Genomic DNA, 141,775 nt, shown 5'->3' with positions numbered 1-141,775 from the left:
TGAATATACAAACAGGCAATGGGTCAGACCATATATAAAAATAGAATTATGCCAGGCCCTGGTGGCACACACCTGTAATCCTAGCTACTCAGGAGGCTGAGAGCTGAGGATTGTGATTCGAAGTCATCCCAGGAAGATAAATCCATGAGACTCTTATATTCCAATTAGCCAGCAAAATGCCAGAAGTGAGCTGTGGCTCAAGTGGTAGAGTACCAACCTTGAGCAAAAAAGCTAAGGGAGAGCACAAGCTCTTGAGTTCAAGCCCTAAGCATCAGCACACACACACACACACACACACACACACACACACACACACACACACACACACACACACACACACACACACACACACACACACACACACACACACACACACACACACACACACCACCGCCGCCACCACCACCAAAAACAAAAACCTCTGACCCACAATTTTCAGCAACTTGGCCAGGAAATGAATCTTTTGTCAACAATAAACTGCCAAGGAGCCAGTCTGCTGTAAGTGAGACTTGGAGGAAGCCAGATTGTTCTCTTTTTAGAAGCTAAATAACAACTTCTGTAGTAACCAGCCCCAAATAACCAGGACTTGATCAGACAGTTTCGCAAACTTTTGTCCCTGCTTCCACAGGAAAGCAAATATGCACCCCTAATCAATGACATAAAGATATCCTGCTTTTATGCCAGGCCCTGGTGTAATCACCAGGGCTACTTGGGAAGCTAAGAAGCTAAGTTCTGAGGATCTTGGTTCGAAACCAGCCTGGGCAGGAAAGTATATGCAACTCCTATTTCCAATTAACCTCTAAAAAGTAGGAAGTAGAGGTGACTCTTAAGAGGTAGAGCACTAGCCTTGAGGGAAAAAAAGCACAGGGACAGCATTCAGGCTCTGAGTTCAAGTCATAGGATACACACACACACACACACACACACACACACACACACACACACACACACACACACACACACACACACACACACACACACACACACACACACACACACCTGTTTTTAGTTAGCTGTTTCCAGCCTCCCCAGGCCAATGGCTTTCAATGGCCTCTAATTGGAGCAGACCTGAATCCATCCCTCCCAAAAGCTATGGAGCTCCTGCCACCCCCACCCCCACCCCCGCCTCCTTCTGAGTCTCTGCCAAAACACATGCAATGTGACAGTGACCAATTCCCTTGCTATATAACAAGCTCTAAATAAATAGCCTTTTGCTTTTTTCATTTTGGTTAGTCTTTGTATATTTCCATCAGAATGAGAGGAGACGAAGGCTCGAACATAGCATTATCTAACAAAACCACTGAAGAAAAGGGCAGAGAAAGATGGGCTCACAAGTGACTGAGAAATGGGGGGCCAAAGATGTACAGAGAAAATCCAAACCAAGGGCAAATTCTGTTCCACATGGAGGGAGTGGTCCACAGTACCAAATGTTACGCAAAACAAGGTCTGAAAAGCAGCCACCAGATTTAGCAACAAGATCGCTGGCATTCTGCAGACAGCAGTTTCCATGGAGTAGTGGGAGTGGAAGGCAAATTACAATGGGGCAAGAAGGAAGGAATGGAAGGCAAAATACAGTGGGTTAAGAGGTGAGGTAGGAGAAAGGACTGAAAGGAAAAGGAGAGATAAGAAGTGGACAGTGAGTAGAAAGACAGGGCAGAAGCTAAAGAGCAGAGAGGCACTAAGGCAGTCTGTGTGTCTGTGTGTCTGTGTATGTGTCTGTCTCTGTGTGTGTCTATGTTTGTGTCTGGGTGTCTGTCTGCCTGTCTGTACTGGGGCTTGAACTCAGGGCCTGGATGCTGTCCAAGACAGCATCAAGAGTGGTGCTCTACCACTTGAACCATAGCTTAATTTGTGGCTTTTGAGACAAGTCACAGATTTTCCTGTCTGAGCCGGTTTTGAATTGCAATCCTCAGATCTCAGCCTCCTGAGCAGCTAAGATTACAGGCGTGAGCCACCAACATCTGGCTGGATTATCTTTTGAGTCACAGCTTTTGTTTTTAATTTTTTTAAATAAAATCCAATTGTTCCCTCCCTCTTTCCTTCCTTCCCTCTTTCCTTCCTTCCTTCCTTCCTTCCTTCCTTCCTTCCTTCCTTCCTTGCTCTTTGACTCCTATTCTGTTACCTCCTCCTTGCAGTTTTGGGATTGAACTGCATATCAGACAAGTGAACTGTTTCCATGCCCCAAATCCTTTTTTTTTGTTGATTGTGCTTTTTGTGTTATATATGAGAATGTACTAGCAATGGGCTAGGAAGGTGGCTCAGTGGTAGAGTGTTCACCTAGCATGCATGAAGCCCTGGGTTTGATTCCTCAGTACCACATACACAGAAAAGGCCAGAAGTGGCACTGTGGCTCAAATGGTAGAGTGCCAACCTTGAGCAAAAGAGCCTCAGGGACAGTGCCCAGGCCCTGATTTCAAGCCTTAGGACTTGCATAAAAAACAAGAATGTACTACCAAATTTTAGTTCATGAAAACTTACCCCTCTGGTTTCTTCTAACTCCTTGCTTCAGTTGTTTTTTCATTTAAGTTTTGATCCATTTTTAATTAAGTTTGTATGTGGTGTGAGGTAGAGGCCCAAATTTGTTCTTTAATATATATATATATATATATATATATATATATATATATATATATATAGTTTGTTTGTTTGTTTGTTTTTGTTTTTGTTGGTCGTGGGGCTTGAACTCTGGGCCTGGGCACTTGTCCCTCAGCTCTTCAGCTCAAGGCGAGCGCTCTACCACTTGAGCTACAGCGCCACTTCCGGTTTTCTGGTGGTTTATTGGAGATAGGAGTCTCACGGTCTCTCCTGCCCGGGCTGGCTTTGAACCTCGATCCTCAGATCTCAGCCTCCTGAGTAGCTAGGATTACAGGCGTGAGCCACCAGCGCCCGGCTGTTCTTTTATATATTATCTATTTGTTCCAGCTCCATAGTTGAAGAGACTATGCTTTCTCTCATTAAAAAAAAAAAGATCATTATACAGGTGATGAACAGAGGGGTTACAGTTACATAAGTCAGGGAATGAGTACATTTCTTTTTAGACAATGTCATCTCTTCAATTGCTCTATGTTTTCTCCATTAAATGGCCTTGACATTCTTGTTGAAAATCAACAATTGATTTATAGGTCTGTCTTTATACCAATACTACAATTTTATTAGTGTCAATTTATAGTATGTTTTAAAACTGGGACCTGTGGGGCTGGGAAGGTGGCTCAGTGGTAGAGCGCTTGCCTTGCATGCATGAGGCCGTGGGTTCGATTCCTCAGCACCACATAAGCAAAAAGAAAAAAGCCGGAAGAGGCGCTGTGGCTCAAGTGGTAGAGTGCTAGCCTTGAGCTGAAGAGCTGAGGGACAGCGCCCAGGCCCAGAGTGCAGGCCCATGACCCGACCCAAAAAAAAACAAACAAACAAAAACTGGGACGTGTGATTTCTCCAACTATGATGGATTTTTTTCTTTTCAAAATTGTTTCAAGCTTTGGGCTGGGAAGGTGGCTTAGTGGTAGAGTGCTTGCCTTGCATGCATGAGGCCCTGGGTTTGATTCCTCAGCACCACATAAACAAAAAGTAAAAACCTGGAAGTGGCGCTGTGGCTCAAGTGGTAGAGTTCTAGCCTTGAGCTGAAGAGCTGAGGGACAGCGCCCAGGGCCAGAGTTCAGGCCCCACGACCGGACCCAAAAAAAAAAAAAATTGTTTCAAGCTGGGTGCCGGTTGTTCATGCCTGTAATCCTATTTACTCAGGAGGCTTGAGACCCAGAGGATTGCAGCTCAAAGTCAGACAAGGTAGAAATGTATGAGAGAGTCCATCTCAAAAAAAAAAGGGGGGGGCTGGGAAGGTGGCTCAGTGGTAGAGCGCTTGCATTGCATGCATGAGGCCCTGGGTTCGATTCCTCAGCACCACATAAGCAGAAAAAAAAAAGCCGGAAATGGCACTGTGGCTCAAGTGGTAAAACACTAGTCTTGAGCTGAAGAGCTGAGGGACAGCACCCAGGCCCAGAGTTCAGGCCCATGACCGGACCCCCCCCCCCAAAAAAAAAACTCAAAAAACTAGCAAAAACAGTCCTAAGGCTCTTTTGCTCAAGGTTAGCACTCTACCACTTGAGGCACAAGGCCTTTTCTGTGTATGTGGTACTGAGGAATCAAACCCAGGGCTTCATGCATGCTAGGTGAACACTCTACCACTGAGCCACCTTCCTAGCCCATTGCTAGTACATTCTCATATATGACACAAAAAGCACAATCAACAAAAAAAATGGATTTGGGGCATGGGAACAGTTCAGTAATACAACACTTGTCTGATATGCAGTTCAAGTGGCAGAGCACCAGCCAAGCAAGTGTGAATCTCTGAGTTCACAAAAAGAGATTGGTTTTTGTCTACTTAGGGTAGCCAAGGGGTTTTGCATTTCATATGAATTTTAGGCTCAGCTTTTCAAGTAATTGAAAAGAAGGGAAACCGGGATTTTCATATGGGTTGCATTCAATCTGTAGATCACCGTGGGTAGTACTGCCATCTTAACAATGTTATATCTTGCAATCTATAAACATAGGATGTCTTTCCATTTATTTGGGTCTTCTTTAATTTCTTACTGTGATGTTTTATAATTTTTATTTATTTATTTTTGGGTCCGGTTGTGGGGCCTGAACTCTGGGCCTGGGCGCTGTCCCTCAGCTCTTCGGCTCAAGGCTAGCGCTCTACCACTTGAGCCACAGCACCACTCCCGGCTTTTTTCTTTTTGCTTATGTGGTGCTGAGGAATCGAACCCAGGGCCTCGGGCATGCAAGGCAAGCGCTTTACCACTGAGCTACCTTCCCAGCCCCTTTTATAATTTTTGGTATGTAAGTATTGCATCTACTTGGCAAAAAAATGATTCCTGAGTAATTTATTCTTTTTGATGTTATCATAAACATGGCAAAGTTTGTTTAAAGAGACTTGAGGATTTGGAGTTGTGGTTCAGGTAGTAAAGCACCAGCAAATGAGCAAAAAAGGCATCAGATAGAGTTTGAGTCTCAATCTTGGACAAAAAAATAGAGAGGGCTAGCTAGGTGTCTCAGTGGTAGAGTGCTAGTTTTTGGGTTTTTTTTTTTTGGTTGTTTGTTTATTTAGGGTTCTTTTTTTCAGAGTTGAGGACTGAACTTAGGATATTCCAGGCAAGTGTTTTTTCACTGAGCTAAATCCTCAACACTTTTGCTGGTTATGTTTGACACAGTCTCAATTCCCACCCGAGGGCATGATTGACCTGCAATCCTCCTACTGTAGGCTTCCATTTTTTTTGCTGAGAAGATATGCATGCCACCATGCCACCACATCCAGCTTCCCTTTGTAGAGATGAAGTCTCAGACTTTTTGCCTGGGCTGGCCTTGAACAGAGACCCTCCCTCCCAATCTCAGCTTCCCACATAGCTTGGAATGGTAGGCTTGTGTCACCTCACCCAGCTATAGCTTGAGAAGGGGTATAATAAATGTTTTTGCTTAGACTGGCCTTAAACAGAGATCCTCTTGTTCTTAGCCTCTCAGGTAGCTAGGGTTCCAGATGTGAGCTGTTGAGCTTCTTCTTTCTCTCTGTATTTTTCTACGCTAACAGTAGTTACTTTATATAAATAAAAGACTTACACTACATATTGTTTTGCAAGTGTCTTGTTTACTTAATACTATATATTTCATATAGTTCCATGAATATGACATAACTTACTTTTATTTCAATGACCACCAGCCTTCCTTCCTTCCTTCCTTCCTTCCTTCCTTCCTTCCTTCCTTCTTTCATTCCTTTTTTGGTGTGGTCCTAGGGCTTGAACTCAGGGCCAGGGCACTGTCCTTCAGCTGTTTTGCGCAAGACATTTTTTGTTTGGTTAATTGGAGATAAGAGTCTCACAGACTTTCTTGCCCAGGCTGGCTTGCAGAAGGAGGGGACAGTGGGGGCAGGGGGTGGGGGTGGGGGGCGCTCACGAGTTGTACTCAGAGCCCTGTGCTTGCTAGGCAGGCATTCTACCATTTGAAGTACACCTTCAACCCATCTTTTCATTTTTAATGTGAGTTGCACATGAACATTTTCCAAGTTGTTTTTTTTAAACCATTCCTCTACTTCTGGTTTCCACTGTTTTTTGAATTAGATTTATAAAGAACCTTTTGGACCTTTCTGCCCAGACTGGCTTTGAACTGTGATATTCAGACTTCAGTCTTCTGTGTAGCTTGAATTATAGATGTGGGCCCCTAGCACCTGGCTGTAAATACCATTTTATCCTTTATAGTTTCTGAATTCTGAGCTACATGATAAAGGCCTTCCACAATTTAGACTATAAAAATATCTATTCGTATTTTCTTCTAAACCTGAGTGATGTAACTAATAATAGTAATCACAGTTTTGTATTGAGGTATAATTTACACACAACAAAATGTTCTGCTCTTAAGTGAAAAGTTCAGGTTTGACAAAAGCATGAACCCACATCACCTACATCTCTATCATGATACAGAACACTTCCATCATCGTAATGACCTTTCAACATCAATCTTCTCCCAGAAGTACCACTGCTCTGACTTCCATCAGTTTTATACTTTTATGTAGCTTTACCTGTTCATGGATAGCATCAAAGTGGAACAATATAGGATGTTCTGAGTTTTGTCTGGTTCATTCATTTGGTATAATGATTTCAAAATTCATCTGACCTGTTGCTTGTATTTCTGAGTAGTCCTCCCATATGTGGCTGTTCCACAATTTGTTTCTCCATTCACCTGCTGATGAACACTTGGCTTTTCCTCCTTCTTTAGTGACTATAACTAAAAATATGAATGACTTCTGAATATTTATGTCTTTGAAACATCCGAATCTATTTTAATGTAAACATGGAAATAGAGATGCAACTTGATTTTTGCAAATCATACGCCAAGTATCCCAATATCTCTTTTTTGTTAAATCTATTTTTTCACTAATCATCACCAATGTACTAAATTCTCCCCAGACTTAAGTTTTTTCTGAAGAGTCTATGGTATTCCATTGATTTAATTGTTAACTTTCATATTGTACCACTGTGTTTGTTGCTAGTACCAGTGCTTAAACTTGGGGCCTGTACTCTCCTTAGCTTTTTGTCTCAAGGCTGGCACTCTTCTACTTGAGCCATACTTCCACTCCTGGCACTTTGTTGATTGATTGTAGATAAGGGTCTCTCAGATTTGTCTGCTAGGGCTGGCCTCAAACCCAGATTCTCAGATCTTTGCCTCCTTAGTAGGATTATAGGTATGAGCCACCAGCACTTGGCTTCCTTCCTTCCTTCCTTCCTTCCTTCCTTCCTTCCTTCCTTCCTTCCTTCCTTCCTTCCTTCCTTCCTTCCTTCCTCCCTCCCTCCCTCCCTCCCTCCTTCCCTCACGCCTGCCTTCTTTCCTTCCTTCGTTTCTTCTTTCTTCTTAACTTATATTATTATGTAGAGGGTGGATTCTATTGTATTACATTTCCACACATGTCTACAATATATTCCAACCAATTTCACCTCCTCTATCATTCTCCCTTCTTCCCTTTCCCACTTCCCAAAACAATAAAAATATTTTGGAGGAAGTGGGGCAATACAAGGTTGGTTCAAGAGAGAGAAAATGAAGTTGTATGAAATAAAGGTGAGAACAAATGATTAGCGAAGCTTACATAAAAGGATGATTACTGTATTTGTTAGCTAATACTGAGTAACAAGCAATCACAAATTTAGTGAATTAAACCAATATTTATTTATCTCATAGTTTCTATGGGCCAATAATCTAAGCACTTTTAGCTCAGTTCTCTGCTTCAGAGTCTCTCACAAGGTTTCAATCAAAGTGTTAGCCATGGGTCTATTCAGAAGGCTTGACAGAGGTTTTATTGCCTGGCTACCTCACTTTCAAGATCATCTGGTTATTAGCAGATTTTCCATTTCTCAAAGACTGTTGGATAAAGGGCCTCAGTTTCTGGTACACAGACCTCAAATACCATGGCTATTCGTTTCATCCAAGGAGGCTGAGAGTAATTCAGAGTTAAAGCACATGCCTAGCACACACACACACACACACACACACACACACACTACACACACAGAGGCACACACCCATGTACATGCATCTGCCAACAAAGGAAATAATTATGTCTAGCAAGATAGAAGTTAGTCTTTGTAGCCTAATTAAGTGAAATCTTATCACCTTTACCGCATCCTATTGGTTGGAAACAAGATCATAGATTAGCCCATACTTAAGGGAAAAAAATCACAGAAGAGGATGAACACTAAAAGTAAGAATCCCTGGCTGGGGGATGAGGGGTCATCTTAGAGGTTACCTATTACCAAGGTAAAGTAGATAACTCAAAATTTGCCAAAAGATTGTCCTAGAAAATTGCACAAGAAAAAGAAAAGGCATAGGTAATTTCTATAATCTAGATCAACTATGATTGGTAGCATTAGCTAATTCAAAAGTTACCAAAGGAAGCAGGGTGCCTATAATCCTAGATATTCAAGAGGCTGAGCTCTGAGGATTGCAGTTCAAAGCCAGTCTGGGCAGGAAAATCTGTGAGACTCTTATCTCCAATTAACCACCAGAAAACTCGAAATGGCGCTGTAGCTCAAGTGGTAGGGTGCTAGCTTTGAGCTGAAGAGCTCAGGGACAGTTGCAAGGCCCAGAATTCAAGCCCCACGACTGACCCAAAAAGAGTTATCGAAGGGGCCAAGGTCATGCCTGTATCTTAGCTACTTAGGAGGCTGAAATCTGAGAATTACAACCCAGATAGAAAAGTCCATGGGAGGGGCTGGGAAGGTGGCTCAGTGGTAGAGCGTTTGCCTTGCATGCCTGAGGCCCTGGGTTAGATTCCTCAGCACCCACATAAGCAAAAAGAAAAAAGACAGATGTGGCGCTGTGGCTCAAGTGATAGAGCGCTAGCCTTGAGCTGAAGAGCTGAGGGACAGCGCCCAGGCCCAGAATTCAGGTCCCACGACCGGACCCCCAAAAAAAATTTTTTTTTAAAAAAAGAAAAGTCCATGGGAGGCCTGGGAAGGTGGCTCAGTGGTAGAACGCTTGCCTTGCATGCCTGAGGCCCTGGGTTCGATTCCTCAGCACCACATAAGCAGAAAGAAAAAAGCCGGAAGTGGTGCTGTGGTTCAAGTGGTAGAGTGCTAGCCTTGAGCTGAAGAGCTGAGGGACAGCGCCCAGGCCCAGAGTTCAGGCCCCATGACCGGACCCAAAACAAAAACAAAAACAAAAACAAAAAAAGTCCTGGGACTCTACCTCCAATTAATCAGCAAAAAGCCAAAAGTTGAGACATAGTTCAAGTGGTAGAACACCAGCCATGAGCCAAAAAAACCAAGTGAATGTGAGGCCCTAAGTTCAAGATCCAGTACTAGCACACAGATAAAAAAAAATCTACCAAAGGTGGATTGCCAGAGGCTCAGTGTTACAGTACTTGTCTACTCTGTACAAGACTCTGGGTTGGAGTCATTAGCACTACAATAAAACCAAATGCAACTTGCTAAAAGAATGTCCTAGAAATGCTCTGGTACATGTTAAAAAGATAGGAACTCTTGAGTTCTCCTGAAACTTAGATCAATTGCATTTATTTTTAAATTTTTTTATTATAAAGATAAGGTACAGAGGGTTTTGGACAATGCCACCCTTCCCTTACTCTCTCCCAGCCAATTGCATTTCTAAGAGAAATATGGGCCCTGGTCAGAGAGAACACTCCCGGTTCATGAGTAACCATTTACATTTGTATAGCACTTCAGGGCTAACAAATCTGCTCTTGCTATTATTATTATTTAATTTGATTCTCAAATCAACCCTAAGAGGTAGCCAGAGAATATGTGGCTATCCCAGATCTCATTGGTTGGCAGATCTGGGACAATGATCTCTTCTTCAAAGTCCTAGAAAATTACACCAGAGTGCCTGCTCCAAAAGCCAGAGAAAAGTTACTTTCAATAGTGTCTCCCATCATATTTCTTCCTCTCTGGGTTCTTATCCTAGCTCAGTTATTAATAACCATCTTCCAGAATTACTTTAGGAATCAGAGAAAATGTAAAGTTCCAAGTGCACTATCCGATAGACAGTGAGTTCTTACTAAATAGAGCTTCTAAGTTGTTATTATCCTTTCAACTGTTCCAACCCAGTCTTGTGACCAATCATTTTCAGTACTTAGCCTTTTCCTTTACCTTTCTGATGACATCAATGTTCAATACCCTCTAAAGGCAGACATTGGCCATGTGCCAGCACTTCCAACAAAGGATGGATATTTTTTAGATTAAAAAAAACTGTTAAGGGCTGGGAAGGTGGCTCAGTGGTAGAGCGTTTGCCTTGCATGCATGAGGCCCTGGGTTCGATTCCTCAGCACCACATAAGCAAAAAGAAAAAAGCCAGAAGTGGTGCTGTGGCTCAAGTGGTAGAGCGCTAGCCTTGAGCTGAAGAGCTGAGGGACAGCGCCCAGGCCCAGAGTTCAGGCCCCACGACCGGACCCAAAAAAAAAACTGTTAAGAATTACTATAACACCCAAATCTTTAATTCTAAATTTCACTGTCTCCTAAAAATAGTTAAGGGTTCTTGGGTATGGAGGGCAGGGGATTGATGATTCCACAGCTGAGTCAGAGAAATGATAAGAGGAATGAAAAACTTGTGGGACCAGAAAGTAAGAAACTTTTCAAAGAAAGATGGAGTCACAATGACTAAAAGGACACAGGAACCAGCTTAGAGGAAATGATAGTTAAATTTAAGTGCCAATTTAACTGAATTATAAGATGTCTAGAGCCTGGAACTAATAGCTCATTCCTATAATCCTAGCTAATCAGAAGGCTGAGATCTGAGGATTGTAGTTTGGAGGAAATGTCTATAAAATGCTTATCTTTAATTAACCACCACAATGTCAGAAGTGAAGCTATGGTTCAAGTGGTAGAGTACCAGCCTTGAGTGAAAAAGCTGAAGGAGAGTGTCCAGGTTCTGAGTATAGACACACACACACACACACACACACACACACACACACACACACACACACACACACACACACACACACACACACACACACACACACACAATGATGCCTAGAGAAGTCATTATTTGTAGATGTGTCCAAGGGTCTTTCCAGAGAAGATTGGCTATAAGACGGAACACTGAGTGGGGGGAGGGGCGAAGGAGGGGGAAATGGGAGGGCAGGGATGGTAAGGGGAAACAGGAGGAGGCAACAATGCTTGATAAGACACTTACTCATTACCTTGCCCATGTAATTGTAACCCCTCTGTATGGTACTTTCACAATTAAAAAAAAAACTTCTTAATTAAAAAAAAGAAAAGTCCCACAATTGTAGACTCAACCCACTATGATTGAAAATATTTCAGGAAAGAAATTGTATCTGTAATGAATATATAGACATTTTTTTCTTGTCAAGATTCTTCAAACAATAAAGTTTAACAACTAAAAAAACACTGAGTGGGGAAAACTGACTGAATGTGACCAGGCACCAATCAGATAGAATGGAAAGAAGAGGGAAGCACTGTATCTTGCTGCCTCTCTCTTCTGGAGTGGGTATATATTCTGCTGTCCTTTGACATCAATCAGACTCCAGGTCCTTTGGACTCCAATCCTTTAGACTCAGGGACTTGCACAAGCAGCATTTGGTAGGCTCTTGGGCCTTTGGCCTTGGGCAAAGGCTGGATCATGGACCTCTTGTGTTTTGAGGCTTTCAGATCTCTAGCTTACAGATAGCCATTATGGAACTTATGGACCAAACTAATAACTTCCCATATATACACATAATATGAACACTTATTTATATGAGTATATTTTATTTGTTCTGTTTCTTTGGTGGTTTTACTAGTCAAATATGAGATGTTTAAATGTCAAAATATTAGCCTAGTGCTGGTGGTGATCCTAGCTACTCAAGAGGCTGAAATCTGAGTATTGCAGTTTGAAGCCAACCTGGACAAATCTGAGACAACAATCAGCAAAAAATCCAGAAGTGGAGATGTGGTTCAAGTGGTAGACTGCCAGCTTTGAGCAAAAAAGCCAAGTGAGAATGCAAGACCATGGGTTCAAGCTCTATACCAGCACACACATACAAAATAAATGTATGTCAAAATGTCAAAATAAGGAATAATATTAATGTTACAAGTCATTGAGTAAAATAAAAACTATTAGTCTACAAGGATATAAAAAATAGATTCGGGAGGAAGTAAAGTTCTTCTTTGTATTAGAAAACCAATGAATACATGTTGAAAGAATGAAGGTGGGCTGGGAAGGTGGCTCAGTGGTAGAGTACTTGCCTTGCATGCATGAGGCCCTGGCTTCGATTCCTCAGTACCACATAAACAGAAACAGCCAGAAGTGGTACTGTGGCTAAAGTGGTAGAGCACTAGACTTAAGCTAAAAAGCTGAGGGACAGTGCCCAGGCCCAGAGTTCAGACCACAGGACCAAAAAAAAAAAAAAAAAAAAAAAAAAGGAAGCATCTGAAAATCACTAATGTCACATTTGGTGACATCATCAATAATTGCCTCAGGTAATAATCATCAATGGATGTGAAATCTGTTGGGTTCAAGAAACTTACTAATTTCAGTAACTGTAATTAGTAAGTGGAGAAACCTGGTGGATATTACTTTAATCAAATTATCAACATTAAAGGGACAAATAAACTATCATAGGTCTCTTGATACGATGCTGAAAAGGTCACAGCATCAATTCTGTAAGATTCCCACCAAATGCATAACCCAGATTGAATTGAGGGACAAATTGAGGGACAGTATAAAAATAATTGGACTCTACTTTCCATAAATGTCACTGTCGCCGGGCCCTGGTGGCTCACGCCTGTAATCCTAGCTACTCAGGAGGCTGAGATCTGAGGATCTCGGTTCAAAGCCAGCCCGGGCAGGAGAGACTGTGAGACTCCTATCTCCAATAAACCACCAGAAAACCGGAAGTGGCGCTGTAGCTCAAGTGGTAGAGCGCTCGCCTTGAGCTGAAGAGCTGAAGGACAGCGCCCAGGCCCAGAGTTCAAGCCCCAGGACCGACAAAAAAAAAAAAAAAGTCACTGTCAAGAAATACAAAGATCCTGAGGGCTGGGGGCTCATGCCTGTAATCCTAGCTGCTCAGGAGGCTGAGATCTGAGGATCATGGCTTGAAGCTCACCTGTGCAGGAAAGTCCATGAGACACTTAGCTCCAATTAACCACACACACACACACACACACACACACACACACACACACACACACACACACACACACAAAGCCAGAAGTGGAAATGTGGCTTAAGCCTTGAGCAACAAAGCTCAGGAACAGTGCCCAGGCTCTGAATTCAAGCCCTAAGACTGGCATATATATATACACACACAGATACAGAATGAGAGTGAGAGCGAGAGCGAGAGTGAGAGACAGAGACAGAGACAGAGAGAGAAACAAAAAGAAAGACTAAGGAACTCTCCATACTTAAAGAATTAAAAGAAAAGCTATGGAAAGGAGGTGAGTTTACAATATGTTTGTTTGAAAGCAAATAGGACACTGAGACTGAGGAGGCTGTTCTGGTCGACAGTAGGATTCAGTCATGGCTGCAGCCATGGTGATATGCACTTTCCTTAAGAACGAGACCTTTAAAATATACTTGGAACTCAAAAAATTAAACCCCCCAACAACAAATCCTCAAAGAAACAACTGCCCAATAAATAAGTGGGCTAAAGACTTAAAGAGAAACTTCTCTGAAGAAGAAAGAAGGATGGCCAATAGACACATGAAGAAATGTTCAACATCCCTAGCCATAAAAGAAATGCAAATCAAAACAACATTGAGATATCACCTCACTCCAGTTAGAACGGCAAAAATCAAGAACTCTAACAACAACAGATGCTGGAGGGGATGTGGACAGAAAGGAACCTTACTTCATTGTTGGTGGGAATGTAAACTTGTTCAACCACTTTGGAAAGCAGTATGGAGGTTCCTCAAAAGACTTCACATAGAACTCCCCTATGACCCAGCAATCCCACTTTTGGGCATTTACCCAAATGTTTACAAACAAGACCACACTAAAGCTACTAGCACAACTATGTTTATTGCAGCATTATTTACCACAGCTAAGATATGGAACCAACCCAGATGCCCCTCAGTAGATGAATGGATCAAGAAAATGTGGTATATATACACAATGGAATTCTATGCCTCCATCAGAAAGAATGACATTGCCCCATTTGTTAGGAAATGGAAAAACTTGGAAAAAATTATATTAAGTGAAGTAAGCCAGGCCCAAAGAAACATAGGTCCCATGGTTTCCCTTATTTGTAATATCTAGTATATGTATGAGTCAAGTGGAAAAGGTCAGATAATGTGATGTCAGGAAAATGAACCCTTAGATGTGTATTTTAAGGTTTTTTTCTTTCATGCATGTGTTTCTAATGCATTTATAAGATTATCTCTTTGTTGCTTTGTATGTCCCTCCCCCACAGTATAACCCCTGCTTTCACTATATTTGATGTCAGTATAACTTGAGGAGGAGATGGGGAAAAACCAGTTGTTTAAGGATGCAGGTGGACCTGTTGCAACAATGAGAAGTACAAGTTGTCATGTCCAAAACGAGCTTTACAACGTCGGTGCGGGGGGCGGGGGAAGGGGGGGAAGGAGAAGGATTGGGATTGGGGGGGAGGGGGGAGGCTGGGAATGTATGTGAAGGGTAAACCAAAGGAGGAGGGTGCAATGCCTGGTAAGAAATGTACGCATTATCCTGCCCATGCAATTGTAACTCCTCTGTACAGTATGTTCACAAATAAAATAAAATAAAATTAAAAAAAAAAAGAACGAGACCTTTTGCTGGTTGGTGAATGTTCCTTTGGTCTGCATAGGTTTTCACAAGTCCATTATGATTTTGTGAAGATAAAATTGATCCTGAATTGGAAAAAATCCTAAAAAATTAATAAAATACCTTTAGAGTCAGAGTATGACTCTCCTTTTGAAGACTAGAAGAATATTTGAGGGCTCAGGCTTTGGGAAAATATTGATCTCTTCCAAAGACAAAATTGAGAAAAACTAAGACTACCTGATAATGGTCATTTTTTTTTTACCAACTGGAAAAAAAGAACCTCAAGTGATATAATAATCAAATGAACATTATTCATAGGATTCTTTTGCTATAAAAGACAGGGTTGACTCTATACATTACCTTTATAATAAGTTTCTTTTGGTCAATCATGGGGCTTGAAATCTGGGCCTGGGCGCTGTCCCTCAGTTCTTCAGCTCAAGGCTAGCACTCTACCACTTGAGCCACAGTGCCACTTCTGGTTTTCTGGTGGTTTGTTGGAGATAAGAGTCTCATGGACATTCCAGTCCAGACTGTCTTTGAATGGTGATCCTCAGATCTCAGCCTCCTGAGTAGCTAGGATTACAGGTGTGAGCCACTGGCACCCAGCACAATAAAAAAAAATTTTAAACCAAAAATTAAAAAGACAGTGTCGAAGTAATTGGTTTTGAATAAACTTTTTTTGACTAGTCTTTAGATTAAATATATAATACTATTATATCATTATGAATGTACTGACTTTTGATAATTGTCCTATGGTTATGGAAGATAACTCCATATTTTAGGAAATTTACACTGGATATTTATGAATAAAAAGGCATTGTAGGGGCTAAGAAGGTGGCTCAGTGGTAGAGTGCTTGCCTTGCATGCGTGAAGCCCTGGGTTCAATTCCTCAGTACCACAAAAACAGAAAAGGCCAGAAGTGGCCCTGTGGCTCAAGTATATCTGCAATTGTAATCAATAAAGACAAAAAGGAAATAAAATAGCATAAACAAATATGATAAACTGTTAACATTTGAGGATCTAGATGAAGAGTATATAATAATTCTTTGTTCTATTCATGAAATTTTTTTTAAGTTTGGAATTGTCAGAATAAAAATTTTTAAAGAAAATTTCTAGGGGCTGGGAAGGTGGCTCAGTGGTAGAGCGCTTGCCTTGCATGCTCGAGGTCCTGGGTTCGATTCCTCAGCACCACATAAGCAAAAAGAAAAAAGCCGGAAGTGGTGCTGTGGCTCAAGTGGTAGAGCACTAGCCTTGAGCTGAAGAGCTGAGGGACAGCGCCCAGGCCCAGAGTTCAGGCCCCACGACCGGACCCCAAAAAAAAAAAAAAAAAAGAAAAGAAAAAGAAAATTTCTAGGAAAAAGAACGTAGAAAAGAAAAGAAAGCTGAGCACTAGTGGCTCATGCCTATAATCCTCAGTAATCAGGAGGGCTGAGATCTGAGGATCACAATTGGAAGCCAGATTGAGCAGGAAAATAGATGAGATTTGTCTTCAATTAACTACCAAAAAGTTTTCTTTTTTACCCAAATGGTTTCTTAGATAGCACCAATAAACAGTTAGAATTTGAAATAAAAATAATAGTCTATTATGTTAATCAGCACCAAAAAAGGAAATATATTGGTATAAATTTAACAAAATACATACAAAACCTATATGAGGAAAACTACAAAACTCTGATTAAAAAAAAAAAACACAAAACAAGAATATGTTGGGTACCAGTGGCTTATACCTGTAATCTTAGTAATTCAGGAGACTGCTATCTGAGGACCAAGGTTCAAAGCCAGCCCATGCGGGAAAGTCCATGAGACTCTTTTTTAAAAATATAATTATGTCGGGCACCAGTGGCTCATGCCTGTAATCCTAGCTACTCAGGAGGCTGAGATCTGTGGATCAAGGTTCAAAGCTAGCCTGGGCAGGAAAGTCTGTGAGACTCTTATCTCCAATTAACCACCAAAAAACCAGAAGTGGCACTGCGGCTCAAGTGGTAGAGTGCTAGCTTTGAGCTGAAGAGCTGAGGGACAGCTCCCAGGCCCAGAGTTCAAGCCCCACAACAACAACAACAACAACAAAAAACTTAAAAATATAATTGTATTGTTATTATTAAGTATTGTACAGAGGGGTTACCATTTCACAATTCAGGTAATATGTACATTTCTCTTTTGAACAATATCACCCCTTCCTTCGTTTTCCATGATTTTTATCCATGATTTTTCCATGATTTTTTCCATGATTTTTATTAACCACCAAAAAAAAACCAGAAGTGGAACTGTGGCTCAAGTGGTAGAGCACTAGCTTTGAGCATAAAAGCTCATGAACAATGCCCAGGCTCTGAGTTCAAGCTTTGGAACCAGCACAAAAAAGGAAAGAAAGGAAGAAAAGAAAAAGAGAGAAAAAGAGAGAAGAAAGAAAGAAAGAAAGAAAGAAAGAAAGAAAGAAAGAAAGAAAGAAAGAAAGAAAGAAAGAAAGAAAGAAAGGAAGGAAGGAAGGAAGGAAGGAAGAGGGAGAGAGAGAGAAAGGAAGGAAGGAAGGAATAGTGTAAACAAATGAGATATCCCATATACTTGAATAGGAAGACTCAAGCATATGAATATGACAGTTCTCTAACTATGGGGCTATTTAGGGATACAGGGGAGAGAGGAGAAAGAAGAGAAATGATGGAAGATAATTTCGAAATGCATTTCAACTATGTGTGAAGAATTTACTTGCTTATTTATTTAGGTGTCAGTACTGGGGCTTGAACTCAGGGCTTCAAGTTCTTCCCTAGCTTTTTCTCAAGGTTAGCAATTTGTTATTTGAACCACATCTCCACTTCTGTCATTTTGATAGTTAATTGGAGATAAGAGTCTTGAGGAAAGCCGGGCGCCGGTGGCTCATGCCTGTAATCCTAGATACTCAGGAGAATGAGATCTGATGATGGAGGTTCAAAGCCAGCCCAGGCAGGAAAGTCCGTGAGACTCCTATCTCCAATAAACCACTAGAAAACCAGAAGTGGCGCTGTGCCTCAAGCGGTAGAGCGCTCACCTTGAACTGAAGAGCTGAGGGATAGCACCCAGGCCCAGAGTTCAAGCCCCACAACCCACACACACACACACACACACACACACACACACACACACACACACACAAAAGAGTCTTGAGGATTTTTCTGTCTGGGCTGGCTTTGAACCATGATATTCAGATCTCAGCCACCTGAGTAGGTAGGTTTATGGGCATAAGTTACTGCTGCCCAGCATTGAAGAATGTATAAGGAATCTCAATGAAAGCTTTTGATTGGAAGGGATTGGAAGGGACAGGCAAAGAGAAACAATATAAAGAGTACTCAGAGAAAAATATATGTATATCTGAAACACTTCAGTGAAACCCCTTTATGCAATTAATATACACTAAAATGAATGATAGGAAAATAAACCAGGTTCTGTTGGAGGGTAGTGCCAGCAGGAGTACGGAGGGTTAAGAAATAGGAGTACAGTTGAAGTGGTTTGTTCACATGTATTTAATAGGAGCAATGAAACCTACTAAATTTGTTTAGTGATGGAGGGGATGAGGTTGATTGGGATATATATGGCAGAAGTGTCTCAAAGCAACTACCTTTGTATTACTAATGCATGCTAATAAAATCAACCAACCACATGGCGCCAGTGCCTCATGCCTGTAATCCTAGCTGCTCAGGAGGCTGACATCTGAGAATCTTGGCTCAAAGCCAGCCAGGGCAGGAAAGCCTGTGAGGCTCTTATCTCTAATCACAGATAAAGCTGGAAGTGGTGCTGTGGCTCCAGTGGTAGAGTACTAGCCTTGAGCAAAAAGCTCAGGGACAATGCCCAGTCCCAGAGGTTGAGCACCAAGACCAGCCAATAAACAAAACAACAACAACAAAACCAGTCAACTGAACAAACAAAAAGGTGTTAGTTCCCTCTAGATAATTCATTGAACAGCAACAAACTGGTTCAGAAATTTATCTGGAAAGATAAAGTATCTAAGGAAAAAAGCAGTGAAGACTAATTCTACCTTCCTTCAAAACTTACTATAGCTGAGCAATGGTGGCTCACGCCTGTAATCCTAGCTACTCAGGAGGCTGAGATCTGAGAATCACGGTTCAAAGCCAGCCTGGGCAGGAAAGTCTGTAAGACTCTTATCTCCAATAAACTGCTCAGAAAACTGGAAGTGGTACTGTGGCTCAAGTGGTAGAGTGCTAGCCTTGAGCTGAAGAGCTGAGGGACAGTGCCCAGGCCCAGAGTTCAAGCCCCACGACTGACAAAACACAAACAAAAAGAAACCTCATCAATCAGCCCAGTGCCAGTGGCTCATGAGTGCAATCCTAGCTACTCAGGCGGCTGAAATCTAAGGATGGAGATTCTTCCAGAGCAGGAAAGTCCATGAGATTCTTACTTCCAGCTAACCATCAAAAAGGCTGAAGTGAATCTGTGGCTCAAATGAAAGAGCCTAGGCCTGAGCAAAAAAGCTCAGGGACAGTGCCCAGATCCCAAGTTCAAGCCCCAGGATGAGCATACACACACATATGTGTGAGTGTGTTCACATATACACAAAACCAACTCAACAATAAGAAGGCCAACAGACCAATTTCAAAATTGGCAACAGATCTGAACAGACACCTCATCAAAGAACACACACAGACAGCAAAAGAAGCATATTAAAAGATGGTCAACATCATGTGTCATTAAGCAACTGCAAATTAAAATGAGATACCAACACACACTTATTAGAATGGCGACATTCCAAACACTGACAGCACCAAATGTCAATAAGAATGTGAATATACACGATTTCTCATTAACTGATCATGGCAATGCAAAAATTGAACAACCATTTTGGAATACAGTTTGGCAGTTTCTTACAAAAATAAACACGCTCTTACCATATCCAGCAATTGTGCTTCTGGGTACTTAACTAAATGAACTATATATATATATATATATATATATATATATATATATATATATATATGTGTGTGTGTGTGTGTGTGTGTGTGTGTGTGTGTATACACATATATATGTATACACGCATATATAAAAATATATACATATATATATAAACCTTTAGCCAGACACAGGTGGCTCATACCTATAATCCAAGTTACTCAGAGCACTAACCTTGAGCTAAAAACCTAAGGGAGAACATCGAGGCACTGTTAAAATGCCAAGACTAAAAAAAAAAAAAAATCCCAAGACTGATACACACACATGCACACACACACAACACACACCTACCTTACATCCACACAAAATTCTGAAAATGAGTGTTTATAGCACATTTTATCCTTTTATTTCTTTTTGCCAGTGTGGGGCTTGAACACAGGGCCTGGACACTGGCCCTGAGCCTCTTTTGCTCAAGGCTAGCACTCTACCACTTGAACCACAGTACTACTTCCGGCTTTTTCAGTTCATGTGGTACTGAGGATTTGAACCCAGGGTTTCATGCATGCTAGGCAAGCACTCTACCACTAAGCCACATTCCCAGTCCAAGTTTTTTGTTTTTGTTGGTGGTGGTGGTGGTTGTGGGGCTTGAACTCAGGGCCTGGGTGCTGTCCCTGAGCTTTTTTTGGGGGGGGGGGGGTCCGGTCGTGGCGCCTGAACTCTGGGCCTGGGTGCTGTCCCTCAGCTCTTCAGCTCAAGGCTAGCACTCTACCACTTGAGCCACAGGGTCCCTGAGCTTTTTCGCTCATGGATAGTTCTCTACCTCTTTGAGCCACAGCTCCACTTCTCATTTTCTGGTGGTTAATTCGAGATAAAAGTCTCACAGGGGCTGGGAAGGTGGCTCAGTGGTAGAGCGCTTGCCTCGCATGCATGAGGCCCTGGGTTTGATTCCTCAGCACCACATAAGCAAAAAAGAAAAAAGCCAGAAGTGGCTCTGTGGCTCAAGTGGTAGAGCGATAGCCTTGAGCTGAAGAGCTGAGGGACAGCGCCCAGGCCCAGAGTTCAGGCCCCACGACCAGACCCCCCCCCCCAAAAAAAAAAGTCTCACAGACTTTCCTGTCCAGGCTGGCTTCAAATGCAGTCCTCAGATCTCAGCCTCTTGAGTATCTAAGATTACAGGTGTGAGCCATCAGCACCCGACTAGCAGATTTTTATCATAATTACTCAAACTTGGAAGCAATCAAGATGTACTTCAGTAAGGATAAACACACTGGTATATCTATACAATGGAATATTATTCAGCAGTGCAAGAGAATGAGTGAGGAAGCCACCAAAAGGCATGGACAAATGCCTTAAATGCATTTTTATTGCTAAGTGAAGGAAGTCAAGCTAAAAATAAGATACTGCATGATTCCAACTATTCTGGAAAAGACAAAACTATGAATATAGCAAAAATACCAGTGGTTGCCGGGGTATGATGGTCACATTTTGTATGATTCCATTTATATGAACTGTTAAGAATATGCAGATATAAATACAGAAAGTAGATTACTGGTTGCCTAGGGATGTGGACATGGAGATACTGATGGGTGACAGCTGAGAGGTGTAGGATTTCATTCTGGAGAAATAGAAATATTCTAAAATTGATTGCAGTGAGCAGTGCACACTGTATGGATATACTAGAATCCACTGTATTATATGGCACGTGAATTATATCTCAATTAAGACATTTAAAAGCTGACTAGGGCTATAATCCTAGACACTCAGAAGGCTGAGATCTGAGGATCTCATTTTTTTATATATATACCAATCCTGGAGCTTAAACTCAGGGCCTGGGAACTGTCCCTGAGATATTTTTGCTCAAGTCTAGTGCTCTACCTCTTGAGCCATGGTGCCACTTCTGGCTTTTTTGGTAGTTAATTGGAGATAATAGTCTCATGGACTTTCTTTCCTAGGCTAGATTTGAACCACAATGCTCAGATCTCAGCCTCTTGTATAGCTAGGATTATAGGTGTGAGCACCTGGCACCTGGCAGAGGATCTTGATTTGAAGCCAGTCTGGGCAGGAAAGTCTGTGAGACTCTTATCTCCAATTAACTACCAAAAAGCTGGGAGTGCAGCCATGACCTTGAGCATAAAAGTTCTGGGACAGAGCTCAGGCTCTGAGTTCAATTCCTCCAGGACCAGTGTGTGTGTGTGTGTGTGTGTGTGTGTGTGCGCGCGCGTGCGCACATGCACACGCACACACACAAGCTGGGTGACTGAGCACTAATGGCTTAAAGGCCTGTAATCCTAGCTATTCAGGAGGCTGAGACCTGAAAGATCATAGTTTGAAGCCAGCCCAATACAGGAAAGTCTTGGAGACACCATCTATAAATGCTGCATTGAGGATTGAAGGCATGGTTCAAATGGTAGAGCAGCAGTCATGAACAAGAAAGCTGAGCCAGAGTACAAAACTCTAAGTCCAAACCCAAGTACTAGCACACACACACACACACACACACACACACACACACACACACACACACACACATTCTCTCTCATTTATTCATAGCCACACACATATCCATATCCTAATCTCTGCAACCTGTTAATACAATTAGTTTTCATATCCATGGTTTCCACATCTTCAAACTTAACAGAATTGTAAATATTTTTGTGTGGGAGCTGGGGCTTGAACTCAGGGCCTGAGAGCTATTCCTTAGTTCTTTTGCTTCAGGCGATTGCTCTACCACTTGAGCTACAACTCCACTGCCTTTCCCATCTGAGATGGCTTCAAACAAGGATCCATAGCTTTCAATCTCCTGAGTAGCTAGGATTGCAGGTGTGAGCCACTGGTTCCAGAAAGAATCGCAAGTGTATTTTATTTTATTTTGTGTCTGTTCTAGGGCTTGAACTTGGGGCCCAAGTGATTTTCCTGAGTTTTTGTGCTCAAGGCTAGTGCTCTACCACTTGAGCCACAGCTCTACTTCCGTCTCAGTTTTTCATGGTTAATTGGAGATAAGAGTCACATGGACTATGCTGCCTGGGTGGCTTTAAACCATGATCCTCAGATCCCAACCTCTTGAATAACTAGGATTATAGGCATGAGCCACTGGCACTCAGTGCAAATGTTTTTAAATGGCTTCTAGTGCAAATGTTTTAAAATGGTTTCTGTGTTGAATATGTACAGGATATTTTCTCTGACTTTAGTCCCTACAAAGTACAGTGCTGCAACTATTGACATAGCATTTTCATTTTATTAGGTATAAGTAATCTAGGGATGATTTAAATATATGGAAGGATTTCATGTATGCAAATACTACAGCAATTTATACAAGGAACTCGAATGTCTGTGGGTTTCCGTATCTAAGGAGAATTCTGGAATCAAATCTCCTCAAATACTGAGGGACAACTGTGTGCACTTAGGCAATCCACACAAGCCATACAAGGAAGAGACAACATTGGAGATCCTCCATGGAGAACTATATCATTTGAAGGCTTTCTCCTCTACATGTAATAAAATAGAGAAATATATGTTCAAAACCTGACCAGACAAATTTAAAGAAAGCAATAAAATAAAATAAATGTCAAAACCCACCTAGAAAGAAATTTGGGGGGGCTGGGAAGGTGGCTCAGTGGTAGAGTGCTAGCCTTGAGCTGAAGAGCTGAGGGACAGAGCCCAGGCCCAGAGTTCAGGCCCCACGACCGGATCAAACAAAAAAAGAAATTTTGTACCTATATTGGTTCCATGAAATATTTTGTGGCTATTTAAATGTTTATAAAGAATTTTAAGCTAGGCATAGGTGGCTCATGCCTGTAATTCTAGCTACTCAGGAGGCTATAATCTGAGGATTACGGTTTGAAGTCAGCCTAGGCAGACAAATCCAAGAGAGCCTTACCTCCAACTAAGCAACAAAAAGCTAGAAGTGGAGCTGTGGCTCAAGTGGCAGAGTGCCAGTCTTAAAGCTAAGCAAAAGCACAAGGCCCTTAGTTCAAGCCTCAGTACAGTGTGTGTGTGTGTGTGTGTGTGTGTGTGTGTGTGTGCGCGCGCGCGCGCGTGCACACGTGCGTGCATACACGCACACGCGCGCACACACACAAATTAGAAATGTTTATGTAAAAATGGCAGTATAAGCCAGGAGCTGGTGTCTCACACCTGTAATACTAGCTACTTAGGAGGCTGAGATATGAGGATCACGGTTCAAAGCCAGCTGAGGCAGGCTACTCTGTGAGACTCTTATCTCCAATTAATTTTCTTATCTCCAGAAAATCAGAAGTGGCGCTGTGGCTCAAGTGGTAGAGTGCTAGCCTTGAGCTGAAGAGCTGAGGGACAGCGCCCAGGCCCAGAGTTCAAGCCCCACAACCCACAAAAAATAAGGCAGTATAATGGTAACCCCTCTGTACAACATCTTAATAATAACAATAAAATTACATTTAAAAATGGCAATATAAAATTTAACATATAGTATGACCCCAAATATGCTTGTTACAAGTATAATTATTAAGATGTGCATCTCTATTGGTTTCTTAAATCAATAGCTTTTATTGAGTTTCCTTAAATGTTATATTCATACATAGTTGTACTGTGTTTTGAAATTATTCACATCCAGCTTTTTCTCCCTCTCCTCTTCCCCTCATTCTCTTACATAGTCTCATAGTCAGAATCATATTCTCTGTATTTATATGCATATATATTTATGTTTTAGATATCTGTACATATATACATGCCCATACATATGTATATCTTTTATATCTAGATTTCATATATGAGTGAAAACACAACATTTGGTTTTCTCACTCAATATTATGATCTTCAATTACATCTATTTTCCTGAAAATTCCATGATTTCATTTTTTTGCAGGTATGTAATATTACATGGCATACATATATATATATATATATATATATATATATATATATAAAATCTTCTTTATTCATCTGTTATCAGGTACTTGAGCTGATTTCCACTGTTTGGCTACCAATATTTTTTTTAATCTGGTAGCCAGTGGCTCATGCCTGTAATCCTAGCTACTCAGGAGGCTGAGCTCGGAGGATCACAGTTCAAAGCCAGCCCAGGCAACAAAGTCTGAGTCTCTTATCGACAATAAACTACTCAGAAAAAGCCAGAAGTGGTGCTGTGGCTCAAGTGGTAAAGCCTTGAGCACAAAGAGGCTTAGGGACAGCACCCAGGCCCTGAGTGCAACCCCCAAGACTGGCTGGAGAGGGGGAGTTATTTTAGACTCACAACACACCCAGATGCTAACACTGATTATGTATTGATGGGAAGCTGTTTTCATCAGAGATGAGCTTAAATTTGGGACTCCTGGCAGAGGATGCAGTCATATATGCTCCTCCAATTACACACATTATTAGTTCTTTCAAGCTCTGTGTGGTCTTTTATTTTGGGGCAGTCCTGGAGATCAAACTTAGGGCCATGTGCATGCTAAGTAAGAACTCTACCACGGCGGTAAATGCTTACTCCCTAGCTTCTTTGAGACAAGGTCTTGGTGCATAGTCCAGGCTGGACTTCAACTAGCCATCCTCCTGCCTCTGCCTCCATAGTGCTGGTCATGTACCACTTCCAGGCTCACAGTCCTGCCCCAACTCCTTTGATCATTTATGTATTCTTCAGTATAGCATCCTCACATTTTGCTCCCTTCCCCTCCTTCACAAAGACAGTTTTTGCTTTGACTTTACTTTTTGTGCCTGTCCTAGTACATGAACTCAGGTCTTAGGTGCTGTCCCAGAGCTTTTTTGCTTAAGGCTAACACTATACCACTTTAGCCACAGCTCCACTTCTGGCTTTTTGGTAGTTACTTAGAGATTAGAGTCTCATGGCCTTTCCTACCCAGGCTGGCTTTGAACTGATCCTCAGATCTCAGCCTCCTGAGTTACTAGGATTATATGCATGGCACTGTACATGCTTTAACTTTTTTTTTTGAGTGCTGGGGATCGAACCCAGCATTCTTCCAGGATCTACCTTGAGTGTTTGAGGTATGCACTGTACCATTCGCTTATTTCCCCAGAATCTCATTGAATCATATTCAATCAATTTTATTTTTAGTGTCAGAAAACATTATACATCTATATGAGTTGAAATATACAAAAGATGCCTGGTCTGGCTTCATAGTGTAGCTCTACATAAGGTTTGCTGCTATACAAGGTCATAGCAGGTATTCAGAATATTATATCTTCTCTCTCTTTTGACATGGCAATTGTTCGTCTAAGTTCAAGGCCTGACTCCAACATTAATTATCCTGTTGTCCAATGAGAATGTTAGGAGAGGCCAGGACAATGTGTAAGTTATTTTGAATTGATCAGTTAGTTCCACCACACTTGAACTTAGCTGTATGGCTTTAGCAAGTAGTCTAACTTTCCCTGGGCCTTAGTAGGCAAAATAATAGCACATACCTCAGAGAGTCCATTTATTTTCTACCCCATAGGTGTGGTTGGTCAGACTTAACTGATTTGGACTGCTGGGTCTTGATACTTCATGCCCAAGCCAGGCCCCCTTCCAGATAAGCCATGCCTTGGGGTGGAGGGGAGACTGCCAGGCAACAAGTGACATCAAGGAGGACCTCTTAGGCAAGTGTGTAATCTTCCAAAGCTGAAACTAACTTTCACTCAATCATTCATACACTTGAATTCATTCACTTCACTGACTCTTCTTTTAGGAAGGGCCAGGTGTTGGGCTCTGGTGGAGTTACAGTCTGTGGTTGCACCCTAGGAGCTTTCAATCTGGTAGGATAGAAACCTAGACATCAGATTCATGTAGTGCAGAGACAAAGGGGAACTATAGAGGCTTCAGAGAGCTCAGAGAAAAGAATTAGATCCAATTTTGGAATCAAAGAAGAAGACTGTGTACCTGAAGTGTCACCTGAATCCAGTGGATTGGAGGAGTCAGTATAATGGTCTTCAGTACAGAAGTACTGTAGTAGATGAGGTGTTGGCCTTTATGTCAGTGCCCTCTTGCTGCTGGTGTGAAGCATTAGTAGGTTGAGTAGGAGCATGCTGAAAGCCTTGGAGTAGATTTAGGGTCATAAATATGAGGGATCTTGAGATTGGAGCAGGCAGTCACAAAAGATGGGTGGAAAAGGTAGACTGGACAGATAGAAAGAAAAGCAACTGGACTTGGTGAGGGATCAGCTCTGAGGAGACAGGAGGCATTTAAGCTGCATAAAGAGAGAGAACACAGAGGAAATGTACTGCACAAGTTTAAGAGGGTGAATAAAGGGCTGGGAAGGTGGCTCAGTGGTAGAGCGCTTGCCTTGCATGCCTGACGCCCTGGGTTCGATTCCCCAGCACCACATAAGCAAAAAGGAAAAAGCCGGAAGTGGCGCTATGGCTCAAGTGGTAGAGTGCTAGCCTTGAGCTGAAGAGCTGAGGGACAGCGCGCAGGCCCAGAGTTCAGGCCCCACAACCGGACCCAAAAAAAAAAAAAAAAAAAAAAAGAGGGTGAATAAGACAAAGGTAAGTGCCAGAGTAACTTTGAGGGCTGAGAAATCAGCGTGGGATCAAACGGGCGGAAACACCTTTTCTGGAGGAAAGCCAAGGCTCACTATGTAACTTAGGGCCAGTCACATTATCTTTCTCAAATCCTTTAGGTTTCTACCTGCTAAACTGTGACATGGAGAATGATCCTAGTGAGCATAGAATTTCCCAAGAGAGTGCTCAGGAAGTGCCTAAGCCTGTAGGTGATTTGGAGGAGGAAGTGAGTTGGCAGGTGGGTTTGGCTCAGGGCAGGGTGAGACTGGACTGTCACTTGTGTAACAGTGTTGTCCTTACTGCAGTCAGGACACCTCTAGCTGCTGATAAAGGGAGTGTGGGGAGGAGAAATGGGACCAGAACACACATATGGTGAATTTGGGGGATCAAAGAACAAAGTAATCGAATCAGTGTTATCCTGGAAGGCCCTATCCTGGCAGTCAGCTTGTGAGGGCTGGGGAGGGATATTTGTGAACTGGGAAGCCTGCATTGCCACTTCCTCAGGAAATATCCAGGCCTGGGAAGCCAGAGGCCTTTGGGGTCTGATCTTAAGTCAGCATCAGACTTGCTGTGTGATGAGAGTCACTTCTAAACTACTCCAGGTCCCAGGTTTCCGACATAAACAAGAACAACAACAAAAAAAAATGATGTGCATATTGGCAGGGTACTGGGTAAGATGTTTCCAGAGGCTTTCTACAGGTGTGTTGTACTTTAATCCTATGATCCTGAGTCCTTTTTAAAAAAACATCTTGTGCTGTTTCTGTCCCTGACTTGCTGTGTGGCCTTCAGCCAACTACTGGACCTCTCTAGACCTATTTTCACATGTGAAATATCTGATTAGATAGTCTCAAACATCTAATGATTCTCCCTAGAGGAAGCTCATCCTCATATCCAGCTCAAAGCTTCAGAGAAATTAAGAGGAAATTGAGGCACTGGTCACAGACAAACCCCCTTCCAAATCTTTCCTCTTCTCCCACCGCCCTACCCTCCCCACTGTCAGGAGCTTACAGCACTAGTTAGCTTGCCAAACTTGTTGCCATGACAACGGGTTACAAATAACTCAGATGCAGAGGAAGATTTTAACCCAAGAGCTGCTGGGGCCAAGGGCTTCTTGCTCCTTCTCCATATCACACTGAGAGAAAATTTGAAAAATTCTTTAGTATTAATTCAGTTCTCTACAGATAAGCTTGCCAAGGTTCCTCGGTGTTACAAGTCCTGGCATTGTAGGCCCTCTGAAAACTGGATTCTAACCTTTCCAATCACATTTCCTATTTGTTCCCATTAAAAGTGAGCGCTCCTATTCTTTAATACCTCCTGTCTGCCAAGCCCTGTATTGGACCCTTTAGTAAGGAAATTATCCCCAAACTATTTTCAGGTAGATACTTTTTTTTTTTTTTTGGGTTCGGTCATGGGGCCTGAACTCTGGGCCTAGGCGCTGTCCCTCAGCTCTTCAGCTCAAGGCTAGCACTCTACCACTTGAGCCACAGCGCCACTTCCGGCTTTTTTCTTTTTTTTGCTTATGTGGTGCTGAGGAATTGAACCCAGGGCCTCTGGCATGCAAGGCATGCGCTCTACCACTGAGCCACCTTCCCAGCCCCAGATAGATACTTTTATTCTACATTGGACTATATTTTTACCCAGGAGACTCACTATATTATAGAGGGGAAAACTGAGGATGTGATGATGTCAAAGTTTTGGAATTCAATCTCAAATCTCTGAATCCCCAACCCAGGCTTTTCCCATTACCAATGTTTCACAAATGTTGGTCTACAACTGGTATAACTAGATAAATAGGGAACAGTTAAAAATTCAGATTCTAACTTCTATTTAAGAAGATGGAATGAAGTAAGAGTGTGGCTCAGGTGGTACTGGGGCTGCATGTGCAAGGCCTAGGTTTGATCTCAAGTAATACAGAGAGAGAGAGAGAGAGAGAGAGAGAGAGAGAGAGAGAGAGAGAGAGAGAGAGAGAGAGAGAGAGAGAGAGAGAGAGAGAGACTAGTTTTAAAAAATACAGATTATGGAATATAGCTAGGCATGGTGGCACATATGCTGTAATCTCAGCTACTTGGGAGGTGGAGGCAGGAACATCACGTTAGTGGGCAACTGCGATTGTCTCAAAAACAAAAGAAAACTGGTGATGTAGCTCAGTGCTAAAGCACATTCCTAGCATGGAAAAAGCCCTGAGCTCAATACCTAGTATCACACACACACACACACACACACACACACACACACACACACACACACACACACACACACACACACACACACACACACACACACACACACACACACACACACACACACACACACACACACACACACACACACACACACACACGGGCATGTTATCTCCTCTAATTCTAGAAAATCCATAAAATAAATGAACTAAAGGTAGAAACCTGGGCTGGGAAGGTGGCTCAGTGGTAGAGTGCTTGCCTTGCATACCTGAGGCCCTGGGTTCGATTCCTCAGCACCACATAAGCAAAAACAAAAAGCTGGAAGTGGTGCTGTGGTTCAAGTGGTAGAATGCTAGCCTTGAGCTGAAGAGCTGAGGGACAGCGCCCAGGCCCAGAGTTCAGGCCCCACGACCGGACCCAAAAAAATAAATAAATAAAGGTAGAAACCTACAACTCCAATGAGTTTTATTGGAGAAGAAATTTCTACAACTTCCTGGGAAATGGAAAGGGATAGAGAGGTGGTCACTGAGAATCCAGGCAGGGAAAGGCAGAAACAAAGTCTACACCTGGGCAAAGATCCAGCAGGAGAAAGCTGATCTCCTCTGCAAAATCCTAGAGAGGTTCAAAAAGGTACCCTGGTGGTGGGAATGAGACTTACAACCCCAAATGGGATAATTTAAAGTGCATTTTGGCTCCAGTAACCTCTCCCATTTCCCTGTGTAGAAAAGTCAGGAGCCAAGCATCATCGCTCCAGCAGACTATCAGAGGGTTCTCCAAGGACTTCAATCCGAGAGCAAAGGCCTCTACTGTCTATATCTACAGGTTGTCTGGCAGATGGTGCAGGTCCCCACCAGCTACTTTATTTTTTTTTTTTTTTTGGGTCCGGTCGTGGGGCCTGAACTCTGGGCCTGGGCGCTGTCCTTCAGCTCTTCAGCTCAAGGCTAGCACTCTACCACTTGAGCCACAGCGCCACTTCCGGCTTTTTTTTCTTTTTGCTTATGTGGGGCTGAGGAATTGAACCCAGAGCCTCGAGCATGCAAGGCAAGCGCTCTACCACTGAGCCACCTTCCCAGCCCCATCCACCAGCTACTTTAAAAGGAGGTCTGATAGTAGACTTGAAAAACCCTTTGCCTGGGGCTGGGAAGGTGGCTCAGTGGTACAGCGCTTGCCTTGCATGCCTCAGGCCCTGGGTTCGATTCCTCAGCACCACATAAGCAAAAAGAAAAAAGCCAGAAGTGGCGCTGTGGCTCAAGTGGTAGAGCGCTAGCCTTGAGCTGAAGAGTTGAGGGACAGCGCCCAGACCCAGAGTTCAGGCCCCACGACTGGACCAAAAAAAAAAAAAAAAAAGAAAAGAAAAGAAAAACCCTTTGCCTCTTACACAGGATTCCAAATCAAGGTTTATTTTTATTGATTTTTTTCTTCAATAAATGAGCTAACAGATTTTAATATTCGTGAAAAATATGCTATTATTTTATGAACCCACTGATGGAACAAATGGGAAAATTGAAGCTAGATATGGTAGGAATGAAAAATACTAATCCACTATTAAATCCAGGAAAACAAAAAGTAATCCAGGTAATTCTAGCACATTCCTTGCATCAGTACTGATTTTGGAAGATTTGAGGAACTGGAATGTAAATATATTAGAAAAAAAGAAGGAAGATAAATCAAAGGTGGTTATGAAAACAGACAAAACCCTCTTCTATTTAGGGACTTGTGGTGTAGATGAGGGGTACAAGACTCGCCTAGCAAGTGTGAGGTCCTAGGTTCCATCCACATCCCCCCAAAATAATAAAGTAAAATAAAATAAATGCTCTTCTGACTGAATGAGATATCCAGTGATAATGTTTCAGGCTGTTAAGATAGTATAAGCATATGATGAAGAATCATGGTGATCCATTAGTTAAAAATCCTTTCAGCAACCAGTCACAAAAAGAAAAAACAAAAACAAAAGGAGAACCAGCTGACAGTGGCCTAAACACATATGAGTTCATTTATTTACTTTTTCAATTTAGAAGTGTGGCATGGGTCCCACTGCCTGATGAGGCAGAAAATTCCTGCCATTTTCTGGTTTTCTTTCTTCTTTTCTTTTCCATACAGGATCTCATTTGTATCCCAAGGCTGGCCTGGAATTAAGAGATCCTCCTGACTCAGCCTCCCAAGTGCTAGGATTACAGATGTGCACTCCCACATCCAACTCAAACTTCTTCTTAATGTTTATCTTCATGTTCATGTTCATCTCCTCGTGGTCACAAGACACTATCATGGCTCCTGGCAATGGGACTGTACTCAAGGCAGAATGAAGGAAGAGGACAAAATCAACTCTGTGTCTTTTTGCTCAGGAAAGCAAAAAACAATTCTGCAGGAAACATCTCATTGGCCAGAATTAGATCACAGAACCATCCTTAGCCATAGGGGGATGAAGAAAGTATCTGGTTCCTCAGCCCCTGAGTGGGAGCTAGCCATGAAGAATGAGGTTGCAAGTGGTAAATGACAGAAACTGCCCAAAGCAACTAAAACAATGAAGAGGAGTCACCTCCAGAGAGCATAGATTAACAGTGGGAATGAGGGACATGATATTGTTGGGTTTTATTAGGCATCCTTTAGCACTGTTTGTTTTAAAATGATATGTATGTATTACTTTAATAACGTATAAAAATTAAAAAATTAAGGTGTTATGGTTTTTAATGAAAAAACATTCAAGAAGTAAAAGCTGGCCATTTTCTGTCTCTGGAGCAATAGACATCAATTACCATAGAAGCAAACTTACCAGAATAGGCTCTTTACATGGGCCAAGGAATCTCAGGTGTGCAGCCACCAACCATAGAGGCAATTGTGCTATCACTATTGGCCCAAATGTGGCTGGTGGAAACCAGGATGGCTCTGTGAGGCAGTTACATGGGTTGACTGTGGTTAGACAGGCTTGCTGCAATTTCCTGTCTGCCATTTATTAGCTCTGTGACCCTGGGCAAATGACACTTGGGAGCCTCTTCCCTTCTTTATGAAATGAAAGTAATTCAAGTGCCTGCTGCCGAGTAGAAAATGTTACCCACTATGATTTAACTGTTAACTGTTTTGTGTAGGTACACAATCTCAGTATAGTTTATTTATCATTATTATGCTTCTACCGAGTTGATTACTTTATACTAAACAAGGGTTTGAACTAGACTGTCACTGAAAATTGTTTTTGAGAGAAACATGCACATATTTTTTTGCCAGGACTTTGTTCACAGAAGATGCTCAGTTGAGACTATGTCTGGAGACATGCAGATTTGAACTGCTGTTGACTCCTACTGGAGAAAATATTGTAAAGTGGAATGAGACTGGACTGCTGGTAACAATTATCATTGATTTAACTTTAAAAACAATCCACTCTGTGAAATGTACAGATGAGCACTGTGCTTGTTTCTGGTGGACCTCTGGGATCAGGGCACTGCTGTGAGACAGGTGTGAGAATGTCCTAGGAAGAAAATGAATAAAGCTTGGTGTGGTCATACATGTCTGCAATCCTAGCATTACTCAGTAGGTAGAGAGGCAAGAGGATCATGATTTGCATGACAGGTTGGGCCACATAGTGAGACCTTGCCTTAAAAAAAAAAAAAGACAAGGGCTGGGAAGGTGGCTCAGTGGTAGAGCGCTTGCCTTGCATGCATGAGGCCCTAGGTTCGATTCCTCAGCACCACATAAGCAAAAAGAAAAAAAGCTGGAAGTAGTGCTGTGGCTCAAGTGGTAGAGTGCTAGCCTTGAGCTGAAGAGCTGAGGGACAGCGCCCAGGCCCAGAGTTCAGGCCCCACGACCGGAACACCCCCCCCCCCCAAAAAGACAATTGAAAAAAAAAATCAAGGGGGCTGGGAAGGTGGCTCAGTGGTAGAGTGCTTGCCTTGCATGCATGAGGCCCTGGATTCGATTCCTCAGCACCACATAAGCAAAAAGAAAAAAGCTGGAAGTGGCGCTGTAGCTCAAATGGTAGAGCGCTAGCCTTGAGCTGAAGAGCTGAGGGACAGCCCAGGCCCAGAGTTCAGGCCCCACGACCGGACCCCCCCCAAAAAAAAAAATCAAGTGGGGCACTGGTGGCTCACCCTGTAATCCTAGCTACTCAGGAGGCAAGATCTGAGGATCACAGTTCAAAGCCAGCTTGGGCAGGAAAGTCTGTGAGACTCTTATCTCCAATAAACCACTAGAAAACTGGAAGTGGCACTGTGGCTCAAGCAGTAGAGCGCTCGCCTTGAGCTGAAAAGCTGAGGGATAGTGCCTAGGCCCAGAGTTCAAGCCCCACGACCGACAAAAAAAAAAAAAAAATCAAGAAAACAAAAAGTGAGAGAAGGGGTGGGTTAGGAGCGATGGGTGACAATGTTATCAGACACTTTGTATTCATATACTGTTTTGTAGAATGGGAAATTCTTTGTACAACCACTTAAAGATAATAAAAAAAATTTTAAAAAGACACCGAACAAAATCTACTTTAGGGGGCTGGGAAGGTGGCTCAGTGGTAGAGCGCTTGCCTTGCATGCCTGAGGCCCTGGGTTCAATTCCTCATCACCACATAAGCAAAAAGAAAAAAAGCCGGAAGTGGCGCTGTGGCTCAAGTGGTAGAGCGCTAGCCTTGAGCTGAAGAGCTGAGGGACAACGCCCAGGCCCAGAGTTCAGGCCCCACAACCGGACCCAAAAAAAAAACAAACTACTTTGGTTCTTAAGAGTACCTTTGAGTATAGAGAATTCTGGGCAAATGTAATCAAAATCAAATCTACTTCTCCTTTTGTATCATTACAACAAAATGAATAAGAATGCTTTGTATATATTTAAATCTTTTTATTTACTATCAAAGTTGGATTTTCAAATAAATAAAACTTAATAACCCCCTTTCCCCCCTTTCTTAACCAAAAGCCTGTAATCCTAGCTACTGAACAAGCTGAAATCTGAAAACCATGGTTCAAAGCCAGCCCTGGCAGGAAAGTCTGTGAGACTCTTGTCTTCAATTAACCACCAAAAAGCTGCAAGTGGCACTGTGGCTCAAGTGATAGAGCACTAGCCTTGAGCAAAAAAGCTCAGGAACAGTGCTCTGAGTTCAAGCCTTAGGACCAGCACAAAAAGGAAAAAGGAGAAAGGAGAGAATAGGGAGTAGGGAGGAGGAAGGTAGGAAGAAGAGGAGGAAAGAATATTCAGAGTACTTATGTCAGAACAAGAAATGCAGTGGGTCTCGAATGGGAAATAGAAAACTGACCTCCTGTCTCTGATGCCAAGGTGATAGCTGGGGCTCTACATTGCAGAAGGGAGCACATAATTTGTTCATAACTTGTTCACACATGATAACAGATTAGGGAGCATGGAGAGGGACTGCCAGGAGGCAGCCTTCATCAGAGAGGTAAAAGTAACAATGCCTTGGAGAGGTAATAGAATTAATATATATTCATATTTTTCTTTTCTGGCTGATAATTTCTGTTAACCCCAAGACTCCAGTAAAGTTCAATTAGGCACACATACAAAGAGGATAGTGCATCTATTTGAAAAATAGTAAAAAAGGAGTCAGCTGCCAGTGGCTCATGCCTGTAATCCTAGCTACTCAGGAGGCTGAGATCTGAGGATCACAGTTCAAAGCCAACCCAGGCAGGAAAGTCCCCTAAGACTCTTATCTCCAATTAACCTCCAGAAAACCAGAAGTGGAGCTGTGGTAGAGTACTAGCCTCAAGAGGAAGTGCTCAGGGACAGCCTTGAGTTCCAGAGAGAGGGCGGGGGTGCTATGAAAAAGGTATCTTTGTCTTACCAGAGACAAGGAAGTGAAGGAAGTACATAGAGAGGATGGTTAACAGGTACAGGAACATAGGTGCATGAAAGAGAAAACTTTTATTGCTCTATAGGACAGTAGGGTAACTATGATTAAGAAATTTAATTGTATATTTTAAAATAGCTAGTAGAAAGGATTTTGACTGTTCCCAACACAAAGAACTGATGAATGTTTGAGATAACAGATATGCCAACTACCCTGCTCTGATCATTACACATTGTATACATTTATTAAATGTCATGCTGTACTTAATACATTTGTATAATTATCATGTGTTAATTAAAAATAAGTTTTAGGCTAGAATGTGGTGGTACATGTCTGCAATCCCAGAATTCAAGAGGCTGAGGCAGGCAGATCAGGAGTTAGAGACCTGCTTAGAATACACAGTGAAAAAGACCTTGTCTCAATTTTTCTTGCCAGTCTTGGGGCTTGCAGTTAGGGCCTAGACACTGTCCCTGAGCCTCTCTGTGCTCAAGGCTTGCACTCTACCACTTAAGCCACAGCTCCACTTCTGGCTTCTGTTTATGTCGTACTGAGGAATTGAACCCAGGGCTTCATGCATGCTAGGCAAACACTCTACCACTAAGCCACATTCCCAGCCCTCAAAAAAAAATTTAAAAGCCGGGCGCCGGTGGCTCACGCCTGTAATCCTAGCTACTCAGAAGGCTGAGATCTGAGGATCGCGGTTCAAAGCCAGCCTGGGTAGGAAAGTCCGTGAGACTCTTATCTCCAATAAACTACTAGAAAACCAGAAATGGCGTTGTGGCTCAAACAGTAGAGTGCTCGCCTTGAGCTGAAGAGTGAAGGGACAGTGCCCAAGCCCAGAGTTCAAGCCCCATGACCGAAAAAAAAATTAAGGCAACTTTGAAGAATAAGAAAGAGGGCTGGGAAGGTGGATCAGTGGTAGAGTGCTTGCCTTGCATGCATGAGGCCCTGTGTTCTTATTCCTCAGCACCCACATAAGCAAAAAGAAAAAAGCCGGAAGTGGCACTGTGGCTCAAGGGGTAGAGTGCTAGACTTGAGCTGAAGAGCTGAGGGACAGCGCCCAGGCCCAGAGTTCAGGCCCCATGACTGACAAAAACAACAACAACAACAACAACAACAACAAGAATAAGAAAGAGTATTTAAAAATTTTAAATAACTATTATGGGCCGGGGACAGTAGAGTACCTGCCTAGGAAGCATGAAGTCCTGAGGTCAAACTTCATACCACACCTTAAAAAAAAACCTGCTTAAAATTTAAAAGTCCAATTATGTAAAAAATGAACTGTGTAATTTGAAGGTAGAGGCAAGAGGGGGAAAAGGAGATCAAACAAAGGAAAAAGTGACATTGACTAAGAAGCACTGTACTCAACCCAACTTATGTAATTGTAACCTTTCTACAACTATTTAATAATAATAATTTTAAAAGAAAATTTGAAAAGTCCAGAAGTTAGTGCATGGCTAAAATGGTAGAGTCCTTGCCTAGCATGCTCAAGGTCCTGAGTTCAGTCTCCAGTATCACAAAAAAAAAGTCCTATAGAAGATAAAAATGAGGAGCTGGGAAGGTGGCTGAGTGGTAGAACACTTGCCTGCCTTGCATGCATGAGGCCCTGGGTTCAATTCCTTAGCACCACATACGCAAAAAGAAAAAAAGCCGGAAGTGGCACTGTGGCTCAAGTGGTAGAGTGCTAGCCTTGAGCTGAAGAGCTGAGGGATAGAGCATCCAGGCCCAGAGTTCAGGCTCCACGACCAGATCCCCTCTCCCCCCCCACCCCCGCAAAAAAAAAGATAAAAATGAAAATAAGTCCCACAATAGAATAAAAAAGTGAAGACATTATGAGAGAAATGGGCAGTCAAAACCACACATAATGCCAGGGACTGGTGGCTCACTCCTTTAATCCTAGCTACTCTGGAGGCTGAGATCTGAAGATCATGATTCTACCAGTCCAGGCAGGAAAGTTCGTGAGACTAATCTCCAATTAACCATCAGAAACTGGAGGTGGTACTGTGGCTTATAGTGGTAGAGCACTAGCCTTGAGCAAAAAGAGCTCAGTGATATCACCCAAGCACTGAGTTCAAGTTCCACAACTGACAAAACAACAACAAAATAAAACCCACTCATATATGTTGGGAGGAGGTACTAGCAAGAAGGAGTTGTGCTAATGTGGGTAAAAGAGGATTGATATTGTGGGAGGGAAGGGATGGTAGGGGAAAAACAAAGGAGGAGGCAACAATGCTTGATAAGAAATGTACTCACTACCTTGCTCGTGTGATTATAACCCCTCTGTACAGTATTTTCACAATAAAAAACTTATTTAAAAAAAGAGGATTGATATTGTCAAAATAGATTGTTGGCAAGTATGAAAACTGAATTAATAAAAACCTCTTGAAATTGAATTAGGAAGGCAGAAGCGGAAGGTAGAGTGATTGGGGGAAGATTGCTTGGAATACATTTTATACAGTGTGGAAATGTCACAGTGAAATCTCTTCTTGTACAGCTAATGAATGCTAATAAAAAGAAAGGAAACACACGTACTGCTCACCCCAAAGAGATAAGAGAGATCTAGACAGATAAGTAGAGAAGATAGTATAAGATAAAAGAGATCAAGTCAAGCAATCATCTAGGAGCTCTGACATCCAACTAATAGGAATTCTAGAAAGAACAGAGAAAATAAAGGAGAGAAAATTAGCAAAGAAATAAAAGCGATTTCTCAGAGCAGAGGGACGTGAGTCTTTAGACTAAAAGGAGAAACCAACATCTGAGTATATTATTGTGACATTTCAAAACACCAAAAGTGAAGAAAAAACTTGTAACCTTCTAGAAGTGGGGAAAACAGGTCACTAGCAAAGGAATGAGAATAATATTAGCACCTGACTTCTAATCAGTAATACTACATGTTAAAAGTAATACCTTCAAAATTCAGAGTTCTCAGGGCCTCACTTGCTAAGCCCGCCTGTCAGATCCTTTTTGTATTGGCTATTTTTGAGATAAGGCCTTTCCCCCCACCCCACCTCAGGCCAGCCTGGACTGCATTCCTCCTATTTGTGTTTCCTTTTGTCACTAGAAAGACAGTCATGTATAGTCAAGCCTAGCATTAGTTGAGATGGAGTTTCACATTTGTACCCAGGCTGGCTTTGAACTGTAATTCCCCCAATCATCCCAAGTAGTAGGATTGTAGGACAAAACCATCGCACCTGGCTCAAACAGAATTATAAAGGCAAATTACCACTGAAATACAAAGGCAAAATACATGTACATTTTCAGACATGTATTACCTTTCTTAAGTTTTTTGAGGGCTGGGAAGGTGGCTCAATGGTAGAGTGTTTGCCCTGGGTTCAACTCCTCAGCACCACATAAGCAGAAAAAGCCGGAAATGGGCACTGTGACTCAAGTGGTAGAGCGCTAGCCTTGAGCTGAAGAGCTGAGGGACAGCGCCCAGGCCCAGAGCTCAGGCCCCACGACCAACAACAACAACAACAAAAAAGTTGTTTGAGGATGCTATCCCAATAAAATACATCGTGTAGCAGTCAGGATTCTGCAATCCAAGTAACAGAAATGTCCTCTAGGAAACTTAAGCAGAAAAAAATTTTATTATGAAGTTATCAAGTAGCTCAAAAAAGACCCACAAATAAGTCCTACTGCTGTAACAGCCTGGTTAAAAGGCAGCTATTAATAATGTTCTCATAGCTGTTTCCAGTGTTGTTCCACACATTTCCATGAAGCTATAATGATGTGTTATTGCAAATGAATTCTATATCCTTCTGTCTGTGGCTTTGGCTTATTTGCTGTGAACTTCAGGGTTTACTTAAGGGTGAATTATTATCATTGATAATAAGAGTAGCCATTGAAACTTAGTTTTTATTATTTTCTCCCTTTAGTTCCTATATTTATACTTCTTTAGTATAATTAATATGCATATTCTTTGGTTCCATCTTTCCTTTGTTTAGATGGATATAGGTATAACTATGGAAATTTACATTTACATAAGTGGTATTTTGATATAAATTTCATTCTGTGACTTTTTCATTAGATGTGAGATTTGGGGGAAATCCCCCAAATCCATATAGCCATATGTAAATCTGATTTATTGCTTAAAATTTTGTTTTTAGCTTTCCACTCTATGAATTTACTAGTTTGCCTATTGAGACATCTAAGTTGCTTCCAATTCCTCACTACAACAAAGAAGAGCAAAACAAACAACATCATCTCCATTTCCTTAGAATCTGTGTGAGAATGTTTCTGGAATGTGTTACTAAAATAGGGTTGGTATGTTATAGAATATATACATACTTAATTTCATGAAGAACAGATAAGCTGAAGTCTGGAATATCTGTCCCAGTTTACAGTTGTTGTTTATCACATTCTCATAAGTACTTGACATTTAACTTTTTACATGCTGCCACTCTTGGGGTGGCTTCTGTTTTCATTCATCTAATTGCTAGCAGAATTGAAGTTCTCTTAATATAATTGTTTCCCCTCATATAAATTACTCTTCATATCCTATGCCAATTTTCTATTGGGTTTACTATCTTCCATGTTAAGTATCGCTCATTTTGTATACCAGTACTGGGGCTTGAACTCAGAACCTCATACTCTCACTTGGTTTTTGGCTCAAGGTTGGTGTCTGCTTGAGCCATGCCACCACTCTGGCTTTTTGATGATTAAGTGGAAATAAGAGTCTCTCAGACTTGTTTGCCTGTGCTGGCTTCAAACCTGAACCTTCAAATCTCAGTCTCTGAGTAGCTAGGATCATAAGCATGAGCCACTGGTGCCCAGTCTCATTCTACTTATGTGTATATGCCTAGCATTTTTTGTGTTGCTGACTCCAATTTCAAAGCCATGAAGAGTACTCAGCCTGGTGAACAGAGAGAAACCTTTAGTTTCCACATTATGAAGTGTGTTTGTGTTTCAACCAACACATCCACTAGTGGAAAATTCCTCAAAATAATACGGGGATTTAGATGCTAGACATCTCAATACTATAGTTGAGAACACTAGGGCTGGGAAGGTGGCTCAGTGGTAGAGTGCTTGCCTTGCATGCATGAAGCCCTGGGTTCGATTACTCAGCACCACATAAATAGAAAAAGCCAGAAGTGGCGCTGTGGCTTAAGTGGGAGAGCACTATCCTTGAGCTGAAGAGTTGAGGGACAGGACCCAGGCCCAGAGTTCAGGCCCCATGACCAACTGACAAAAAAAAGGGGGGGCTGGGAAGGTGGCTCAGTGGTAGAGCGCTTGCCTTGCATGCCTGAGGCCTTGGGTTCGATTCCTCAGCACCACATAAGCAAAAAGAAAAAAGCTGGAAGTGGCGCTGTGGCTCAAGTGGTAGAGCACTAGCCTTGAGCTGAAGAGCTGAGGGACAGCGCCCAGGCCCAGAGTTCAGGCTCCACAACCGGACCCCCCCCCCCAAAAAAAAAAAGAGAACACTATAGTTCATTCTTTTTTTCCTTTGGTTGGTTGTGTGTGGGTCTTGAACTCTGGGCCTGGGTGCTGTCCCTGCACAATTCAGTTCAAGGTTAGTGTTCTACCACTTGAGCCACAGCGCCACTTCTGGTTTTCTGGTGGTTTACTGGAGATGAGTCTCATGGACCTTCCTGCCTGGGCTGGCTTTGAACCGTGATCTTCAGATCTCAACCTCCTGAGTAGCTAGGATTTACAGGTGTGATCTACCAGCACCCAGCTTTATAGTTCATTCTTTTGGTTATCCAACATCCACATATATTCTTCGTCCCATGCTTACATTTTGAAACAAGCAACAAAATAGCTCCCACTTAATATAGTGAAAATATACTTATCATCAAGCATGCACTCATCTCCCTTTCCCAAAGAGAGACAAGCAAAAAAAAATTATGCTTTCAAACAATAGAAAATATAATGCTTACAAACAATAGAAAATCCACCTCAAACTGGCACAAATAGTAAATGTAATTTATTGGCTCACTTAACTGAGGAGTCCATGTGCAGGGAGACTTCATGCATGGTATGATCTGGAATATGGTTCCATCTTTCTATGATTGTCTTGTCTCTGCCTCCTCCAGTTGTTAGCACCATCTGCAGGCAAGCTTTCCATGTATTCACAAGATGGTAAACCATAGCAATAAGGCCAAATGCTCCTTTGTTCAGGTACAGGGAAGACAAGTCACTTCTTCCCTCTCTCCTTAGTTAAAGTCCTAAGCCTCAGTATAACTGGATCATCCCTGAAATAATCATAGTTGTGGCTGGGGGATGAAATTATTCAGGTCAGTTTATAACAAGGGAGGCCTACAACTTAAGAGCTGTTGATGAGATCAATCCCATTCAAATTGCAGTTGTTATACAATGGAGAAGGAGTGGAATGGATGTTGGAGAACAACCACAAGGTCCACGATAAGGGAGTAAATAAGAAAGAAGATATGGGGTCCTAGAAAGATTGGGTCTAATCCAGAAGAATAATGAAGGGACATCTCAGGATGACAACTGTGCTGCAGGCCTACATAGCAAACAGTCCAAATTGGAGCAGGAAGACGAGGGCTCCAAGAGGAAGATATCTGGGGAAAAAAAGGGGATTCCAATGACTTTATACTTTCCATGAGACTTTGGAATAACTTAAGAAGGTGATAAAGTCAGACAGACAGTGCAAAGGAAAAAAGAAGAGCAATTAGAAACTCCAGGAAAAAAATAAAACTATATAAGAAATATAATTCTGGTGCATTAATGGGATCTGTGCAGAATAATATTTACTTAATTGTAATAGCATAAATACTTTACTGACTTTTAACTTTTAGAATAACCAATCAACAAACTATTGATGAGTTAATTATGGTTACAGACAGAATTTAAATAACTAATCTTGTTAATATAAAAGCATGATGCGGGCTGGGAAGGTGGCTCAGTGGTAGAGCGCTTGCCTTGCATGCATGAGGCCCTGGGTTCGATTCCTCAGCACCACATAAGCAAAAAGAAAAAAGCCTGAAGTGGTGCTGTGGCTCAAGTGGTAGAGCACTAGCCTTGAGCTGAAGAGCTGAGGGACAGCGCCCAGGCCCAGAGTTCATGTCCCACGACCAGACCAAAAAATAAATAAATAAAAGCATGATGCCAGAAGATGAGAAGTAGAAAGAGAATAGAAGGTTATTAGTTAAAGGTACAAAAGTAAAGAGGATATATAACTAGTGACCTGACTGTATAGAGGGCAAAGGAGGAGGCTACTTAGGTGGCATAAATAGTAGGAAGTTAATAGATAACTGATCAATAAGTTAATAAATAAAAAACCCTTAGAGACATGAAAATACTTGCTAGAAAAATGACTAAAAAAATTAAGCAGAAACAGACTAATTTCTAGGTCAAGATGACAGACAACATATACATATCTCCACTTCCTCCCAAGATCCTGCTAAAATGATCATAAAGGGATTTTTTTAAAGGCATAAAACCACAATGATGACAAGAATGGGAGCAAGTCCATTTCCAAAACATCAGGAAGATAGGAAGTAAATGGAGGAATGGTGACTGTGAAGAATGGTGGAGGAAGGCATAGTTTGGAGTATGCATGAAGTTAATGCCTCTGAGGAAGGAGTTAGTTTTATCTGCAGAAGCCAGGAGTCTTGGGTATTGATAATACACACAAGTATAATGAAGGATGGGAGTGAGATGTTTGGGAAAGAGGAAGTTTAATGGGAAGATCTATCTACCAAGCCATCCACCCATCTCCTTGTGCAAAATTCACAGAAGCCAAATGTCTGTTTATTAGGCAAATCCCATAGGTTCTTCACTAAAGAGGTTGCAGGAAAAAAATAGTTTGCATGTTGACATCAGAGTTTTGTAGCAAAGGAGTCAGCTCTTGATCCGAAATTTTGGCAAAGTAGCAGGGTATAAAATTAACCCTCAAAAATCAATGGCTTTAGCTGGGCGCTGGTGGCTCATGCCTGTAATCCTAGCTACTCAGGTGTCTGAGATCTGAGGATCATGGTTCAAAGCCAGCCCAGGCAAGAAAGTCTGTGAGACTTTTTTTTTTTTTTGGGGGGGGGGGTCCGGTCGTGGGGCCTGAACTCTGGGCTTGGGCACTGTCCCTTAACTCTTCAGCTCAAGGCTAGCACTCTACCACTTGAGCCACAGCACCACTTCCAGCTTTTTTCATTTTTGCTTATGTGGTGCTGAGGAATCGAACCCAGGGCCTCAGGCATGCAAGGTAAGCGCTCTACCACTGAGCCACCTTCCCAGCCTCTGTGAGACTTTTATCTCTAATAAACCACTCAGAAAACCAGAAGTGGCACTGTGGCTCAAGTGGTAGAGTGCTCGCCTTGATCTGAAGAGGTGCCCAGAGTTCAAGCCCCATGACTGACAAGAAAAAAAAAATCAATGGCTTTTCTATATGCCAATAACAAGAAGAGCATGGCTGAAATCAGGAAAGTAACTCCTTTTGTAATAGCGCCACAAAAAATAAAATACCTAGGAGTTAACTAAAGAAGTGAAGGAACTCTATGATGAAAACTTTAAAAACCTGAAAAGGGAAATTAAAGCAGAACTAAGGAAGTGGAAAAACCTCCCATGATCCTGGATTGGGAGGATTAATATTGTGAAAATGGCAACACTGCCAAAGGCTATCTACAAGTTCAATGTGATACCTATCAATATCCCAACCTCATTCTTCAATGAAATTGAAGAAGCAACTCAAAAATTCATATGGACCTGAGGACCAATGTAATAGAACTGAAGACTCAGAAATGAACTCATAGACCTATAGCCACCTAATCTTCAATAAGGGAACTAAAAAAATAGAATGGAAGAAAGACAGCCTCTTCAGTAAATGGTGCTGGCAAAATTGCTTAAACACCTATAGAAGAATAAAGCTAGATCCACATATATCGTTCTGCACCAGAATCAACTCCAAATGGATCAAAGACCTCAGAGTAAAAACAGACACCCTAAAAACATTATAGGAAGGAAAAGGAGGACCTCTAAGGCTCCTTGGCACAGGCTAAAATTTTCTTAATAAAGACTCAGAAACACAACAAATCAAAGAAAGGTTGGACAAATGGGATTGCATGAAACTGCACAGCTTCTGCATGGCAAAGGACATAGCTAGCAAGATCAATAGAAAGCCCACAGGTTGGGAGAAGATCTTCACTAGCCATACAACAGACAAGGGCCTCTTATCTAAAATATACGTAGAACTCAAAATATTAAATCCCCCAAACAACAAATCCTCAAAGAAACAACTGCCTGATTGATAAGTGGGCTAAAGACTTAAAGAGAGGGGCTGGGAAGGTAGCTCAGTGGTAGAGTGCTTGCCTTGTGTGCATGAGGCCCTGGTTTCGATTCCTCGGTACCACGTAAGCAGAAAAAGCCAGAAGTGGCGATGTGGCTCTAATGATAGAGCACTAGCTCTGAGTTGAAGAGCTCAGGGACAGCACCCAGGCCCAGAATTCAGCCCCCACAACCGACCAAAAAAAAAAAAAAACTTAAAGAGAGACTTCTCTGAAGAGGAAATAAGAATGGCCAATAGCCGGGCGCTGGTGGCTCACGCCTGTAATCCTAGCTACTCAGGAGGCTGAGATCTGAGGATCGCGGTTCAAAGCCAGCCCAGGCAGGAGAGACCGTGAGACTCCTATCTCCAATAAACCACCAGAAAACCGGAAGTGGCGCTGTAGCTCAAGTGGTAGAGCGCTCGCCTTGAGCTGAAGAGCTGAGGGACAGCGCCCAGGCCCAGAGTTCAAGCCCAACGACCGACAAAAAAAAAAAAAAAAAAGAATGGCCAATAGACATATGAAAGATGCTCAACTTCTCTAGCCATAAAAGAAATGCAAATCAAAACATTGAGATTCCACCTCACCCCAGTTAGAATGGCTATAATGAAGAAATCTAAGAAAAACAGACACTGGAGGGGATGTGGCCAAAAAGGGAACCCTACTGCATTGTTGTTGGGAGTATAAACTTGTCCAACCACTTTGGAAAGCAGTATGAGTTTCCTCAAAAGACTACACATAGAGCTCCTCTATTTTTATTTTTGTTTGTATTTTTGTTGGTCATGGGCCTTAATTCTGGGCCTGGGCTCTGTCCCTCAGCTCTTCAGCTTAAGGTTAGCACTCTACCACTTGAGCCACAGCACCACTTCTGGTTTTTTCTGCTTATGTGCTGCTGAGGAATCGAACTCAGGCCCTCATGCATGCAAGGCAAGCACTGTACCACTAAGCCACCTTCCCAGCCCCTATAGAGCTCCCCTATAACCCAGCAATCCCACTTGTAGGCATTTACCCAAACGATCACAAACAAGACCATACTAAAAGCACAACTATGTTTATCACAGCATTATTCACCATAGCTATGATATAGAACCAATCCAGGTGCCCCTCAGTAGATGAATGAATTCTATGCCTCCATCAGAAGGAATGACATTGCCCCATTTGTTAGGAAATGTAAAGACTTGGAAAAAAATTATATTAAATGAAGTAAGTCAGGCCCAAAGAAACAGAAGTCCCATGAATTCCCTTATTTGCAATAACTAGTATATGTCTAGGACAAGCAGAAAAGGTCAAAAGCTATGTACATATGACCATATAAGATGATGCTAAGTGAAATGAACCCCAAGATAGGAACAAAAGAGGTTTTATCTTTGTTGCTGTTGTTTTTATGTACTTATAATATACTACGTGATTTTTTTTTATTTCTTTTTTATGTTCTCCCCCCCATGGTATTACCCCTGTTTTCACTGTATTTGATTTCGGTGCCCTGCATCTTGTATGTACATTTTTCTAATTTGGTAGGGGAAGGGAAATAACAAAATGCTGAAATAAGGATACAGGTTGACTCACTGTTACAAGGAAATGTACAAGACACTGTTGAAAACGAACTTTACAACTTGGGAGGGGAGGGAGGAGTTGGGGAGGCAATCTTTCTGAGAAAGTTACTTCAAGATGTTTCCTATCAAAAACAATGGGAAAGGAATTAGGGCTGTGGTTCAAGTGGTAGAGTGCTAGCCTTGAGCAAAAAGCTCAGGAACAGTGCTCAGGCCCTGAGTTCAAGTGCCAGGACTGGCCAAAAAAAGGGGAGAAATAATCAAAACAAAAATTTTGACTACAGGGGTAGGGGGGTGGTGTGGGGGGGTAGAGGAGTAGGGGGGGAGATGGGAAGGGATGGGAAGGGGAAACAAAGGATGAGGCAACAATGCTTGATACGAAATGCAACTCATTACTTTGCCCATGTAATTGTAACCTACACGTGTGAGCCACCAATGCCCAGGAGGCTGAGATCTGAGGATCGCAGTTCAAATCCAGCCTGGGCAGGAATATCAGTGAGACCTTATCTCCAATTAACCATCAGAAAACTAGAAGGTGCTGTGGCTTAAGTGGTAGGGCTGAAGAGCTGAGGGACAGCACCCAAGCACAGAGTTCAAGTCCCACAACCAACCAAAAAAATGCACGTTTTTCTGTTTTTTTGTTTGTTTTTGGGTCCGGTCGTGGGGCCTGAAGTCTTGGGCCTGGGCGCTGTCCCTCAGCTCTTCAGCTCAAGGCTAGCGCTCTACCACTTGAGCCACAGCGCCACTTCCAGCTTTTTTCTTTTTGTTAATGTGGTGCTGAGGAATTGAACCCAGGGCCTCAGGCATGCAAGGCAAGCGCTCTACCACTGAGCCACCTTCCCAGCCCATGTTTTTGTTTTTTGTTTTTTTTTGCAACTAGTAAATAGTGAATATAATTACAGAAAGCAGTGAAGGGAATCTAAAAATGATAGCTTGTGTATTAAGTCTTAGAAAGCAACTAGTCCAGAAATGGTGCTGTGGGGCTGGGAATGTGGCTTAGTGGTAGTTCTTGCCTAGCATGCATGGGGCCCTGGGTTCAATGCCTCAGCAGCACATAAGCAGAAATAGCCAGAACTGGCAGTGTGGCTCAAGTGGTAGAGAGCTAGCTTTGAGCTTTGAGCTGAGGGGCAGTGCCCAGGCCCAGAGTTCAGGCCCCACAATTTAAAAAAAAAAAAAAAAAAAAAAAAGCCCTGGATTCACTTCCTCATACATACACAGAAAAAGCCAGAAGTGGTACTGTAGCATAAGTGGTAGAATGCTAGCCTTGAGCAAAAGCAGCTCAGGGACAATGCCCAGGCCCTGAATTTAAGCCCCAGGACTGGAAAAAAGAAAAGAAGAAAAAAGAGAAAAGAGAGACCTAGGAGGGGATTATTAGTGGAATTTTTAGTGTAATGGAGACTTTGAAAAGAAAAAAAAAAGGAATATATGATAAAACAGTAACAGAGGGGAAAAGGAGTTAAAAAATCAGGAAAAATATTTACTACAAGGAAGAATTATTACATTTACTTCTAGAAGGAAGCATACTAGTCATGTTAATATTAATAGCTGTTTGTTGCTTTTCCAACTTTTAGGATCATCGACAAAATACAAAAACATCAATCATGATTACAGAATATAATTTAATGTTATCAGCTTTTACTATAAAAGGGCAGAAGACAGGGCTGGGAAAGTGGCTCAGTGGTAGAGTGCTTTCCTTGCATGCATGGAGGCCCTGGGTTCGATTCCTCAGCACCACATAAGCAGAAAAAGCTGGAAGTGGCACTGTGGCTCAAGTGGTAGAGCTCTAGCCTCGACCTGAAGAGCTGAGGGGACAGTGCCTTGGCCCAGAGTTCAGGCCCCACGACCAGCAAAAAAAGGGCAGAGGACAGAAGTTGGTTGGCTAATGGTAAGAAAGGGGGCTAATGAAAGAATTTTTTTTTTTTTTTTGTCGGCCGTGGGGCTTGAACTCGGCCTGGGCACTGTCCCTCAGCTCTTCAGCTCAAGGCGAGCACTATACCACTTGAGCTACAGCGCCACTTCCAGTTTTCTGGTAGTTTATTGGAGATAGGAGTCTCATGGTCTCTCCTGCCCGGGCTAGCTTTGAACCGTGATCCTCAGATCTCAGCCTCCTGAGTAGCTAGGATTACAGGCGTGAGACACCAGCGCCCGGCAAAGAATATTTTCTTATCAAACAAAATTTTGGTCATGATAGTCTCTTGCTCATAGAACAAAAAAATAAAGGTGCTACTTGAATGTTATCTGATAGGAAAAAAATATCTGAATTCTCATGTGCCACAGAGAACTTCCATGTGTAATGTCTGAAATTGGCAATTAAAAAAAAAATGGTCACAGGGGCTGGGAAGCTGGGTCAGTGGTAGAGTGCTTGCTTGCATGCATGAGGCCCTGGGTTCGATTCCTCAGCACCACATAAGCAGAAAAAAGCAGAAAGGGGTGCTGTGGCTCAAGTGGGAGAGCACTAGCCTTGAGCTGAAGAGTGGAGGGACAGTACCCAGAGTTCAGCCTCCACAACCAACAATAAAAAAAAAAAGGTAAAAAAATGGCCACACAACAAATATTAAGTATGGAGATTAACAATTACAAGAAATAACTGAAAGTGGGAGCCAAAAGTGAGAGTGGAGGTGTAGATGTGTGGGACGGTGGACTCTTCATTATACTTTTGCACTGATGAGTCTCCTTAATAATATGTATGCATTCTTTTTAAATGAACATTTGAAAAAAATATTTAAAAGCACAAAAAGGACACTTATGCCTTATCCCTTTCCTCTTCCCTAACTCCCCTTGCCCATATCTGTCATTGGAATATAGTATTTAGGAAGACTTACAGCCTGCTAATCCTGTAACTACACTCCCTGCTAGAAACTGCAATACCCATAAACCCCAATAGGGCATATTTATTCCCCACTTCTTGTCTCCCAATCTTGGAAAACCCTTCATCCCCACATTTGAATCCTCCCTTTAAATCTTATTTGTAATTCTACCTGCTCAAAAATCTTGTTCCCCTGGTAGAATTTCTTTCCATTCTCAAGATTCCAGAAGTCCTAAGTCATGCCTCTTCAAATATTTAATCCTAGCTACTCAAGAGGTTGAGATCTGAGGACTGTGGTTCAAAGCCAGCCCGGGAAGGAAAGACTGTGAAATTCAGCCGGGCGCTAGTAGCTCATGCCTGTAATCCTAGCTACTCAGGAGGCTGAGATCTGAGGATCACAGATCAAAGCCAGCCCGGGCAGGAACATCCGTGAGACTCTTATCTCCAATAAACCACTAGAAAACCAGAAGTGGCACTGTGGCTCAAGCGGTAGAGCACTCACCTTGAGCTGAAGAGCTGAGGGACAGCACCCAGACCCAAAGGTCAAGCCCCACGACTGCCAAAAATAAAAAGGCTGTGAAACTCTTATCTCCAATAAACCACCAGGAAACTGGAAGTGGCTCTGTGGTTCAAGTGGTAGAGCGCTAGCCTTGAGCTGAAGAGCTGAGGGACAGGGCTCAAACCGAGTTCAAGCCCCATGACCAAAAAAAAAAAAAAAAAATTAGGCCAGTATTTAATGCCCCCAACTTTCTTTTGCACTAATTACCAGAATGACATTCCTAATACACCTGCCATTTCCTTACCTGAAACCCTCCTACAGCTTCCTATTGCTTATAGGATTAAAACTAGGCTTTGTTGCATGGAACAATGCTAAGTTCCCTCTAAAATCCTTATACTTCCATATTCTTCACATAACTTTGCTTAGGCAGCTCCTTTGCTTGATATGTTCTTTCCTTCATACATGGTGAACACCAATTCCTTTGAAGACTCAGTTCAAGTATTCCCTCCTCTATTAAGGCATCCTAATTCCTCCAGACCACCCACCCCACCCCACCCCAGGAAGAACCCTCCAGTGCTTCCCATATGTCTCATCTAGGCTGCTGTTTTATCAGCTGTCACATTTAGAGCACTTGAGTCCCTAACTGAATTCTTTGAGGGTAGGGAGTACATTTTCCATAAAAATGACTGACATGCAGAAAATATTCAACATATGCTTGTAGAACAAATGGATGGAAAAAAATGATGTGAGTGAAGATAGGAAAGAACAAATGAACTGAGTAAATGCTGATATTGATGCATAAGTATACAAGCCAATCAGTTATGAGTTAGCACATGATTAGACATGAGGAAAATAAAACCAGTAATTGCATGTAAGGTGCAAGTGCCAGTGAAATCATAAGAGAAAAAAAAATAAATTCCTACCTCATCTAAATTGCATACCAGTGCTAATCTCTTTCAGGTTACAAGAAACAAAGACACAATCAGGTTAGTGATTGGGATTTATTAAAGTACTCAAAAGGAAATAAGAGAAGAGTTATACAGGCAGCTTCCTGGAAGACCAAAAACTTGAAAATGGTTCATGATCCAAAGCAGCTCTAAAACTTGGTTTATCTTGTCACCCTCAGCTAAAGGCATCTGTTGCCCCTTTTCTAGTGCTTCCCAAAATGGTGACTCAACTACTTTCTTGCTGCATTTATACTCCTACTGCTGACTAACTTCTTTCTGCTCGCTTCATTGCTAGCCCATGATGTTTGCTGCCTCACAGTTGCTAGGCCTCCTGGCTCCTGCAGCTTCTTGGCTTTTAGGATTCTTTGTAGTTTCCTCTTGTTTTGGAACTCCTGCTGCTTCTTCCCTTCCTGTTGCCTTGCTGCCACGTGGTTTGTTGCCTTGTGGTACTTGTCTCATTGTTGTGCTGCCTCATGGATCTTGTCTATTAAGCCTTCTGCTGCTTCATGGATTGCCCATGTTTTGTCTTATGGTTTCTTTTCCTCATGGCTCTTATTGCTTCATAGCTTCTCCATCCTTCCAGCCCACTGTTGCCTTTTAGTTTCACAGCTTCTGCTACCTTGTGGCCCCATGACCTCATGGCACAAATATTGAATGACTTAAGATCTCTACAGCTTTACCTCTGCATTTGTTGTTTAAGTTTCTGGACACCTTTTAACTACCTTCTGTCTTAATATACTCTATAATCAGCAGTTCACTTCTTCTGAAAACCACATTTAGCTTCCTGAATGATGTTTCATGCATTTACCATTAGATATATATCACCCCTATGAAGTGGGTGATATATACACAGTCTACCTAATATGTTGCTTACAGTGGTAAGCAACTACCTAATAGGCTGCTGGCCAGACTAGAGATCAGTTGCCATGAATCAGATGCTATCCCAATCTAGCCATCTATGGTCAGGACAGTGAGGTCACATGGTACAGAGCGTAGCAAATTATGTTAAAGTAACCCTTTAGAAGGGATTGCAAGTATGGTAGGCTTGTTGAGCATTTCCAGGAGGTGGTGGTGTAACTGGCATCTTGTCTTGACTATTCCAGTATACTGACCTTCAAGGTTCAATCTATGTCTCACCTCCCTGATCACCTATGCCTGCTATGAAATAGATTAAAGTTCTAGAGGAGATAGAAAGAGAATTTGGGTTCCAGTCTTGGCTCCAAAACTGCCTAGCAGTGGGACCTGAGGAAGTTAATACTTTCCCTGGGCCTCAGATAGGGAGTTGGGCAGTCTCAGACTTTCCAGGTACCTTACCATATATTATCGGATAAGGGATATGTCTTACCTGGGAGAGCCCTCAACATCTCTTGAGGTAAGAGGGAGATGGACTCCTAGCTTGAATAGAGCCTCATATCACACAGGAGGTACTGAGCCAAGATTTATTGAACTGGATGAATCAGTAACTGGGGCTTGGGGAGTAGAGATCACATAACATACAGAATGTTTAAATTGACAGAGGGGTTCTGGGTGCTGAAGCTAGGAGATTCTAATTCAGAGACAGATGAGGAAGAGAAAGAGGAGAGACAATGGGGATAGGGGTAAGGATCTCGGCTGTTTGTGTATTCATTCTGCCCAGTCACCCTCTACATTCAAGTCCAGTTCACCATCTTAATAGCTCAAAGCTTGTCACCTCCAATTTATTCCTACTGCCCTTGTCCGTCTTTTCAAGTCTCCTAATCTCCATCTCCATTCTCTTCCTCACAAATACATTCATTCATGCATTCATTCATTCATTCAGAAAAACCAAATGCCTGTTGTGTCAGGCACTGGACTCATTACAGGGGTATGTTAGTATCTCCAGGCCTAGTGCTGTCATGCTTACACTTATTCAGAGATAAAATAAGCAAATACAATAGTGAGAGGTTGAATATTAAGAGAAATTGCAGGCCCAAGTGCACACACCATGAACATCTAACCTAATCCATTCTCACCTGGGCTAGCTGGCCAGAAATGGGTTAAATCCGTATCTGATCTAAAGCTCTCTCTCTTAGATCCCTCCCTGCCTTCAAGCTATGGTTGTTAAACCTGCCACGCAGTAGTCAAATGGCAATCTTTATAAGTACTTAAGATTGACACCCAACCCCATTTAAATGTTTACTGATGTTGGAGCATACAATGGCCATGTTTCTTCTGATGTAGACAGTATGAAAACCACACTGTTTGATTTTAGTAAATCTAAACTCTAGCCAGGAACTTAACCCTCTTACAACCTGGTTCCTCACTACTTTTGGCTTTTTCTTGCTGTTCTTCCCCTATTCTAAAAAATTTATGCTTCAGCACTCCTAAATTGTTTTGTTTCTAGTCTTCAGGTCTTTGTGAATACTGCTCCCACATCTGGAATTCCCTACTTCATCTAGCAAATTCCTCGGTAGTCTCTCAAATTTCAGTTCAGATGTCAACCTCTAAAGAATGCCTTTCTTACCTAAGCTAAGATGCCCCTGCCAGGCCTCTAGCAGAGCTGATTACACGGTATGGGTAACAGCTGTCACGAATTCCTCTCCAACTAAGACAATGAGCTTGTCAAAGGCAGAATAAAGATTTGACTACTATTGTGTTCCTGGTGTGCAACACTTCTTTCCAGAGTAAAAGGCCCAATTAAAGACACTATTGTGGAGTACTTTTCAATGCTCTAGAGATCAAAGTAACTGGATCCAGAGTCTAAGGGAGTCAACCTAGTTAGTTCTTCCAACAAGCCATAGGGATTCTACTTGCCCTTAGAAACACATGATGTCTGTCCTTCCCTGACATTTTGCCTTGCAATGACAGAAGATGGGAAACAGAACAGTGGGCAAGCACTAAGGAGATCCAGGTGGAAGTACTTCTAGGCCCTGCCTCTGGAATCTCTTGACAAATCATCTCACCTCCATGAGCCTAAATAATTAAGTCCTCAAAGCTCCTTTGTGGCATTATTTCCTATGCTCCAGGGCCTTAGCCCAAGGTATGTCATGTAATTTTTATCTATCCTGTGAGGTAGGGGGTTAATTATCTGGGTTATTATCCATACCTATTGAATCAGATTTCCAGAGGTAGGACCAGAGAGCAATACATTTTTAAAGAGTGCCACATCCTTTGATGTGGGGGTGCAACAGGGAACTGCTGCTTTTCACTTTAAGCCCTTCTATACTATTTTTTCAAATAAGTGTACCTACTGTTTTATTGAAAAAGAAAAAAACTCATAAATGATTCTGATGTATAGCCAATGTTGAGAAACACTTTTATAATGGAAAAAGCAATAGAATTAATCAGAAGACCTGGCTTCAAACTTATACCTGGCAAGTAGGTCACTTAACTCTTTTGGGGCTTCAGTTTTCTCATTTTTAAAGGAGATGAATAGCAAGCTCTATATTTACAAAGCTGTGGTCTAGCCAGTCACCGGTGGCTCACACCTATAAATCCTAGCTACTCAGGAGGCTGAGATCTGAGGATTGCGGTTCAAAGCCAGCCCAGGCAGAAAATTCCCTGTGAGACTCATCTCCAAAAAGTGGTGCTGTGGCTCAAGTGGTAGAGTGCTAAATCTTGAGCACAAAGACAGCACCCAGACCCTGACTTCAAGCCCCATGACAGACAAAAACAAAAGCTGTGGTTTAGATATGACAGCCAAATGGCTTCAAATACATTATACATTATCTTCTCTTCACTGTTCCAAGGTAGGTCTCTAGTATCTCCTTTATAAAATTAAGAAACTGAGGCACAGGTGAAGTAATTTGCCCAAGTTTCTACAAACTGTGCCAGCATCTGCCAAATTATGGCACATGTACCACTGGCTTCATGTGACTTCTTTGGCTGACTGCAAAGAAACTTCTTTTGTTTAGCTATATTCTTTAATATGTATTAGAAAACACATAATTAGCACATCAAATCCTTGATTTCATGGATGTCACTACTTTAGAAAAAAATTGATGTTGATGGATACTGTTAGACTTTGGATCATCTTGGGGAAAACACTGAGTAAATAGGACAGAAGGGTAATTTGGAAATATCTATTAGGAACCAATATATAAATATCCTATGACTATGCAAATTTCACTTCTAGGAATCAATCCTAGGTAAGCTTTCATACATACAAATTCAGAGATATAGGGCTGCTCCTATGTAGTACTTTGTAATAGGAAATTGAAAATAGTCAATATACACAAGAGAAATGGTAACATGATATTGTCACATTATAGAAACGACACATGACTGAAGAGGATGCATTGATCTTAACATGCATAAGTCTCAAAAACACTATTAAGCAAAGAAAGCAAATTTGTGAACAACTCCAAAGTAGCATTTGCATTACACACAATACTTTTAGAGAATCAACCTGTGTATGAATATTAAAGTCTAGAATAAAGTACAATAAACAGGTGTTTAAAGTAAAAGAACAGGTGAGAGTGGTAAGCAGTCAAATGAGGCTACTTTTATCTCTAACAATCCAATTTCTTAAAGAAAATTGTATCATTAGAACTTCTTCTAGGGGGTACTAGGATCAAACTCAGGGCTCCTCACCCTAAACATTCACTCTACTACTGAGCAACTTCCCTAACCCTGATTTAATTTTTAAAAAGCAAAAAAGCAAAATACAGATTACACTAAAACAAGTGTGATAACATATTTGAATGTGTTGAGGCTGAATTTATGACACCAGGCTTTGCCACCTCTGCATAGTCCTTACCACTAATGAAGACAGTTCTAAAAAGGAACTTAGAGGGCTGGAAAGGTGGCTCAGCGGTAGAGCGCTTGCCTTGCATGCATGAAGCCCTGGGTTCGATTCCTCAGCACCACATATGCAGAAAAAGCCAGAAATGGGGCTGAGGTCACACACATACAGACAGACATATGGACCAGGTTATCTCCTATCTCTTCCCCTAGTTCCTTACAACCCAGGTTGGTGAGGACGGACACACACACACACACTCTCTCTCTCTCTCTCTCTCTCTCTCTCTCTCTCCTATCTCTTCCCCTAGTTCCTTACAACCCAGGTTGGTGAGGACATACACACACACACATAGATATTTATGCTGGGATATGGACCAGGCTATCTCCTATCTCTTCCCCTAGTACACACACACACACACACACACACACACACACACACACACACACACACACACACACACACACACACACACACACACACACACACACACACACACACACACACACACACACACACACACACACACACACACTCTTAGACATCTCTTCCCCTAGTACACACACACACACACACACACTCTCTTAGACATCTCTTCCCCTAGTACACACACACACACTCACACACACACACACACTCACTCTTAGACATCTCTTCCCCTAGTACATACACACACACACACACACACACACACACACACACACTTTCTCTCTCTCTCTCTCTCTCTCTCTCTCTCTCTCTCTCTCTCAGACATTTATGCTGGGATATGGACCAGGCTATCTCCTATCTCTTCCCCTAGTTCCTTACAGCCCAGGTTGGTGAAGACACGCACGCACGCACGCACGCACGAACTTAGACATTTAGGTTGGGATATGGGCCGGGCTATCTCTTCCCCTAGTTCCTTACGACCCAGGTTGGGGACCTGGCACCGAGTTATCATATATGGTTGAAGCTATAGGTTTCCTCAGGCCTTCCACTTACCAGGTAAACCCTACTAGCACCCTGGAACTTTTCCAGTAACCAGGGAAATCAGCATGTCCCAGATTTGGGGGGCATCTGTCTCTAACAGAATTCCTCAGGAGTCCAGGCATGAGAAGGTTGTATTCTAGTGGGCTCCATACACAGATAAGGCCTCCAGTGAGGAGCTTGACATCATCAAATTCTATGAGGTAGGTAATATTTTAGCCCCATTTTACAGATGAGGGAACTGAGGCACAGAAGGGCCAGTGTCAAACTAGTGATAAGAAGAGGGACTGGAGCTCATAACTTTCTGTCTACAGAGCCATGCTCTGCTCCTAGTGCCTGATCAAATCCTACCAATTTGTCAAGGTCCAGCTCAAACATGACCTTCTCCAGGAAGCTGGAGATGATCATCCCCTTCTCAAAGTACTTATGAGATTTGGCTAACCACACTAATTTATTGACACACTCGCATCTCCATACCAGGTAGACAGAGACTGTGTCTGATTCAACTCAGTATTTGAAGCATAGAGCCTGACAAATAGCATGCACAGTATGGGTTTGAAGAACACATGAACAAATGAACAAGAACATGAATGACTGCCTGGTGACTGCCTAAGACTCTTATGAGGTCCTGAGTACCTTTGCCCATATCTGGGGTGCTGTCATCCTAAGCTCTCTTTGAATCAAATTCATCCTAGGTTCCTTCTAAAACAGGTCTCAAATGACTTATTTTGCAAACACACACACACGCACGCACGCACGCACGCACATATACACCGCCACACACACTATGGTCAAGGGGCCCAAGAGATCTATGATGATGGGTAAAGAGGGAGAGGTCCAGGAAAGGATGGGATGATGGACAGATGGCCCTGTTCAACTTAAGCTACCTCAGCTCAGCACCTCCTTTCAGAGGCTAGGATGTTCCCTGTAGCTCAGGATATTTGCCTCCAGATAGACCTAACATCACCTCTGTTCCTCTTTGTGTTTGATAGCTGTACCTAAATCCCATGACTACAACAAAGGGGCCAGGAGGTAGGGGAAGACTGGGATCTAAATTATCCAGAGATTGGGAGGGGGAGGCTTAGGGATCCATTTAGGGTGAGAGGGCAGTACTGTTACTGCTCATTGGGGTTGGGGTTGGCATCTGGATACTTGGTGAGGTCGAAGGTCAAGACTTTGCTGATCACACAGTCCCCTTGCTGAAGGAGGAAGGAAAAAAAAAAAGAAAAATACAATTGTAAGGAGAGAATTAAGAGGGGTCGAGAGCCCCAGGACAAGGGCCTCAAACCCTCCTCCCTACATGCTTTCCCAAAGCCCAGGCAATGGTTCTCTCTGGATATGAGAGTGTGTGCTTGGTCCCATGTGCCTTCTCTCCCTACTTGCCTCTGTATTCACCGTTCTCCACTGCCTGGCTGCCTCTGCTGGACTTTCTGCTTATCCCCAAATGGAACAGCCCTGCCTGAAAGGGTTGGCTAATCTGCTGGGGCAGGACTCCAAGAAGCCCAGATGGCTGTTCAGGACCTGATTCCTAATGTTCTGCCACCCCTTGCCCCTTCACTGAATATTTCCCTTCCTGCCTTGGGGAGTTAGGCAGAGAATGGGACTGGCTCCTGAGCCAGGCCCGCCCTACCTCAGGATAGACTCCAATGAGGCTTTCAGCCTTGGTGTAGAATTCCTCCTTCAGGGAGATGACAATGGCCTGGAAGTTGCAAGTTGACTGCTCCTTGATGTAATTTGCCACCTGTGGGAGGGCCACCAGGCACTTAGCAGGGCTCAAGCCCTAACACTCCTGTGTCTTCCATCAGAACTAATAGGTAGAGGGGGTGGGGGAGGTGATGGATGGTATGGGAAGAGAGGCTGAGAAAATACTATCAACTACTACTGAGTGAATGACCCTGGGCCCAGCCTCCCTGGGCCCAGAAAACAGGCAGCAGGAACAGCTATAGCACATTCAGATGTTCCATAAAACCCAGCCCCAATTTGGGGGTCTCCCTCCCAGGCCACACCTTCCTTGCACCCACCTTGCCGATGTTGGTGTTATCCAAAGCAGCATCAATCTCATCCAGGACAAAGAAGGGGGCTGGCTTGTAGCTGGGAAGGAACCAGTAGGTGAGTTGATACCGAGAGGGGGATTGGGTGGCAAGGCAGGTTGTGATAGCCCCAATGCCCTTCAAATAAGCCAGCTTCCCCCTCCAACTCATCTGAGACCAATAACCCAATTTTTAATGTTGTCTGAGCCCTTAAATGCCCTTTCATCAACCAAGTCCACCTCTGCACTCAGACCTATACTCCAGGATCCTGTAGAACCATGAAAAACATGTTTCTCTCAAGATCTTCTAGGTTAGCGAAGGAGGCAGACAGAATTGTCCTCAGATTTGTTCATACTACACAAACTATCCAAAGATCTATTCCACACCCAAGACACATCATGCTGCATGCTTCTTGCCTCTGCACATGCAGTATCCTCTGTCTAGAATGCCTGATAGGCTCCCTGGTAACCTTTTATTCCTGCTGTGTCACTTGCCCTTAAAAGTCTTACCTACCCCATATATACCTTCCCCCAGATTGGGCTAGGTGCCTTTCCTCTGTGTATTCACAGCATCTAAGCTCACCAAGATACAATCCTTAGCATACTGTGTGTCTGGTTTCCAATAGTCTGTGAGCAAATCCAGGCCAGAGACCATGTCTGACTCATTGTCTCCAATCCTTCCATAGGTTCTGGTATAGAGAAGCACTTTTAAAATGCCTATGGAGCTGGGTGTTGGTGGTTCACACTTATAATCCTAGCTACTCAGGAGGCTGAGATCTGAGGATCGTGGTTCAAAGCCAGCCTGGGTAGGAAAGTCTGTGAGATTTTTTTTGTGTGTGAAGGTCATGGGGCTTGAACTCTGGGCCTGGGTGCTGTCCCCCAGCTCTTCAGCTCAAGGCAAGCACTCTACCAGTTGAGCTACAGCACCACTTCCGGTTTTCTGGTAGTTTATTGGAGATAGGAGTCTCACGGTCTTTCCTGACCGGGCTGGCTTTGAACCACGATCCTCAGATCTCAGCCTCCTGAGTAGCTAGGATTACAGGCCTGAGCCACCGGCACCTGGCTGTCTGTGAGATTCTTATCTCCTATTAACGACCAGAAAACTGGAAGTGGCGCTATGGCTCAAGTGGCAGAGTGCTAGCCTTGGCTGAAGAGCTGAGGGACAGCGCCCAGGCCCAGAGTTCAAGCCCCAGGACTGAAAGAAAAATGCTTATGGATGATGCTGTATAAACAAGCACTCCATTGTAGGGGTCAGAGTCAAGTACTACTGGCATTCAGGAGGGGGTGGTCAGGGTATTCTATAAAGGTCCAACATGGCTTCCTAGAGGAAGGAGAAAAGTCATGAAGGGGTGGAAAGTAATAGTCAAACTAGAGTTGCATAGAAAAGGCTTATTAGCAGTGATCATGTGAGTAAAAGCCAGGAAGTAGGACTGAATACATGCAAGGGCCAGTGAGGACATGCTGAATGGGTGAGCATAGATGAGGAAGACAGTCCAGGAAAATCAAGGCCAGATATACTGTCGTAAATAGGGAAACAGAAGATACAATCCAGACATCACTAGAACATCTGCACCTCTGAGATCTCTGCACATTCATGGCCCCCAGTACTTCTGGTAGTCTCAGTTTAGTCTTCCACCAATGCCCTGGGAGGGCAGGAGCTTTACCTATGGATGGCAAACAGCAAGGCCAGTGCTGCCACTGTCTTTTCTCCACCTGACAAGTTATCCATAGGCCGAAAGCGTTTGCCAGGAGCCACACAATTGTAGTTGATGCCATCCAAGTAGGGCTCTTCAGGGTTCTCAGGGCCCAGGAATGCCTAGGGGAAGATAAAAGGGATCCAGATTGGATCTCAATCTTTGGGCAGGGAGACAAGCAGCCTTGAGAAGAGTGATTGGAGGATAGCAGGAGCTGATTAGGAAAGGGATTCCAGCCTACCTGGGCACTGCTATTGCGGGACAGAGCCTTATAGATCTCATCAATGTTGGTAGCCACAGATTCAAAACAGGCATTGAAACGGTCAAAACGCTCCTTCTTAATCTGTTCAAACGCCTGCTTGGCCTTCTTTGCTCGCTTTCGTGCTGCCTCAAACTCTGACAGAAGGAAAACAGAGATGAACCCTCAGTGCCTTGGGTTCTGCCAAGGGCTGAGGACCATACCCTATCGAGAATGACCTGTGAACAATCCAGAGCAGTGACCTCCCCACAAATGGAAGGGAATGACTGCAGAAGTTCTCCCTTTCACCCAAGAATCTGAATCCAGCAGACTGGCCAGTCAATAATCTAGAGAAATAAATATGGGACTAGAGTTGAATAAACATCGGAGTCCCCAGGTTCTACCAGCAAGCAGCTGTGTGACCATGGGAAGGTCATTTATCCTCTATAAAGCAAGTACATATCCCACACAGTTTAAATACCTGAAAGTTTTAATTATAGGAACATGTCAAATCAGGAGCTATTATAACCTAACAACAGGTGCTCCAGTTTTCTGCCCTTATCTAAAACCTTAAGAGAATGCAAATGTTACCATCTGAAGTCTCCTGGAACTTGTCACGAACACTTTCCAGCTTTTCCATGGCCTTCATGTTGGGAGCAGCAATACGCTGAAGTACACTCTGCTGCTCATTTAGCTTCTGTTGTAATGTGTTCATCTCCTGCTTGATCTCTTCCTCGGCCTGTGCATCCTATAAACCCAGGCCCAGCAACAGTTAGGAAGAATAGTGTCTAGGCCCCTTGACATGATTGACCAAGTGGAAGCTCCTATTCCCACAAAAGAAGAGGGCAGATTTTTTTCCAGCTCAGCTATTTGCACAAAATCTAGACAATACTGACAGTTTCCACCATCACTGGAAATTATAGGCTAATTTTGCTTTCTCACTTCTAGCCCTTTCCCCAGGCTCTGCCAATCTCTGTCACTAGAGAAGCAGCTGGTAGTACCCCTCTCTGGCTCTTAGCCTAGGCCACGAGCCAGTAGCATCCCAGGATGGCCCAGAGTCTCCAACTCAGAGTACTCTGGATTCCACTTGCAGTTCCATAATAACTAAGGCAACTCACATTTTCTGCTTAGATTACTATATCTGATCAAATTCCACTTGATTATGGCTTTAAGCCATTGGAATACACATTTGGGCTTATTCCTTCTTTACTGAACTATGTTATGCACTGGGTGCCTACCAAGTATCATGTACTATGAGCTATGATGGAGGGCTAACAGAAAGGAACATCTATGTTTAAGTAAATAACCAGAATAATATAGAATGAATGAAGTCAATAATAACTGGGCAGTGGTTGAATTAGCACAATGGTACCTAACAAACTCTAAGGCCAGGCAAGACTTTAAGGCTGAATGTACAAGGAAAGAGAGAAGAACTATTTTTCTATACAGCTGAGAATATCACAGGTAAAAGTCAGAATTTTTTTTTTTTGGATGAGGACTATGGGGCATTGTTCATAGCTAGTTCATTAACTTAAAAGAAATTCTAAGCTGGGCGCTGGTGGCTCACGCCTGTAATCCTAGCTACTCAGGAGGCTGAGATCTGAGGATCGAGGTTCAAAGCCAGCCCGGTCAGGAAAGACCGTGAGACTCCTATCTCCAATAAACCACCAGAAAACGGGAAGTGGCGCTGTAGCTCAAGTGGTAGAGCACTCGCCTTGAGCTGAAGAGCTGAGGGACAGCGCCCAGGCCCAGAGTTCAAGCCCCACGACCGACAAAAAAAAAAAAAAGAAATTCTAGCCAGGCGCCGGTGGCCCATGGCTGTAATCCTCGCTACTCAGGAAGCTGAGATCTGAGGATCACGGTCCAAAGCTAGCAGGAAACTCCATGAGACTCTTATCTCCAATAAACCACTAGAAAACTGTTAAGTGGTGCTGTGGCTCAAGTGGAAGAGCACTCGCCTTGAGCTGAAGAGCGCAGGGAAAATGCCCAGGCCCAGAGTTCAGGCCCCACAACCAACCAAAAAAAAAAAAAAAAAAATCTAGAGATAATAAACTTCTTTTTCTTTCTTTTTTTTTTTTTTGGGGGGGGGGGGTCCAGTCGTGGGGCCTGAACTCTGGGCCTGGGCGCTGTCCCTCAGCTCTTCAGCTCAATCTAGCGCTCCACCACTTGAGCCACAGCGCCACTTCCAGCTTTTTTTTTTCTTTTTGCTTATGTGGTGCTGAGGAATCGAACCCAGGGCCTCATGCATGCAAGGCAAGCACCCCTACCACTGAGCCACCTTCTCAGCCCCTAAGAGATAATAAACTTATAAAGACAAAAAGTCACTATGATACTACTAGCAATTATGTGGATACACATATGAACATGCTCATGCATTCATGTAAGTTCTTCTCAGGGACAGGAAAAAGGTGAATAGACAAAAAGCCAGGTTATATATTTTTCTTACTTTGAGCTAGATAGTTCTATTCAAAGGCCTTCACACACACACACACACAAAAACCTAGGTTAGCCAGGTACCAATGGCTCACGTCTGTAATCCTAACTACTCAGGAGGCTGAAATCTGAGGACTGCAATTCAAAGACCAAGCAGGAAAGTCTGTGAGATTCTATTTTTTTTTTTTCTGGTCCGGTTGTGGGCCTGAACTCTGGGTCTGGGCGTTGTCCCTCAGCTCTTCAGCTCAAGGCTAGCGCTCTACCACTTGAGCCACAGCACCACTTCCAGCTTTTTTCTTTCTTTCTTTTTTTGTTTTTGTTTTTTTTTTTTTTTTGGGTCCAGTCGTGGGGCCTGAACTCTGGGCCTGGACGCTGTCCCTCAGCTCTTCAGCTCAAGGCTAGCGCTCTACCACTTGAGCCACAGTGCCACTTCCGGCTTTTTTTTTCTTTTTGCTTATGTGGTGCTGAGGAATCGACCCCAGGGCCTCGAGCATGCAAGGCAAGCGCTCTACCACTGAGCCACCTTTTTTGCTTATGTGGTGCTGAGGAATCGAACGCAGGGCCTCAGGCATGCAAGGCAAGTGCTCTACCACTGAGCCACCTTCCCAGCCCCGTCTGTGAGATTCTTATTGCCAATGAACCACCAGAAAACTGGAAGTGGCACTGTGGCTTAAGTGGTAGAGCAGAGCACTAGCCTTGAGCTGAAGAGCACAGGGATAGCACCCAAGCCCAGAGTTCAAGCACCACAACTGACCAAAAAAAAAAAGTCAAATACAAGCAGAAAAGGTCAAAAGCTATGTACATATGACCATATAAGATGATGCTAAGCGAAATGAACCCCAAGATAGGGACACAAGTGGTTTTATCTTTCTTGCTGTTATTTTTAATGTACCTATAATGTACCATGTGATGATTTATTTTTTTTGTCGGTCATGGGGTTTGAACTCTAGGCCTGGGTGCTCTCCCTTGAGCTCTTCAGCTCAAGGCAAGCACTCTATCACTTGAGCCACAGTGCCATTTCCTACCATGTGATTTTTTTTTTTGTTTCTTTTTTATGTTCTTCCCCCATGCTATAACCCGTTTTCACTGTATTTGATTCTGGTGCCCTCCATCTTATATATACATTTTTTTTCTAATTTGGGGAGGGGAAAGGAAATACCAAGATGCTAAAATAAGGATACAAGTTGACCCACTGTAACAATGAGATGCACCAGACACTATGTTGAAAACGAACTTTACAACTTGTGGGGAGAGGAAGGAGGGAGGAGTTAGGAAAGTGGGGAGGGAAGGGATTGTAGGGGAAAAAAACAAAGGAGGAGGTAACAATGTACCCATTACCTTACTCATGTAATAGTAACCCCTCTGTACAGTATTTTTACAATAAAAATATACAAAAAAGTCAAATAATTACAAAGCAAATTAAATCAAAAGCTGGGGCATGGCTCAAGTGGTAGAGTATTTGCCTAGGAAGAACAAGGCCCTTAATTTAAACTACAGTACTTCCACACACAACAATTGAAATATGAAGACCATTGAACAAAAATCTGTTAAGGAACAGATGTTTTTAAGATGCCAAGACATCCTCCTAAATATTACTAATTAATGACAAAAATAAAAGTGTATGCTTGCCATGCACTGGTGGCTCACACTTGTAATTCTAGCTACTTAAGAGGCTGAGATTTGATGGTCATAGTTCAAAGCCAGTTCAGGCAGGAAAGTCTGTGAAATTCTTAATTTAATCAGCAAAAAGCCAGAAATGAAACTGTGGCTCAAGTGGTAGTGCTGAGCCTTGAGTGAAAAAGCTAATGGATGGTGCCTTAGACCTGAATTTAATTAAGCTCCATTACTAGACACAAAAAAGTGTATGTTTAGCTAGGTATGGTGGTAAGACATTTATAAACCCAGTATCAGGGAAGCTGAGTCAGGAGGATTACAAATTCAAGGCCATCCTGGATCATACAATGAGACTGACTGTCTCTCAAAAACAACAAAATAGTGTGTGTTTACCATTGAGAGACCTAGCAATTAACACTTTAACTATGGAATCAAACTCAGTATCACTAATAATGAGCAAATCTTGATATACACCTCCTAGTGTGATACAACATGGCAAAGGTATTCTTTGTTTCTTGGGAGATGCTGAGGATCAAACTCAGAGCATTGCACATGCTAGTCAGCTGTGCTTCACCCTAGCCCTCAGTTTTTCTTACACAGGATATCACTACTCAGGCTGGACCTTCAACTTGTGTTCCTCCTGTCTTTACCTCCCAAGTACTGGGATTACAAACAGGTACTAACACTAGGCTTAATTCTTACCAAAAAAACATACTTAACGAATCTATCATGTCTCCAGACTGCACCAAATTTCCAATTTATAGACAATATAGTGTGTGAAGAACAGGTTAGGCAAAATTATGACAAAACCAACATACTTACAAGTGAGGTATTTTCTAGGACAGCTCACAGACTCTGAAAACTTAATGCTATGAATAAAAATAGGGGGAAAGGACTTCTCCGGATAAAAAGGAACTGAAGGCTGGGAATGTGGTTCAAGTGGCAGATCAACTGCCTAGCAAATGTAAGGCTTGGCTTCCTGTACACTGACAATGTATGTACAAGCAGAAAGGGAAATAAAGGAAGAAATCCCATTCACAATAACCTCACCCAAAATAAAATATTTAGGAATTAACCTAACCAAAGATGTAAAAGAACTATTTAAACTATAGAACTATAGAAACTTAAAGAAATTACAGAAGACACTAGGAAATGGAAAGACCTTCCATGCTCTTGAATAGGCAGACTTAATATAGTGAAAATGGCAATGCTGCCAAAATTAATATACAAATTCAATGCAATTCCTATTAAAATCCCAATGATGTACATCTCTGAAATGCAGAAAACAGTCCAAAAATTCATATGGAACAACAAAAGACCTAGAATAGCCAAAACAATTCTAGGGAATAAAGACAACATGGGAGAAATATCCATGCCAAACTTCAAACTCTACTATAGAGCTATAATAACAAAGACAGCATGGTACTGGCACAAAAACAGACTCGAAGACCAATGGAATAGAAAAGAAGATCCAGGGGCTGGGAAGGTAGCTCAGCGGTAGAGTGCATGCCTTGCAAGCATGAGGCCCTGGGTTCGATTCCTCAGCACCACATAAACAGAAAAAGCCAGAAGTGGCGCTGTGGCTCCAGTGGGAGAGCACTAGCCTTGAGCTGAAGAGCTGAGGGACAGCGCCCAGACCCAGAGTTCAGGCCCCATGACCGGCAAAAAAAGAAAAGAAGATCCAGAAATAAATCCATAGGCCTACAGTCAGCTGATATTTGACAAAGGAGCCAAAGACATACAATGGAAGAAACACAGCCTCTTCAACCACTGGTGCTGGGAAAACTGGGCAGCCACATGCAGAAGACCCCAGCCTATCACCGTGCACCAACATCAACTCAAAATGGATTAAAGACCTTAACATCAAACCTGAATCTCTGAAACTACTGCAGGACAGAGTAGGAGAGATACTTGAACTTATAGGCACAGGAAGGAACTTCCTGAACAGAGTCCCAGGGTCACACAAATTGGAGAGAGACTTGACAAATGGGACTACCTTAAAATAAAAAGCTTCTGCACAGCTAAATCTATCGCAACCAAGCTAGAAAGACAACCAACTAATTGGGGAAAAATATTTACCAGCAATATATCAGACAAGGGGTTAATATCCAGTATATACAGGGAACTCAAGAAACTAATCCCTCCCAAACCTAACAAACCAATTACTAAGTAGGCAAGGGAACTAAAGAGAGACTTCTCAGATGAAGAGAGAAAAATGGCAAAAAAACACATGAGGAAATGTTCACCATCCCTGGTTGTGAAGGAAATGCAAGTAAAGACAACCCTGAGATACCACCTTACCCCAGTCAGAATGGCCCACATCCACAAGTCAGCCAATGACAAATGCTGGAGGGGATGCAGAGAAAGAAGAACCCTATTACACTGCTGGTGGGAATATACACTTATACAACCACTTTGGAAAGCAGTCTGGAGGGTCCTCAGAAAGCTAAATATTGACCTCCCTTATGACCCAGCCATACCACTTCTAGGCATCTATCCTGAACAACAGGAACCAGTATACAAGGACACATGCACCTCCATGTTTATTGCAGCACTATTCACAATAGCTAGGATATGGAAACAACCCAGATGTCCCACCACAGATGAATGGATCCAAAAATTGTGGTATCTATACACAATGGAATATTATGCAGCCATTAGAAATGACAAAATAATGACATTTGCAGGGAAATGGATGGAGCTAGAAGAAATCCTGTTGAGCGAGGTAAGCCAAGAGCAAAGATACAAATGGTACATGGTCTCCCTGATAAGCGGATGTTAAATCCAAAATGTTAGGTGATATGACAAAATTAACAGGACTTAAGAAACAAAGAACTTCTATACTCATCTGGTCGAGCCACTACTAAATAACCCCATGCTGCTGATCACATGTATGGTATATATGTGTACACCGGAGGGGAACCAGGAAGACGACACAGAACTAGAGGGAATCAGGGAAAAACATATAACAGTGGGACCCATCAGCTGCACTGGACATTGACCAAAGTGAACTAAGCAACTTCATGGCAGCGATGGGAGGGAGGGAACAAATGGGAAAGAGGGAACAGCTGACACTATGCAAAACAAAATGTGGAAGAAACAACTATCGCAAAGCTCATAGAACTCATAAATGTTATAGACTGTGATAGGCAATTTGCTCCAGGAAAGTTAGAATGTGTTTGTGACTTTAACTGAGCATCACTATCCCACAATACTGTGAAATTTGGGAAATTATGTAATCACTTAATCACAATAAAAAAAAAAGCAAAGCTTGGGATTCAACCCCCCAGTATTGCCAAACTAAACAAACTCCTGGAAAAAATCCCCAAAATTGGCTGGGCGCCAGTGGCTCACGCCTGTAATCCTAGCTATTCAGGAGGCTGAGATTTGAGGATCGCAATTCAAAGCCAGCCCAGGCAGGAAAAGTCCTAAGACTCTTATCTCCAATAAACCACTCAGAAAACTGTAAGCGGCACTGTGGCTCAAGTGGTAGTAGAGTGCTAGCCATCAGCTGAAGAGTTCAGGGACAGTGTCCAGGCCCAGAGTTCAAGAACCATGAAAAAAAATCCCCCAAACTTAGAGATAACTACCAAAGTAATGCATCAATCTTCAGTGGATCCTATGTTTTAGCGAGGGAGGGAGGGAAGGAGGGAAGCAAAGAAAGAAGGAAAGAAGGAAAGAAGGAAGGAAGGAAGGAAGGAAGATTTTTGGGCCACCTAAGGGAATTCATCCATCCATTCATTCATTCACCCTTTAGAGAATGAAATTACTTTTCAGCTGGCTGAATAGTGAAAATATAAAATATTTAAAACTTTAAATATTTTTTAATATGTGTAATATGGAATTGTGGTTATGTAGAATCCTTAGCTCTTAGCATGCTAAAGTAATGAAAGCTAAAATATCTTCACGTCTATACTTTTTTCAAAAGGTTCACAAAAAAGTACACATATAAGCTGGGTGCTGATGGCTCATGCCTACAATCCTAGCTACACAGGAGGCTGAGAACTGAGGATCACAGGCAGGAAAATTCATGAGACTCATCGCCAATTAACCACCAGAAAACCAGAAGTGGTGTTGTGACTCAAAGTGGTACAGTGCTAGTCTTGAGCAAAAGAGCTTAGTGACAGTGCTCAGGCACCAAGTTCAAGCCCAAGTTCAAGTACACATATAGTGTGGCAAAGGGGAGGCAGTGACAAGATGAGAGAAAACAAATATAATAAAATATTCATTGGTGAAAGGTATATACACGCGTGTGTGTGTGTGTGTGTGTGTGTGTGTGTGTGTGTGTGTGTGTGTGTGTGTGTGTGTGTGTGTGTGTGTGTGTGTGTGTTACTTGTTCTGTTCTTTCGACTTTTCTCTTAAGTTTAAACTACTGCAAAATTAAAGTATGGGGCTCTTTCCACCATCTTGGAGCCTGTGGAGGATTGCTGGAATGAGGATTTCTACAAGGAAATGTGTGTGGAAGGTTTTGGTGTAAGGCCATTTTTTTTTTTTTTTTTTTTTTTTTTTTTTTGCTGGCTATCAGCAGGGTTTCTGGAACCAAAGGGAGCACATGATATTTCTTCTTCAAGTTGAAAGTGTTTATGCTTGAGGTGAAATTTAAATTCTTGGGCAAGAGATGTGCTTATATACAAAGCAAAAATACCAACAACACAGTGACTCCTGGCGGTAAACTGAACAAAACCAGAGTAATCTGGGGAAAGGTAACTGTGCCCATGGAAACAGTGGCGTGATTCTTGCCAAATTCTGAAGCAATCTTCCTGCTAAAGTCATTGGATACAGAATCTATGTGATGCTGTATTCCTCCAGGATTTATACTAATGAAAATTAAATAATACAGATGTGTGCTCTTATATTTTAAGAAAATTATAAAGTAGGGGGCCAAAGTAAAAATGTTAAAAACAAAAGGTAATGTTTAAAAATAAAAAATGAAGCCAGGTGCCAGTGGCTCATGCCTATAATCCTAGCAACTCAGGAGGCTGATATCTGAGGATCACAGTTCAAAACCAGCCCAGGCAGGAAACTCCGTGAGACTCTTATCTCCAATAAACCACTAGAAAACCGGAGGTGGCACTGTGGCTCAGGTGGTAGTAGAGTGCTTACCTTGAGCTGAAGAAAGAGCTAAGGGACAGCAGTCAGGCCGAGTTCAAGCCCCATGACTGACAAAAAAAATACACTGGGACATGATAAATTATACATTCACACACTGTGAGACCAAAGAAAGATAGCCTTAGGAGAGGAGCATCTGATCATATGAAGTAATATTTCTTAAAACAAACTCCAGGAAATGGAAACTGGGGTTTTTTTTGCCTTTCTTTCCCTTTTGTCTGTTCATTTATCTGTCTTTGGGAGGGTAAAGGGGGCAAAAAAAATGGTAGGACAAAGGGTGAACAAATGCAGCAGTGGCACTCACTAGACACTAAGTTGAAAATTATACAACTTGTGGGTGGAGATGGGAGGGAAAACTCTAAGGGGGTGAGGGAAGGGGTGACATTGTTTAAAAAGAATGTACTCTTTATCTGACATATAACTGTAACCTCTCTGTACATCACCTTCACAATAACAATAAAAATGCATAATTTTTTTCTTTTCTTTTTTTTTCTTTTTGGCAGTCATGGGGTCTGAACTCTGGGCCTTGGTTCTGTCCCTCAGCTCTTCAGCTCAAGACTAGCGCTCTACCACTTGAGCCACAGCACCATTCCAGCTTTTTGTGCTTATGTGGTGCTGAGGAATCGAACCCAGGGCTTCATGCATGCAAGGCAAGCACTCTACCACTGACCACCTTCCCAGCCCCTGCATAATTTTTTAAAAGAAAGCAAGCTGGGGCTGGGAAGGTGGCTCAGTGGTAGAGCGCTTGCCTTGCATGCATGAGGCCCTGGGTTTGATTCCTCAGCACTACATAAGCAAAAAGAAAAAAGCTGGAAGTGGCACTGTGGCTCAAGTGGTAGAGTGTTATAGAGTGTTAGCCTTGAGCTGAAGAGCTGAAGGACAATGCCCAGGCCCGGAGTTCAGGCCCCACAACCGGACCCCCAAAAAAAAAGAAAAGAAAAGGAAAGGAAAGGAAAGAAAAGGAAAGGAATGGAAAGCAAGCAAGCAAGCAAGCAAGCAAGCAAGCAAGCAAGCAAGCAAGCTAGCTAAGGGATAGTACCTATGACCTGAGTTCAAACCCCAAGACCAACACCCAAAAAAATTAAAATATACCTATACATTTCCTCAAGAAAATCTCCAAACTATTTAAAACTACATCCAATAATCAAATTTGTGAATAATACATTATAGTGATTTTCAAGCTATTAAAGACTAGGATAGTAGGCACTGGTAGCTCATGTCCATCATCCTAGCTACTCAGGAGTCTAGGATTTATAGGGATTGAGGCCAACCTGGGCAGAAAAATACACAAAGACTCCTTCCCCAAATAACTAGCAAAGACAGGTGCCAGTCGCTGATGCCTGTAATCCCAGCTATTTAGGAGGCTGGGATATGAGGATCACTGTTCAAAGCCAGCTCAGGCAGCAAAGTCTAGGAGACACTTATGTCATATTAACTAGCAATAGGCTGGAAGAGGAGTTGTGACTCAAGTGATAGAGCATCAGCCTTGAGCAAAAAGGCTGAGACAGTACCTAGGCCTTGAATTCAGGCCCTAGGACTGGTATGTGCAGGTGCGTGCATGCGCACGCTCGCACGCACGCGCGCACACACACACACACACACACACACACAAAAGAAATAACCAAAATCCATGATAGCTGGGTATCAGTGGCTCACACCTGCCCCGCCACACACACACTAAAGAAATAACCCAAATCCAGGATAGCTGGGTATCAGTGGCTCACACCTGCCACACACACACACACCTGCCACACACACACACACCTGCCACACACACACACACCTGCCACACACACACACACCTGCCACACACACACACACCTGCCACACACACACACACACACACACACACACACACACACACACACACACACACACACACACACACACACACACACACACACACACACACACACACACACACACACACACACACACACACACACACACACACACACACACACGAAATAACCAAAATCCAGGATAGCTGGGTATCAGTGGCTCACACCTGTAATCCTAGCTACTAAGGACACTAAGATCTGAGGATTATGGTTCAAAGCCAAGCCCAGGCAGGAAAGTCCATGAGACTCTTATCTTTAATAAAACACCAGAAAACCAGAAGTGGCGCTGTGGCTCAAGCAGTAGAGTACTAGTCTTCAGTTGAAGAGCTGAGGGACAGCACTCAGGCCCAGAGTTCAAGCCCCATAACCAACCAAAAAAAAAAAAAACAAAAAAAAAAGCAAGATAAAGCATGGCTTAAGCAGTAGAGCATCAGCCTTGAGTAAAAAAAAAGCTAAGGAAGATCCTTCTGGCCCTAAACTCAAGCCTCAATACTGGCATGCATGCACACACACACACACACACACACATGCACACGCACATACACACACTAAGACATTTAGAAAATAATGCAAGTCTAATCTGAAATTTAGAAACACTAACCCAGCAATCATAAGCACTCTAGTGTACAGATGGTAGTTGCTAAATAATACCATTTCCCACTAAAAAGAAAATCAGAGCTTCTCTGAGAAATGGCTGATTTCAGGTCAGGGCAAAAAATAGAGGAGATAAGATGGGACATTACAGGAAGCAAGGAAGATGATAAACTAAAATTATAAGTGTTGTACCAAAATGATTCTGAAGTGGATTTAAATGTATTCCCACTGGCCAAAGACAGAACAACCAGAGCACCAAGGATAATAACACAGCAGACTGAAACATACCAAATGTATTTAAATTCATAACTTCATAGTGAGAGAAAAACAACCTAGTGGACAAAATCTTTAGGATGCTTAGTCAACTCATTATTTCATGAACTGATAAATAAAGGGGAACAATCAAGCATATAAATTCTGCCTTTTCTACATAAACTGTGTCTCGGGGTTGCCAAATAATGAAAGCATCTATGTATTTTTTCTTTTCTTTTCTTTTGTTGGTCGTGGGGCCTGAACTCTGGGCCTGGGCACTGTCCCTCAGCTCTTCAGCTCAAGGCTAGTGCCCTACCACTTGAGCCACAGCATCACTTCTGCCTTTTTCTGCTTATGTGGTGCTGAGGAATCAAACCCAGGGCCTCATGCATGCAAGGCAAGCACTCTACCACTTAGTCACTTTCCCAGCCCAATGTATTCTAGCTAATAACAAAGAAATTAAAGAATAAGGCCCTGTTTTCAACTCCCAATGGAATTCATGGCTGCAAACCACATGAAACCCACAACCAGATATTATAGGTTACCAGATGGACATAATACCACCACTTGTAAAAAAAATCACAATCATACCAAACCAACTTAAAAACTTGAAACTAGGGCTTGGAATGTGGCTTAGTGGTAAAGTGCCTGCTAAGCATGTATGAGGCCCTGATACCACCTAAAAAAATAATAAATAAAATTAATAAAATGAACAAAAAATTCTGAGGAATAAGAAAAACAGGGCCTATAGATTAAGTACACTTAAGAAACATACCAGTTGGGCACTGGTAGCTCACACCTGTAATCTGAGCTACTTAAGGAAGTTGACATCTGAGTTTGAAGCTAGTCCAGACAAGAAAGTCTGTGGAACGCTGTCTCCAATTAAAACATTGGGCTAGAAGCATGGCTCAAGTTTTAGAGCACTAGCCTTGAGCAAAAAAGCCAAGTGAGAATGAAAGACTCTGAGTTCAAGCCCTAGACAGGAAGGAAGGAAGGAAGGAAGGACTTAATCATCCTTATCTATCAATCACTTTGATTCCTAATTCAAGCAAGCAGAGAATATGTGTATGTGACAATCAGGTACATATAATACCAATCATCATCACATCAAGGAATTTTTCTTTTCTCTTTTTCTTTTCCCCTCTATTCCTCCCTACCCTCATCTCTTTCTTTAGTGCTAGAGATTGAGTTCAGGGCTTTGCACACGATAAGCAATCTCTCTACTACTAAGCTAAAAGAATCTCTGCTCAGGAATTATTATTTTCAAATATTTTATATCTTTTAGAACAGGGGTGGGGAACAACTAGCCTATAGGCTGTGTAAAGCCCACAAAATCATTTGGTATACAAAGAGACAGGCACATGTATTTCTCAGTATCTGAAGACTCAATTGACTGTATTAATAATGTTCTATTGCCTTGTAATATTATAATATCCAAATGGCCAATGGCAGAAAAAGTCAAAATCTGTTTTAGTACATAATCTATAATATTATTTAACAAGATATGATGTCTAAATTTTATCACAGAGTGTGTTGAGATACACATAAAACAAGTTTGAGAATGAACTGATATTTGTTGAAATTGGTGATGACTATGAGGAAACATTTTACTATTTTACTTTGGCTCTGAAATTTTCCATAATAAGAATCCAAAACTAGCTAGGCGCTGGTGGCTCATGCCTGTAATCCTAGCTACTCTAGAGGCTGAGATCTGAGGATCATGGTTCAAAGCCAGTCTGGGTAGGAAAGGCTGTGAGATTCTAATCTCCAATAAACCACCAGAAAAAAAAAAAAACAACTGGAAATGGCGCTGTGGCTCAAGTGGTAGAGCACTAGCCTTGAGCTAAAGAGCTGAGGGACAGCACGCAGGCCCAGAGTTCAAGCCCCATGACTGACAAAAAAAAAAAAAACTATGGACAAAAAATCAACTCTCCCACCCTTGCTGACACTGACCAATGGGACAATATGAACATTACAAGGACAATGATTCCAACAGATCAAAATGTATCTAAAACACTGTATGTGCTTTTTCCTATATGTACATACCATAAAGTTCAATTTCAAAATTGGGCTCAGTAAAAAATTAACAATAACACAGAACAATTGTAATGCACAGTATTAAAAGTTATGTGGGCTGGGAAGGTGGCTCAGTGATAGAGTGCTTGCCTTGCAGGCATGAGGCCCTGGGTTCAATTCCTCAGCACCACATAAGCAAAAAAAGCTGGATGTGGCACTGTGGCTCAAGTGGTAGAGTGCTAGCTTTGAGCTGAAGAGTTGAGGGACAGCACCCAGGCCCAGAGTTCAGGCCCCATACAAAAGAAAGAAAGAAAGAAAGAAAAGAAAGAAAGAAAGAAAGAAAGAAAGAAAGAAAGAAAGAAAGAGAGAGAGAGAGAGAGAGAGAGAGAGAGAGAGAGAAAGAAAGAAAGAAAGAAAGAAAGAGAGAGAGAGAGAGAGAGAAAGAAAGAAAGAGAGAAAGAGAGAAAGAGAGAAAGAGAGAAAGAAAGAGAGAGGGGGGAGGGAGGGAGAGAAGAAAGAGAAAAGAAAAGAAAAGAAAAGAAAGGTTATATAAGCTGGGTGCCAGTAGCTCATATCTATAATACTAGTTACTCAGTCAGAGGAGGCTGAGATCTGAGGATCATGGATCAAAGCCAATCCAGGCAGGAAAGTCTGCAAGGCTCTTCTCTCCAATTAATCACCAAAAACTAAAAGTGCAGCTGTAGCTCAGGTGGTAGAACATTAGCTTTGAGCAAAAAAGCTCAGGGAGAGTACCCAAGCCTTGAATTCAAGACCTAGGACTGGCACATACACAAGTTATGTGAATGCCATCTCTCAAAATAGGTATGTAGACACTGTGACATGACATTAGACTACTACAGTAGTTGAGGAAAGGGTGAAGGAAAGGGTGAATATGTTCAAAATATTTCACGTTTACATGTAATAATGAAACAATGTACCTTGTAACTGGAATGAGGTGGAAAAGGGCAAGTGACAGGAGGTGAGTCTAATCAAGGTCCATTCTATGCATATATGGAAATGTCAAAATGAAACCCTCAACACAAAAATAGATTAATGTCTAGTTAGTATTCAAATTTATAAATTTGAATTTTATAAATCATTTTTTCACAAGTTGTCCAAAGCTAGCTCAAATTGGATGTGATTGTCTAATACTTCTTTTCCAAATCACTCTAAGTTCCCTCTCACTTCTCTACAATGGATTATAGTGATCTACACACACCTCAATAGGTTAACTGGTCTTTTGCATCTACAGCAGTTCCAAGTTCCTCTTTATTTTTTCTTATTTATGGAAGAACTCAAGTATTTTATCCATTTTTTTTCTTCTTTTTTTTTTCATTGCTAAGAAATGAACCCAGGGCTTCACATGTGCCCTATCACTGGGCTAAATCTTATAGTTTCCCATATGTACTCTAAGCTACTAGGAAAATGATTCTTGACAAGGAGTGATACATAGAGGAAGAGGGAGAGGTAAAATGAGGAAAGGCAGAGGGAAGAGCGACAAGAGGCAGAAGCAGAGAGCAGAGGGCAGAGGGCAGAAGCCAGGGAGAGAGGGAGAGAAGGGAGGAGAGGGAGAGGGAGGGAGGGGAGGAGAGGGAGAGGAGGGAGGAGGGAAGGAGGGAGAGGGAGAGAGAGAAGAAAGAATGGATGTATAGAGGGAGAGGAGAGGCAGAAGGAGGAAGGAGGAAGAATGAGGGAAGAGGGGAGAAACAGGGGGAAGGGGGAAGGGGGAAGAGGGAAGGGGGAAGAGGGAAGGGGGAAGGGGAAAAGGGAAAGGGAGAGAGGAAAGGGTAGAGGGAGACAGACCTTGTCACAAATCTGTAAGTAAAATGTTTCCCATAGTCTGGACTTGGCCAACTATGGTCCTGTGCTCTTGTAGTTCACAGGTTTCTTAGGCAGAAATCAACTCTCTGTACCCAGAGGTTCAATCAAGCATAGAAGGAATTTTTTGGGGAGTCGGTCGTGGGGCTTGAACTCTGGCCTGGGCGCTGTCCCTCAGCATTCCAGCTCAAGGCAAGCGCTCTAGCACTTGAGCCACAACGCCACTTCCAGCCTTATGTGGTGCTGAGGAATCAAACCCAGGGCCTAATGCATGCAAGGCATGCACTCTACCACTGAGCCACCTTCCCTGCCCACATGGAAAATATTTTAAACAAGCTGTCTGTGCCAGGTATTGGAGGCTCTCGCCTGTAAGTCTACCTATTCCAGAGGCTGAGATCTAAGGATCAAGGTTTGAAACCAGCCCAGGTAGGAATGGCTCTGAGACTCTTATCCCCAATTAACCAACAAAAAGCTGGAAATGGAGCTATGGTTCAAGTGGTAGGGCATCAGCCTTGAGCAAAAACACTAAGGGACAGCACACAGGCCAAGTTCAAGACCCCACTAACAGCATATAAACAAAAGTTGTCTGTATGGAACACATATACATTTTCCTTGTCATTATTCCGGATAACAACTATTTATATTGCATTAGTCATTATAAGTAATCTATATATGATGTAAAGTATAGAGAGGATGTGTGCAAATTATACCCAAATTGTATGTCACATTATATGAAGGACTTCAGCATTCGTTGATTTTGATATCTTTGATGAGGGGATCCTGGAACCAATCTGAGTAGGAGTGAGGGAGCACATTTATCTACTTTACCATGATATCAAATATCTACTAATATGGAGCTGGGGATGTAGCTCAAGAGGTAGAGATCCTGCCTAGCAAGTTCAAACCCATATATAGCACAATACTATGATGCGAAAGTTCAAAAATACACAGTACCATCCATGATACATTCTCTCATACACACAATAAAAAATCTGAATCAAATCATGTGTTAGATTTGCTTACACATTTAGAGGAATATAGAGGATGAAAAACACACTCAGTAACATCATAGGGAAAATCAGCCATATCCAGATAGAATGCAAAAAATTCCATAGGACAAATGACCTAGATTTTTCCAGAAATAGGAAGGAAAAAAATAAAAAATAGGAAAATGTTACAGACTAAGAGACCAATTTTAACATATGAACCTCACTTGAATCTTGATTTCAACACACAAACTACAAAAAAGGGAGGATAGGTTTTAAGAAAATCTAAACAATGAATACTAGATGTTATAGAATAAAATTTTTAGGTATGACGTTGGTTAATGTGTTCTTTAGTGTCCTCATATTCTAGATACATGCTGAGGTAATTATGGATGCAACAGTGTCTGGAAATTGTTTTAAAATAGTCCAATGGTGGTGGCAAGGAATGGGGAGGTATAAAAAAATTAAACTGACCATATGTTGCTAACTACTGAGTGAGGAATGCCTGGCATTCTTTATATCATTCTTATTTCAATATATGTTTCAAAGTTAACATAAATTTTTTTAAAAGATCAACCCCTCCCCTGGATATAACAATAAGGTATGGATTGGAAAGCATCAGAAACTACTTTGGAGGCTCTTGCATAAGTCTATGTGAGTTAAAAAGTGGCCTTCACTGGACATGGTACAACAGAAAAAATGAGAACACCTATCAACAAATATTTAGAAGGTAGAACGAACCAATAAGGTGAAAATTAATTGGATATGTAAAGTGAGAAAAGGAGGAATCAAGTATGAGGCTCAGATTTCTGGTTGAGCATGTAGGCAGCACTGAGAACAGCAGATAGGGGAAAGGGGGTTGGGGTTTGAAGTAACCTGTGGGACAGAGCATAGAGACAAGGAGCTGAAGAGAGGGGAATGAAAAATGCTCAGGATGAAAGAATGCCAAGCAAGGAAGAGACTACCTGAGACAGAGCCCTGAGGAGCACTAAGGTCTATCTAATCACTGTACAGGAAGGAGCCTCTACTTTGTATATCCAGACATAAACACATGCAAGGGAAGGACAGAACCAACTCAGGTATAGGCAGCTCACTCCTTTCCAGCCAGTCTTCATAGGCCCCCAGATAGGCTGACCCTTTTCTCAGGGCACCTGGAAAGATATAGAAGCCTCCTGGGCTCCATGGTTGATCCTTACCTTGAGATCCTCACACAGGTCGCCATAGTCAATCTCAATGAGGGCCTCTCGTGCATAGATATTGGAAGTTCTCTGGGAGCCACTTACTGAATCCTCTCCCTGGGAGCCACCCTGCAATGGAAAGAGGGAGTCAAACCAAGCAGATTAGTGTCCCATGAGGAGGAGAGCAGAAACTACCTATAGGCTTTAATGTCTTTGAGGAAGCACCTCTGTAGAATGCACTGAGACAGGGCTGGGAAGGTGGCTCAGTGGTAGAGCGCTTGCCTTGCATGCATGAGGCCCTGGGTTCGATTCCCCAGGACCACATAAGCAAAAAGAAAAAAAGCGGGAAGTGGCGCTGTGGCTCAAGTGGTAGAGCGCTAGCCTTAAGCTGAAGAGATGAGGGACAACGCCCAGACCCAGAGTTCAGGCCCACAACCGGACCAGAAAAAAAAAAAAAATGCACTGAAACAAAAAGGAACAGAACCTTTGCATGCAGAAAGCAGACTCTACCTCTTAATAACAAGATGATCCTGAGCAAGTCTTATGCTCAGATCCTGTTTCTTCATCTGGAACAAGGGGACAAGGCCCACTTGACAGGGCTACAATTATGAGTGGAACTGTGGCTCAGGTGATAAGAGTGCCAGCCTGGAGTGAAAGCCAAGGGAGAGCACACAGGCAGGCCTTGACCTCTAGCGCCAGTACTAGCACCCAAAAAAGAATTGGAGGTGGGAAGGTGGCCCTGGGTCCGATTCCTCAGCACCACATAAGCAAAAAGAAAAAAGCCGGAAGTGCTGCTGTGGCTCAAGTGGTAGAGCGCTAGCCTTGAGCTGAAGAGCTGAGGGACAGCGCCCAGGCCCAGAGTTCAGGCCCCATGACCAGACCCAAAAAAAAAAAAAAAAAAAAAAAGAATTAGGGGTAATTAGATCATGATCTACCATGCTACCTGAAACATTTCTACTGTTCAAAGTATTTTACTAAATTGTAGAGGGAAGGGGAGAGGAAATGGAAGAGAGGGAGGGGGTTGAAAGGGATTGAGGTACATTACCTAGATGTGTACAAATAGCATAAAGAAATGCACCAGGGATGGGCTGGGAAGGTGGCTCAGTGGCAGAGCGCTTGCCTTGCATGCATGAGACCCTGGGTTCAATTCCTCAGCACCACATAAGCAAAAAGAAAAAAGCCCGAAGTGGCGCTGTGGCTCAAGTGGTAGAGCTCTAGCCTTGAGCTGAAGAGCTGAGGGACAGCGCCTAGGCCCAGAGTTCAGGCCCCACGACTGGACCAAAAAAAAAAAAAAAAAAAGAAATGCACCAGGGGCTGGGAAAGTGGCTTAATGATAGAATGCTTGCCTTGCATGCATGAGGGCCTGGGTTCGATTCCTCAGCACCACATAAGCAGAAAAAGCCAGAAGTGGCACTGTGGCTCAAGTGGTAGAGTGCTAGCCTAGAGCTGAAGAGCTCAGGGACAGCACCCAGGCCCAGAGTTCAGGCCCCATGACCAACAAAAAAAAAAAAAAGAAAGAAAAAGAAAGGCACCAAAGATGGTTTATACAAGAAGGTTAAGGGAATGAAAGGGGGTGATTTTGCTCCAAATATACTATGTGCATATAGTGAATTTTCACATGAAATCTCTTTGTACTATCAATGAATCCTATATAAACTTGGGAAGAGCAAGACAAGTGGAATTGAGATACATAACCAGGTTGAAGGCAAGATATACACAAACTTCCTGTCAATTATCATTCTCTACCCCCTCACTTCCAATAGGTAAAATGACTTGTGTCCTCTATTGACTAATGTTCTTGCTTTTCCTGTGTCCAAGCTTCTTTACCTCTTGTGGTGCTGATGGCCCTTACCCAATCCTCCTCAGACCAACCTTCTGCACTGTAGTGAGCTATGATCCTTCAGGCCCTCCAGCTTCCTGTCTTCCTTTTCTCTTGGCTAATGTCCCTCAATTCCCACTTCTACCTATATGTATTAGTGCAGCTAACATAGCTCAAGCCCTTAAAATAAATGAATTACTTCCTTATCTCCTGGATGCAGTGTCCTCCTCACACTAAGGCTATCACTCTTCCCTATCTCCACCTTACCTCATCTCTCATGTCCCACACCACCCTTTGCCCATTATTCTCTATTACCTGCCCTTCCTGACCACTGTATCCCTCGTCATTGGGTAATACTGGTCACAGCCCATTTCCACCACCAGCCACAATACTCGCCTCTTCTTGACTGATATCATCCATGGTGCCCTTTGACAGTGGCAACTTGATGTCTTGCATCTTGCAGGCCTGTAGCAAGTTGTGGCGGTCACTGCGCTTCTGTTCCAGCTTAGTCTCAATGGCTGTCACCTCCTTCTGTAAATGGGTCATTTCCCTAAAAATGTCCAGAGCTAGGTAAGACTCAAACTGGTAGGCTGCTTGCTTGACCTCCTTCCTCCCGCACAGGCCCAAATATACTCACTTGTTGGCACCACCCAGTTTCTTACGAATCTCCTCCATTTCATGGTTCTTGTCATTCACTTCAGACTTCTTGGCCAGGTGCTGATTCTTCAGATCTTGTAGCTGGGCCATGGTCTCATCTATGATCTTCATATGTCTTTGTTCTTCCTGGTCGCAGTAGGAGGAATAGGACAAGAGGTGAGGGCTTTTCCAATTCATCTTGGGATCTTGTCTCACCCTTCCCACTAGGCAGTTGTTTAGAGCCACTCTGAGTTCTGCTTTCATATACTTCTCATTACCTTCAGGTTTCTTTTCTCTTTTTCTACATTTTTTGGTTTTTCCCATCCACACACACACACATACCCCAAATACATTTATTGCCTACTATAGAAAAATTCAAACTAGAGAAAAAGTATGAAGGATGGAAGTGTTACTTGTAATCCCACCAGCCAGCCAATCAATTAACACTCTAGCATCATTTACACATAGCTTTACTAGACTGCAACTATATTGTCACTTAAGGATGTTATCTGAGCATTTCTTTCTAAATTAAAGCTCTATTGTGTGTAATATTTGTGTTTTCAAAAACCCATACAAATAGCACTATGTATTCTCTGTGAGTATACATATACTATACAAATAAAAATACTCACTGACCCAAGACCAACACTAGAAAGAACAATATAACTAGAACTGATAGTAGCCAGGCAAAGGAAAATTACAGCCTTACTTATAATCTTCTGATTTTTTTTTTACAAAGGTTCAACTTTCATTTTGATCTTAAAAAACACACAACATGCAAAAAGGGGACATATCTGCAACTTACTCTCAAATGGCTCATAAAAATAATAAGCATAGGGCTGGGAAGGTGGCTCAGTGGTAGAGCGCTTGCCTTGCATGCCTGAGGCCCTGGGTTCGATTCCTCAGCACCACATAAGCAAAAGCAAAAAAGTCGGAAGTGGCGCTGTGGCTCAAGTGGTAGAGCGCTAGCCTTGAGCGGAAGAGCTGAGGGACAGCGCCCAGGCCCAGAGTTCAGGCCCCACGACCGGACCCCCCCCCAAAAAAAATAATAAGCATACACAAAGAATGAAAAAGCAAATATGACAACATTATGATGAAAGATGAATCTTGGTGATGGGCAGATAGGAATTCTTTGACAGTTGGCCTTCTGTATCTACAAGTTCTGTATCCATGGATTCAACTAACTTGAGGGTAAAATATATTTGAGGAGCCGGGCGCCAGTGGCTTACGCCTATAATCCTAGCTACTCAGGAGGCTGAGATCTGAAGATCAAGGTTCAAAGCCAGTCCAGGCAGGAAAGTCCATGAGACTCTTATCTCCAATAAACCACTAGAAAACTGGAAGTGGCGCTGTGGCTCAAGCAGTAGAGCGCTCGCCTTGAGCTGAAGAGCTGAGGGACAGTGCCCAAGCCCACAGTTAAGCCCCGCGACCGACAAAAAATAATAATAAATATTTGAGGGGCTGGGAAGGTAGCTCAGTGGTAGAGTGCTTCCCTTGCATGCATGAGGCCTTGGGTTCGATTCCTCAGCACCACAGCCTTGAGCTAAAGAGCTGAGGGACAGCACTCAGGCCTAGAGTTCAGGCCCCACGAATGACAAAAAAAAAAAAAGAAAAAGAAAAAGAAAATTGTGCCTGTACTGAATGTACAAACTTTTCTAGTTATTATTTCTTACCTAATAAAGTATAACAACTATTTACAAACTAGTTACACTGCATCAGACATTCTATTCACACTAGTTACACTGCATCAGACATTATAGTATAGAGATGATTTAAAGCATAAAGGAAGATATATATAAGTTATATACAATGCAATGCTTGGTAAGAAATATACGCATTATCCTGCCCATGTAATTGTAACCCCTCTGTACAGTATGTTCACAAATAAAAAAAAAAATTATATACAAATAATACATCAACTCATACAAAGGATTTGAGCATCTTGGATTTTGATGTCCTTGAAGGGGAAGGGGATTTTGTAGAACCTAGAATCTCCTGTGGGTATGAAGAATGATTGTATTATTCTTGCAACTTTCTCCTAACCTGAAAAATATTTCAAAATACAAAGTCAAAAGGTCACATAAAAACTATCCTAGATTTATATCCTAGTGTAAATCTAGTCCCACCCCCAGGATTTTACTGCCCAATCTACTGTGTTTAAGACTGCCAAGACACTAAAGGAGATTACTTTATCATTATGAGTTAATGAAGAAAATACACAAGCAATCAACAGATATAAGCCAATATAAAAAATCAAATAATATGTTTAAACCAAAGAGAAGACTAAATCACCTCAGAAGAGAATGCTGGGGGCTGGAGGTGTGGTTCAAGTGGTAGAGGGTCTGCTTAGAAGGCTTGAGGCCCTAATTTCAAACCCCACTACCACAAAAAAGGAACAAAGGTTTCATGGTAATTTCAAAAGGGTATAAATAAATACAATGAGTGACTGGTACAGGCATGCTAAACTCAAAGGAACTAAGCTATAGCATTCACTAACAGTCAGATGGAAAAGTTGCTTTATTTCAAGCAAAACATCATCTGTGGGCTGAGAAGTTGGCTCAGTGGTAGAGTACTTACCTTGCATGCATGAGGCCCTGGGTTCAATTCCTCAGCACTACATAAGCAGAAAAGGCCAGAAGTGGTGCTGTGGCCCAAGTGGTAGAGCACTAGCCTTGAGCTGAAGAGCTGAGGGACAGTGCCCAGGCCCAGAGTTCAGGCCCCATGACCAACAAAAAAAAATTTTTTTTAAGTTGCTTTTTTCAGAAATGTGAATTTTATTTTACGTTGCTCCTAATTTATTTGGAAGTTTGTGTTGATTTTTTGGTTGTTTTAAGTATATATATTTTTTGGTTGTTTTAAGTATATATATATAAAGTAACATTAAAAATTTGGGCCAAGGGCTGGGAAGGTGGCTCAGTGGTAGAGCGCTTGCCTTGCATGCCTGAGGCCCTAGGTTCAATTCCTCAGCACCACATAAGCAAAAATGAAAAAAAAGCCAGAAGTGGCGCTGTGGCTCAAGTGGTAGAGCGCTAGCCTTGAGCTGAAGAGCTGAGGGACAGAGTCCAGGCCCAGAGTTCAGCCCCCACGACAGGACCCAAAAAGAATTTGGGCCAAGCCGGGCACTAGTGACTCATGCTTGTAATCCTACCTACTCAGGAGGCTGAGATCTGAGGATCACAGTTCAAAGCCAGCCCAAGCAGGAGAGCCGGTGAGATTCTTATGTCCAATTAGCCACCAGAAAACCAGAAATGGAGCTGTAGTTCAAAGTGGTGGAGCACTAACCTTGAGCAAAAGAGCTCAGTGACAGCGCCCAGGCCCCGAGTTCAAGCCCCACAAAGGATAAAAAACAAAACAAAACAAAACTTAAGCTAATACTGGAAATTCTAAAAATAATTCTACTTTAAATGAGCTCTATGATGGAGGGAATGTGATCCTACACAACTATAATCCAGCATTTGAAAGGTAGAGGCAAAAATAACAAGTTCCAGGCCAATCTGTGGTACATATCAAGACCCTGTCTCAACCAACCAAAATGAAAAAAGGAAGAGGAAAACAAAGAATTGGTCTGTGTTCTATAAAAAACCATTAAACCATACAAATACTTACATGAATATAGCAATGGCTTGTTAAATTCCTACATCCCAAGGGCCACTGATAGTTTCTAATTTGAAGCCATAAATAATGCTTGTAATAAACTTCAGCCTGTTTGCACAAAGCTTTTGCCAATATTCTGTATTATCTCAAGAATTACTGAGCTAAGAGAGTATTCTGAAACCTCTTGATTGATGGTACTACACTGCGTAATACTGGTCTCCTGTATGATGCTTACTATTGAACATTGTTTTTTTGTCAGTCGTGGGGCTTGAACTCTGCACCTGGGGGCAGTCTCTCAGTTCTTCAGCTCAAGGTAAGCGCTCTACCTCTCAGCCACAGCGCCACTTCCAGTTTTCTGGTGGTTAATTGGAGATAAGAGTCCCACAGACTTGCGTGTCAGGGCTGGCTTTGAACTGCAATCCTCAGATCTCAGTCTCCTGAATAGCTAGAATTACAGATATGAGCCACAGGCCCTTTTTTTGTTTTTAAATTTTGGGTAATATGATAAGAAACAAATTATGCTCAACTGTTGCTTTAATGTATATTTCTTTCATTTGCAGAATGGCTAAATTATTTGTATGGGTTTATGGGCTATCTGAATCTCTTAAACTTTTGTGCCTCACTTACCTACTTCCTATTTAGGTCTTGATGGATTTTTTTTTTTTTAAAGTTTGACATACATGAGATTTATAAATTATTAATATTATCCTTCTATCATTTTCCCCTCCCAATATTTTGTCTGTCTTTTTAAATTTTCTCCTTTCTTACCTTCTTGAGCTTTTCTATCTCATTTTCATCCTTCTTCACTGTCTGTTCCCACATGTGTACTTTATCCTGGTCCTCCTTCAATTGGTTCTTTTCAAAATCCAACTGGATGCCCAAGCGAGTCTTCTGATTTTCAAACTCCAAACTGTAGAAAGAAAGGGCAACTAAGCCCATAGCTCAAGGTCTCCAAGTTACTCCTGAATTTCAGTCACCCATATACACATAAAATTGTGCCCAGAAGTTAGAAAACAAAGTTCCTTAACCTAGCCTTATGGACCTGGCACAAGACAGGTGATACCACACTCCATTTATTTCCTTTAAACACTGAATAGTCTAGGTATCTTTCCAATTTTCTAAAAAGAGGCATAAAAAGGTCCACCTGAATTGGCCAGCTATGGTTAATTCCTATTTGTTAAGCTTCTATATACATATAACATCTCCTAATCATCTAACCACAGCCCCCAAAAGTCATTATTACCCATATTTTACAAAGTAAACTTATGGCTAAGAGGTAAAGACTCTCCACAAGGCTATACAGCTAATAAATGGCAGATATTAATATTAAAACCAGTTAGGTGCTGGTGGCTCAGGTCTATAATACTACTCAGGACGCTGAGAGCTGAGAATCATGGTTCAAAGCCAGCCCAGCTGGGAAAATCCATGAGACTCTTATCTCCAATTAACCACCAGGAAACTAGAAGTAGAACTGGGGCTCAAAGTGGTAGAGTACTAGCCTTGAGGGGAAAATAAAGCTAATACTTAGGCTCTGAGATTAAGTCATATGATTGACAGAAAGAAAAAAAGATTAAAACCAAAGTCTAGTATCAAAACCTAGGCTCTTTCTAGTATATGAGCTAAGAACAAAAATATTTCAATTCTGCCATCAAGTAGTAGTGTGATCTCAAGCAAGTTAGTTATATTTTGCATACCTCAGATTGCTCATCTGTGGAAATGGTAATAGTATTTACCTGAGTCCTTAGAAGAAGTAGAAGTGCAGTTCAAGTGATATATGGCTAGCCTTGAGTAAAAAACCTAAGCAAGAGCTCAGTACCAGCACCAAAAAAAAAAGTTCCTTTTCTTTTTTTTTTTTTTGGGTCCGGTCGTGGGGCCTGAACTCTGGGCCTGGGTGCTGTCCCTCAGCTCTTCAGCCCAAGGCTAGCACTCTACCACTTGAGCCACAGTGCCACTTCCGGCTTTTTTCTTATGCGGTGCTGAGGAATTGAACCCAGGGCCTCGAGCATGCAAGGCAAGTGCTCTACCACTGAGCCACCTTCCCAGCCCAAAAGTTCCTTTTCTTAGCTGGTGGCTCACACCTGAAATCCTAGCTATGTAAGAGCTTAAGATCTGAGATTCACAGTTTGAAGCTTGGGCAAGAAAGCCTAAGAGATTCTTATATCCAATTAACCAGCATAAAAATGCCAGAAGTGGAGGTGTGGTTGAAGTGGAAGAATATTAGCCTTGACTAACTAATGAAGAACACAAGGCACTGAGTTCAAGCTCCAGTCATTAGAACCATGCTTGGCACATAACTACTCAGAACAATTTAGGTATCATCATCATTAGCAGATACACAGCTATGTTCAGTTCATTTTCCCCATGGACTTTGATATTTTCCAGTATCTGGACTTTGATTTTTTCCAGTATCCCAACCTCTGCACCAAGAGTTTAGGGCCTCTTAAGGGGCAGAGCTTAGGTAGCACAGAACATAAGGAAAATACTGGATTCCGGGCTGGGAAGGTGGCTCAGTGGTAGAGTGCTTGCCTTGCATGCATGAGACCCTGGGTTCAATTCCTCAGCACCACATAATCAAAAAGAAAAAAGCCATAAGTGGCGCTGTGGCTCAAATGATAGAGCTGAGGGACAGCACCCAGGCCCAGAGTTCAGGCCCCATAACTGGCAAAAAAAAAGAAAAAGAAAGAAAAAGAAAATAGTGGATTCCTATTACTGCCCTCCCGTCCTATCCTCTTGAAAATTTCAGAAGATATAATCAGCATGCAGACTGGGTAAGACTAACGTTAAACTGCCCTTCTAATGTCCAATATGGTGTGACAGATGCTGACTGATAACCTGCTAGTAGCTAAAACCTATTAGTCACTATAATCCAAGTGGAATGTAATTAACTCTACAATTTTGAGCTATAAAATTTTAAGACCAATCTCCTATGATTCATAAAGCCCTCTGTTATCTGGCCCCTGCTCACCTCTTCACCACCTCCACCTTTCTTCTAACCCTGTTTTTATGATCCAGACATTCAAAACTACTTAGTTTCCAAACAAGGGATGCTTCCTCACACTTTCAAGCATGCTGTTTTCACTGCCTGAAACTGTCTTCTGCTGTTGCCTGGTTGGCTAAATGCTATCCACTATTCAGGTCTCTAGTTCATCATTCCTTGTTTTGTAAATCCATTGCTGACACTACATTGTAGGTTCTTAAAAGTTTCTATTACAGGGGCTGGGAAGGTGGCTCAGTAGTAGAGTGCTTGCTTTGCATGCAGGAGGCCCTGGGTTCGATTCCTCAGCACCACATAAGCAGAAAAAGCTAGAAGTGGCGCTGTGGCTTAAGTGGTAGAATGCTAGCCTTGAGCTGAAGAGCTCAGGAATAGCACCCAGGCCCAGAGTTCAGGCCCGATGACTGGCAAAAAAAAAGTTTCTATTACACCGGGCACCAGTGGCTCATGCCTGTAATTCTAGCTATTCAGGAGGCTGAGATCTGAGAATTTCAGTTCAAAGCCAGCCTGGGCAGGAAAGTCCAAGAGAATCCCATCTTCAATAAACCACCAGAAAACCGGAAGTGGCCCTGTGGCTCAAGTGGTAGAGCGCTAGCTAGCCTTGAGCTAAAGAGCTGAGGCACAGCACCCAGGCCCGGAGTTCAAGCCCCATGACCAACAACAACAACAAAAAAACCACGTTTCTATTACACTTTGTTGGGCTTCTCCCTTCATTAATTTTTAGATGTAGAGTCTAGCCGAGTCAGTTAAATTCTACAGCTCCAAACACACTTATCATCCCTATTTATGCAAGATCCTTCCATTGTCTCTTATTTCAATCTCTAATTTCCATTACCTTACCTAATATGAATACATACCCCAAAGTGACATACACATACTGAAAAAAATGCATATCCTATCCAGGTGCCCGGTGGTTCATGCCTATAACCCTACTCAAAAGACTGAGATGTGAGGATCATCATTCAAAATTAGCCCAAGCAGGGGAGCCAGTGAAACTCATATCAATTAGCCAGAAAGAACTTGGAAATGGAACTGTGGCTCAAGTGGTAAAACAGTAGTTTTGAGTGAAAAAGCCAAGGGACAGTGAAAAGTCCTGACTTCAAGCCCCAGTACTGGCACCAAAAAAATGCATTTTTGGGGGGTCAATTGTAGGGCTTGAACTCAGGACTGGGAACTGTCTTTGAGCTCTTTTTTGCTAAATGTTAGCACTCTACCACTTGAGTCACAGCTCCACTTCCAGTTTTTGGGTGGTTAATTGAAGATAAGAGTTTCATGGGGCTGGGAAGGTAGCTCAGTGGTAGAGTGCTTGCCTTGCATGCATGAGGCTCTGGGTTCGATTCCTCAGCACCACATAAGCAGAAAAAGCTGGAAGTGGTGCTGTGGCTCAAGTGGTAGAGTGCTCACCTTGAGCTGAAGAGCTAAGGGAAAGCGCCCAGGCCCCACAACTGACAAATTAATTAATTAAAAAAAGAGTTTCATAGACTTTCCTGTCCAGGCTGGCTTCAAACTGTGATCCTCAGATTTCAGTTTGCTGAATAGCTAGGATTACATGCTTGAGACACCAGCACCCAGCTAAAATGCATATTCTTGGAAAATATCATGTTTTAAACTTACATTAATGCAATTGCAAATTTCATTCCATTTTATTTTTAGTCTACACTAGGCTTATATTTTATCTGTATTACAGCTTATAAATCTACTCTTGCTTTGAAATGCTCTACAATATTCCAAAGTCTGTGTATTATTCACTTCATTACTTTTTGGGGGAGAAGACAAGGTCTCCCTATGTAGCTCATTCTTTTTTTTTTTTTTTTTTGGCCAGTCTTGGGGCTTGAGCTCAGGGTTTGGGCACTGTCTCTGAGCTCCTTTTGCTCAAGGTTAGCACTCTATTACTTGAACCACAGCACCACTTTCGGCTTTTTCTGTTTATGTAGTACTGAGGAATTGAATCCAGGACTTCATGCACGCTAGGCAAGCATTCTACCACTAAGCCACATTCCCAGCCTTGTAGCTCAATTCTTAATCTTTCTGTTTTAGCCTCCAGAGTGCTGGAATTACAGGTGCACAGCACAATACACAAGTATTCATCACACTTAATTTATACTTTCCCCCAGTGATAGCCAACTATATTGCCACCAACATTCCACTACCACACGGTACCAAGATGAACAATCCTAAATATTTTTATTTATGATCCTAGGAAGGTCTCTTTGAGATATAGAATACATATGTGTACATGTGTGAAATTTCCATAAGTCATATGACATTTATATGACATATGTCACAGACAAATGTGACATAGTCACATTCATCTCTATCTTATTTCCTTCTCCCCCACCTCTTCTAATACTTAGCACATGACAACCTGACACAACTCAAGTAAGGCTTATTGAATGAATGAATGAAAATGAAGAAAGGAAAAGCTTGTTTTATTCTGGCTATTCCTCCAACCTAGAACTTCTTTTCCATCTCCACTTTTATACATCAGTACAAAGACAAAATAAAAGCTATGTTTTACTCTTAGTAGGTACTAAGAATTATGCTAAATATTTCACAAGGATTATTCCATCTATTCCTCCCAACAATGTAACAAGATAGTTTATTATTATTACCCACTTCATAGGAACTGTGGTTTAGAGAAATCAAGTTGTATAATGAGTTGTATACTTGTGTTTTAATCAGGTAAATTAAATGTAAGTACTCTCACACACTATCCTATGTCACACTGTCTCCCTGATCTCCCTATCTTTAAGGCCTATCAACAATAAATATGGTACTAAGAGGTGGTCCCTGCCTTTTGAGAGCATCTGACTTTCAGGATGTCAGGTTGGAGGTTCAACCAAGGGCACCTTTATTATCTTCTTCCAACATTCTACTTACCGCTTCTTGGCAATTTCATTCTGCCGCTTCACCTTCTCTTCTTCAAACTCCCGGATGTTGCGCACACCAATCTCCCGACAAAACTCTTCAAACACCTCATCTTCTACCTGAGGGAAGAAGTCCTCTTGATCAGAATCCTGCTTCTAACACCAGTCCTGCCTTGATACACATGTTGGTATACTCATCCCATTACAAACCTGGTTCATCTTCTCCTTCAAGTCCTTCATTTCTCTCTCGCGGCTTTGAATGATTCTCTTGATATCATTAATGCGAGGCCCAAAGTTGGCCAGCTCACTCTCCAGCTTAGACTTTTCCTGTAAGCAGTGTGTTGAAAAACAAGATACTGGGTTCCTTAGACAAAAAGATCTACCCTGACAGCACCAGCCTCATGGTCAAGAAGGATTAGCTCTCCCCACACTGAGAAAACCTGACTTAACACTACTGCCCTATACTCTAAAATTTCTCACTGAAGCCATCACATGGCTTCCCCAGCCTCCAATTCAATCAGGGATGAACACACAGTAAATATGATTAAGTTATAGGTCCAAAGTCCCTTATCTATAATCTCCAGAAATATTTTAGTATTTATACTTTATTTTATAAAAAAGGTAAAGTTATACATATACATGAACCCATAATGTATGTGTAGATATATACACACACATGAATACTTACATGCATGTATACCTAAATACACATACATATACTACATATATACATACTATATACTACCTCCAAGGAAAACTAGAAAACGTACCCAATAATCTAAAAAAAAAAAAAAAATCTGCCAGGCATCCGTGGTTCACACCTGTAATCCTAGATACTCAAGAGGCTAAGATCTGAGGATCCTAGTTCAAAGCCATCCCAGGCAGGAAACTCTGTGTTTTTTTGTTTTGTTTTGTTTTTTTCCAGTCCTGGGGCTTGAACTCAGGGCCTTGGTACTGTCCCTGAGCTTCTTTTGCTCAAGGCTAGCACTCTACCACTTGAGCCACAGTGCCACTTCTGGCTTTTTCTATGTATGTGGTACTGAGGAATCGAACCCAGGGCTTCATGCATGCTAGGCAAGCACTCTACCACTAAGCCATATTACCAGCCCTTCCATGAGACTCTTATCTCCAATAAACCACTAGAAAACCAGAAGTGGCACTGTGGCTCAAGTGGTAGTAGAATGCTCACCTTGAGCTGAAGAGCTGAGGGATAGTGCCCAGGCCCAGAGATCAAGCCCCACGACTGACAAAAAAAATCATAAATAGCTGAATGTTGGTGGTTCATGCCTATAATCCTAACTATTCAGGAGGCTGATATATGGTTCAAAGTCGACCCAGAAAAGCCTACAGACTAAATTTCCAAAATAACGAGCAAAAGGCAAAGCTGAAGCCAAGTACCAGTGGCTCCCACCTGTAATCCAAGCTGCTTAGGAGGCTAAGATCTGAGGACTGTGGTTCAAAGCCAGCCCAGGCAGGAAAGTCCATGACTAACTCTCATCTCTAACGAATCAATAAAAAGCCAGAAGTAGAGCTTTGGTTAAAGTGGTAGAGTACTAGCCTTGAACAAAAAATAAACTAAGGGATAGCATCCAGGACTAGTTCAAGCCCTAGGAATGAACTTGGAAAAAAAGAAAGGAAGAAAAAAAAGCAGAGCTGGAGGCATAACTCCAAGGACAGAGCACCAAATTAGCAAGCCAAGCAAGCCTAAAGCTGAATTCAAACTTCAGTAGCATAATACAAAAATACATCTATCTATTAATAGTACCCCCACCAGTAGGAGCTGGTTTATTTCATTAAATAACCTATGATAGCCACAAACTCTTGATCCTCTTGCCTCAGCCTCCCAAGTAGTAGGAAGATAAGTATGACTGTCACAAACTTGTAGGTTACTTTTAATTCACCCTTAGAAATTTAAATATTTTTGAATGAATTATGCTAATAATAGCTCCTAACATTTACTGAGCACTTACTGCTAAGCTATTTGTATTAGCTCATTCTGTCTTCACAATGACCCTATAAAACAGATACTAATTCCAATTTATGGGTAAAGATGAGAAAACTGATGCTGAAAGTTTAAGGTGCCTACTGTCATAAAGATAAGAACTACACCTATGGTTATCTTGCTGTATACTGTGCTTATTAGTTCTTGGAACAGGCTGAGAGAGAAGAATAAAACAAGTTCCCCACCTCCAGAGAAATCTGGGCTAAGAATACGAGAATGGCCTTTGGAAGACAGGGCTAAAAGCCAGGTCTCACCTGGAGATTTAGGGCCAGATGTCTTGTCTTAGTCTGTTCCAGGTCACTCTGTGAGTACTTGAGTCGCATCTGCAGTCCATGGGCCTGAGACTGCACCTGACGCAGCTCTGCCTCTTTCCTCTTTGCTTTCATCTGTTCCTGAAAGTGACAAGAAAGAAGGACTTAATAAGTTGGCTAACCTGGGCTCAGGACCTTTACCTCTAAGCACTAGTATTTCCCTTGACTTACTTTCAGCTCCTCTGTCAAACGTTCCTTCTTCTCTTTCAACTTGTCCACTGCTTTCTCATCCCAGCGCCTTGCCTTGGCCTTCAGGTCACTGGCCCCACCAGAGATGACTCCTGACTTCTGGAACAGGGTCCCATCCAGTGCCACCGTCTATACAGTAGGTAGAAAATAAGAGGAAGCCGGGCGCTGGTGGCTCACGCCTGTAATCCTAGCTACTCAGGAGGCTGAGATCTGAGGATCATGGTTCAAAGCCAGCCCGGGCAGGAAAGACCGTGAGACTATTGTCTCCAATAAACCAACAGAAAACCGGAAGTGGTGCGGTTGCTCAAGCAGTAGATCACTCCCCTTGAGCTGAAGAGCTGAGGGACAGCTTCCAAGCCCAGAGTTCAAGCCCCATGACCGACACACACACACACACACACACAAAAAAAAGAAATTAAGAGGAAAAGCTGAACATTGGAATCTCCAGAACTGAGGCTATCCAGTTCCAACCTGGAGAAGAGAATCCATACCTTGTGGCGCTGGTGGCCTCCAAAGGCAATCCGACGGGCATCTTCCACATTGTCACAGACAAGGGCATTGCCACAAGCATACTGCAGGGCTTTTTTGATATGAGGTGGCTCATAGCGAATCACATCAATCACTAGCTTGGCTCCCTTGAGCTCCCGAAGCTTCTCATCTGTAGGTTTCACCTGTAGAGAAAAGCTTAGTAAGTAGCAGAAAATATTACTGAGGTGGGAGGTAGTGATTTGAATAATACCCTGACCCCATCCCCACTAGCCTCACCTCTAGGTAGTCAAGAGGCAAGAAGGTCTCAGGCTCCCCACGCTGCTCCTTGATATACTGAATACAGTCTCGGCCTGTCTTCTCAGAATCTACAATAATGGCATCCATGTTCTTGCCCAAAACCTTTGTCACCGCTATCTGGTATTTCTTTTGTGTGGGCTGGCAGAGGTCAATGAGACGGCCATACTGAATAAAGGAAAAGGGGAAAACTGATGTATGAGGCTTTTGGAAGCTGGCTCAAAAATCTCAGTTACCAAGCTAGGCAATGATGGCTCGCCTGTAATCCTAGCTACTCAGGAGGCTGAAATCTGAGGATTGCAGTTCAAAGCTAGCACCGGCAAGAAAGTTCGTGAGACTCTTATCTCCAATAAACTACCGAAAAGGTTAGAAATAGAGCTATGGCTCAAATAGTAGAATGATAGCCTTGAGCAAAAAGCAGCTCAGGGGCAGTACCCAGGCCCTGAGTTCTAGTCCCAGAACCAGCACCAAAAGAAAAATCTCAATTACCAATTCACAAAGAGGGCAGCCTAAAATGTGTACCAGGAACAATGAATGTAGCTATACTGCCTAGTGAACAAGCTTGCCTGTAAGACCTGCAGTTTTATAATCCTGACATGAATAGGAATGGAGTGAGAGGAGACATTAAATATTGCTGCCAGTTATTAGCCAATCTAAATCTTACTTCCAAAAGTAGAAAAGTGGGCTGGGGATGTGGCTTAGTGGTAGAATGCTTGCTTAGCATGCATGAAGCCCTAGGTTCAATTCCTCAGTACCACATAAGCAGAAAAAGCTGGTAGTAGTGCTGTGACTCAAATGGTAGAGTGCTAGCCTTGAGCAAATGAAGTTCACAGATAGTGTCCAGGTCCTGCGTGCAAGCCCCAGGACTGCCCAAAAAAAAAAAAAAAAAAAAAAGGAGAAGGCAGAAGGAATGAATAAACAGGTTATGTAAAAAGGGAAATCCAATATTATATTAATATCTAGAAAGAGCTCAGAACAAGAGATTACACTGTCTCTTAGCTCAATTATACCCGATGCCTAAATGGGTGAAGTTAAGTTTTCCAAGACTACTCCTACTTATAGAACCTGACAAGATTAATGGGAGCTTAGAAACCTAGCAGCCTCAGCCCAGGAGACATTTCATATATAATATGATGATGAACTAGATTAATTACTAATTAATGGCTGAATAGGATTCTAGTAATATGTGCCAGTATAGTCTCACTTATATGATTATTTGATATAAAGGATTTGTGTTTAAAGATAAGGTACTGATTGTGATATTGTGAAATACACATTTAGTCATCATCTCCAGTTTTTTTTGGGGGGGTCTGGTCATGGGGCCTGAACTCTAGGCCTGGGTGCTGTCCCTCAGCTCTTCAGCTCAAGGCTAGCGCTCTACCACTTGAGCCACAGCGCCACCTCCGGCTTTTTTCTTTTTGCTTATGTGGTGCTGAGGAATCGAACCCAGGGCCTCAGGCATGCAAGGCAAGCACTCTACCACTGAGCCATCTTCCCAGCCCCTCATCTCCAGTTAGTGATACTCAGTTCCAAACACTGGAGTGATAACGATGAGCTCACTAATCACTGGCCATTCATTCTTAAGTAGTTTTACGATGGCAACTAGTTACTAGAAAGACTCAGGGCAAGACTGAGGATGGGACTTTCAGCACCATCCCTCAACTTCTGGGGAAAGAGGGCTGAAGGTTGAGTTGAGCAAGAATGGCCAATAATTTAATCAATTATATCATGCCTATATACTGAAGTCTCCATAAAAACCTAAAAGCTACAAGAGCTGGTAGCATGGCTCAAGTGCTTAGCCTAGCACTTAAGTTCTTGCTCAGCTAGTGCAGGACTGCAGAACAGCAAGAATAAAACAGAACACTAAAAGCTGTACTGTTGTTCAAGGTGCTTCTGGATGGCTGAACAAGAGGAGGTGCCTAAAGGGTGGTGCACTTGGACACATCATAAAAATTGCACACCTCCTTCTTGCATTTGGCTATTCCTCAGTATCCTTTATTAAAAAATTGGTAAATGTGTTTCTCCATGTTCTGTAAGCCATTCTAGCAAATCAGTCAAACTCAGTGAAGGGTCAAAGGAACCCAATGTCAGTCACAAATCTGGGGCTTATTAACTGGCATATGAAAAATATGATGGGACTGAGTACTTAAACTGTGGAAATCTGATGATACCTCTAGGCAGACAGCAGAATTGAATTGAACTATACTATACGACATCTGATGAAGAATTCCTTGGTGTATATGGAAGACTCCATTCCACCTCTCCTATATAAACACATCTGGTATCAGAAGTGAAGTGCTATACTGGCTGTGTGAGAATAGGAAAAGCATTTTGAGCAAGGCCCTGATTTCAAATCCCATTACTGCAAAAAAAAAAAAGAAAAAGGAAAAGCATTTTGTTTCTTTCCTTACATGCTATGCAGAAGACAAAAAAATTCTTCTCAAGCAACAATTTCAGGTCATGTTTGAAACCCCAATCACCTATTTCACAAAAGAATGACACCAAGATACTATATAAAATCCCTTATAGATATTATCTCAAATTCTCACCAGTACCTAACAAAATAAATCTTTGCCAATTCTCTTCCCTCCTACCCAAGTATGATTCCCTGAGAAGTACCAGGTTATAATAGGTAAGTTCTTCAAGGGCAGGATTGATTCTAATTCACAACTATTTTCACAGCAGTACCCAGTACCTAAGAGTGCTCAAGAAATATTTATGGAGCCAAATTAAGTTGAACCTAGGGATAGTATAACATAAATGGATAATATTCAGGGAACCTGGGAACTCAGAATTTGGTCAAAGAGGCCTAAGGTATGAGATGTGAAGCCAATTAAAAAATTTATTTTGTATATTCACAATAAAATTTCCAAAGTGAGCAGGATGCCAGTGGCTCATGCTTGTAATCCTAGATACTCAGGAGGCTGAGATTAAGAATAGTTGTTCAAAGTCAGGCCAGGAAAGAAAGTCTGTGAGATTCTTATCTCCAATTAACTACCAAAAACTAGGAACTGGAGCTATGGGCTTGAGTGGAGTGGCAGAGTGCTAGCCTTAAGCAAAAAAGCTCAAGAACAGTGCCCAGGCCCTGAGTTCAAGCCCAGGACTGGCACCAAAAAGAGATATGACAATGTCCTATTTGTCCCTGAAAGCTAATGGGTTGGCTAGTTTGTGACAAGGGAGCTTAAGTCTGCACATAGCTACTTCCTTGAAGAGCAAAGCAGACCCATCATCTCTGCACATTCCATTGGCTTCCTTGGCCTCCTCACTCCACTAAAGGAGTAGACACACAGCCAGAAAAACCCTTCAAGACAGGCGCAGGTGGCTCACACCTGTAATCCTAGCTACTCAGGAGGCTGAAATCTGAGGATCACTGTTCAAAGTCAGCCTGGGCAGGAAAAGCTGTGAAACTCTTATCTCCAATAAACCACCAGAAAACCGAAGTGGTGCTGTGGCTCAAGTGGTAGAGTGCTAGCCTTGAGCTGAAGAGCTGAGGGACAGTGCTCAGGCCCAAAGTTCAAGCCCCAGTGCAGACAAAAACAAAAACAAAAACCATTTTAATAACATGTGATTGGTGCAGTGAAAACAGCATAAGCTTAAGAGTCAGGACAACCGGGGGCTAAATTTTAGTTCTCCCACTTATAAACTGTGCTTCTTTGGGCAAGCCATTTAATCTCTGCAAGTTTCAGTTTCTCTAGCTACACAAATAGGATTAACCCCCTTGTCCTCACAGGTCTGCTGGGAAAAGCTTGATAGTGAGTCTGAATAAGCACTTGGGAAACAGATTTCTTCTCCAGTCTTACCACAGAGCCAGGGTAAAGGCGCTTGATGCTTTCCATTATTTCTGCCTTTCGCTGCTGGCGACTGCTCTCCTGGCGGTCAATACGGGCATCTCCCAACTGCTCCATCACCTGATTTAGTTCCTTATTGATTTCATCAATACGTCGTTTGGCCATCTCTACTTCCTCTGTCAGTTCTCCCTCTAACTTCTTCTGCTCCTCTAGGGATTGCCTATAAAGTGAGAGAACACAGGAGTTGTACACTGACTAGTGATAATATTCCTAAGTTGAGGGCCGGGAAGGTGGCTCAGTGGAAGAGTGCTTCCCTTGCATGCTTGAGGCCCTGGAGTCGATTCCTCAGCACCACATAAGCAGAAAAAAAAAGCCAGAAGTGGCGTTGTGGCTCAAGTGGTAGAGTGCTAGCCTTGAGCTGAAGAGCTCAGGGACAGCGCCCAGGCCCAGAGTTCAGGCCCCACGACTGGACCCAAAAAATAAATAAATAAATAAAATAAAATAAAATAAAATATATATATTCCTAAGTTGAAGAACTCTGGTAGTCTTCCTGAAAGAGAGGCCTGGAAGAAAAGCAGACAGGTTGGGGCTGGGAAGGTGGCTCAGTGGTAGAGCGCTTGCCTTGCATGCCTGAGGCCCTGGGTTCGATTCCTCAGCACCACATAAGCAAAAAGAAAAAAGCCAGAAGTGGTGCTGTGGTTCAAGTGGTAGAGCGCTAGCCTTGAGCTGAGGGACAGCGCCCAGGCCCAGAGTTCAGGGAAGGAAGGAAGGAAGGAAGGAAAAAGAGAACAGACAGGTGCCAGTAGCTCACACCAGTAATCCTAGCTACATAAGAGGCTGAGATCTAAAAATCATGGTTCAAAGTCAACCCAGGCAGATAAATCTGAGAGACTCTTAACTCCAATTAACCAGCAAAAAGCTGTAAGTAGAGGTGTGCCTCAGGTGACAAAGAGCCAGCCTTAAGCAAAAAGGTAAGCAAGAATGCAAAGACTTGAGAATTGAAAGCCCCAAAGCCTGAGTTTCAAGGCACAAAAAGGGGGAAGAATAGAAAACAAAGGAAAGGTTATAAAACCACATACTTGCTGGTCGTAATGTATTCTTCCAGCTTCTCAATCCGTTTCTGATTCTCTTCAATCTCTCGAAGCTTTTGCTTGATCTTGGCCTGAGCAATAAAAGTATTCATCATCAAGGGCTGATCTAGTAAGCTCTAAGACCATGGTGCCCTAGCTTATATTCCCAATGTGCCTAATCACCCAAGGGCCCAATAATCCAAGACAATTTGTCAACAATGCAGGAAGCCTATTAAAAATGCAGATATACAGTGTTCTATTTGGCCTGCTAATGAATGGTTAACTCCTAGGACTCCAGAACTTCTCATCAGTATTACAGCCAGCCTAAGTTTTCAAACCAAACAGAGATTCAAACCAAGCAAGGTCAAGTAAAGCTTTTTCTGAACCTGTTAGTTCATCTGTAAAATGTGGGTAATTTCCATTTCATAGAATACACATTAAAGTACTAACTACAGGATAGTTAATATTTATGGCCATCACATTCTTTTAAATATTTCAAAGACATTCTTAGCAGACTGCCTGGAATGCTGTAGGCTTTTAGCATAAGAGAACTTTTTTTTTCTTTGGCCAGTCATGGGGTTTGAACTCAGGGCAACACTTACTTTTTTGTAGTGGATAATTGGAGGTAAGAGCCTCACAGACTTTCTTGCCTGAGCTGGCTTTGAACTGCAATCCTCAGATCTCAGCCTCCTGAGTAGCTAGGATTACAGGCATGAGCCGCCAGCGTCTGGCAAGAACAACTTTTTAATCATCATTATTATTGACATTAGAGATGAAGTACGTGAAGTACACGTGGTAAATACATGTGCTTTAGAGCTAGATGGTTCAAGTTAATATCCTGGCTCTGCTTAGAAAAAGTACCACATCTCTATGATATAGTTTCCACATTTGAAAGAGAGTACAATTGTAGGCATCTCAAAGCTTTAAATGTGTAAATATATGCAAAGAACAGTGTCTAGAATAAGTACATGTAAAGTACTATCATTCTTGTTATTATTTCCTTTTCTAAGGACTATCATTCCTTTTGATAGTTGGCTGGTTGGTTGTGGTGCTGGGGCCTCACATATTTATGCTAAGCAATTTACTCAGCCACTGAGGTATATTTGAAATCCTAATCTTGTAACTCTTGCCTACCTCTGTTTCTACTTTCTTCCGCTCTTCTAGATCCAGACGGTCCTGATCAGCTTTCTGGTCTCTATTGAACTTCTCCAGCTCTTGGGCCAAAGTAGCTGCTCTCTTGCTGGCTTCTTCTTTCAACCGATGGTATTTCTTCACCTGTGTTAGGGACAGAAAGGACAGGGATGAATAAGTTAGCCCATGTCAACCCAGTCATTTCTTCACTAACTCTTTTCAGGCTTGCCTGGTTCTCTTCCAGGGTCAAGTCTCTGCCCTGACTCTGACTCTCCTCTTCCATCCGTTCTTCAAACTCCTGTCGGGCCTTCTCCACAGATAACATCTCCTTCTCCAGCTCATCCATATCACCTTTACGCTTCTTATAGTGTTTCTGAGCATTCTGAAGAGATTTTTTCGCTGCTTCCAGCTTTTTAATCTTGTGGGAGGTATTCTCCTTAGCTTTGATGTACTGAGGTCGCTTCTGATTCAGCTCTGAATCCTTCTCCCTGTTGCCGCAGAAAAGGAGACAACCAGTAGGCACTGAGATGGGGGGTGGTTCCCCTAGGCTTTTTACAGAGCCAACTTTACAGAATTGCTTTTAAAAAAACAATGGCCTGCCAGCTTCTGGTGGCTCACTTCTACACTCCTAGCTACTAGGGAGATTGAGATCTGAGGATCTCAGTTCAAAGCCGACCTAGGCAAGAAAGTCCATGAGACTCTTTTATTTTGGTTGGTCTTGGGGCTTGAACTCTGGGCTTGGACGCTATCTCTCAGCTCTTCAGCTCAAGGTGAGCGCTCTACCGCTTGAGCCACTGTGCCACTTCCGGTTTTCTAGTGGTTTATTGGAGATAATTGTCTCACGGAGTTTCCTGCCCGAGCTGGCTTTGAACCGCGATCCTCAGATCTCAGCCTCCTGAGTAGCTAGGATTACAGGCATAAGCCACCAGCACCCGGCTTCCATGAGATTCTTATCTCCAATGAACCATCAAAAAGCTGAAGTGGAGCCGTGGCTCAAGTGGTAGAGCACTAACCTTGAGCAAAATTACCTCAGGGACAGTTCCCAGGCCATGAATTCAAGCCCCAGGATGGTCATAAAAATAAAAAAAAAGAATAAGGGCCTAAGTCTAACATCAGTGACTCATACCTATAACTTTAGCTACTCAGGAGGCTGAGATCTGAGGATCAAGGTTCAAAGCCAGCCCGAGCAGGAAACGCCATGAGACTCTTATCTCCAATAAACCATTAGAAAACCAGAAGTGGTGCTGTGGCTCAGCGGTAGAGCACTCGCCTTGAACTGAAGAGCTGAGGGATAGCACCCAAGCCCAGAGTTCAAGCCCATGACCGACCAAAAAAAAAGAAAGAAAGAATAAAAAAAAAAAAAGAATAAATTTTTTTTTAAAAAAGAAAAGTCTGTAAGTCTTATCTCCAACTAGTTAGCAAAAAAAACACCAGCCATGTGCAAGAGAGGACTGAAACCCTGAGTTGAAGCTATGATACAGGTAAAAAAAAAAATGGGGGGAGGGGTCTTGATACACATAGATCCTCAAAAAAGGGAGTCAACATCAGCTGCACTGGACATTGATCAAAACAAACCATGCAACTCAATGGCAGTGATGGGAGTGAAGGAATGAGTGGGAAAGAGGAAACGGCTGACACTATGCAAAAGGAAAGGAATGTACCTATTACCCAATGTGGAAGAAATAACTGTATAGTCAAAGCCCACAGAACTCATAAACTTTATAGACCACCATAGACAATTTGCCCCATGAAGGTTAGAATGTCTTTGTGACTTTAACTAAGCATCAACATCCCACAATACTGTGAAATTTGTGAAATTATATAATCACTTAATCACACTAAAAAATTTGCAAAAAAAAAAGGGGGGGGTCAGTCTTTAATACAGTTTCAGTGTGGCATTCCAGCCACACCTAAGGCAAATCTACCATCCCTGCTAGGCCAGGCCTCACATATGTCCTTCACCTGATCTAACCATTTCAAATCCCTGTCCTTTACCTTCTAGACTTAACATTCATTTTCTAGGATAGCTTTCTTTCTTTCTTTCTTTCTTTTTGTTGGTCATGGGGCTTGAACTCTGGGCCTGGGCTCTGTCCCTCAGTTCTTCAGCTCAAAGCGAGCGCTCTACCGCTTGAGCCACAGCGCCACATCCGGTTTTCTAGTGGTTTATTGGAGATGAGAGTCTCACGGACTTTCCTGCCTGGACTGGCTTTGAACAGCAATCCTCAGATCTCAGCCTGAGTAGCTAGGATTACAGGCATGAGCCACTGGCACCCGGTATTCAGGATAGCTTTCTTAGTCACTCTAGTGGCATACTTCTCATTGTTTCCTCTCACTTGGCAAGGCCACGACCCCTTCCAAATTCTTCCTCCTCTGACTACTTGTCTACCCTGAGCTTGAGTACTTTCTTCTTGTATTAAAGTACAAGACAAGAATTCTGGTCAAAGCAAGCCAAAGAGAAGATAGGGAAATTGTTATCACTACTGGAGTCTAGGCTCAGGAGCCCAAAGGAACAACATAGCCTCTTGGTTGCCCACAAGTTACAGGCCCACATCTGCTTCTTACTTGATCTCCTTCTCAATCTGCTGCTGCTCCCGCATCATTTTGCCCAGCTCTTTCTTCTTCTCCTTCAGCTCATCCTCTACTTTGTCCATCCGTTTCTTGTCCTTCTCAATCTCTTTGTTCTTAGAAGCCAGTTCCTTATTGAGTTTTTCAATTTCTACTTCATTATGGTAAAGCTTGAAGAGCTGCAACTGTACTTGAGCACGTACCACCTCGTCCTTCAGACGCTGGTAACGATCTGCCTGTGCAAATGGGAATGAAGATGAATACATCAGTAAGGCACTGGCCCCATCCTGGCCCCGAAGAGGTAGCACATAGCACATACCTCTTCTTTCTCCTGTTTGGCCTCCTTACGTTCAGCTGCAATATTTTTCTTACGATGATAATTAAATTGTGTATCTTCTTCAGCCTTTACCATTTCCTTCTTTCGCTTATCATACTCCTGTGCCAGCTCCCCAGAGCGACTAATCTCTTCAAATAGAGCTGTCCTCTCCTTGGGGTTCTTCATGGCAATAGACTCCACAGCACCCTAATAAAGGTCAAACAACTCTTCCATTTAGAGTTTAACTGGCTCAGTTCCCCTTGTTTACTCACTTATTCAGGGTAAGTTCACTGATTCCCCTCCCTATAACCAATGCCATCTGTCACCCTGGACTTTAAGGGCATAGTCTGCTTTTGAGTAGCACAGGGAGCAGAAGAGACAAACACACAAGTAATATAGTATGTTATATGCAGTGACAAAAGCCAACACCCAAAGAAAGACTAAATGAAATTTGGCAGGTAATATACTGGTAGGGATGCTTATCTGGGAAGGATTCCTACAAGTGACTTCTAACTTGACTTTGGAAGATGGGGGAAAAATTAAACAGGAAAATATGAGAGGGGGCTGGGGATATAGTTCAGTGGTAAAACACTTGCTTAGTATCATGCAAGAGGCCCTGGGTTTGATCATCAGCACATCTAAAGAAAAAAAGAAAGTAACTAAAAATCAGAAAGGTTGGGGGTGGGAAGGTCACTCAGTGGTACAGTGCTTGCCTCACATGCATGAGGCCCTGGGTTTGATTCCTCAGCACCACATAAACAGAAAATGCTGGAAGTGTCACTGTTGCTCAAGTGGTAGAGTGCTAGCCTTGAGCTGAAGAGCCAAGGGACAGGCCTAGAGTTCAAGCCCCATGAGTGACAAAAAAAAGAGAGCTTGTTCAATGATTTTTTTTTTGGTTGGTTGTAGGGCTTGAATTCTGGACCTAGGCACTATCTCTGAGCTCTTCAGTTCAAGTAGAGTCCTCTACCACTTGAGCCACAGCACCACTTGTGGTTTTCTGATGGTTAACTGGAATTTCCTGCCGGGGCTGGCTTTAAGCCTCAATCCTCAGATCTCATCCTCCTCAGTAGCTAGGCTTACAGGCATGAGCCACCGGCGCCTGGCTTATTCCATGATTTTTAAGTAGAGAAAAATTAACACACAAAGGCTACATGCCAAAGATAGCAATGAATTTGGGAAATGCAAATGGTTTAATAAGCCTTCAGTTTAAGGTTGGAGAACAAATGAGGCTAGTAATGTAGGCAAGAGGGCTGGGACTGTGGCTTGTGGTAGAGTACTTGCTTAGCATGCATGAAGCCCTGGGTTTGATTCCTCAGTACCAGGTACACAGAAAAAGCCAGAAGTGGTGCTGTGGCTCAAGTGGTAGAGGGCTAGCCTTGAGCAAAAAAAGCTCAAGGACAGTGCCCAGGCCCTGAGTTCAAGCCCCAGGACTGGCAAAAAATGGTAGGCAAGAACCAAATGATGGTGTTTTCTGAATGACAGTCTTAGGAGTTTTTCATCCTAAGGCAATCATTCTCACACTTCAGCAGACATCATTATAAACTGCAGTGCTTCACCCAAGTCTCTTTCTTTCAGCCTATGGGACTAGAATGGGGCTTGATGATGAAATGCTGGTCTGGAAACTGCAATTTGAAAATAACCATCTAAGGTATGAATGAATGAATGAAATTCTCTAAAGAAAGAAAGGTAGCCAGGTGTGCCAGTGGCTCATGCGTGTAATTCTAGCTATTCAGAAGGCTGAGATCCAGAGGATAGAGGTTTGAAGCAAGCCCAAGCAAAAAAGTCCACAAGATTCCACTGCCAATTAACCAGCAAAATACTGGGCTAGAGGTATAGGTGAAATGATAAAGGAACAAATGTGAGCAAGAAAGCCAAGGAAGCATGAGGCCCCAATTTCAAACCCCAGAACCAGGTAGGGAAAGGCCAGGTACCAGTGGCTCATGTCTGTAATCCTACTTACTCAGGAGGCTGAGATCTGAGGATCTTGGTTCAAAGCCAGCCTGGACAGGAGAAAGTCTGTGAAACTCTTATATCCAATTAACCATCAAAAAGCCAGAAGTGAAACTGTGGCTCAAGGAGTGAGTAAAAAAAGATAAGGGACAGAACCCAAGCTCTGATTTCAAGGCCCAGCATACCAGCATACACACACAAAAGAAGAAGAAAGAAGAAGGAGGAGGAGGAGGAGGAGGAGGAGGAGGGGGAGGAAGAAGAGGAAGAGGAAGAGGAAGAGGAAGAAGAAGAAGAAGAAGAAGAAGAAGAAGAAGAAGAAGAAGAAGAAGAAGAAGAAGAAGAAGAAGAAGAGGAAGAAGAAGGAGAAGAAAAAGAGGAGGAAGAAGAAGAAGAAGAGGAAGAGGAAGAGGAAGAAGAGGAAAAGGAAGAGGAAGAAGAAGAAGAAGAAGAAGAAGAAGAAGAAGAAGAAGAAGAAGAAGAAGAAGAAGAAGAAGAAGAAGAAAGAAAGGAAGGAAGAAAAGAAGGAAGGAGAGAAACTGTTCTTGTAAAACTAGCCTTAGCCCACGGATTAAATTAGAAGGGGTCAGATTAGAATTAGGCATTCCATCAAAAAAGGTGAGTCAGACACCTGTGGCTCACGCCTATAATCCTAGCTTCTCAAGGCTGGGAAGGTGACACAGTAGTAGAGTGCTTGCCTGGCATGCATGAGGCCCTAGGTCTAATCCTCAGCACCACATAAACAGAAAAAGCCCGAAGTGGTGCCGTGGCTCAAGTGGTAAAGCGCTAACCTTGAGCTGAAGAGCTGAGGGACAGCACGCAGGCCCAGAGTTCAAGCCCCAGGGCTGACCAAAAAAAAGTCCTAGCTACTCAGCTGAGAGTCTTATCTCCAATTAACTACTCAAAAACCAGAAGTAGTGATGTGGCTCAAAGTGGCAGAATGCTAGCCTTGAGCATAAGAGCTCAGGGACAATGCCCAGGCCCTTAGTTCAAGCCCCACAACTGCCCAAAAAAAAAAAAAAAAAAAAAAAGGTGAGACATTAGTCCAGAATAAGAGAACCTAGAGGTGATGGTACAAGGGCTTAAAAAAAAAAAGCAGACACCCAATAACAGTTTAAAATGCCCACCTGGAAGACGAGGAAGTTACGAGCTTTGATGAGAATGCCCAACTTCTCTAACTCTTCACTGTATTCATGTAGTTGGACCACTTTGTTGTTGATCTTGTATTCAGAAGAACCTCCTATAAGACAGGGATCCGTTTTTTCCCTCCTATTCCATCAAGTAGTTTAACCACCTCCTAGGACTCAAGGAAAGCCTTCTGACCAGCCTTACTCACCTACAATGACACGGGCAAAGGTGCGATCTTCAGCACCTTCCTCAGAATAGACCATGCTGACAAAGGCCCGATTGGCAGCTGGCTTGCCCACAGGAGCACCATGAATCAGATCCCGTAGGGTCTTTACTCGAAGGTTGCTGGTTTTTTCTCCTAGTACAAAGCTGATGGCATCCATGAGATTTGACTTACCTAAGAGAGGAGGGACCAAAACAGAGGAAGGCAAGTCAGGAAGAAGAAATGCAATAAAGGAGATACTGAGAACAGTTATGTCTTCTAATCATTTAGTGCTCAGATTATTGGAAAGAGAGAATATTTCTCTACGCTCTGAAAATCTGAGTCTTATAGTGGTATACACTTGTAATCCCAGCACTTAGGAGGTTAAGACAGAATGAAGTTTAAGACCCTCCTGAAACTGTCTCCAGAAGGAAGGGAGAGGGAGACAGGAGGGAGGGACAAAAAAAAGGAGGGGAGGGGCTGGGAAGGTGGTTCAGTGGTAGACCGCTTGCCTTGCATGCCTGAGGCCCTGGGTTCAATTCCTCAGCACCACATAAGCAAAAAGAAAAAAGCTGAAAGTGGCACTGTGGCTCAAGTGGTAGAGCGCTAGCCTTGAGCTGAAGAGCTGAGGGACAGCGCCCAGGCCCAGAGTTCAGGACCCACGACCGGACCCCCCCCCCAAAAAAACAAAAAAAAACAAAAAACAAAAAAAAAAGAGGGGAGGGAAGAAACCTGGATACTGGGTCCAACCAAGCTCTGGGTCAAAAACTCAAGAAAAACAGTCTCCATGGGGCTAGGAAGGTGGCTCAGTGGTAGAGCACTTGCCTTGCATACATGAGGCCCTGGGTTCGATTCCTCAGCACCACATAAGCAGAAAAAAAGCCGGAAGTGGCGCTGTGGCTCAAGTGGTAGAGCACTAGCCTTGAGCTGAAGAGCTAAGGAACAGCACCCAGGCCCAGAGTTCAGGCCACGACCAGATCCAAAAAAAAAAACAGTCTCCTTGAATTTACTATCTATAGTAGCCAGAAACTAGAACATCTACGGAAACAGTAAATTCATAAAATAGGCTGTTCTGCAACCTTTAATAGCATGGACAAATGCAGATAAAGAAACAGGTAAACTATACTATGATAAAACCTCAGGATGAGGAGGTAGTGTTTACAAGACAAATGGCCTGGTCCTTTTTCCAAAATTCAATGTAGCATCAGTGGCTAATGCATATAATCCACTCAGGAGGCTGAGATCTGAAAAACTTAGTTCAAAGGCATTCTGAGTAGACAAATCTTAAGACTTTTTTTTTTTTTTTGTCAGTTGTGGGGCTTGAACTCTGGGCTTGGGCGCTATCCTTGTGCTCTTCAGCTCAAGGTGAGCACTCTACTACCACCTGAGCCACAGCGCCACTTCCAGTTTTCTAGTGGTTTATTGGAGATAAGAGTCTCACAGACTTTTCCTGTCCGGGCTGGCTTTGAACCGTGCTCCTCAGATCTCAGCCTCCTGAGTAGCTAGGATTACAGGTATGAGCCACGGGTGCCCGGCTAAATCTAAGACTTTTATCTTCAATTAGGCAGCAAAAAGCAGGAACTGAAAGTATGGATTCCAGTGGTAGAGTGCCAGCCGTAAGCAAAAAAGCCCAGTAATTGGTCTTGAGTTCAAATCCCATACCAGCACAAAAACCTCAATGTATGGACTTGGCTAAGAGAAAACTTGTCTAGCAGACAAAAGGCCCCAGGTTTGTCCCCAACACTGCAAAAAAATAAAAATAGCAAAGTCTAAAAGGATTTTAAAAAAGCCATTCTAGATCACTTTTTTAAGGTGAATACTTTTTTCCTTCCTTTATTTTTTCTTCTTTGTGAGATAGGATCTCATTATTTAGCCCAGGCTAGTCTAGAACTCACAATCCTCCTGCCTTGCTTTCCAAGTACTGGGATTATATTACAGGTGTGCAATACCACCCCCAATTTCAGAGCTTGAATTCTGATTGGACTCAAGCTCCACAAAATATCAAAAAGCTTTCTGAGAAGCAATCAAGGAAGCTTAAATAAAAACTGGATAATTAATGACATCAAGAAATTAATTTTCTTAGTGATAACAATAGTAATACAGGAGAAAGATGATTATAGGAAATGAATACTAAAGTACTTACGAGTGAAATGTCATTAAGTCTACAGATTCTTTTCTGGTGTGAATAATTATAATTAATCCTTTCTAAAAGAAAAGGTACATGTAACAATACATAACAGAGTAACAACAGAATGCAAATCTTCCGCTTTTATTTATTTTTTTCAGTTGTGGGACTTGAACTCAGATCCTGGGCATTGTCCATAAGCTTTTTCACTGAAGGCTAGCACTCTACCACTTTGAGCCATAGCACAACTTCTGGCTTTCTGGTGGTAAACTGGAGATAAGGGTCTCAAAATTTTTCCTGCCTGGGCTGGATTTGAACTGCGATCCTCACATCTCAGCCTCCTGAGTAACTAGGATTACAGGTGTTGAGCCACCAGCACCCTGCAAATCTTCTTTTTACTCAAAGCATAAAATAGACAATACTTCACATTGGGTCAACATGCAACTTAAAAACTGTTAATATGGGCCGGGTGCTGGTGGCTCACGCCTGTAATCCTAGCTACTCAGGAGGCTGAGATCTGAGGATCGTGGTTCAAAGCCAGCCCGGGCAGGAGAGACCGTGAGACTCCTATCTCCAATAAACCACCAGAAAACAGGAAGTGGCACTGTAGCTCAAGTGGTAGAGTGCTCGCCTTGAGCTGAAGAGCTGAGGGACAGCGCCTAGGCCCAGAGTTCAAGCCCCACGACTGACAAAAAAAAAACTGTTAATATGCATATTAAATATGGATATCCAGGGGCTGGGAAGGTGGCTCAGTGGTAGAGCGCTTGCCTTGCATGCCTAAGGCCCTGGGTTCGATTCCTCAGCACCACATAAGCAAAAAGAAAAAAGCTGAAAGTGGCACTGTGGCTCAAGTGGTAGAGTGCTAGCCTTGAGCTGAAGAGCTGAGGGACAGCGCCCAAGCCCAGAGTTCAGGCCCCATGACTGGACCCAAATAAATAAATAAATAAATAAATAAATATGGATATCCACCATTAATTTTTTGTACCAATAACATAGCTTGAACTAAGGGCCTCACACTTCCATTCTGGTGCTCTACCACTTAAGCCAAACTTGTAGTAGTGCATTCTTGGGGGTTATTTTGGAAATAAAGAGTTTTATGAACTTTCCTGCTTGGGCTGACTTTAAAACAAGGTCCTTGCATGTGCATGTCAGCCTCTTTTTTTTGGTGATGGTTGTGGGGCTTAAATTCAGGGCCCACGCACTGTCCCTGCACTTTTTCACTCAAAGCTAGCACTCTACCACTCTGAGACACAGCAGTACTTCTGGTTTTCTGGTAATTAATTGAAGATAAGAGTTTCACAGACTTTCCTGTCCAGGCTGGCTTTGAACCAGGATCCTCAGATCTCAGTCTCTTGAGTAGCTAGGATTAGAGGTGTGAACCACCTGTACCCAGTCCCACCATTAAAATTTGATTTATGCTAGGCACTGGGGGCTCACTCTTATAATCCTACCTACTTAGTAGGCTGAGATCTGAAGATTTTGGTTTGAAGCCAGTGGGGCAAGAAAATCCATGAGACTCTGATCTCCAGTTAATCACCAAGAAGTGGAAGTGGAGTGGCACCTCAAGTGGTAGAGTGCTAGCCTTGAGCACATAAGCTCAGGGACAGTGCCCAGGCACTGAACACAACCCTAGTCAAAACCGGAGTCCGCTTTTAAAGTACCAATTTCCAATCTTTGTGCTCTCCCATGATACTCAAGGATGACAAGAACATCTCACAATCAAAAGCTTCTTTACTCACAATTATACAATACTGTCAACATTTTTGTAATATATAGTCTGAATTGTACATGGATAAAACATTTTCAGGAATGTCTTTTTTAAGGACCACACAAACCAGTAATGAAGATACAAAAACATACACCATGAATATAATTCCTAGAGGAGAATCAAGAGAGGTGGCCTTGAAGAACAGGGAATGATGGGGGTGTCAAGGAGCTTTTTACAACAGTTAGATAGAAAAATATACCAATACAGAGGGGACTCTGAATGCCAAGAGGTGCGTCCTTCCTTTTTCTATTACAGGTACAACACCAAAAGCGTAAGAAATTGGTAGAACTAAAAACAGTAACCCTCTAGGCCCGTGATTCTTAAAAGGTGGAAAGGGAGGGTGATTATGTTCCCCTCAAGACAAATGACAATGTATGGAGACATTTTTGATGGTCATACCTGAGGAGTGAGGGTATTGCCATCTAGTGGGTAGAAGCCAAGAATGCTGCCAAAGCACACTACAATACACAAGACAAACCTCATAGCAAACTGAGACTGCAGTGCCAAGGTTGAGAATTCCTGCTCTAAGCAGAAAGCCAAACACTGGAAGACCCCAGGGGACCTTCACAGCAAGGGCAGCCCCTCAGGCTAATGATTCAGCTAGAATATTTCTGGAGTGAAAGAACGGAGCAGGATTCCCATTAAACCACTTCTGGGGATAGGTGAGAGTAATCCATTTAGAGATGAGAAATTAAGATAGGAAATAGAAGCCCGGTGTCGGTGGCTCATGCCTGTAATCCTAGCTACTCAGGAGGCTGAGACATAAGGATCACAGTTCAAAGCCAAGCAGGGCAGGAAAGTCCGTGAGACTGAAGAGCTGAGGGACAGTGCCCAGGCCCAGAATTCAAGCCTACGACCGACAAAAAAGAGAGAGAGAGAGAAAAGAGAGAGGAAAAAAAGACAGGAAATAGAGGTCTTAACGGACCACTCGTCCAAAGGACACCACTTAAGTAACTCTATAATTTCAATTTGACCCTTTTCCTGCACAGCACTTATAATGGCCTAAAATTAACTTATTTTCTACTTTCCTCAATATACGTTTTCTAAGTGCATGGGCTCGGTGTATTCTATGCTCCACAAATTGCACAACATGAACAACTCTTAATAAACATTAAAGCAATCAACGGACAGTAAGCGAAAGACTTTCAGACTTCTGACTATTTCGGCGGTAGCAAAGGGGCAAGTTCAAACAAAAATGTCTGAGTAGAGGATCAGAAGCCTTTGCATTCTAAAGACTGGAGCGCCAGGTTCGAAATTCAAAAATGCCGCCACCCAAGGAGCTTTTACATGGCATTGGAACATACCAATCTAAAATTAGTGGGAGGGGACTCTGGGATGAAATAAATATGCCATTAGGGACGAGAGGGCACGGATAAATTATCCGCAGTCCCAAAGTTTCCGTTGGTTTCAACTAAGCCTGGGAAACCTAAACTAGCCAGACGGGCTGGGAGCCGTCCTGAAAGCAGTCACCAGTTGGCTCCAGACGCGCCTCGTTTGGCGGGAGGGGCCAGTGGGCGAGGCAATTTTACAGTTTGGCCCCATCACTCCCGCCACAGAGGGTGCCGCACAAAACACGGGCAATCCAGGGAACATGTTTTAGGCCAGTGAGTACGAGGGCCAACTCTCTAAGTAGGGGCAAGAAACCTTTTTAGCTTTCAAGTAGCTTCAGGTGGCAGGGGATGGGTTGTACTACTTTGGGGCCGTACAAGGGGAAGGGAAGGGTTTCCAGACCAGGACGTGCGCAGGGCCGCCACCGGGTTAATCTCACCAGAGCCATTGGGTCCAATGATGGCGGTGAACCTCTGAAATGGTCCGATAATCTGTCGACCCTTGTACGACTTAAAGTTCTCGATCTCAATCAGTTTCAGGAACCCCATGGCGGCGGCCGCGGCGGCGCGGCGTAGGAGAACCGAGGTACCCCGCGCGGGAAATATCGCAGTGCAGGCCGGGCTTTTGGTAAATATCGCGAGAACAAGTCCAGGCCGCTAAGCGGGACTTCCGGCTTCCGGCACGGCTGGAAGTCAAGGGCGGGGACTGGAGTCTGACGTGGGAAATTTGATTGATCTGTTGAGCTCGAGTGCGGGCCCCACCCCCCTTTCTTGTTCCCAGGCAACCACAAACAAATGCTACAGAGTACTTGGGACTTAAAGCTGCTGGTGACAGAAGATTCAGAGCAGCTTTGGGTACCCGAGAAAGCAGGCGGGGCTTGAGCCCAGGTTTGCTGAGACAAGTCAGAAGTCACAGCAAGGTTATGCCCCGCAGGGCAAATACAGGTGGGAATTTTGCTGTGACGTTTTAAGACTGGCCAGCCTGAAGGACAGGGTCCTTGGGAGTGGAGGGCTGGACTGGAAGGAGGGAACAGGGGGAGGATTCGGTTGTAGGTAAACTGAGACTGGATTGGGAGTACTTCCAAACGACAGGAATATAAACTGGGGGGTGGGGGAGGCTATAGCCTGAAAATTTGGCCCCTCTCTCTTCCACCAAGCAGACCTGAGCAACTGTCGTTGTGACCCGAGAACATACTTGGACCCAAACCAACCTAGGAAAGTCAAAATCGGGATTCATTACTGAGAAAGGTATCTTGTGTGAACTCCCAGGAGCCAGTAATGTCCCAAAGCCTAGTCCTTTCCCCTTCTTCCCTCTCTGTTCTCTGCTTTCCAACTCTTCATTCCTTTGTTGCCCTTCTTCATCTTCTCTATGATGGTATTTCTCCATTCTTTCACCCTCTATATAATCTTACCTACTCATTACTAAGGTTATGGTCATAGCTGTCCAAGAAGCTGAAAATGATAATCCGAATCTTCCTCACCACTGACTTTATATTGTTGTGGCAGGTTTGGAACTGATAGGCTAGAGTTGATGCCAAGTTCAGACTTACATACAGAAAGTATTTGGTAACTATAGTAGCCATTCCTCTGTGTGTGTGTGTGTGTGTGTGTGTGTGTGTGTGTGTGTGTTTGTGTGTGTGTGTGTGTGTCAGACATGGAGTTTGAACTCTGGACCTGGGTGCTGTCCCTCAGCGTTTCAGCTCAAGGCTAGTGCTCTACCACTTGAGCCACAGCGCCACTTCTGGTTTTCTGGTGGTTTATTGGAGATAAGTCTCAAGGCCTTTCCTGCCTGGGCTGGCTTTGAACCATGATCCTCAGATCTCAGCCTCCTGAGTAGTTAGGATTACAGGTGTGAGACACCAGCACCCAGCTCCTGTTAATTATTTTAAAAATTATCTCTGGCCAGGTACTGGTGGCTCATGCCTAAAGTCTAGCTACTCAGGATGCTAAGATATGGGGATCAAAGTTTGATGCCAGACTGGGCAGTGTAGCTCATGAAATACTTCTCCAATTAACCAGCAAAAACTTTAGAAGTGGAGATGTTTCAAGTGGTAAAGTGACTTCCTTGAGAAAAAAAGCTAAAGGAGAATATGAGGCCCTGAATTAAAGCCCCAGTACCAGCACATGTGCATACACACACACACACACACACACACACACACACACACGCGCGCGCACACACACACACACACACACACACACGCACACACACACACACACCTGCTACAAGAAAATGTGTGGCTGGGCACTGGTGGCTCACGCCTGTAATCCTAGCTACTCAGGAGGCTGAGATCTGAGGATCACAGTTCAAAGCCAGCCTGGGCGGGAAAGTCCATGAGACTCTTATCTCCAATAAACCACTAGAAAACCGGAAGTGGCGCTGTAGCTCAAGTGGTAGAGCGCTCGCCTTGAGCTGAAGAGCTGAGGGACAGCACCCAGGCCCAGAGTTCAAGTCCCACGATCGACAAAAAAAAAAAAAAAAAGAAAATGTGTGTACAAGTTTGCTAGTCCTGGAAGTGGCGCTGTAGCTCAAGTGGTAGAGCGCTCGCCTTGAGCTGAAGAGCTAAGGGACAACGCCCAGGCCCAGAGTTCAAGCCCCACGACCGACAAAAAAAAAAAAAAAAAAAAAGTTTGCTAGTCCTAGGACTTGAACTGAGGGCCTGGGCACTGTACCTGAGCTTTTGTGTTCAAGGCTAGTGCTCTACTACTCAAGCTACACCTCTACTTCCAACTTTTTGGGTAGTTAATTGGAGATGATTGTCACAGACTTTCCTGCCCAGTTCGTCTTCGAACCACAATCCTCAGATCTCAGCCTCCTGAATAAGATTACAGGCATGAGCCTCTGGCTCCTGGTGAAGAAAGGATTTTTAATGTTTTCACTATAAAGAAATAGGGCTGGGAAGGTGGCTCAATGGTAGAGTGCTTGCCTTACATGCATGAGGCCCTGGATTCGATTCCTCAGCACCACATAAGCAGAAAAGCCAGAAGTGGTGCTGTGGCTCAAGTGATAGAGCGCTAGCCTTGAGCTGAAGAGCTGAGGGACAGCACCCAGGTCCAGAGTTCAGGCCCCAAGACCAACAAAAAAAAAAAAGAAGGAAATGATAAATGCTTGAGAAGATGTTTACCTATTTGAACATTATACAATGTATATGCATATATATGCATATGTAAATATGTTTAATTTTTGTGTTTATTGTTTTTTAATGCAAATAAAATAAACAAAAGAAATAAATGGGGCAGGCACCTATGGCTCACATCTGCAATCTTAGCTACTCAAAAAGCAAAGAGCTGAGAATCACGGTTCAAAGCCATACTGGGCAGCAAAGTTGATGAGACTCATCTAAAATAAATTACAAAAAGAGCCATAAGTGCAGCTGTGGCGCAAGTGGTAGAACACTAGCCTTGAGCAAGAAAAGCTGAGGGACAGTGCCCAGGTCCTGAAATCAAGCTCCAGGACTGTCAAAAATAAAAATTAGGGGCTGGGAAGGTGGCTCAGTGGTAGAGCGCTTGCTTTGCATGCCTGAGGCCCTGGGTTCAATTCCTCAGCACCATATAAGCAAAAAGAAAAAAAGCCAGAAGTGGCGCTGTGGCTCAAGTGGTAGAGCGCTAGCCTTGAGCTGAAGAACTGAGGGACAGTGCCCAGGCCCAGAGTTCAGGCCCCACGACCGGACCCAAAATAAATAAATAAATAAAATAAATAAAAATTAAAGAACTAAATGAATATTTCACAGTAGGAGTAAGGAAAAAATGATCAAACATTTGGAAAGATAAGCTTCAATAGCAATGGACCTAGAACAAATCATGTTGTATTTGGTAAGCCACGTTCAGAGAGAAATGGTGCATGTTTTTTCTCATATGCAGAAGCTGTGGCTCAAAGTGATAGAGCACTTAGCCTTGAACAAAAAGATCTCAGGGACAGCGCCTAAGCCAAGCTCTAGTTCAAGTCCCAGTACCAGCATATATACAAATAAAATGAGGACCAGCACGCATGCGCACGCGCGCACACCCACCCACCACAACACACACACACACAACCAGATAATATCCTTTTTTTTTTTTTTTTTTTGTCGGTCATGGGGCCTGAACTCTGGGTCTGGGCACTGTCCCTCAGCTCTTCATTTCAAGGCTACCACTTGAGCCATAGCACCACTTCCAGCTTTTTCTGCTTATGTGGTACTGAGGAATCGAACCCAAGGCCTTATGCATGCAAGGCAAGCACTCTACCACTGAGCCACCTTCCCAGCCCTGGTAATATCCTTTTATTTACTGCATCTGACTGTTAAAGAGATAAAATGATCAATAAAAATTTGCCTTTTTTGTGCTGGTCCTGGGGCTTGAACTCAGGGACTGAGTACTATTCCTGAGCTTGTTTTGCTCCAGGCTATCACTCTAACTCTTGAGCCACAGCTCTACTTCTGGCAGCTTTTGTTGTTAATTGGAGATGAGTCTCACAGACTTTCTTGCCCTGGCTGGCTTTGAATTGAGATCCTCAGATCTCACCCTCTTGAGTAGCTATGATCACAGATGTGAGCCAAGGGCACCCAGCCTGGCAGGTTCCATCTTTCTTCTCTATGCACAGTCGACTAGCTGTGAGTGGCTAGTAAGTAAAGGGCATAATTTTATGTTCTGGCTTGCCAAAGTCAAAACTGGGTTTTTAGACCATAAGCCCAAGCTCTAGGAGTCCCAAGTTAGGTCACCCCCATATGACAAAGAGACATGGTGAAGGGCAGAGAAAGGAGATTTATTACATGGCAGACATGAGAAGACAGTACTTTAGTACATTCTCAGCTATCTTCCCCCAGCCTAATGGTTTATAAAGTTCAAAAATAACAATATGGTCTGGGAAGGTAGCTCAGTAGTACAGTCCTTGCTTTGCAAGCATGGGTTCGATTCCTCAGCACCACATAAACAGAAAAAGCCAGAAGTGGCCCTGTGGCTCAAGTGGTAGAGCGCTAGCCTTGAGCTGAAGAGCTGAGGGACAGCTCCCAGGCCCAGAGTTCAGGATCCACAACCAACAAAAAAATAAGAAGAATAAGGATAGCTGGGTGCTGGTGGCTCACACCTGTAATCCTAGCTACTCAGGAGGCTGAGATCTGAGGATCACAGTTAAAAAGAAGCCTGGGCAAGAAAGTCCATGAGACTCTTATCTCCAATTAACCACCAGAAAATAGGAAGTGGCACTCTGGCTCAAAGTGGTAGAGCACTAGCATTGAGCTGAAGAGCTGAGGGACAGTGCCCAGGCCTAGAGTTCAAGCCCCACAACCAACAAAGAAAAGAAAAAAGAAAATTTCACCAGGCACTGGTGACTCACACCTGTGATCCTAGCTACTCAGGAAGCTGAGAACTGAGGATTATGGTTTGAAGCTAGCCAGGGAAAGCCTATGAGACTCTTATTCCAATTAAGCACCAAAAAAATGGTTGGAAGTGGTGCTATGGATTAAGTGGTAGAGCTCTAGCCTTGAGGGAAAAAAGCTCAGGGACAGTGCTCAGGCCCTGATTTCAACTCCACTATCAGCAAAACCAAAAAGATGTTATTTGGAGAGTTATACACATACATACATATGTACACATACACGGAATGTGTATAATCAGTGCTATTTTTGAAAAAAAAGAAAAGAAAAAACACAAAAGAATGGCCATATTGAGGCCATATTGGGGCGGGGAGTGGGGGAGACTGGGAAGGGATGTGAAGGGTAAACAAAGGAGGAGGCTACAATGCTTGATAGGAAATGTACTCATTATCTTGCCCATGTAATTGTAACCCCTCTGTACAGTATGTTCCCAAAAAAAAAAAAAAAAGAATGGCCATATTATCGATGGCTTTGAGGCTGAGAAAGGTAAGCAGGGGTCAAATTATAAAGAACCTTATAAATCTAGCAAAAGGGGAGATAGACTTTATCCTAAGCACTAGAGAGCCATTTGCTTTAAAAATGATTTTTTTTTCAGACTACAGCTGTTTTATTTAAACCGGCTGCAGCTCGGGCCTCGTCCTACACTCCGACACAGCGGAGCCTAGGAGAGCCCCGAGCTAAGGATTTGCAGGTCTTATATAGTCACACAATCAACCAGGTGTTTTGATTACCACCACGTGTTGCTTTGCTAGACAGAAACAAGCAACACGTGGTGGTCACTGCCTCTTTCATATTTGTTTGCCTTCCCAAAGTCTTGGGGCTGAAGCAGCGGGACCAGTCCCGTAGTCCTACCAAATTTCCAAATTGTCTCCCATAGACACCCCATTGGCTTGCCCATGGTCTAATCTTAAGGCTCTCTGGCTGACTGGTTTACAGTGAAAGAAAACTGGCTTGTTTGCCTACCAAAATCTGGCCTCACTAAGCAATGGCTACCATTGGCCTAAATTCAGAACCTTCTATTTTACTGGTTCAAATAATTCTCCAATGAAACGGAGAGGAGTCCACGATCCCCCTCACCCAAGCCCTCCTCCATCTCTACTCCAGAGACACCCCTCCCCTCTACTGGTCCTGACCTGTTCACCAAGTTCTTCTCTGCTATAAAACTCCTAGTCGTCATCTCTAACTTTCCTTGTCTTGTAGTAGGTCAATCTGTCTCTCTCTCCCCTTTTGTCTAAGCCTTTTTCCACTTTGCTCTAGTAGCTACATTCTTTCCCTCTGCAGTCAGTAAATTGTCCTCTCTAAGCAAACTCCCTTTGTGCCTAAAAATGATTTTTTTTTTCTGATACTGGAGTTTGAATTCAGGGCTTCACTCTCATTTGCTCAGCAGGTGCTCTACCACTTGAGCCATGCCTCCAAGACTCAAAGTTTTTAAGCTGAGGAATGCCATGTAGTACCAGGCAAAGAAGAGAAAAGTGGAGTAAGGAAGTCAGCAAGACTCCTGGGAATATGCTTGATATTAAGACTATGTATGCCTGAATTAGGGTAGTTACAGAAGATACGCAGATAGGACTTTTTTTTTTTTTTTGTCGGTCGTGGGGCTTGAACTCTGGGCCTGGGCGCTGTCCCTCAGCTCTTCAGCTCAAGGCGAGCCCTCTACCACTTGAGCTACAGCGCCACTTCCATAGGACATTTTTTTTTTGGGGGGGGGAGTCCAGTTGTGGGCCCTGAACTCTGGGCCTGAGTGCTATCCCTCAGCTCTTCAGCTCAAGGCCAGTGCCCTACTACTTGAGCCACAGCCTCGCTTCCTGCTTTTTTGTTTTTGCTTATGTGGTGCTGAGGAATCAAACCCAGGGCCTCAGGCATGCAAGGCAAGCGCTCTACCATTGAGCCAACTTCCCAGCCCCAGGAAATTTTAATTAATTAATTAATTAATTTATTTATCTTTGGGTCAGTCATGGGGCTTGAACTCTGGGCCTGGGCGCTGTCCCTCAGCTCTTCAGCTCAAGGCGAGCGCTCTACCACTTGAGCTACAGTGCCACTTCCGGTTTTCTGGTGGTTTTATTGGAGATAGGAGTCTCACGGTCTTTCCTGCCCGGGCTGGCTTTGAACCTCTATCCTAAGATCTCAGCCTCCTGAATAGCTAGGATTACAGGCGTGAGCCACCAGCACCCGGCTTCCAGGAAATTTTTATTAGGAAGTAAAATTAGAAGAATCTTTTCTGTGTGTATGCTGGTACTGGGGTTGAATTCAAGGCCTGGATGCTGTCCCTGAGCTGCTTTTGCTCAAGGCTAATGCTCTACCACTTAAGATACAAGTCCACTATCGTTGTTTTTTTTTTTTAATAGGTTTTCGGGAGGGGGGGTTGTTTTTGTTTTTGTCGGTCATGGGGCTTGAACTCTGGGCTTGGGCACTGTCCCTCAGCCCTTCAGCTCAAGGTGAACGCTTTACCACTTGAGCCACAGCACCACTTCCAGTTTTTGGGTTGTTTATTGGCGATAAGAGTCCCATGGACTTTCCTGCCCAGGCCGGCTTTGAACTGCGATCCTCATATCTCAGCCTCCTGAGTAGCTAGGATTACAGGCATGAGCCACTAGAGCCCAGGTTTTAATAGTTTTATTGGGGATGAATCTCATGGACTTTACTGCCAGGTCAAGCTTTGAAACTTGATCCTTAGATCTCCTGATTAGCTAGGATTACTGGTGTGAACCACTGGTGCCTGCCCCCCCCCAAAAAAAAATATATGCTTTTTTCTTTTGTAGTAATGGGGATTGAACTCAGGGCTTTAAGTTTGCTAGACAGATGCTCTACCAATGAGCTATTCCTCTGACTTCAGTAGGAGTCTTAATTGGTGAGATATTGTAGGGAAAAAGGAATGGAGATGGGATGTAGTCAAGGTCAGCCCTGTCATTCTATCTCCTCCTCATTCCAGATGTATAAGGTAGACCTTTCAGTGGATCCCAAGGAGGTGGCAGCTATCATCGCTCGAAGAAATCGAGAAAGAGAGAGGCAAAGCCGAATTTTCAATGTGCGGAACCGAACTATAGGAGTGAGTGGGTAATGGTGGGCTATTTAACAGGATGGAAGCCACCCTACTCTTACATTTAGGAAGGAATGTAGCAGTGTTCATTACAGGCCTTCTCCCTGATTCAAGCAATCCTAAAGGCTGGACAGGAAGTGGAGAGGACATACTCATAGACCTGGAAAAGGGTTTTGAAGAGGGATGTGGCAGTACAGAGGAAGAGACAGCTAGCTCTTTTCTGGTCAGCTCTGAGCCATGTGTCCTGGTCTTTGAGAAATGGGCAGTATGGAGTTCAAAAATGCAAAAGGAATAATTGGACGAAGCTGGGCACTGGTGGCTCACACCTGTAATCCTAGCTACTCAGGAGGCTGATCTGAGGATAGCAGTTTGAGACCAGCCCAGACAGGAATGTCTGTGAGACTCATCTCCAATTAACCACCCCAAAAAGGCCAGAAATGGAGCTGTGACTCTAGTGGTAGAGCACTAGCCTTGAGTAAAAACAAGTTCGGGGATAATGCCCAGGCCTTGAGTTCAAGCCCCAGGACTGACACCATCCTCCTACCCCCAAAAAATTAATATTACATATGCCTAAGATATTTCTGCAAGGCTAAATAAGATAACCCCAGCATGAGAGATAGAGATTATACTCTTTAGTATTCCCCACCCCTGGCGCCTGGCTACCCAGTCCTTTTTATTTGAAATTTTTCAAATAAATTATGATTAAAAAAGAAAATATTGATATCTTAAGAAATCAAACAGGAAGCCAGATGCTGGTGGCTTATCCTGTAATCCTAGCTACTCAGGAGACTGGGATCTGAGACTCTCTCGGTTTGAAGACAGCCACAACAAACAAATCAGAGACTCATATTTCCAAAGGAAGGAAGGAGGGAGGGAGGGAGGGAGGGAGGGAAGGAAGGAAGGAAGGAAGGAAGGAAGGAAGGAAGGAAGGAAGGAAGGAAAAAGAGAAAGAAAAGTGAAAGAAAGAGAGAAAGAAAGAAAGAAGGAAGGAAAGAAAGGAAGAGAAAGGAAGGAAGAAAGGAAGGAAGGAAGGAAGGAAGGAAAGAGAGGGGGAGAGAGGAAGGAAGGAGGCAAGGAAGGAAGGGAGGGAAGGAAGGAAGGAAGGGAGGGAAGGGAAGGAAGGAAGGAAAAAGAAAGAAAAGTGAAAGAAAGAAGGAAAAGACAGAAGAAAGGAAGGAAAAAAGGAAGGAAGGGAAGGGAGGGAGGGAGGGAGGGAAGGAAGAGAAGGAAGAGAAGGAAGGAGAGGGAAGAAGAAAAGAGAAATCTGGGTTGGGAAGGTGGCTCAGTAGTAGAGTGCTTGCCTTGCATGCATGAGGCCCTGGGTTCGATTCCTCAGCACCACATAAGCAGAAAAAGCTGGAAGTAGTGCTCTGGCTCAAGTAGTAGAGAGCTAGCCTTGAACTGAAGAGCTGAGGGACAGCACCCATGCCCAGAAGTCAGGCCCCACGATCAACAAAAAATTAAAAAAAGGTAAGGAACAATGCTAGGCCCTGGGTTTGAAAGATGTCAGGTGCCTGTGACTCACACCTGTAATCCTACTCAGGAGGTTGAGATCCTCAGATCACAGTTCAAAGCTAGCCCAGGCAGGAAAGTCTGAGACTCTTATCTCCAATTAATTACAGAAAAAGTCAGAGGTGGCACCGAGGCTCAAGTGGTAGAGTGCCAGCCTTGAGCAAAAAACTAGCATAGGAACATTGCCCAGGCCCAGAGTTCAAGCCCCAGGACTGGGGGAAAAAAGGAAGAAAGAAATCCAGATGGCAAGTATTTCTTCAAAACCTGTGCCAAGAACTGTCTTGGGCAGTGGAGATACAAAGGTAACTAAGACCCAGGCCTCTGCTGTGAAACAGCTTGCAGAATACAAGATAAGAGGCAAACTTCAATATAATGTGGACAATAGGTCCAAGATTATGGGAGTAGAACCTGCTCAACTGGTTTTTTTGTTGTTGTTGTTTTGCTTTGTTTTCTGCCAGGCCGGGGTTTGAACTCTGGGTCTGGATGCTATTCCTGAGTTTTTATGCTCAAGGGTAGTGCTCTACCACTTCAGCTACAGTTTCACTTCCAGCTTTTTTGGTGGTTAAATGGAGATGAGATTTTCCTGCCCAGGCTGGCTTCAAAGCACAATCTTCAGATCTCAGCCTCCTAAATAGTTAGGATTACAAGTGTGACCCACTAGTGCTGAGCTCTCAGTGTGTGTGCGTGTGTGCGTGTGTGTGTGTGTGTGCGTGTGTGTGTGTGTGTGTGTGTGTGTGTCTGTGTACACACTGGTACTGGGGATTGAACTCAGGGCCTGGGCACTGTCCCTTAGCTTTTTCCCTCAAAGCTGAGCATTCTACCACTTGAGCCACACACAACTCCACCACTTCTGGCTTTTTGCTGGTTAATTCACAATGTATCTTATGAACTTTCCTTCCTGGGTTGGCCTCACTCTCTAGAGTAGCTACGATTGATTACAGGCCGAGCCCAGTAGCATCCAGCCCTCAGCTGGTCTTGAACAGTGAATTGTAGTTTGAATAAAGAAGGATGGAAAGTTTCCCAAGGAAAAAGAGTAACTTGAACAAAGGTTATAGGTTTAAATTAGCCTAGCATGTTCGGGGAATGGGAACCAAAGTTCCTAATGCTAGGGTGAGGAGAGAGATAGAGGAAAAGGTGACAAACAGATGAAGGAAGAGGAGGTGAAGAGGTTAGGCCATGGAGATTTACAAGCCACTTTTTTTTTGGTCGGTCATGGGACTTGAACTCTGGGCCTGGGCACTTTCCCTCAGCTCTTCAGCTCAAGGCTAGTGCTCTACCCCTTGAGCCACAGCGCCACTTCCAGCTGTTTCTATTTATGTGGTGCTGAGGAATCAAACCCATGCATACAAAGCAAGCACTTTACCACTGAGCCACCTTCCCAGCCCTTACAAGCCACTTTCAGGAGTTAGAACATGGAGTTCTAAACTGCTAAGAGGATTTTAGGTTCCAGGGAGTTTTCAAAGGATTTTCAAAGAAGAAAGATCTAAGTAGCTCCTCTTAGAACACTCAAAGTTCCCTTTTTAGCCCCTACTCTGACTTAGCACCTTTCTTTGGGATTCAGGTGGATGTTGCAGCTTTAAACCAACAGGTGGAGGAACGAAGACTCCGGGAAGCAAGAGAACAAAGCAAGGATGTTGCTTATGGTAAATACCCAAATATAGGGCAACACAAGACAGTAAACCAAGAATCTGAGTGGGCTGGGATAGGGCAGTTCTGCCTCTGAATGGTCCTTGAAAACAAAGGCCATGCTACAGGGCTCTGTCTTTCCAGTAATTCCTTCTCCATTCCCCTACCCATACCCCTAGGTACCATGCAGGTACAGAATGACCTAGTGGCCCAGATGATTGAAAGGCAGGAGGCAGAAAGAACACAGCAAATGGCCAAGAAAATGCTGAATTTTTGGGAGCAGAAACAGCAGGCCGAACAACATAATTATGCACATGAGTTTAACCTTTGGAATACAAGTGCTCCCTTTGAATTATCTGCCTGTCTCAAAAGCAATGATCGCAACCGTGGCCAAACCAATATGCAACACCCCTACTTTGGGGATAACATGAATAGAGCTTCATGCCTGAGAGCACATCAGGAACACCTCAAAAATGAACTGGATAAGCAGCTGCAAGATCAAGAGCGAATCAGAGCTGAGGAGGCTCGTGTGGGTAAGCAGAAAGTTTCCTGGACTCAGAGACTTAGTAGGGAGCTCACCTAGAGCTGGACTGTGTGGGAAGGTGGTTGCCCATAGGGCTGATGATGAGAGATTTAGGCTGTGGTGATTATTTATGATCAGCCTGGTATTCCATTACCTGAGTACAACAATGTGCTTAATAGCTTTGCTATTGTTAGCTGATTTGGACAAATGTTCCTCTTTGCACTTCAGTTTCTTTGGTGGGGGGGGCACAGCATTGAGACAGTATCTTGCTATATAGCACAGGCTAGCCTTCTGCTACATAGCCTTCAATTTGTTATCCTTCTGCCTCAACCCTTTGAGTGCTGGAATTACAGGCATGTACACCACATCCAGTTCAGTCTCTCCATCTTTAAAATGGGAATTATAAAAAAATAAAATGGGAATTATAATATGTGTCACATAGAAGAGCTACTATTATATTTTTTTGCCAGTCCTGGGACTTGAACTCAGGGCCTGGGTACTGTCTCTGAGCTTCTTTCACTCAAGGCTAGCACTCTACCACTAGAGCCAATGTGCTACTTCTGGCTTTTTCTGTTTATGGTACTTGAGGAATCAAACCCAGGGCTTCATGCATGCTAAGCAAGCACTCTCCCACTAAGCCACCTTCCCATCCCTACTATGATTTATTTATTTATTTTTTGTTGGTCATGGGGCTTGAACTCTGGGCCTGGGTGCTATCCCTGAGCTCTTCAGCTTGAGGTGAGCGCTCTACCACTTGAACCATAGCACCACTTCCAGTTTAACTGGAGATAAAAGTCTCATGGTCTTTCCTGCCCAGGCTAGCTTTGAACCGTAATCCTCAAACCTCAGCCTCCTGAGTAACTAGAGGCGTGAGCCACCAGCGCCCGGCACTATTATGATATTTTTGATGGCCACGTGCTTCTATTTCATTAGAGAAAGCCCTTTAAGGCTAAGGACTATAGCTTATCTATTGAAACTGTTCACCTTTCACATCATCACAATGTCAGGCCCTCAAACAGGAGGATCAATGTGTGACTAGAATGGAATGAAATGTTAGTACCTTTGCTAGTGCTATGCCCTCTGCCTGTTATTTGCTCTTTTTGCCTGTACACAAAATCTACTTCAAGATTACCTTCTAAGCTGGGCACCTGTGCTCATGCTTATAATCCTAGCTAAGATCTGGAATCTGGAATCTAGCAGCTGGAAGCCAGCTCAAGCAGAAAAGTCCATGAGACTCTATCTTCAATTAACCAGCAAAAACTGGGCTGCCAGGGTGACTCAAATGGCAAAGTGGGTGCTGGGAAGGTGGCTCAGTGGTTGCCTTGCATGCATGAGGCCCTCGGTTCGATTCCTCAGCACCACATAAGCAGAAAAAGCCAGAAGTGGGGCTGAGGCTCAAGTGGTAGAGCGCTGGTCTACAGCTGAAGAGCTGGAGGACAGCGCCCAGGCCCAGAATTCATGCCCCACAACCGACCAAAAAAAAAAAAAAAAAGCCAAGTGCCTTCTGTGAGCAAGCAATCCAAGAGAGGGCAAGGCCTGAGTTCAAGCTCTGGTAGTGACTGGCAAAAAAAAAAAAAAAAAAAAAAAAAGGGAAAAAGAAAAAAATATATCATCTCTTGGAAGCCTTCTACTATCCAAAGTCACTATCCAAAGTTTTTGTGTTTTGTTTTGATGCTAGGGATTGAACCCAGAGCTTCACACATTCGAAGCATGTACCCAGTTCTGGAAGCCTTCATAATAATGCCTTTGTATACATGTCTGCTATTGTCCTTATTAGACTGTAATCTGATTGGTTGACCTGTTTCCCCCACTAGAGAGAGGGCTCTCTAAATACAAGATCTGATTCCATGGTGCCCTAAGAACCTAACACATGGCCATTAGACTAAGGGTCAAAAAGATGAAATGATTTACTCAAGGTCACACAGCTTATAAGTCAAAGCTTTATTTTGTCTGAAATTTCTGAAGGTTGGCTATCACTAGTCTTCTCCTAAACATTTATACCAGAACACAAAACTTGTTGAATAAATAGCTGTAGGAATATACCAGAATGTAGTTAGCCAGTACGGTGCTGTGACCATATTTTTCTGTGTAGATATGCTCAGCGACCAGCTTCGTCTGGCCATGGACAAGCAGGCTGCTCATATGGCCAAACTGGAGGAGTCCTATCGTGTGGCCCTTATGACTGCCACAGCTAATGCCAACAAAGCCCAGGTACGGCCTGAATCAGCCAATGCACTGGGCCCCTCCCCAATTCTCTGACCAAAGTCCTGGGGAATCTTAGCCACATCTTTCCCTTCACAATTCTCAAAGCAACCCTAACATTCTCATTTGCCTGAGGACTCTCTCTCTACTTAAGTTCCTCCTTAGGGCACAAGTAGCCTCTCCCTACCTCCAGACCAAGAATGACGTGAGAACAGAATATGACCCTTTCATGCCTAGCCTCTTGTCTTAACAAGCTGCCTTCCTAGATGCAGAGAAATTTCCTCATTCTAAGCTTCCTAACCCCCACCCTTAGGGTCAATAAAAGACTATACAGGGGCCTTCCTTCCCTCTGAGATGGAGTAGAAACAAGTTTTGCCCACCTCTGTGACTGACAGTTCCCTGAAGTTGGGCACCCCAATACTGACATTTGGGGTTATCACCAGGCAACTAAGATAGCAGATCGGCAGCACCGTGAGCAATGGTACCAACAGGAAACCAACCGAATGGAGATCCAGAATCAAGTCACCAGTGATATGCTGACTGAGAACCCTCAGGTGGCTCAACATCCTACGAATCCCAACCGGGTCCTGCCCTATTGCTGGAAAGGTATGACTCCAGAGCAGCGAGCTGCTATCAGGAAAACACAAAGGATTCAATCCTATGAGAAGGAGGTGCAGCGTGAGGCTGAAAAACAACTGACTAATGAATGGGACAACCAAAGAATACATTTGGCACAGGCAGCACAGGAGCTCGAAGAGCAGGAGAGGGAATTATGTGCTGAATTTCGACGAGGACTAGGTTCCTTTAATCAGCAGCTGGCCAGCGAGCAAAGTACTCAGTGAGTTCTAAGGGGTAGCAATGGGCCATGAAGTTAAGGGAGGGTGGAGCGAGACTTTGAGGATCAGGAAGAGGGAAAGCACATGAGCTGAACTTATTTTTGAACTTCCTTCACAGCCAAAATCATTTGAATTCAATGATATATGCCAGTCAACCAACAGCCCAATATTACATGCAGTTCAACAGCAGCAGCCGCTGAGCTCAAGATGGTTCTCTCTCCCTTTTTCCTACCACATTTGGTGACGGTTAGGAGTCGAAAAGAAAAATGCTGCATAAATCACTTCAATCCATATCCCAATGGGAGAGAGAAATAAGCCAATACCCCCACCTTCTACCCTAGGTAATAAAGTTATTCACCAAAAATCAAGGCCACGTGTTGTTAACAGGATGCTGTTTTTGTGTATGGCAGTATGGGGATTGAACTCAGGCCCGGAGTGCTAGCCCTTAGCTTTTGTGCCCAAGGCTGGCACTCTACTACTTGAGCCACAGCTCCACTTCTGACTTTTTACTGGTTAAGTGGAGATAAAGAGTCTCACAGATTTTCCTGCCTAGGCTGGCTTAGAACCATGATCTTCAGATCTCAGTGTCCTGAATAGCTAAGACTGCAGGGGGGAGAGCCCCCAGAGCCCAGCTTAACAGGATACTTTTTGTAAAGTATGAGGTACTGTCTTTCCCACCCCATCCTTGGGCAGTGAGCATCCGACCCTGTCAGAGCATTTATTTTTCTTCCCCAGGTCAGTTCCCCCAGCACATAGCACTGCTCACATCATGTGAAAAAGAATTTATTAGGCACAGAGGGTGGCTGGTGGCCAGTTACAAAATGGTTATCAGGCTTCTTCCAAGCTGTATAGAACTTCAGGGGAAAGTGGAAGCCTGTGTTTCCCTTCCTGCTCCCTTCATGGCTGCATGCGAATAGCCCCATCCAGTCGGATGACCTCTCCATTGAGGAATGGGTTCTCGATTATGGTCTGTACCAGATGAGCATACTCAGCAGGGTCCCCAAGTCGGCTGGGAAAGGGTACTTGGCTGCCCAAGAAGTTGCGCACCTTCTCTGGAAGGGTGGCCAGCAGTGGGGTGCCAAACAAACCTAGACAAGACAGCCAGAGTCAAAGACCCACCCTTGGTTTTTTTGTTTTGTGCTAGTCCTGGAGCTTGAACTCAGGGCCTGGGTGCTGTCTCTGAGCTGCTTTTGCTCAAGACTGGCATTCCACCACTGAGCCACAGCTCTACTTCTGGCTTTTTCAGTAGTTTATTGGAGGTAAGAGTCTCATAGACTTTTCCTCCCACGCTGGCTTCAAGATCACAGATCTCAGCCTCCTGTGTAGCTAGGATTACAAATGTGAGCAACCAGCACCCAGCCAGACTCTTGTTTAATATATTTACTTAATTCTTCCTCACCTTAGCTCTCTACTTCTTAGTATTTCCCTGTGGCCCAGAGATATAAGACTGCTGTTGCTTAGGTGGTGAATACCTTCCCCTCCCAACTATGTATGTGTGTCAGGAAGAGAGCAAATGCCTACCTGGAGCAATGGTCATAACTCGGATGCCAACAGGAGCCAGATCCCGAGCAATGGGCAGTGTCATGCTCACTATGCCCCCCTTGGATGCAGAATATGCAGCTTGTCCAACCTGGGAGAGACAAGGTCATAGTTGGAAAGAGCCCCAACAAGTCTCCGAGGAGATACAAGCCCTGCCCACATACCTGACCCTCAAAGGCAGCCACACTGGCAGTGTTGATGATAACCCCACGTTCGCCTCCTTGGTCTGCTTCATTCTGGCCCATCTCACTAGCAGCCAAGCGGATCACATTGAAGGTGCCTACAAGATTCACCTGGAGGGTAAGGAAAGATATGTACAGAATCTGAAAGACAACCTTTTTTTTTCCCTTTATGCCCATACTGGGGCCTAAACTCAGGTACTCGTGCCCTGCTTAGCTTTTCCACTCAAAGCTGGCTCTCTGCCACTTGAGCCAAAACTCTACTTCTTGCTTTTTGCTGCTTAATTGGAGATAAGAGTGTTTTGAGTTTGTCTGCCTGGGACTGGCTTCCAACTATGATCCTCAGATCTCAATCTCCTGAGCAGCTAACAGCTGTGATTTACCAGAATCCAGCTAAATTTCTTTTTTTTTTTTGGTCCAGTCGTGGAGCCTGAACTCTGGACCTGGGCGCTGTCCCTCAGCTCTTCAGCTCAAGGCTACTGCTCTACCACTTGAACCACAGTGCCACTTCCAGCTTTTTTCTTTTTGCTTATGTGGTGCTGAGGAATTGAACGCAGGGCCTAAGGCATGCAAGGCAAGCGCTCTACCACTGAGCCACCTTCCCAGCCAGAGTTAAATTTTTTATACATAGGTGTACCACACACTTCTTATTCTTACCCCTGGAGAACCTCTAAGGCCTTACATTAAGAACTCGCTGGAAGTCCTCCAAAGTATGGGCCATGTTCTTCTTTGCATTGTATGTCTTAATGGCCACTGCAATACCTGCACAGTTGACCGCCACATCTACACGGCCAAACTTTTCTTTTGCTAGATTCAGAGCTGCTTGAACGTCCTTCTCAGAGGTTACCTTCAAAGGGGAGAAATGGAGAAAAAAAATCATTTCCCAGCATACACACCACTTAACCTGGGAGAGAGGAAGGCAAGTGGATGGGGTTAGAATTGTGAGCAAAGGAAGAGCCAATAAAAAGATCTGGTAAAGTCTGAGAGTGAGGTCAAAGTAAAAATGTTAAGTACTGTAGAGAAGTATTGCAAAACTTTTCAAATCTATATACTGTTTTGATAAGTTCACATATCCTTAGCAATTCTTTTTTTTATTGTAAAGATATTATACAGAGGGTTACAGTTACATGAGTGAGGTAATGATTATACTTCCTCTTCCTTAGCAATTCTTAATTGCTGTGTATGAGCATTAATACAGTCCTGTTTTGAGAATGTTCAATATGAACATAAACTACCCTTTTATTTTGTGCTGGTACTGGGGCTTTAACTCAGTGCTGTTCCTTAGCTCTTTTCCACCCAAAGCTGGTGCTCTACTGCTTGAACCACAGTTCCACTTCAGGCATTTTTGGTGGTTAAGTGGAGATTAGAGTCTTACAGACTCTCCTGTCCAGGTTGGCTTCAAACCTTCATGCTCAGATTTGAACCTTCTGAGTGGCTAAGATTACAGGTATGAACCATGACCACCAGGCTTAATGTAGCTAAAAAAAACAAAAAACAAAAAACAGGCTGGGAAGGTGGCTCCGTGGTAGAGTGCTTGTCTTGTATGCATGATGCCCTGGATTTAATTCCTCAGCACCACATAAGCAGAAAAAGCTGAAGTGGTGCTGTGGCTCAAGTGATAGAGCGCTAGCCTTGAGCTGAAGAGCTGAGGGACAGCACCCAGGCCAGAGTTCAGGCCGCACAACCGACAAAAAAAATATATATATATATATATATATATATATATGTATATATAATTTTTCAAAGTGTAGAATATTCTTTATAGAATTCACTTTTTACCCAGATGATGGTTCTTTTACAGACCAATAAAATAGTTGAACATTTTCACAAATAAAGTGTAACTATATCTGGGGAGAAAATTCTTATGTACTAAGATTTGATCAAGGATTTTTTTTCAATTCTATAAACATAAAATTGCAGAACACAATGTATCCCTTCTCCAAGTGATTCTAGTATATCTAATCCTCATCTCTAGTGTGAATGTCAACTCTGGAGAGTCCTTATGCAGGTGCTCCCAAAGTACTAAAGACTCAAGCCAAAAGGGACAAGGAGTTCACGGGATGCCAGGTAGGGCGGTGGTGACCTTATTATGCACACCCTGGGAAATAACAGGTGACCCTACTTACATCGGCTGGGGCGAACACGCAGCTCTTTCCTAACTTCTTGGCCTGGGCCTCACCATCCGAGTCGGACAAGTCTAGAAGCACAGCAGTGGCCCCCTGTTTCACCAATCGCTCGGCCGTGGCCAGGCCAAGGCCAGAGGCTCCTCCGGTTATGATAGCAACCAAGCCCTGTGAAAAGCGGCACAGTCAGCCCCTACACTTTCCAGACCACCCACACCCTTTCACCAGCCCATTCCCGACTTCGGCGGGAAAGGGGGCGTGGAGACCTAACTAAGTTCCCGGTATTCAGGGACAAGACCTCCGGGCGGACCTCATCCCCCGACAGCCTATTCCACTGACCCCACTCATATTTAGCGGAGGATTCGTTCTCACTTACTGAGCTGCAATACTGGGTTTAGTTAAGCATGATTCTTTTAGTGCCGAGAACTTACATCTCGTTCGCTCCTACGAGGGTTCCACCTCGCATCCACCCAGCCTACATAGCAGAGTAACCGTTAAATGCCTAGAGCAGAGTTACCTTCACGCTCCGGCACGCTGCAGCCATCTTGCGCCGCCTCACCACCTAGAGGCTTTTTTCTCTCCTCCTTAAATACTTCCATAAGGCGCTCGCTGATTGGCCGAGGGTGGGGCGGATCTATGCGGCGGGACGTTCCTCAGGACGTAAGGGCGTGGCCTGCTGCGCCAGCGCTCTATCAACAGTTCGAACTCCTAATGGAACTATTTTCTTTTGGAGAAAGAGCCCTCCAGCAGCTACGCGACATTACAACATTCCCTTCGCCTCACTCTAGCTGGCTATTTGGTAGGCGGCCTGTTTCGCCGGGAAAAAGGAGAAGGGAAGTTTAAAGTGAGCGTCTCAGAAAAAACTTTGAAGTATAAATAAATCTGAACTTCCTAGGAAGTGGTGCTGTGGCTCAAGTGGTCGAGTGCTCACCTTGAACTGAAGAGCTCAAGGACAACGCCCAGACCCAGAGTTCAAGCCCCTTAACTGACCCCCAAAAAATCTGAACTTCCTATATGCTAGACTGCAGGACACTAAGTATACCCAAAGGAATAATATAAGACTCATGGAAAAAAAATTAATTACACTACAGAGGTACACAGGCACTTCGGGGACAGAGAAACTTAAAAAAAAAAAAAAAGAAGAAGAAGAAGAAAGAAAGAAAAAGAAAAGAAAGAAAAAAAAAACAGTACTGCGATCAAATCCAGGGCTTTGTGAGTGCTATGCAAGCTTTCTGCCACTGGGCTACAACTCCAGCCCAAGCAATAGATAGAATACAGCCAGGTGCTGGTGACTCATGCCTGCAATCCTAGCTACTCAGGAGGCTGAGGTTTGAGTATCACAGTTCAAAGCCAGCCTGAGCAGGAAAGTCTATGAGACGTATCTCCAATTAATCATTAAAAAGTCAGAAGTGGAACTATGGCTTAAGTGGTAGAACGCTAAAAAAAAAAAAAAAAAAAAGCTCAGGGACAGCAGCCAGGGCATAAGTTCAAGCCAAGGACTGGCACAAAAAAAGAACTAGATTCCAGAACACACAAAAGGATTTTTAAAAATGGAGAAGGCTGGTACCAGTGGTTCACACATGTAATCCTAGCTAGTTAGAGAGCTAAGACCTGGAGGATCTTGGTGCGAAGCCAGCCTAGGCAGGAAAGTCTGTGAGACTCCTTCTACAATTAACTAGAAAAATGTTAGACTGAAGGCATGGCTCAAGTGCTGGAGACATGGCTCCAGTGGTAGAACAAAAAAGCCATTCAAGTGTTCCAAGTCCTAAATTTAAACCCTGTACACACACACACACACACACACACACATATGCACACATGTGCGCACACACAGACACACACACATGCAGAGATTATGAGATACAAAACTGCATCAAAGAGAAAAATATGTTGAAGTAGAGATAAATGACATTAGAACCACCAAGAGACAAAACCAAGAGACAGTCTGAGAGAGATATACTGAGATTCATGAACCCAGAGAATCAAAAATATTGCTTATCAGGTCAGACTTTGCAACTCTCCTCTGTCAATGTATATTTCTGTGTTAGGGATTGGTCCTGGGGCTTGAACTCACATCCTGGGCACTGTCCCTCAGCTTCTTTTGCTCAAGGATAGAGGTCTACCACTTAAGCCACAGCCACTTCTGGCTTTTTTTGGTCATTAATTGTAGATAAGAGTTTCACAGCCGGGCGCTGGTGGCTCACGCCTGTAATCCTAGCTACTCAGGAGGCTGAAATCTGAGGATCGCGGTTCAAAGCCAGCCCGGGCAGGAGAGACTGTGAGACTCCTATCTCCAATAAACCACCAGAAAACCGGAAGTGGCGCTGTAGCTCAAGTGGTAGAGCGCTCTCCTTGAGCTGAAGAGCTGAGGGACAGCGCCCAGGCCCAGAGTTCAAGCCCCACGACCGACCAAAAAAAAAAAAAAAGTTTCACAGGAAGTGGCGCTGTGGCTCAAGTGGTAGAGAGCTTCCCTTGAGCTGAAGAGCTGAGGGACAGCGTCCGGACCCAGAGTTCAGGCCCCACGACCAACCAAAAAAAAAAAGTTTCATAATCTTTTCTGCCAGGGCTGGCTTTGAACCTCCTGGGCTAGCTTCAAACCGTGATCCTCAGATTTCAACCTACTAAGTAGGTAGGATTATAAACATGAACCACTGGTGCCCATACCAAAATCCAGATGACACAATATAGTTTGGAGCTCAACCAGACAGTTACTTAAGACCCAAGTCATCCTAAAATAACTGTTAGCCAATCTCCCTAGAATCTTTTTTTTTGGGGGGGGGTAGTAGTCGGGCTTGAACTCTGGGTCTGGGCGCTGTCCCTGTGCTCTTCAGCTCAAGGGGAGTACTCTACCTCTCGAGCCACAGCGCCACTTCTGGTTTTCTAGTGGTTTATTGGAAGTCAGAGTCTCACAGACTTTTGTGCCCAGGCTGGCTTTGAACCACGATCCTCAGATCTCAGCCTCCTGAGTAGCTAGGATTACAGGCGTGAGTCACCAGCATCCGGTGAGAATGTGGTTTAGTGATAGAGTGCTTGCCTGGCATCCATGAAGCCCTGGGTTCAATACTTTACTACCACATAAACAGAAAAAGCCAGAAGTGGCACTTTGGCTCAAGTGATAAGAGTATTCGCCTTGAGAAAAAGAAGTTCAGGGACAGTGCCCAGGCCCTGAGTTCAAGCCCCAGGCCTGGCCAAAAAAAAAAAAAAGATCAGTCCCTAGTCAGCATCAACTGCATATTTGAATTCTCTATTACTTACAGACCCAATCCTTGTGCCAATCTTTGGACTAGATGTTGTCAAATTCAGGTTTTCAAATTTAGAAAAATGGACTCTCTATTACATAACTCATTATATTGCATATACTAGAGAATATTACATAACTACTGAGAAACAGCTGGAGTATGATAATTAAAATAGCTAAAGTGAAAAGTATAAAATTTTTCATTGTGTGAATAAAAACTATAAATAGTTTCACACTGCTTCAAGTCAGGTTTTATCACATAAGTTTAGGCTCCAAAAGCATGAGAAAACATATGCTTTTTAGAACTTGGTTGGTGTGTGTGTGTGTGTGTGTGTGTGTGTGTGTGTGTGTGTGTGTGTGTATCTGTCTGTCTTTCTGTCTGTCTGAATTGGGCCTGGAACTCAAGGCCTTAGGCTGTAAGGTATATTAAGTAGGTAGTGTGTGTGTGTGTGTGTGTGTGTGTGTGTGTGTGTGTGTGTGTGTGTGTGTGTGTGTGTGTGTATCTGTCTGTCTTTCTGTCTGAAAACATATGCTTTTTAGAACTTGGTTGGTGTGTGTGTGTGTGTGTGTGTGTGTGTGTGTGTGTGTGTGTGTGTGTGTGTGTGTGTGTGTATCTGTCTGTCTTTCTGTCTGTCTGAATTGGGCCTAGAACTCAAGGCCTAGGCTGTAAGGTATATTAAGTAGGTAGGTTTCATTAGGTAGCCAATGAAGAGAACACCTGGCACTAGTCAGGCAGGAAAAGAAGTTTATTTACCAAACTGCTGGCACAGTGGAGAGGTGTGGCCAAAAGGGATGACCCACTCCCGGGGCCAGGTCTTAACTAGGCCAGGGACAGGAAGAGGTATGGCCAAGTGGGGGAAAAGGTGTGGCCACACTGGATCTGGATGTGACCTCAGGGGCTGGGACCCTCCTAAGGTCACCTGGAAGGCATGTGACCAGAGGAGGCCTAGGATGTGCCCTAGCTGGAGGGGGAGGTGACTGCTTCTAGGTCTGCCAGTTACCTAGGTAACAGATAATGGGCAGAAACAGCCAAGAGGTAGAGAGGTGTCAGCACAGGGCCTGCATGGCCCAGGGTAGAATTTACATAGGCTATATATCTGTCAGGTCACTGGAGAAAGTAGGCAACCAAGAAAAATATGAGGCCACCTGGGGAAAACAGGCTGCTGCTGAGAGAGACCGAGTCCCTACCAAAAATACCATCTGAGTCAACCATTCTGCACTGGCCTAAGACTGCTCAAACTGGCCAAACAAGCTTTGTGCCACAAATCCCCACTCACCACAAGTGCTGCTTATACCCTGCTTATAAAAGCTCTGCTGCAACTACACTCAGTGCGACCTCTCTGATCCCAACCAGTGAGTTAGCCTAGGAGCATACCCCAATAAACTTTCCTGTCAATCTTTTTATTCCTCTCTGCATGGTCCTTTTCTGGCCTAAAACTTTACAATATCTTTACTTTCTCCACTCAAGACTGATGTTGTATTACTTGAGTCACACCTCCACTTCTGGATTTTTGCTGGTTAATTGGAAATAAGTGTCTCACAGACTTTTCTGCCCGGGCTGGCTTTGAACTGTATCCTCAGGTCTCAGCCTCCTGAGTAGCTGGAATTACAGGCATGAACCACCAGTGTGTCACGGCTTTTTAGAACTTTTGACATTGTGAAACTGTACCTAAAAGTTTTTGAGCCTATAATCTGAACTAACTTGGACTTTTCTAAATAGTTCTTTCCTGGCTGAAAGTTAAGCACTAGGATCTTCTTCTGATGGATTACCACTTGAATGTGAAAGTAGCTGGGCACTGGTGGCTCACGTCTGTAATCCTAGCTACTCAGAAGGCTGAGATCTGAGGATCATGGTTCAATGACAGCCCAAGGAAGAAAGTCCATGAGACTCTTTTGTTGGTTGTGGGGCTTGAACTCTGGGCCTGGGTGCTGTCCCTCAGCTCTTCAGCTCAAGGCTAGCGCTCTACCACTTGAGCCACAGCACCACTTCCATCTTTTTTTGGGGGGGGGGGGGTCCGGTCCTGGGGCCTGAACTCTGGGCCTGGGCGCTGTCCCTCAGCTCTTCAGCTCAAAGCTAGCGCTCTACCACTTGAGCCACAGCGCCACTTCTGGCTCTTTTCTTTTTGCTTATGTGGTGCTGAGGAATCGAACCCAGGGCCTCATGCATGCAAGGCAAGCCCTCTACCACTGAGCCACCTTCCCAGCCCCCACTTCCATCTTTTTATGTTTATGTGGTGCTGAGGAATTGAACCCAGGGCCTCAGACATATGAGGCAAGCACTCTACCACTGAGCCACCTTGCCAGCCCATCTATGAGACTCTTATCTCCAATAAACCACCAGAAAACTGGAAGTGGTGCTGTGACTCAAGTGGTAGAGTGCTGGCCTTGAGCTGAAGAGCTGAGGGACAGCGCCCAGGCAAAAATTCAAGCCCCACAACAACAACAACAAAAAAGAAAGAGAAAGAAAGAAACTGGAAGTGGTGCTGTGGCTCAAGTGGTAGAGTGCTGGCCTTGAGCTGAAGAGCTGAGGGACAGTGCCCAGGCAAAAATTCAAGCCCCACAACAACAACAAAAAAGAAAGAGAAAGAAAGAAAGAAAGAAAGAAAGAAAGAAAGAAAGAAAGAAAGAAAGAAAGAAAGAGAAAGGAAGGAAGGAAGGAAGGAAGGAAGGAAGGAAGGAAGGAAGGAAGGAAGGAAGGAAGGAAGGAAGGAAGGAAAAAGTCAGAATCAAAATGAAGGCACTGTGTCAACTCTACAAAAAAAGGCAGGAAATTATGGAAACAGGTCCTTACACATTAATATCTGATAATTACTATCACAGATTACTCTGTAAGGCTACAATGTTGCACAAAGGATGCTAACACAATCTTAAACAAGAAGTACTTCTAGTTAGAAATGGTGGCACACATCAGTAATCTCAGCTACTGAAGCAGGGTGTTAGCCCTAGCTTGGGCAACAAAGCAAGACCCTGCCCAAAATATGAATTAAACCAGGCACTAGTGGCTCATGACTGTAATCCTATGACTCAGGAAGCTGAGATCTGAGATTCCAGTTTAAAGCTAGCCCAGACAAGAATGTCTATGAAATTCTTATCTCCAATTATCCATCAAAAAAGCTGAAAGTGGAATAGTGGCTCAAGTGATAGAACATCAGCTTTGAATGAAAAAGTGAAGGGAGCCGGGCGCCGGTGGCTCATGCCTGTAATCCTAGCTACTCAGGAGGCTGAGATCTGAGGATCATGGTTCAAACAGCCCTGGCAGGAAAATCTGTGAGTCTCTTATCTCCAATAAACCACTAGGAAACCAGAAGTGGCGCTGTGGCTCAAGTGGTAGAGCGCTCACCTTGAGCTGAAGAGCTAAGGGAGAGCACCCAAGTCCAGAGTTCAAGCCCCACAACCAACAAAAAAAAAAAAAAGAAAAAGAAAAAGTGAAGGGACTGACTAGGCCTTGAGTTCAAGCTCTAGTAGAGGCACAAAAAATAAAAATTTAAAAATAATAATTAAAATTTTTCTACAAGGGCATTTGCCCAGCAATTATATGTTCAGCCATGGACTGATGTCATTCTTATTATTAATCATTGTGACCAAGCATTATTGTTTCAAAATATCTTGATGAGCCAGGTACTGGTGACTCATGCCTGTAATCCTAGCTGCTCAGGAAGCTGAGATCTGAGGATCATAGTTCAAAGCCAGCCCGGGCAGGAAAAGTCTGTGAGACTCTTATCTCCAATAAACCACCAGAAACCCTGAAGTGGCGCTGTGGCTAAAGTGGTATCATGCTTGCCTTGAGCTGAAGAACTGAGGGACAGCGCCCAGGCCCAGAGTTCAAGCTCCACAACAGACAAAAAAAAAAAAAATCTTCATGTAGTTGGTATTTTTTAATTTGTTTGATCTTCTTTATTTATATCTTGAAAATCTCCCCCTTGTTTCAACCTCTTTGTTTTTTATAGTATGTATTAAATATATATGAAAGGCTTCATTGTGATATTGCTATGCATGTAAATAATGTAATTTAATCAAATCAACCCTCCACTATTCTTTCATAATCTCCCTCCCCTTTGACTCAAACACTTTGAATATGCCCATAATTTACTATGGGATATGTATTTCCATTACAATGCTGTGCTATTGCCAAATATACAACTTTATTATTATTTGTCTGAGACTAGAACTTGAAATCAATACCTGACACTTTTGCTCATTGGCTGGCACATTACCAACTGAACCATGCCTCCAACCCCTGAAAAGTTGGTTCTTTCCTTTCCTTTCTTCATCATCATCATCACCATTACCACCACCACCGCCATCATCATCATCATCACCATCATCATCATCATTTTACCAGTATTGGGGCTTGAACTCAGGGCATTGTGATCTTGCTTAGCTTTCTTGGTCATGTCTGGTACTCTACTACTTGAGCCATGCCTCTATTCCAGTATTTTTACTGGTTAATTAGAGATGAAGTCTCATAGACTTTTGTCTGGGCTGACCTCAACCCAAGATCCTCCATCTCAGCCTTCTGAGAAGCTAGTAGATTTTTTTTTTGTCAGTCATGGGGCCTGCACTCTGGGCCTGGGCGCTGTCCCTCAGCTCTTCAGCTCAAGGCCAGCGCTCTACTTCTTGAGCCACAGTGCCACTTCTGGCTTTTTCTGCTTATGTGGTGCTGAGGAATCAAACCCAGGACCTCATGCATGCAAGGCAAACGCTCTACCACTGAGCCACCTTCCCAGCCCCAGAAGCTAGTATTGAAAGTGTGAGCCACCAATACCTGGCTTCCTGGTTCTCTATAGGTCTCTCATTTCTGCTTCCTTCCTGGGTTCCTTTTCATCTGTCCCCTTCTCTGAGGAGCTCATTTATCACCTGGCTTCAAAAATTTCCATGATCTCTACTTTCAGTCCACCATTTCCATTGAACTTCAGAATTACATGGTTAATCTTTCCTTGGCTATCCTACCCCAGATATTCCTTATGTACTTCCAACACTTATCCTAAATTATTGTTTCCTGAAACTACTGTAGCTCAGTTAGCAGAAATACCATCTTTCCAGAGACTAAAGCCAGACCTGAAGACTCAGCCTTCTTCATCCCATATAGTCATTTACAAATCCTATTGACTTACCTCATACACACTCTGTGTGTGTGTGTGTGAGAGAGAGAGAGAGAGAGAGAGAGAGAGAGAGAGAGACAGAGACAGAGAGAGAGAGAGAGAGAGAGAGAGAGAGAGAGAGAGAAAGAGAAAGAGAGAGAGGGGGAGAGAGAGAGAGAGAGAGAGACAGACAGACAGACAGACAGACAGACAGACAGAGACAGAGAGAGGTGTGCCTGTATGCGTGTGCCAGCACTGGGGTTTGATAGCCCTTTTTAGGCATCTGTACATTTGTATGCCCAACTCTGAAGCAACATTTACCCTTCTGAGAGGTTTGGTATCTATTCTGATCTCTGATAAACGTCATAGTTTAGGAATTAACACACATGATATACCTGCATTTTCTGGTAGAAGCAATAGGTGTCGCAATGAGAATATACAGTCAGTTCCACATATATTCAGCTTCCCTTTTCATTATTGGAAGAATTATCTCATGCTTTACCCATCCACTCTAGTAGGAGATCTAGAAAGTTGGGAGTCATCTAAAGACTTCAAGAAGCCATTACAAGACCAGTAGGATTTTTTTTTTTTGGTGGTTGTTTTATTCTTGGGTTTTAGAGCAAGGAGTAGTATAGGGAGACTACTTGCTATGGAGGACAAGGAAAACTGAGGGGGTGGGCAAGGGAGGAAGAAATGGAGGAAAGAAAGGAGATAGGAAGGGCTCCCAGGAAGGCAGGAAAGCAAGCAGATAGGAATAAAGGTGAGCCTTGAAGGGGTAACCAGCTGACTCCAACGCTTAGGAGTTTCAGTCTAGGCCAGCCTGCAACACAAGCCAATGGAAGAAGCCTTAGGCAATCCCTGCAGAGAGACATTCTCCACCCTCTGAACTCCCCATCCTTTAGGATAAGAAAGGGTTTCTCTGCCACCCTCCATAAAAAAAAAAAAAAAAAAAAAAAGAGGACAAGGGAGAGAATGTAGTAAAGGGTGGCCAGTCAGCCAGGGCCAGGTTTTACTGATGCTGATGAAATCCCTGCCAGTTTGACTGGGCAACGGCAGGGGGGAGGCAGGGGTGGGGGGGTGGGGGGCAGGAGCGGGACCCTGTGGTGGGGGGCCATTCTGCATCTGAGGTTTCAAAAGCAGTCAGTGTTTGTAGCATCTTAACTGTGCACCCAGTAAAGGAACACCTTGTGAGAACTGGGTCAAACTGTAGTCTTCCAGACTGAATTTCTTCCACTGTGAAGTGAGGATATATGTGTGCATCTTTATCTGCAAGGTGCTGGGTCTATAAAAAGTGCTTTGTAGAGAGCTGGGAATGTGGCTTAGTGGTAGAGTGCTTGCCTAGCATTCATGAAGCCCTCAGTTCAAATCCTCAGTACCATATAAACAGAAAAAGCTGAAGTGGCGCTGTGGCTCAATGGTAGAGTGCTAGCCTTGAGCAAAAGAAGATCAGAGACAGTGCCCAGGCCCTGAGTTTAAGCCCTAGGACTGGCAAAAAAGTAAAAGAAAAAAAAACAATACTGTTAGGGACTGGCTAGCCTTGAGAAAAAAAAGCTCAGAGACAGTGCCCAGGCCCTGAGTTTAAGCTCTAGGACTGGCAAAAAGAAAAAAAGAAAAACAATAATGTTAGAGGCTGGGAATGTAGCTTTGTGGTAGTGCTTGCCTAGCATGCGTGAAGCCCTGGGTTGGATTATTCAGTACCACATAAACAGAAAACGCCAGAAGTTAACACTGTGGCTCAAGTGGTAGAATTCTATCTAGCCTTGGGCACAGAGAGGCTTGGGAACAGATGCTGCCTGAGTTCAAGCCCCAGGACTGGCAAAAAAAAAAAGTGCTTTTCAGCAGTCCATCCACCCTAGGCCATTTGAGCCATGTGAGACTGTAACAAAGGCCAGAGTGTGAGCTTAGTGGGGGCAGGCCCTGCTCCACCATCACTGGAATCCCAGTGGCGTAGGAGCTCAAATGGCCTGAGGGAACCTGGTAAGAGGTTCAGGCAGGAGGCAAGTTGCTCTTTCTGCGACTTTTAAGGGTGGCAGAACTGGAACTAAGGACACGATGACGATATTCAGATTGAACCTACTCTAAGTAGTTACCTTCGATCCAGTGACCTTAGATCGAGTTAAGACCCTGGAAGAGGGAGGGAGAGAGAGGGCCATGGAAACCTGGGCAGATTCAGACTCTCCTTGACACCCAGCAGCCAGTCCCAAGTTGTTCGGTCGCTTGGGCAGCACCTGCGCATGCGCTCTCAGCCCCTCTGGGTCCTCCCCTTCCCTTCCCCCTCCCTCAGCCGTGAGTTCGAATTGTCCTAGATAGTGCAGTTGTGTGCGCCTACGTGCGTCCTGCTTTTATCGGGCTCCAAGTGCCTTAGAAGCTTCCCCAGCGGAGGGCGGAGGGAAGGAGGCAGGAGGAGAGAGGGGAAGGGGCGGGGCAAAGCCTGTAAGTGGCGGTTAGGGCTGTGGGAAAGCTGTGTGCTAAGGGCTAGGGATAGAAGGTGAGTGTGACCACGTGGTCAGTTTAGTCAATCGCAGACTTTAAGTGGGCGGTAGTGGTGGTTGCTTCATTCGTTTGGTCTGCGGTCTACACACCCTTGGAGGGCCTAAATCCAGAGAACGGAGGGAAGTTAATGTGTTAAGCCGAAGGAAACTCCTTTTGAGTTTGCCCTCAATGGTGTAACATTGCCTAGAAGAGATTGGGTCTAATACACAGTCATCTCCAAATTATCCCTCCCCGAGACCAAACGCTAAATTTGGCAGGAATCATACTTCATCCAATCCGTTGGTCTCTTCCTGTCAGCTTCAGAGGCCCACCTCGCATTCAGGGAATGAGGGGCAGGGAGCTGAGACCAAAAGGGATATCATTTATGAGAACCATGATTCTCCGGGGAGACAAGTCTAGATAAGGAAGCCCCCATTTGGCTCTAGGGTAGTCATTTGGTGATGTCACAAAAATGATTTTAGGACACACCAAGATAGAGAACAAGAAAGTTTACTAGTAAAGGAAAGATGGTACATAATCTAGACCTGATGATGGGTATGTATGATAACAGATAGTGTCCTAACAGAAGAGGTATCTCTGGTGACAAAAGCAGGTTAGGGGTTTAGCTCAAATGCATCTTAGAATAAGTGCTCCTCTTTAGTCGAATGCCTGATATAATCATTCTTTTATTTATTTATTTAGCCAATATGGGGCTTAAAAGCAGCACCTTGTGTGCTTGCCTTGTGTGCTTTTTGCTCAAGGTTGGCAGGCTAGCACTCTAGCACTTAAGCAACACCTCCACTTCTGGCTTTATGTTTGTTAATTGGAGATTACAGTCTTGAGGATTTATCTCTCAGGCTGGCTGTTGGGATCCTCAGATCTCAACTAGAAGTCTAAGTGCTAAAGTAAGGAGACATCCTGGTGCCTTGCTGTGTGGCAGGGGCTTTCCACATCAGCTCTGAAATGGCTAGAATTGAGAGAGGCCATTCATTGAATTGCAGATGTCATGCTGTTTAGCCTTAGGAGAGCTTTTGCTATGGAAAATTTCACCTAACTGGACTGATTTGCTTGCCTCTGTTTAGCTTCCTAAATGGAAAATTTGAGGTGCATCCCCCTTATTTAGAAAGTTTAAGCTGACCCCTGAGCTACAGCCCTATATAGTCTGTTTCTGTTGGATTGGATCTCCACCCCAAGCATGTGGTTTTTGTCTTTAAAAGCTTTATTAGCTGGGCGCTGGTGGCTCATGCCTGTAATCCTTTTTTTTTTTCTTTTTTCTTTTTTTTATTGTGAAAATACTGTACAGAGGGGTTACAATTACATGGGCAAGATAGTGAGTACATTTCTTATCAAGCATTGTAGCCTCCTCCTTTGTTTACCCTTCCCATCCCTTCCCAGCCTCCCCTCACCACCCTACCCAATCCTCCCCCCCCCCACCAAAGTTGTAAAGTTCATTTTTGACATGACAACTTGTACTTCTCATTGTTGCAACAGGTCCACCTGTATCCTTATTTAAACGACTTGTTTTTCCGCTTCCCCTCCACAAATTATACCGACATCAAATACAGTGAAAGCAGGGGTTATACTGTGGGGGAGGGACACCTAGCTACTCGGGAGGCTGAGATCTGAGGAAGGCAGTTCAAAGCCAGTCCAGGCAGAAAAGTTTGTGAGACTCTCATCTCCAGTTAACCACCAGAAAACACTGTGGCTCAAGTGCTAGAGTGCTAGCCTTGAGCTGAAGAGTTCAGGGACAGCACCCAGATCCAGAGTTCAAGCTCCACAACCAACCCACCCCCCCCCCCCACACACACAAAAGCTTTGTAAGCTTGAATTGGGGATGCAGGTTTTTGAGACTGGAGTCCACCTGCAGTTGTGGGCTCTCCAATAAAGACTCCCAATTTGACCTCTCAAAATATGGCTTCTCAGGCTGGGAAGGTGGCTCAGTGGTAGAGTGCTTGCCTCCCATGCATGAGGTCCTGG

At 43.4% G+C, this 141,775-nt stretch overlaps 3 protein-coding genes across 6 annotated transcripts; 1 reads left to right on the top strand and 2 right to left on the bottom strand.

Moving 5' to 3' along the window:
• Positions 1-50,091: 50,091 nt before the first annotated feature.
• Positions 50,092-110,683, bottom strand: Smc1a (structural maintenance of chromosomes 1A). Its single transcript, XM_070040434.1, has 25 exons — positions 110,520-110,683; positions 104,865-105,053; positions 104,656-104,768; positions 101,585-101,788; positions 101,263-101,501; positions 98,930-99,188; positions 98,704-98,844; positions 97,579-97,661; positions 96,512-96,719; positions 92,694-92,879; positions 92,420-92,599; positions 91,911-92,057; positions 91,683-91,820; positions 89,637-89,753; positions 89,440-89,546; positions 84,336-84,477; positions 79,975-80,120; positions 79,734-79,887; positions 77,537-77,647; positions 60,269-60,425; positions 59,681-59,835; positions 59,410-59,561; positions 57,738-57,807; positions 57,347-57,457; positions 50,092-56,915 (listed from the first exon to the last, which is right to left on the bottom strand). The coding sequence occupies exons 1-25, from the start codon at positions 110,626-110,628 to the stop codon at positions 56,832-56,834; spliced, it is 3,702 nt and encodes a 1,233-aa protein (XP_069896535.1). The 5' UTR covers positions 110,629-110,683; the 3' UTR covers positions 50,092-56,831.
• Positions 110,684-110,871: 188 nt separating this feature from the next.
• Positions 110,872-125,532, top strand: Ribc1 (RIB43A domain with coiled-coils 1). 3 transcript variants are annotated; one of them, XM_070039159.1, is made up of 8 exons: positions 110,872-111,024; positions 111,240-111,327; positions 118,360-118,476; positions 121,541-121,622; positions 121,785-122,138; positions 124,221-124,339; positions 124,774-125,168; positions 125,285-125,532. In XM_070039159.1, exons 3-8 carry the CDS (start codon positions 118,360-118,362, stop codon positions 125,364-125,366), a joined length of 1,149 nt encoding a protein of 382 aa, XP_069895260.1. In that variant the 5' UTR covers positions 110,872-111,024; positions 111,240-111,327; the 3' UTR covers positions 125,367-125,532. The 3 variants fall into 3 exon arrangements, with proteins under 3 accessions (XP_069895260.1, XP_069895261.1, XP_069895262.1); XM_070039160.1 differs by lacking the exon at positions 111,240-111,327; XM_070039161.1 differs by lacking the exon at positions 118,360-118,476.
• Positions 125,533-125,933: 401 nt separating this feature from the next.
• Positions 125,934-129,616, bottom strand: Hsd17b10 (hydroxysteroid 17-beta dehydrogenase 10). Of its 2 annotated transcripts, XM_070040432.1 has the most exons (6): positions 129,525-129,615; positions 129,011-129,175; positions 127,567-127,731; positions 126,870-126,998; positions 126,688-126,796; positions 125,934-126,254 (listed from the first exon to the last, which is right to left on the bottom strand). In XM_070040432.1, exons 1-6 carry the CDS (start codon positions 129,549-129,551, stop codon positions 126,064-126,066), a joined length of 786 nt encoding a protein of 261 aa, XP_069896533.1. In that variant the 5' UTR covers positions 129,552-129,615; the 3' UTR covers positions 125,934-126,063. The 2 variants fall into 2 exon arrangements, with proteins under 2 accessions (XP_069896533.1, XP_069896534.1); XM_070040433.1 differs by lacking the exon at positions 127,567-127,731 and having other exon boundaries at positions 129,525-129,616.
• Positions 129,617-141,775: the final 12,159 nt, after the last annotated feature.

The sequence above is a fragment of the Dipodomys merriami genome, unplaced genomic scaffold (genome assembly GCF_024711535.1).
Source record: "Dipodomys merriami isolate MVZ:Mamm:240054 unplaced genomic scaffold, mDipMer1.0.p SCAF_3, whole genome shotgun sequence".
NCBI lineage: Eukaryota > Metazoa > Chordata > Mammalia > Rodentia > Heteromyidae > Dipodomys > Dipodomys merriami.
Note: the sequence above shows the minus strand (reverse complement) of the source record. Positions and strands in the feature narration are given on the sequence as shown.

Bases quoted from the DNA above. Each gene is read 5' to 3' on its own strand.
- Ribc1 (XM_070039160.1), top strand. From the start codon at position 118,360: ATGTATAAGGTAGACCTTTCAGTGGATCCCAAGGAGGTGGCAGCTATC. The intron at 121,623-121,784 runs GTAAATACCCAA...CCATACCCCTAG, and splicing joins AAGCAAGGATGTTGCTTATG to GTACCATGCAGGTACAGAAT. The intron at 125,169-125,284 runs GTGAGTTCTAAG...CTTCCTTCACAG, and splicing joins GCCAGCGAGCAAAGTACTCA to CCAAAATCATTTGAATTCAA.
- Smc1a (XM_070040434.1), bottom strand. From the start codon at position 110,628: ATGGGGTTCCTGAAACTGATTGAGATCGAGAACTTTAAGTCGTACAAG. The intron at 101,502-101,584 runs GTATGTGCTATG...CCATTTGCACAG, and splicing joins CCAAACAGGAGAAAGAAGAG to GCAGATCGTTACCAGCGTCT. The intron at 77,648-79,733 runs GCGAGTATTGTG...TTTCCATTGCAG, and splicing joins ATGATATCAGTCAAGAAGAG to GGTGGCTCCCAGGGAGAGGA.
- Hsd17b10 (XM_070040432.1), bottom strand. From the start codon at position 129,551: ATGGCTGCAGCGTGCCGGAGCGTGAAG. The intron at 126,999-127,566 runs GTAAGGCCTTAG...CTTACCCTCCAG, and splicing joins ACTTCCAGCGAGTTCTTAAT to GTGAATCTTGTAGGCACCTT. The intron at 126,797-126,869 runs GTATGTGGGCAG...TGTCTCTCCCAG, and splicing joins TGGCTGCCTTTGAGGGTCAG to GTTGGACAAGCTGCATATTC.